We start from the raw sequence: 144179 nt of genomic DNA on the forward strand, positions 1-144179 counted from the left end.
AGTGTAGTGTAGTTCCTATATTCCCAACACGCTCTGCGCATTGGAATTATATATACTATAGTTTAGATGTAGGACTGAGGTCGACTAGGTCTCTATCGAATATATTAGACTTAATTGTGAGTGTCAGCTAGCTCAGAGGTCACTAGAAACTTTCTCGAATTCACAAGAAGGGATTAGTTTCTGACAACCACATAAACATGACAACTTTGTTTCTCCAGGATAAGAAACGTATCTCTAGAGTCGCAGAAACAATAGACAACTATTTCACTCAGTCAATCGTGCATGCTTCGTTTCACCAGAGGTGCAGAGAAATAGAGAGACGGGCGTTTTCAATAAAAAGTATTTATTGAACTGTCTTCTTTCTTAGGCAGAGGAAATGAACTGCTACAATCGTAATACTGGTTGCAAAGTATAATGCGTACAGTACGAAGAGTTTTATAAAAATAATACTGTAAAAGCATGGTATGGTTTCTAAGCCATATAAAATAACATAAAATACATACATTAAGAAATAAAGACTAAAAGTACTTAACTGGTGCTTCTAAAATACGCCTACCCCGGTGTACCTAACCTAGGTCTAGTACGAGGAAAGAAGTAAGTGAGGTGTAGCTTAAGTTTAGTATTCTTTGCCAAGAATCTCTTCCACGAATTCTCTAAGGGTCTAATCAACTCCATACCTTGGTTTAGAATGAAGGAGGCCTTGTATCTCTCTCTCAGGACTCGATTTTCCAGCAACCCGCAAGGGTAGCCTGGAACACTGGAGCTGGATTTCTCGGCAAGACAAAAGACAGCGTCTCTCTCAGTGCGTCTGCTGGAGGGTCGGCTTCCTTCAGCACTTTCTGTAGCAGGGCGTCGGCAAAGTATATAGTCGCACTGCTCTAAACCACTGTGTGTTTGCCTGGGCAAATGTAGGCATATTTATACCTTGAAGGTGCCGAGTTTGACGTATGGTTGGACATAATAACGTCATCAAAGACTCAGGTCTTTGAAAACTCCTTGAGTTCTTGGATAAATCAATATTCAAGCAAGGGGAAGTCCCTGACTGCTGAAGGCGGGTTTTTCCAAGAAATCGTTGTGGATTCTTGGAACTAGTGGAAGTAGTCATGCCGTATTTGGACTGCATAGGCTAAGTCTAAATTTGGTTATGATTTCTATGCCTATATAATGATAGGGTGATTTATACCTATATATGGGCATTTATCGGGAAAATTACACTAGGGTCCTAGATTCATATACAACACCCACTCCACTTTAATATGTTCAACTTTACTAAATTATAAGCATCTAAACATATCAAAAGCATGTGTTTACAGTTCCTACCAAAATACATGAAAAATGCATTCGAAATGGCTGTACATGAAAAATGAGTATGTCTATAGTACGCATTTAAAGGACTTGATGTCATTCTTAAGCATAAAGTATGATTAAGCATGGGCGAATTTTGCGAATTCGCGATCCGCGAATTTGTGGATTTGCAAATTCGCGATCCGCAAAATTCGCAAATTCGCAATCCGCGAATTTGCGGATTTGAGAATTTGCGATCCGCAAAATTCGCGAATTTGTGCGAATTTGCGCGAATTTGCGGATTCTTGTTTTTTTGCGTGTTCGCGGGTTTTTTTGCGTGTTCGCGGGGTTTTTTGCATCTTTGCGGGGCTTTTTGCGTCTTCGTCTGCCGCTTGCATAGCGAAGTTACCCATGCAGTCATTTATGGGAGAGGGAGAGAGAGATAGATAGATAGATAGATAGATAGATAGATAGATAGATAGATAGATAGATAGATAGATAGAGAGAAAGAGCGGGAAAGAGAGAGGGAGAGAGAGAACAAGAGAAAGAAAGAGAGGCCGGATCTCTGAAGGGCCAGATTCCTGAGTTGCCCCTACAGAACATACAGCTTTTTATTTTTAGCAAAATGCATATGAAAATTGTGCTGTAAAGGTCTCTTTTAGTTTAACCCCTCCTGAAAACTCAAAATGGGTGTATTTGCCATCCTCTCCTTTCTTCCTGTTTTTTATATCTGTAAGTGCTTCCTGATGAGGTTTAATTCCTTGGACAGGTGCCTCGTTGCCTACTTGTAACTATTCTCCGACCCTGCTTCAAGGGTCAGAGCAGGGTCTGAGAATAGTTGGAAGTAGGCAACGAGGCGCCAGGAAGAAATTAACAGCAGGTGTCCAAGTTGAAGTTAATTTGTTTGTAACCCTTTTGTAAAAGGTTGCAAAGAAATTAGGTTCAACTTTTGCACCTGCTGCTGTAACCCTTGCTTGGCTGAAAATTCGTCACCGCTGATTTGCGGATTTTACCGCGATTTCGCAAGATTCGCGGATCGCGAAATCGTGGAAAATCCGCAAATTCGCCCGCAATTTTTTTACGCCCACCCTTAAGTATGATATCGGTAATGCAAACTGAATGAATCATGAAATTACATTAATGAAATGGTTCTTAAGTGCAGAAAAAAAGGTCGAGATCATTCCATAGCAGAATATGTAAAACTGTTTAGGTTTTGAGGACAAGGCCAAATATTGTCTCTAGGAAGTATTCAAATGAGTTCCTGTTCTCTAAGAATAGTTCTAGTTTAAGCAGATTACTCTGTGCCATAAAAAGTTCCAATTTGGAAAACGTTCAAATTGAATCGTAAAAAAATAGAGTTCCCAATTTAGAATGTTTGTTTTGAAAAAGCGAAGGTCGGATTTCAGAGTTCATGGAACACTGTGTTCAAGATTCAAAAGTTATTTTCAGTGTCAGGAGAAAACATCAGATCGTCTAGGCTGGCAAAGAAACTGTCTACCATAGTAGGAGAAAGTGGAACTACTTCATCAAGTAGACCAAATGTGCACAGATGAGCAAGATCGCCGTCAGCGCCAGTTGCCGCATTAGCAATGTTCATATCAGATGGTACCTGTGTGCCTGTTGTTCCTCGTATCTCACCATCAGTTAGACTTGCTGGTGAGACCTCAATGAATGCCGTCATCAGGATTGGTAGCCGTTGGGGGCAACACGATGCATGAGTCGTTACCGGACCTAGCAAGGTGTCAACATCTGATGGCAGTACTGATGGAAGTGTAAGACAGATGTCCAACACACATTCTTCTCCGCAAAGCAGGTATCGTAGAAGAGGTAAGATGCAATCTTGCCAGATTGGTCTGAATGAAAGGAACCAAGTGGTATTCAGATCTCTTAAACGAGCCAAGCCAAGAATCTGTGTAATCCTTTCACGATACCGCATGGCTAGGAGGGCTTTTTCCATGGTAGTCTGGGTATCGTTGGTGACTGGACTTGCCATATCGGAGCAGAAGGAATAAAAATAGAATTCCTGCTATGAGTCCCAAAATGAGAGGCAGGCCGCTGAACACAGGGTGCATGAAGTTTGGAAAAATGCGGAGGACTGCTTCAAACGATGCTAACAGTGCAGAAAAAATTGTCTTAAATACATGTGCGATGCTGCTGGTATCAGACATGTTTAAGATTTTACTTAACATTCTGAGAAATGTACTGGGCAGTTTGTTGATAATAATGCATGTATCTCTTCAGAAGTCCTTGTAACTTGCAGATCATACGTTTCTCTAGACGAGGTCAGTGGAACAGTTTTCTGCAAAAGAATGGCTTTCATTCTGCTTAAAGTATCAATTCGTATAGAAGAGATATTCAGTGAAGGCCATAACTCCCTGTCTGTCTTGCTTTTTGGATACATTACTTGCATACAACAAGTGACCCTGGCTGACACACTAACTAGATACGCTTTTCCTGGCAACATGCCACAACAGCTGTGATCATTGAGCATAACGTAGCTGCCAGTACATAGTAGATGGCGGAACCTTCATAGAAATGCACCTGATACAGAAATTGCCACTATTGTAATTTTCCCCTTATTTAAACATTTGGATGGGGATTATGTGCACACTGATAAGACACCCGCCATCACAATGACAGTTCTAGCCAGAACTTTAAACATGTAATCAAAAAAAGCACAGGTGCACCATAAATTAAGAGTGTGCTAAAACAATACAATTATCGCAAGAGCACAAATAGTGATGTCCAGAGGTCTAGTTTGTTTGAATGATTTATTTGTCAACAGAAGAAAAACGAACAGCTGACGCGTTTTGTCCCAGATGGGACTTCTTCAGGGCTATATTTACAAAAAAATACATAAACATACAATTAAAAAACTTGGACTATTATATAACTCAGCTGAGTAAAAAAATAGTCACAATTTTTAAAAAAGACATTATATATAATGTTATACAGAGAACAGTCTTGGTTGCTACAATCCTGAACTTATCTGATCAGAGCTACCCCAAATTAGATCAAGCAAACATTGATGTTTAGCACAATTGCTGAGAAAGAAACACATAACGTAGCTGCCATTGGAGAGCTGCCTGAAAATTGGTTCTCTCAATGCTGCTGGTGAACCGTGCAGGTGGCAAGAGAGGTTATTTGGAGAACCTTCGCAGGCTCCGTGTAAATTAATACCTTGACACAAATGTGTACCATTTAATGAGTTTTTACAATTTTTACCACTAAGAAATACCTCCTTTCCCCATCTCCAACATTTGTGTGTGTATTATTATTCGAGAAAGTTTCTAGTGACCTTATATGGTAAATTCCAGGTAGACTTGATGTATTCTTTACCCAACCTTTCATACAGGCCCGCTGGTATGTGTCTTAAGCAATACTGAAACTGGAAAATCGTCACTGGTATCGTGATAGTGCCATGTATTATCCATTCTACGACTGGTTTCTCAGAAACAGTTAATGGTATTATTTCCAGTTTTTCAATGCTCAGCACAGTATAGTCTGCTCCTCTTTGTGCCAAAGAGATTTGTTTATCTGTAAGGTTAAATACAGCAAACAATGATGTGGTGTTGATTAGACGCCATGGCATGTAGCCTAAACGTAGATTTTGTAACGTCCAGCCTAACAGCATTATAGAACGTAATTGAGACTGGCCACGTTGTAACATTAGCAAGTCCTGCTCTAATATTTCAATGGCAGATGATATAATGCTGTCCAAAGAATACATTCTGGAGGACAGAGTCGTTAACCCATTGTCCACTACAGAGAGAGCTTTCTCCAAATTAATACAATCAATTTATCGTATTCTTTCTGCAGTTTCCATTTGCGTGACTTTCCATGCTTCATTGTAAGCAGAGTATATACTGGTGTATATGAAACGTTTTTGACGTGGTTTACGAGGTCCAAGTAAGAAATCTCGCAAATCCACGCCTTCTTTAAGTAAAGTTAAGTGGTGTTTTATTTCTGGAACTGTGGATTTCTGTAGCCACTCAAGGCATATTTTTCCTACACTATATGCTGTTACTATCTCTGGATGTTGTCTCTGCAAGTATCTTAGATTTGGATTATTCACTGTGAACCCTTGTGTTTTGTTCAGGAATCTATCTTGACAGTTATTCGTATCTGTGGGTCAGATTAACCATTTTTTCCAATCAGGATTAGTTCTGTTCTGTTGTAAAATCTGTTTTACGTCTACCTCCTCATCTTTAGTGCTATTACTGTCAGGTTTGGGCTTAGGTATGGACGGTTTGTTTAAATCTTTTATCTTAGCCATGCCAAGACAAGATGTTTGCTGAACAGTGTCATTTAAAACATGATTTGCTCTGGGATAATGCAGGCTCTGAATAACGCTTCTAAACCTTGCACCTGCCAGTCTTTTTTGCCCCAGACAGTTTCTGTCTCAATGTTGTCTTTCCAAAAGTTAAACCCTAATGTAGACAGCTGAGCATAAAAGTTTGCAGAATAAATTTGTTTAGTATTAGTCAACATGTTTTTCATTTCTGTCTTATTTACATTTTTAAAATAAAACGTTTCTGGATTTGTGACATTAAATCCTAAGAAGTATTGAAACTTTTCATAAAATGTTTTTGAGCTGCCTTTTGGCTGTGTTGAACAATATTCCAATTGATTATAAGTAAAAACATTTCCAGGTTTTGCAGATTTGTGCAAATAATGGTGACCATAATGATGAAAACAATACATTTGTTCATAATCTGATGAACCTTCTAAGTATTCATGTTCTGTAAATTTAGCTCATATAACAAAACGGGGTGAGAGGGTCTCAGGGAAGTTTAAAGACTCAATCAGATTATGTCCCCTACCTTCAACATGAAAAACTATTAAAAAAAACCTGAGAGTCTAAAGAGAACTAAGTGTGTTCATGAAGGTGAAACAACCAAAGTCCAGTATTAGGTAGCAGAGGAAGAATCCCTATAGGTTAAGAAGCAGAAGTGCAGTATACCAACGCACATAGTCACCAGCAACAATAGATGTATTCCCATGAAAATGGATTCCCATCAAAGTGTTTGTGTGATCAATTTTATCATTTGGTCATCCAAGGTAGGGATGGTGAATCTCTAGATCACTGAGACATAATCCAAACCCTCCATGAGTGATAACCCTCTAGAGTTGCTCGAAGACCATATGTTTGTTCAAAAAATGGGAAATTATTGCAGTGCAAAAGGGGTGAGTGAAAGTAAAATGAATAGAAAAAGGCAGCAAAACAGCTTTAATAGCAGCTATTAAAGATGTTTCGCTGACTTTTGCACTGCACTAATTTCCCAGGGTTTGGATTATGTCTCAGTGATCTAGAGATTCACCATCCCTACCTTGGATGACCAAATGATAAAATTGATCACACAAAGACTTTGATGGGAATCCATTTTCATGGGAATACATCTATCGTTGCTGGTGACTATGTGCATTGGTATACTGCACTTCTGCTTCTTAATCTATAGGGATTCTTCCTCTGTTACCTAAGCTTAGCTGCCATTTCTAAATCTGTCATCATATTGTTAACAGTTTCAAAGTCCCAATCATCAGAAAATGTGCTGGGTGATACAAAGTCACTCAAAGAAACCTTAAATTGGTGTGGAATCTTCAACAGTTCCACCGGGCCATAAATTTCATAATCAGTTGTGTCCCATGCTATACCACCAGGTATAAGAACGGCTGTGATGTTCACTGATGACAGGTCTCTTCGCTCACGATGAGATGATTTATGAGGTTTCAGGAGCAAGTTGATGTTCTTACTTGTTGTGTCCATTGTACTGTATTTTCCATCTATCATCTTTCCCAAACTTAAAACAAGAATGAGCCGGAGCAGGAGAAAAAGTGCACCTAACACAATCCAAAATTCAACCCATGGTGAAACCAGATACGTATTTTCAAGTTGATGAAAGAGTTCTGTTATTTTTTCTTTGAAAGTTTTATTTACTGGCGTAGTTTCAGGTTCACTGGGATCCTCAGAAAATGTATCAAAGTTGATGAAATAGCCAGAGGCAGTTCTGTCAATTGGAATAGCATCAGGATTGTTTGTAATCGCTAGGGCTTTTTCTTCCTTTGTCATATCAGTATAGTCAGAGGCTATATCATTGTAGACAGGTGTTTCTTGATGAACTGTTATGTGGGTTTCAAGAGGTACGAGTTCCATGGCTTTGTTGCATAGTCCTTCTTTTCTCACTGCAGGTTTATCAAAGGTGATAAGTCTTTCAGTTTGAATCTCTTAGATTGTAGCAAGATTCAGTCGTCTGCTACATCTTGGCAGTTCACTGGGTCTACTACTTATTATCGGCCACATGATGTGGTTTGACCAGGCCGATGGACACAACTCTGTTCTCCCTTTTACCAGCAAGGGGCAGTAGTAACACTGATCTTGTTCCGTGGATAGCTAAGACAGATATTGCTTTTCTGTAAGAAGGCCCAAATTCCTTCTTTACCACAATCTTTTCCCTGACTAGATCCCCAATCTTTGGAATCCAGACAGGTCTTGCTGGGACAGGTGGTTTTTCTTCAGTGGTTGTTGGCTTTTGCGTTGTGTTACTCAGACTTCTTCTTGTTTCATTTAAGTCCTGTAAAACAGCCAAACGATTTTTGATATCAAAGGGTTTTTGTTCTACCACTGAAGTTTGACAATCAAGGTCTTTGATAATCATTCTAGTACCAAATAGTAATTCATATGGAGTGATTCCTCCCAGAGAATTTCTTGGCAGATTGTTAAGACTACGTTGGACACTTATTAGATGTTTGACCCACCCATCACCCGAGCCTAATAACCTAGCTGTTATACATTGCTTTATGTCACGTTTTTTTCTTTCCACTACAGCATTTCCCTCATGATGGATTGGACTTGAGTACCGCAATGCAACGCCCAAGCTGGCCATGGCCTCCTTGTAAGCCCGAGAGCTAAACGCAGAACCCTGGTAAGAATGTAGCGTGCCGATTGCGTATGTGCCGATAAAGACTTGCAAATCTTTATTAACAGTTCGAGCGTCAGCCGAGCACTGGGGCCACATCCAAATTAATCTTGTCCTAATAGTTCTGGGACCACATCCGTCCATGGTGACGTCTACGTGAAGATAGTCTAATGCTGTCTAACAATGGTGCCTGAACTGGGCTGGCTACACTGTAGTCAGGTATCTGGTGGTTTTCAAAGCTATTATCTCTGTAACAGACATCGCAATTAATTCCAAATTCCTATACTTGGACGCTCATTCCTGGCCACCATTACATCTCTTCTAATTCTATTAGAGATTTTAAGATCCCTTGATGTGACAGACCCTCTCCCATATGTGCTTCGTGAACCAAAACACCTCTCCGGTTCCTGTTTGGAATTACTCTGTCCCCCACTACAGGGATTCAAGCAAAAGTAACGGAGTTTGCATCAATTATGCATGTATACGTGAGTGGAGAGTTTAGTGGTAATGCTGCATAGTTGCCTTTCATTGAGGCATTAACTGCTAGCATTGTTTCACCGTCTATCCATGTTTTAGAATGATTGATTGTAGCTACGGAAGCCGTTTGCACAGCTGCCTTTGTGGCTTCATCAGCCAACGAATTCCCTGCAACGTGAATGCCATCTCGCTGATGACTCAGTGTATGAATCACGTGAGTCTTTTGTAGTTCTTTTTGTATTAGAATTACTTGTTCCCAAAGCTTTTTGTGCTTAATTGTGCCACCTTTTGCATCTTTGAAACCATTTTGAACCCAGTTCTTCAGATATTTATTGTAAGACTGGATGCAGTAATACGAATCGTACACTATTAGTGTGGGGAATTTGCGATCGGTATTTTCAAGCGCCATCTTGAAAGCCTGTAGTTCAGCTCGCTTAGCTGTACAATCTCCGAGTGATTGAGTTTTAGTGACCATAGGTCTGAATTTACGTTCATGCCAGCGACCTTTAACAATCGCGCATGCAGCACTATAGGCTTGTTAAACCCCAATTGTGGGCTGTGCTGATCCGTCTGTATACATAATACAGCCGTAATGTTCTAGTAGAAGAATCTCGGTCGGCAGAGGACATTCGTGTTTGTATTGTAGAAATTCTTTTATTTTCAAGTAGGGGTCAAAAACGTATTCAACGTCTGTTGCAGCAGGAGAATTAACCCATTGTACCCATCTTGGATGTAAAGCTTTAGCATTTGGAATGCTTACTTTTGTCACTGCCTCTAGGGCAGGTACAGGTGTAATGATCATTATGCGTTTACCCTGCGCGAGGGCTCTCTCTTTTGCTACTGCAGTTTGAACCGCTGTCAGAATTTTTTCTGTAGAAGTAAATTTCATTTCAGCTTGTGTGTACAAGTGTGATTTTTAAGCTATTGGTACCTTTTCACCTTCATTAAAGGTTAGGTATATGAATCTGCATCTCCCTGGGATGATTCGGATCACAAGACTGCACACCTTGTCGTGTGTCTGTAATTGTGTTTTTGCTAACATGTCTGTTTGCACTGAACGCAAAATTTCTGTGTGTTTTTGAGTCCAATTAATTGGTTTGAAATCAGGTTTAATTAGTTCGTAGAGAGGCTTAACCCTTTCTGCGTAATTTAGAGTATACGTTCTACCAAAATTCAGGAAGCCTAGAATTGACTGTAAGTTTTTCAGCGTCTTTGGAGGTCGGAGCAGCGCACATTTCTCTAGAAAGTTAGCTGCCAGGCTTTTGCCTTCAATTGACTCGTAGCCTAAAAATAGGACGTTGAGGTGGGCAATTTGTGATTTCTTAAAATTGAATTTATACCCTTCAGAAGCGAACCCGAGTATTATGGTGTTCACTCTTTTCAAGTGCACGTCCAAATCATTGTCTGTAAGATAGATGTCATCGACATAATATAATGCCTCATCATCATACATTTGTAGTAACTCTGTTACTCTTGCTGAGAATAACCCAGGACTATTCTTGAATCGCTGGGGAGAAGGCAAAATTGTCTCTGTGTCCTCATAATTGAGAAAGCTGTCAATGACCTGCTTTTCGGTGCAATGTTTTGACAGAAAAACCCATTTGAAATATCTAATGTGGTTTTATATTTTTTAGGCACTATGTTATTCATCAGTGTTGTACTGTGTGCATTTTGTACTGCAAAAGTTGTGCAACAAGAGTTTAAGTGTCTGTAGTCCAAAACTAGACAATATGTATTGTCTGGCTTGGAGACAGGAAACAAAGAATTGTTCATAGATGAGGTGCATGTTTCAATCACCCCTTGGTATTCAAGTTGATTTAAAATCTCCCTGACCTGTGTTTTAGCTTCCTGTTTAACAGGATATTGCCTATTTATTGTAGGTTGAGTTTTTAACTGGATTTTATGGTGAGGAGAGTCCTCATCCCATCCTGCATGATTTTAATATAATGCTGGAACCTGGGCTACTGCCCATTTTCTGGCATATGTGTATTTTTTATGAATTGTAATGTGATTTGAGAAGGCTGGCATAACTATCTCTTCGCCATGTGGGAACTCCCTGACAAATTCAGGTGGCCAGTCTTGTTCAGCTAGAAGAATTTCATAACCCTTAGAAAGCTTCTCCCAAAAGAGTGCTTTTATTTTTCTAGGTATGTCCCCTTCCATCCGGAGTGTTACTTCATATAACTTATGGGGTACACTAACCCTGGTGTGGGCAGTTTCAACTTGAATGCATTCATTCAAGTCCACTGTCTCCAGATGAGCCTTCAGCATCTTGCGAGCTATGGTGACTCCTGCTGCGCTGTCTAGCATTGTCTGGGCCCCCTCCCCGTTCTTGAGTTGTGTTCTCAGGATCCTCGGCAGGTCTGATCTTTACACTTGCTACCTTCTTCTTGGTGAATTGCGTTTTCCTATTTTTTTTAACGTGTTGTTCGTCTTTGGACTTTACGCGTTCTGCCTTTTGTTCTTATCGTCCTCTTCTTTCGGATTCCTGTGAGGAAGTCTGTAAGGTACAGGAGGAACGTGTATCAATATCTTGATATCTATCAGGTTTTCTCAAATTATCCCTGTTTCTGAGGTTATATCTCTTTTCTGAGGGCTCCTGTTGAGGAGACCTTCCTCTGGACTGAGAATGCTTCTATTTATGAAGTGTCTGTTTAGTGTTCTCCCACTTCTTTTTAGGAGTGGTGAGATTATTTTTAATAAAAACTTTTTCAGGATTTTCAGTTAGTTGGGGGTTTACTGGTTTACCACCCAAACTATCTCTACCTAGTTCTTCATATGACTTTTCAATAATTCTAGCAAGTTCATATGGTTGTCTGTTATATCTGTTTCTTTTAGCTTTTGGTGGATTGCCACGGATGCTGCTTCACCTTTAATGTTGGCTAATAATATAGCCGAGACCTGTTTGAAATCTTTTAGTAATTTCATACCAAGATTTAAGGCCGGTTCTGGACCGTATTCATTTTGAATTTGTCTTAGAATGTCTGGTATTACCGCCATAGACGGAACACCATGTGTAGATTGAAGCAAAGTCTGTACCCCAAATGTTACAGTCCTCCATGTGTGGTGCAATCCCCATTGGTAGACAGATTGTCAGAATTCTGGGTTTCTCATGAGGTGTACTATTTGGAATTTGGAATTTGGAGTGGTATTTATAAAGCGCAAGCGGTCGCTCCGGAAGGAGCATCATGGCGCTATCAGGAAATACCGCCTCTATCTCAGTAATTTTTTGGGCTAACAAAAACGGAATTTGTTCCCTTTTTGTGGGCAATTTACCAATGACTGATTGTATAGTCTGTGGTGTGATTTTGTTTGTGTTCCCCTGGTGAGGGGTATGCTGTGGAATCCATACAGTAGGTTGGACTGTTAAGGTCCACATGACATATTGAACCAATTGTTTATGTATTTTAATTAACTGTTTTAGCTGTGCTAACATTTCTGGACCTGTCATGTTTTCTATGTCAGGATGTGGTGTACCGCTGGCTAGTACCGGCATGTTGCTCCTGGTCTACCTAGTGGACCGAGCCTGGTAATGTGATTTTGATGTTGTAGGACGCCTGTAAACCAGAGCTGATGCTCTTGGTAAGTTAATGGAATTTCAATGTCCTCGAAACGAACGTATTCTGCTGGAGGTTCCTCTACTTTGTAGTAGTGGAATTCGTGTGTTACTGGATTTGCTGTAGGGAACAGAATCCATGAATAGAATACCTCTGTCTGCCGATGTTCATGTGCCTCTATTACAAAGATTACTTTACCACCTCTCGATGATACTCCATTTTCTATAAGTTTTATAGTGATTGTTTTCCTTATATTTATCGGGATGATTATAGCATCATCCTCATTTTGTTAGAGACTTGTGTCATCTAAAACTACCCGAGCTGCTGCTGCAGCTCTCTCCCTTTCGTCGTCACTATCCATCATTCTGTTGACCGAAAGTTTGCAGAGCAGGTTTCAAGGAAACAAAGATTAGGTGCACAATATTTTGGAACACTGTATCCTTCAACGTTGAACAAACCAAAAAACAATACATAGGAGTTTTCGTCCTACTTAGTTTGGGCGGATATTATCCTTTCACCCACTCCAGACGTCTATTGGAGTATTTTACAGAAAAAAGGGCTCTGTGTGAAAAGCACGACTGAGTTACTCTTGTATCTAGCGGTAAATTATTGCCTTACCAAACGTTGGGCGCCATGTAGTGTAGTTCCTATATTCCCAATAGGCTCTGTGCATTGGAATAATATATACTATAGTTTAGACGTAGGACTGAGGTCACTATCGAATATATTAGACTTAATTGTGAGTGCCAGCTAGCTCAGAGGTCACTAAAAACTTTCTCGAATTCACAAGAAGGGATTAGTTTCTGACAACCGCATAAGCATGACAACTTTGATTCCCCAGGATAAGGAAAGTATCTCTAGAGTCGCAGAAACAATAGACAACTATTTCAATCAGTCAATCGAGCATGCTTCGTTTCACCAGAGGTGCAGAGAAATAGAGAGACAGGCGTTTTCAATAAAAAGTATTATTGAACAGTCTTCTTTCTCAGGCAGAGGAAATTAACTGCTACAATCGTAATACTGGTTGCAAAGTATAATGTGTACAGTACGAAGAGTATTATAAAATAATACTGTAAAAGAATGGTATGGTTTCTAAGCCATGTAAAATAACATAGAATACATACATTAAGAAATAAAGACTAAAAGTACTCAACTGGTGCTTCTAAAATACGCCTATCCCGGTGTACCTAACCGAGGTTTAGTACGAGTGAAGAAGTAAGTGAGGTGTAGCTTAAGTTTAGTATTCTTTGCCAAGAATCTCTTCCAAGAATTCTCTACGGGTCTAATCAACTCTAAGCATGGGCCCTAAAATCTGTTCTGCTCGCGGAATTTGCGGATTTTCTGCAATTTTGCGGTCCGCAAATCTCGCGAAATTGCAGAAAAATCTGCGAAATCGCCTCCTGGAGCTGACATCCGGTAAAAGCATGGGACCTAAGTGGAAGAGTTGTTCCGAGGATTTTGAAGACTACATGATTGGGTCCCAAGTACAAGACCCCAAGCAGAAGCTAATAGCCCTACGGAACCTGGTGGGGAAAGATATCGCGCAGATTATTAAAGAACTGCCTAATGCGGCCACCGCCCTGTACGATGATGTCAAGGGAGCCTATGACCGAAGATTTCTACACAAACACAACGTGGACTACGAACGCTACACGTTCAATCTAGCCACTCAAGAGAGAGAGGAACGCATGTGCGACTTCATCATGTGCATCAGACGGCTAGCTCGCCACTGCGAATTCGACAACTTCAACACCGAGGATGCGCTACGGCTCCGCATAATTGAAGGATGTCACTCTGAGTCACTACGTCGGCGGTTGCTGAAGAAGCATTACACCTTCGAAGAAATTGAGGAAATGACATGCATTAACGACCAAGCGGAGGACCACGCAAAGAAGATGGAGACTAACAGGACCGATAGGAAGGAGCAAGCCTTCAGAATGCAAGTGCACTAGGAAAAGAAGCATCGGACAGATCACCACAAAACAAGTAACCCAACGCATTTTACGTCTTCCCGGAGGCCAGCGGCACGTTATGAATCGCGACACACTAATCCCAGCAAAACGGCACCCGCATGCTACAGATGCGGCCAGGACTATCCTCACTCAAGACAATGCCCAGCCATCGGGCAAAGGTGTCACCGCTGCGGCAGGGAAAACCATTTCGAGACTGTCTGTCAGGCCCAACGCTCGGGCGAAGGTCATCAAAGACTCGAACTACCACACAGCATCACGCCTGTGCAGTAAAGGGGCGAGAAGGACGCTCTTCCAGCTTTTCCCGGTCAAGTGTCCGGTCTATAAGCTCATACCGATCATGAAAATCAACATCCAGTGAGTCCTCGTCACGTACACCCGTGTCACAGGACATTGACGAATACATCTGTATGGTATCAGACCCAGACCGTCTGAAGAAATACCCGAAGCTGGACATCCGGATAGGAGAACACCCGGCAAAGTTCATCCTGGACTCGGGAGCCTCATTAAATTACATCTGCGCATTAGAATACCAGAGCATGAAACCACAACCAAAACTAGAACTGGCAGCTGTTCGAATATTCACATGGATGTCCAGGAAGCCACTGCCATGCCTGGGCCGTTTCAGCATGACCTTGTCGTACAAAGACCGACAGATCCCAGCTTACATCCATGTTGTCGAGGGCCCAGATGTGGCTGACTGCCTGCTCAGCCTGCCGACGGCTAAAAGATTGAAGCTCGTGGAACTCCTCTACATGACTAAAGATGCCCCGGACATTGTCGCGAAATTTCGAAACCTTTTCAGGGGACTAGGGAAGTTAACCCATTTCAAGGTCAAATTACATATTGATGAGCGCGTGACTCCAGTGGCACAACATCACAGGAAAATACCGTTCCATCTGCAGCAAGCTGTTGACGACGAACTCCAAGATCTGCTCAAGACTGATTTCATTGAGCGCACTTCAGGTCCAACTCCATGGGTGTCGCCTGTGGTAGTCGTACCAAAAAAAGGACAAGGTAACAAAGTGCACCTTTGTGTGGACATGCGTGCACCGAACGTGGCCATTAACAGAGAACGCCACCCTGGACCACACATCAGCAATATGATCGCTCGCCTCAATGGAGCCACGGTATTCACAAAACTCGACCTTAACAAGGGCTACCATCAGCTCGAACTCCATGATAAGTCACACTACATTACCACCTTTACAACTCATCCAGGACTTTTCCGCTATAAGCGTTTGAACTTTGGCATCTCGTCAGCAGCCGAGATTTTTCAAGAGGCTATCAGACGAGTAATTCAAGGAATCCCTAATGCATTCAACTACAGCGATGACCTGTTGGTGTTTGGAAAAGAAAGATCAAACTGAACATGACACGGCTCTAGACAGAGTATGCCATGCTCTGCTGAATGCAAACTTGACTTTAAATGCAGATAAATGCGAGTTTCACAGATCGACTCTGAATTTCTATGGCCACATCTTTTCCAAGGATGGTATGAAACTTGACCCTGACAAAGTCTCAGCCCTTGCAGACACACCGACGCCGCAGGACGTGAGTGACCTCCGCTCTTTCCTTGGTATGGCGAGCTATTGTGCACGGTATATCCAGGACTTTGCCACCATCAGCCACCCCCTCAGAGAGCTCACTCGTCGGGGTCAGTCTTTTGTTTGGACAGATGCCTGTGATCGCTCTTTCCACAAAATCAAACACGCTCTGCCATCAACCTGGCTTATTTCGATGCTAAGAAACAAATTGAATATACTGTCGACGCCAGCCCGGTGGGCCTCGGCGCTATCCTGGCACAATATCAGGAGGACTCGGATCAACGCCACATCATCGCCTATGCCAGCCGCAGTCTCACCAGCACTGAGAAACGATACTCTCAACCAGAGAAGGAAAGCCTGGCAGTGGTCTGGGCCTGCGAACATTTCCAACTCTTTGTTTATGGCAAACACTTTACCATCATCACTGACCACCAAGCCCTTGTCACCATTTTTGGCAATCCCAAGGCCAAGATGCCCCCGCGCATCGAATGATGGGGCTGCGACTCCAGGACTACATATATACTATCGTCCACAAACCCGGGAATTTGGAAAATCCAGCGGACTACATGTTCCGACACCCCAAGACAACTTCCAATGAGGAGCGCTCAGTGGCTGAAGAATATATACACTTTGTCATTGACACAGCATGTCCACCCACAGTTCCCCTTGAAGCAATTCGAGAAGCATCTATCCAAGACCCAATCATTCAGGATGTCACGGAATGCATTCGCAACAACTCATGGCGACACGTGAAGGACACGTCTCAGGACTCTAGCCAGAAGTCCCAAGAGATAACTGCATTCAAACACATTCATGACGAACTGTCCATTAGGGAAGATGGCCTGATTCTGAGAGGGGGGAGTATTGTCATTCCTCAAAGACTGAGACAAGGAGTGATCAACCTCGCTCATGAAGGCCACAGAGGGATAAGTGCCACCAAAAAGGCTCTACGAGAACGCGTCTGGTTCCCGACACTGGATCAGATGGTAGAAACCACACTCAAAGACTGTGTCTCGTGTCAGCTGGTAAGCCGTGACGAATCACCGGCTCCTCTACAGATGTCGGAATTACCAGAAGGAGTATGGCAACAAGTTGACGTTAATTTCTTTGGCCCCCTAAAGTCACGTCAATACATCGTCGTCATTATGGACGAGTACTCCCGGTTTCCATTTGCACACCTAATACCATCCGCCAAGGCAACCGCAGTGATTCCAGTCCTCGATGAAACCTTCGCAGTATGGGGCATTCCATTGCGAGTCAAGTCGGACAACGGACCCCCATTTAATGGGCACGAGTTTGCAGACTTCACAAAACATCTCAATTTCAAACACCAAAAGATCACACCACTATGGCCCCAAGCCAACGGCATGGTGGAACGCTTTATGGGTACTTTGAAGAAAGCAATACAGCAAGCGGAACTAGCTCACGGAGACATCCAGCAAGCACTGAATGAAGCGCTGAGGGCATATCGCACCACGCCTCACAATACTACCAATCAATGTCCAGCCACTCTGATGTTGGGAAGGGTCCCTTGTACCCGACTGCCTACCCTGGACAGTGCACTCCAACCTCAATCTTCAAACATCGATCATGAGACTTTGGTTAAAATAGATTACTAAAAAAAACTGCAAATGAAGACATACGCTGATCAAAGTAGACACGCGAGACACACAGACATTCAAGAGGGAGTCTGGGTGATGGTCCGGCGCGATCGGAAAACAAAGGCAGACAGTCGCTACCTCGCTCACCCCCTGAAGGTTAGCCGTCGAAAAGTAACTATGATCACGGCAGAAGCTGACCACAAACGGTTAACCAGGAACATTTCACATTTCAAGAAATGTAACTCTCATGGGCGAAATGAAAGTCAACATTGGGAATACACCACTGATACAGAAAGTGGTAGCGGAAGCAGCGACAAAAACTATCTCAGTCCAGCAAGACAAGACAATGTCATGCGCCGCCGAGCAGGAACACCAGAGCAGCCCGACCGCCCCAGGCGACAGACCAGACGGCCAACACGCCTCATTGAAGAGACAGTAAGACTTTATACAAACGGGGGAGGTGTCATATCGTCACTGCCTGACCTCTGTCTGCGACAGGACAGGCAGGACAGGAAGGGGCGTGGGGAGGAAGAGGAAACGGAATCGGGGAAGTTCAGTTAGGGAGTAGTGACAGTAGAATAAAGACGTGTGTAACTATCCTTAAGGCTCCTGTCATTATTAGGGTAAGGCGTGACACTATCCTCCCACTGATAAGGTACGTTGAGGCTGAGGGAACAACTGTATACATCATTATCAAAGGAGGTTTGGGAGAAATTGTACTCTCCGAGTTGGTGGCAGAACAATTGCCCTTCTTCACTGCCTGCTGGCAGGGAGCAGATCATCATTTCAGGCTTGGTGACTAAAAGTACTTTCTTCAAAAAAGAAAATCTTTCAGATACACGCACAACCACGGATAAGAGGGCGCTGAGGGTGATTACTCCTGCTCCACTTAAGTGTCCTTTGAACCTCCTGGGCTTTGTGTTATCAACCCTCTGCTCTTGTGGCGATGTCTGCCCTTCAGTACTCTCGCCACAACTTTCAAGCGCACCTTCAGCCTCAAGTGAACTTCTTCCTCTCACCATCCATCCAGACCACACTCCTCCTTCTCCTCTTGTCTATCAGAGTGCGCTCCATTGCTTTCAAGATGGACAACAGTGTTTCTAATATATTCTTAGATTCCTAACAGGAGGAGAACAAAGCCACCTTGGCCACCACTCATCAAGCTCACACTGCTCGCTGCATAACCCCAAAATAAAAACAACAAAGTACATGGCACATAACCCCAAAACTAACTTCTGAAGAGCGGTAAATAAAAATGAACACTAAAACGTTAAACCATTGATGTTAGGGGTGGTAGTGGGAGAAGCAATCAGTAAGAATTTGGGTTTAAGGGCATTGAGTCTGAGGTCGTTACAAGTTAACCATTGATGCGATTTGTTAAGGTGACGTTGAGGGTGTAGATGCCCTCGATGGAGGTTATTCTCAGGTAGAATTGTGTGTCATCAGCATACATATGGTAGGAGACATAGGAGAGTTTGAGGACTTCAGTAAGGGGCTCCATATAGAGGTTTAACACTGTTGGAGAAAAGATAGGGCCTTGAGGGATACCCACTTATAGTGGAGACTGCTCAGAAAGATTGTGCTTGATTAGGTAGCGTTGCGATCTGTTATCTAAAAAGGAGGAGAACCATTCTAGCACAGTGCCAGAGAAGTCCATCCTATGTTCTAGAAGGTCAAGTAGGGTAGCATGGTTGATGATGTTAAAGGCTACAGACTGATCCAGTTGGAACAGGAGGCAAGATTCATTTTGGTGAAGTGAGCGCAGGGCATCGTCGGCAATGTGGACCATGGCAGTTTTGGTACTATGACCCAAACGGAAGCCAGATTGTCAGTGGTCGAGGAGTATGAATTGTTCAATGTGATTTCAGAGTTGCAAATATACATATTTCTCTAGGAGTTTGGCCAGAGTAGGGATGGTGGAGATGAGGCTATTATTTAGGATGGTGGTAACTAACCCTGGGCGGTGAACTACGCTCCGCTCGTGGACTTTGCCAAGTTGCGGCAACTTCGTGCTTTGCAGTGAACGTGAAGTTGCCGAATACTTCGCAATCTACAGAGTAGTGTAGTTGTTTTCTTCCTCGCGCGCTCAATAGCGTTCTCGCGTGCACGGCTTACCGTGGTTCTGCGTTCGCCTTCCCGATTTTCTCTCCCGGCCGTGTGCACCACGAGGTTTGGAATCCGGCAGCACAATCCCGCGAGACTGTGCAAATGTGATCACGTCACTTGGACACGCAATCACGTCATTAGGACGCGCAATCTTCCTTCCGGCACAGTCTTGGTAAGATCACATTTCCAAACACGAAGAAACTACTGACACAGAATGTCTCTCGAGCATGATACAACCTTCTCGAAAATGATCATTTTGCTCAGTAAAAGCCCTCAGATTGTGATTTGGCTGTGGACTTTTGTGCAAGGAGTCCTCTTTTTTTTCTACTCTTTTTTTCAAGAGGAAGGAAGTGCCCCTGAGTCTCCAACTTCCTGTTCCTGTCCCGCAGACTCCTCCCAGTGCGTTGTCTATGTGCTGTTCACTTTTATTTGGATTTGGAGCTGGAAGGATCACTTTTTGTGTATGTCTGCTGCATCATATCATTGGGTTGGATTTATTGAGGACTTTTGGATGTAAAATTTTATTTTACAAGTAAGTTGGAGAATTGGTCTACATGTTTATTTGATTTGGGCTTTTTTTTACCTACAGTTTTCTGGGCTTTTCAATACAATTATTGTTGAAGGAGGCCTGTACTTTCATGAGGGGCCAAGTTGTATTTCTTTGAAATTTCATCCAGTAGGCCCAGAGGTCCAACCATGCGTCTGTGGTGTCTGTTGAATTTCAAGTTTTTAAACATCATGGATGGCATTTGATTCAATTGTAAACTGTACTTTTTGGAGTGGAATTTCAGTTTTTGGGTGTGTGTTATTTAAATATTGGCTGTTCAGCCAATAGGTAACCCTAGGAGTTCATATAGTTAGTGTAGGCCTGCTTGAGTTCATTGTATGTACCTTCTGTGGGTGGCCTGGCCATGTGATGCCATCCATTTTGTGGGACCAGCCACTGTGCTTTTGCCATAGGCCTCCAAGCTTGTGGCCTACTCTGCTAGTAGGCCCAGAGGTACTTCTCGAGTCATCATGGGTGCATGAAAACAACTGTTTTTGTGGTGTTTGTTTAATTTGTAACATCATGTATGGTACAGATGGCTTTGGATTGTTTTGCAAAATGTATTTTTTCGGGTGGAATTTCAGGTTTTGGGTTTGTGTTAAATAATATGGCCTTTTCTGCCAGTAGGTAACCCTAGGAACTTCCACCTGAGAAAATGAGTTTGACAACGATGAGCAAAAAGTTGGCAACAATTCTCATCAGCAAATCTGCTTTATCCGGGTACGCCTGGGCAACAGGTAAATGTTCTGTGAAAGTGAAAGCCGCAGATAGCAAACACAACGAATCTTGCTTCATGAGACCTCTCTACTTGAATTCCAAAACCAGGGTTTTTATGATCAAAAACCACATCCAAGTACCGTTCATCTCCTATAATTAGACCCATACAAAAATGCCCATAGTTTTTTATTGCAATGAAAGACTATCACCACACTGCATGGAACCATCTGTGAAATTCTCCTAATGTTCCATTCTTTGAGGACAAACACCAGTTTGCTGAGCACTACACGTTCCCACCCATAAGGATGCTAATATGGAGAGCTGTATGACACTTTTACTGCACAACTCAAACCAGTGTGTTGACTGAGAGAAAGAAATAGAAAGTTCCCTCAATGTTATCCTCTTTAGGACACAGGAATTCTTTCAGGTTCTTGGAAAAAGCGTGTTTGGTAAACCGAAAATTGATATCTACTCAGTGCGCAATGGATTGGCTAAGACGGGTCTGCCAAATCTTCATTGGCTACAACAGAACACTTCAATAACCTTTGGTGTAAGAACCAATATTTGTAGACCTCACCATTAGCTAGTCCATCACTATGATTCTAGACATTTTCCTCTCTCTTTCTCTCAATGCAAACCCACACACTCTCCTCTCTCTCTTATCTCAATCCCTCTTCTTTGCTCTTCACTCTCTATCCCTCCACTCTCTTCCCCCACCGCCCTTCTATCTCTTCTATTAAATAAATGTCACAGGAAGTGTGAATCTCGCACTTGGCACATGTGGAAGATAGCAATGCCAAGTGTTGTTGCATGACCTGCCTCTAGTGCTGCATACATTGGTGCTTTGTCTGTGGCTGTTGTTTCTCGACATAATGTGTATATATTCATGTATTGTTTGAGAAATGATGTTCCACCATGTGTAGGTGTGAAGGTAAGTGGGCCTCATGTATGAAGAATGCATTAGGCAAAAGGAATTGCATTTTGTACGCTGGCGTTTACCTAAAGTATTCTTATTTTGTGAACCGCCCTGTGTATTAATAGGCTGGGTCACAAAATATAAAATCATAGTGGGTAGCAATAAGACCTACTTCATAAATATTAATGAGGTAGGTCACAAATTGTCACTCGCTACAATTGGCTACAATCACAGGCATGGTCACCACCATGTCCATGATTGCTTTTAAATAAAGCAAACTTTTTCTAAATGCAGCCAACTCTCCGAAAAGAAAAAATGGGTGTGTTTTAAAACATTGAAAATGAAAATGGTAACAAACATTTTTTGGTAACTCAAACCATGACCATGAAATTTAGAGATATTATCTTGTCTAGAGAAAGAATACAGGCATAGAGATCCCTGGAAGACTGATGCGCCTTCAATGGGACAGCACTCCTGTTCTTCAATGTGATTTAATACTGCAGCCTGATTCGTTTTTAGGTCACCTACGCAACGCGCATGCGTTGCATGGGAGGGGGCCTCATGTAATCAACTTGCTTTTTGGGCCAAAAACGTGCACCCGTTGATGCACGTGAGGCGATCTACTTGCGGGAGCGCGCGCCGACAAATGGCAGCAATTATCGCTCCTGCAAAGGCAGGCCCCCCTTGCTGCCGCGCGAGATTGTTAAATTAAGTTTTTCTATCAAACTATGTACCACGAGTGCCCTCTACTGTCTTTTTGCTGTGTGTGCACTATACCAACCTAACTACAGTATCAGAGAAGCAGCCACAATTTACTTATGTAATGTGCTTATTGCTTTTATTCTAACTCGGCGTTGGTGTCTTCTGTGTAGTGAATTTGCACGTGTTTGCTATGCCAAGTAGGCGATGTTTGCTGTTTCATGGACCAAAGTGTAGTAGCCTGAAGTGAATATTAAAGCTCTGTGTCCATACAAGACTGAGAGACCACGCTTCTGACTTAAACCTGAACTGACATTAATAGGGGAGCTTGACATTTAAATACAGGGACTTGTGGATGGACTGTGTTAGCATGCGTCTTTAAACGGGCCCTTTCTAGGGCGATCTCCTTAACGTATGGTAAGTTGGTCAACCATACAGAAGACCCCTTGGTGTTGTTTCGCAGACAGTGGGTTGCCGATGGCTTTGTTCTTGATGATGAGGATTGGAGGGAGGCGGTGGCGTCCCCTTAGGAAGTGGCGGTCCCTATGAGGCTCAGGTTGGTTCAATTTAGGATTTTGCATCGCTCCTATGTCACGGGCCCGGGATTGCAGAGGATTGGCCTCGCTGGGACTGCTGACTGCTGAAGAGGGTGTGGGCTGCCTGGAACGTTCCTGCACATATTGTGGGAGTGTGAGAGGGTCCGTGACTTCTGGACCAAGATAAATTAAAAAATGAGTGAAGTATGGGGAGTGAGGGTCGAGCTGGAGGCCAGGAGATGTCTGTTGAATGTGTGGGAGACTACGGACCTGCCGAGTCATGGTAAGGTCTGGGTGGCTCACGCGTGTGTGATTGCTAAATGAAATATAGCGCAGCTCTGGGGTGCCTCTCGGGCACCTCGGGTAGGGAAATGGATGGTAGACCTTGACTGGTGTATGTTTCGTGAGAAGTCAGTATATGTGTCCTGGGGGCGACCCCGCAAATGGGTCAAGATCTGGGGAACCTGGAATGCCTATCGTGGTGATATTTGTGAGCCGCCGGAACTGGATCCTACAGACACGGACCGGGAGGAAGCCTAGGCCTGTTTCCTTCTTCTTAATCTCTAGCTGTTATTGTTGGGAGCTTACATCCATAAATATGTAACAGTGGTCACCTGATACACCCTGGTCAATGTTTGTGTATTGTATTGTTGGTTTCTCTTGTTAATAAAAAGAATTTTAAAAAAAGGGCCCTTTCACCGCCCGGGCCCTCTCACCGCCCGGGGCCCTCTCACAGCCCCGGGCCCTCTCACCACACCGGCCCTCTCACCGCACCGGGCCCTTTCACCGCCCGGGCCCTTTCACCGCCCCGGGCCCTCTCGGCATTATACCGACCCTTTTCACACGCTCTTTAATTGTTACCTGTCCCTGTACTTCGATATTTCGACCTGTGTGCAGTGCCCATTTGCTATCTAGTGATACCTGCCCACAATAAGTATTGTATATGTATATATATTTTACCTTAACCCTTTTTCAGGGAATTTTATTTCTCATATTCCTTTGACTTGCTAGTACTGTCTAAAAATATTGCTTTTGTTGACAAGCCGCACAGAAACAGATGCTCGCTGTGCACTCAGTTGAACCCTCCTCACATTCGGAAATACATTATGTATCCCTTCATTTTCATCGTACCCACAGTCCTTTACTTTATAGCGCCATGGATGTCTGAAAGGTTAGCTCCCTGGCCTCAGTGCCCGCACAACACTTGCCGTTCCTGGTGTGATGTACACAGGTGATGGTGGTCTCTGAGTGGCACACCACATTATTTTGTGATAGTTCTGAGCGGTTTCCTCACCACTGCCTTTTGTTCCCTTAGTTCTGTGCTTTAGGAATCTGAGACGTGGGATTGATTCGCTGGAGTGTCTCTGAGTAGGCCAGCACTGTCTATTGTACTCAAAGAAATGCCCTGCTTGAAAGGGGGCTGAATATACACAATAAACATTACCTACCATAGAGTAAGCAGTAGAATCACCACTGTTCTATAATCAATTTTAATAAAATACATTTCCATTTATGTATTGTATTTAATTTGTTAAATCAATATTATAATTCCTGATGCGATCAAGTTTCCTCCCCTACCCATATGTAACATGTCTGTCGCTGTCTGCATCAAATGAATTTAGGGAGATCGTCCCACAGTCATTCTTAAGTCGTCAATGACTTCAGCTGGTCTATTCCTGTAATTAACTGGTGAAGGCAAAACAGGCCATCTTGAAGTATGTGTGCAGGGTGAAATATTTAAATGAGATGACTAGAGTCATCAGAAAAACCACTCGAGGATGGTGTTGCTATTACTTCAAAGTGATGACCATTAACCGCTGGAGGATGGCCTTGTGATTACTTCAGTGGAAAAGATGTGATGATCTTCTACTATTCAAGGATGATTCTCTGATGACTTCAGAATAAGATTGTGTTACTCCCGATGACTTTACGCTGGTTTTTTATTACTCTATGATGATCTCAGAATGAGGCGGTGTTACACCATGATGATTTCCTGATGACTTAATGAACATAACATGATGATTTCAGGGTGAGGCTATTACTGCTCCATAATAGTGTCCTGATAACTCCTGGAAGAAGCTGTTTTACTCCATGATGATGCCATTATGATTTGAAGATGGAGCTGTTAGTCCACGGTGATGTTATGAATAATGCTGGGTGAACACTAGTGCAAAAAGTCAAATTATAAAACCAGTCTTTTTTAAAAAAAAGTACCTGAAGAGTGGATCATTGCTACAGAAACATCTAAATTGCTTTGCAGGTGAAGTAGAAAATAGGGTAGATTTCCTGCCCAAATGTAGGAAAAGCATGTGTCCGGCTGCCTGCACTACAATTCACCCCAAAATGATCCAGGAAGGCACCATCCACCCATTGTTATTCTAAAAGCTTTCCAGTAGGTCATAAGGCGGATCCAGAAACCGAGACTTGTTCTGAGTGGTTGTTGACAGCCAATCCGATATCAGGTAACAGTAGGTGTTTCAGTTATTTTACCCTTCTTATTATGTTCTCAGAACTCATTCATAAACCCCTGTCCCTGCCTGCTGATCACATCACAGATTGTCCATCACTGGATGGACATGTAAGCAATCCTGCAGCAGTTCATGATCACCATAGGATATCTCTGACTACTTGAACTTTATCTATCATAAAAGGAGGAGGAGGGCACAGGGATTGCCAAATTCCCGTTTACCATGCAAAATTCACCCAGTCCCTCTGATAAGAACTTTAGAATAAGCATTGTTACTTCAGAACAATTCCATAATTACTAGGATCTATAACTTCAACTCTTCCTAAAACAACTTAAAATCATATATGTATTGTTGATCAAACACACATCAAGAAGGACCATAATACCTGCAATGCCACTGCTCAATTCCTTTTACTCCGGCCTTCCCTTACTTACTCTGAAATTTTGGTTTGTGGCTCCTGAGTAGTAGCGGGAGGCAATTGTGGGACTGGCATATTGTGATGCACTTATGAAGCGGGCAATTGAGCGGCAATGCAATTGTATGAGTGGCTGAGCAGAATATTGTAGTTGAACGGTGCTGCGTTTAAAGGATCCTGTAAAAGGTCAATGTCGGTGGTGGGTGACTGGTAGTGAGTGGTTGCCAGTAACTGATGAAAAGTGGTTTGATTAAATACTTGTTTACGTGGCTCTGTGTCCTACAAGTGAGGAAAGGAGTGTTTTATGCAACTCAGTGGTATTTTGAGTGGCTTTATCAATGTGGTGACAGGGAGTTATCTTAAATAACTGAGTAATATGGGTTGTATGGCTGATTGCAGTAAGAAGCGAGTGAGCATCTGACTAGATTTTGATGAGTGGTTATCAGTAAGAAGGTCAACAGGTGGTGCTGCATGAAATGGTGGGGGTGCTGTAAATGGCAAAGGATGATTACCTGGTCACTTGTATGCTGTTTAGAGCAGCCTACCTCCCTCTCTGCTGGGTTCAGCATTAACCCCCTCATGCCGGCTGCAACTGCATTACAGGAAACCATATGAGGTAAAACTTCATCTTGATCCTAGACTACTGTGGCTAACAAGTCCCTGCCTCAAGAACAAAGTACAGTATGTTGGATTTGGGTAATAGAAAGGACTGGACTATGAGAGGTGTGGTTTTTGGCCGGTCCACCAAGTCAAAGACCTATTTGGTTTCCCACATGTCACAAATTGAAGTGTTGGAATTAGTTTGTTGTTTCATTTGGAGCACAAATGTTCCTTATTAGGTCGAGCCTAGAGTTGTGTAATTGTCTGTCCTAAATGATGGCTTCAAATTTGTCAATAGGCTTTTCATTTGTCACCTCCCATGGCGACTGGCCCCTTTGCTTCGGTTGTTACACTGTATGTGTTATTTAGACTCTGAGCACAATTTTCTTTAATCATTTCTCCTGCTGCAGGCACAACATGCTTTGGTGCCTTCTTTACTCCCCACTCCTTCGGGTTGTTGTGCTTTCTTTTTATCCACTCTCCGCCCTCCCCCCCTTTGTCCGTGCCTTCTCCTGCCCGCCCTCCCATTGTCCTTGGTTTCTCCCCTCGCCTGCCCTCCCTCCCATAATCAGTGCCTTCTCCCTCCCATCCTACCTCCCGTTATCCGTGAAGCATACTATTTGCAATGCAATAGGTCCTGCGTAAATGCGAGACCTATTGCATTGCAAATGCTTGTTTTCTTCCTCATCGAATTACAATTAAAAGAACAGAAAAAGTTATCAGTTCCTTTTCAGATCACTCTGTTTCTCAAGCAAAAGGTGTACCATTTTACTCATTCTGACAAATTCAGATGGTCTTTAAATACACTACAAGTATTAAATGCTAGTTGATCGTGAAATAAATGTATTATTAAAGAGTTCTCTTTTATATAAATTTAGGGACTGGTACAATAATAATTTTAGGAATCATTTAAAGCCACTTAAAGAGGTCGCATTATTGCTTCTTCTTCCAAGCAAAATATAGTCAGGCAATATAGCATATATGAAGGCAGATACTGAATTAGCTGAACCGTGCAGTTAATATCAGGAACTAAAGAAGATAAATGAAGCTGAGTGAAATCACACCAAACCATATAAGACTTTTACTTTAAAGAACAATTGGTTAATAATAAAACAGTTGGACAACAAACTCAAGGGAATGAATACATAGGGGAAATGTTAGCATAGGTACTCAATGTTTGATTTCAACCATGATTGCATTAAAGCAATCAAATTCTCATTACTCAACACTTAAAGATAAAGAAGATATAGGCACATGTTTATAAGTCACTCTATCAAGAATTGATTCACAAGATCAAAGAATATTCAGGTCGATTATGGATTCTCACATTACCTTCAGAACAATTGCAAGCATTTGCTAGACCAGTCTCTGAAAGTAAACTACTCTTCGCCCTAGAAGGTTTTAAGAACGGGAATGATGGTCTTCCATCAGAATCTTTTAAACAGCTATTTCCTAAATTGGAGTAAGTGTTGTTCATGTTATACAATGACATTATGTAGGATACCTCCATTCCTGGTTCACTTCATGAAGCAATCATGCATAGTTTCCTGAAAGAAGGCAAAAGAAGTGAACCAGCATCATATTGACTCGTATGTCTTTTAAGAAGAGACTATAAATTGTTTGCAAAAATCCTACTCACTTTTATCATGGAGGCTGGCCAAACCTGATTCACCATGATCAAAGAGGTTTTCTACAAGGCACACCGATTTCATAAAACACAAATCGCTTGATGAAAGCTTTAGATTGTTTTTCTTTTACTTTTCATGAGGCTTCAATTATCACTGTAAATACTTGAAAGGATTTAGATTTGGTAAACTGGGAAGCCTTATTTTTTATTTTACAAAACATTTACTTCCCAATACAATGTATACAAATGTGAAAAACTGTACTGTAAAGCTAAGGCAACTAAAATAATCAATTCTCAGCAGGCAGGGAAAATTAAAGGTACTAGGAGAACTCACCAAGATTGCCCCATGTCTCGGCTTCATTTGCCCAGTTCATTGAACCCTTATCAATTAAACTCTGTACAGATAATGATTCTCCTCTCATTTCTCAAATAACTGAGATTCGAGCAGCATTTTTTCTACATTGGACCAAATACCTCAATTTTCACATATAGATGGTTATAAAATAATTGACAAACAAATTAAATTATTATTAATAACTGTTTTTATTGTCAATGGATGGTTCTACAAAGTATATATTCCTTCTTTTTACTAATTTTTATGAATGTTATAAATGTCTTTTATGGTGAATTTTTTTTACCGAAATAAAGATTTATGAAATGAAAAAAAAAAAAAAAAAGTTCCCCGTTGGCAGGGGGGTAAGACAGGGTTGTGTGCTGGCACCGACCCTGTTTTGCCTCTACGTCAACGGGGTAATCTCTCACCTAAACGGGGTTGCCAACTCCGATGCCCCCAAGCTGGCCGGCGCCAGGGTGCCGGCGATCATGTTCGCCGACGACACCCTGTTGCTTTCAATGTCTGCAACGGGCATCCAGCGCGTTCTTGACGGCTTTGCGGACTTCTGCGGGGTTCACGGTCTAGAAATTAACACCTTAAAGACCAAATTCATGGTCTTAAACCCCCCGCTGAAATTCCGCTTTTGCCCTAAAATCGGAGAGAGCAGACTTGAGAGGGTGAAAACTTTCGAATACCTAGGAGTCATGTTAAACGATAGATTGTCCTGGAGTACGCATCAGGAGAAAGCGCTCCTTAAATTGACTCAATATTCGGGGGGTATTATGAATCTCCTGGGCAACAACAAATCATCCATTCGGCCCTTAGGTTCCCCTATACAGATCTACAAGGTACAGGCAAGGGGGGCTGCCATGTATGGGAGCGAACTTTGGGGTCATGCAGGAACACAAGACCTGGTAAAAGAGGAGAACAAATTCATTCGGAGAGTTGTATGACTTCCTTCCAGTACGCCACTTGTCCCTTTAAGGCTGGACCTAGGGTTGCGGCCACTAGACGAAGATCTGGCCTATCGTCCTCTGGCTCATTGGCGCAGGTTGTGGGCAACTCCAGAATTGACCAGCTACAGACAGGGATTACAGGAGGTGCTCGCTATGCCTAATGCTGGGAAAATTAAGTGGCTCAAATTCATCAAATCAGAGTTGGAGGGTCTGGGACTCCCGAAGATGTGGTCTGATCCTCTAACCACCTGCCCACTTTTTCCCAAAAAGAAATTAGCTAAGGCATACCACGATAGTAAATTAATGGAACTCCTAAACCATCAAAAACCTGGCTCATTGACCGACTCTTTTCTATGCATTAAGGATACTTACAGCTTTGCACCAGTCCTAGATAAATTGTATCCTCCCTTGCTTAGGAAATTATACCTGCAGTGGAGGCATGCGTCCCTCCCCCTTCGAGCTTTTACAAGCAAGTGGAGTGTACAATCAGTCAGCTTATGTCCAGCCTGCAGAATGTCCGATGAGTTTGAACTTCATATACTCCTTTTTTGCCCGGTCTACAGTAAGATTCGCAAGAAATGGATAGTCCCCCTATGCAGAAACTTGGGATTCGTAAAGTGTTTGGCTGCCTTCAGAGTTCTGAAATCAAATCTGTCGGACCACATTGTTTTTGCAGTGGCCAAATATTTGGGTGCCATTTGGTTTCTGAGAAGACAATGCCTCAAGGCTGGCCACTGACCTTAACGTACCAAGGACAGATATTTTACCGAGAAACTCTGTTTTTATTGTCAATGGATGGTTCTACAAAGTATATATTCCTTCTTTTTACAAATTTTTATGAATGTTATAAATGTCTTTTATGGTGAAATATTTTTTACCGAAATAAAGATTTATGAAATGAAATATTGATTAATACTTCCATTTATGGATTGTTTTCATGTCTGTGTGCAAGCTATGGCCCTAATTGTCATATCAAGTACCATGGAATCTATACCACTACCAATAATATTGATCTCTACTAATTATATTATCTCTCAACACTATTCAAAAGATGGCGAGCTCTCCCTCCCTCTATTATTATTGGTCAGATAACACTAATAAAAATGTCAGTCCTTCTCCTAATATTTTTGTTTACTAATATGCATTGCAAATTACAAGCAAAATATGTTGCCTATTAGATAATTTAACATTTAAATTTATTTGGAGAGGACAAAGATCTAATTTAAAATTATCCTAGTTGCACCTCTATAAAGAAAGATGAGGATTAGCTCTCCCCAATTTGAGATTATATTTCACAGTTCTCTCAAATCGTTTACTGTGTTGTAATAGAGCCTCATTCAATTGTACTGTTTGATAATGCCATCACCAATATAATGTTTAAGGAATTATTAATAGACCTTTACACTTTTATCAAATTGCCAAAATAGCCCAAGAACATCTAGCATGAAACATTACAAATTGTAGCATTACAGAATTTTTTTTTTTTACTCATTTAAAAATCAAGGGCCATATTACCAAGTTGAAGTATCGCCACTTTTTCAGCGAATTGTGCTGAGAAAGAGGCAATAATTCTAGCGCCCTATTAACAAGGGCATGCTAACGCCTGCCTCAAGCCCACTTTGCATGTCAGCCAGAAACATCGCTAATGATATGCAAAGTTGGCATTCCCACGTCCAACCACATGTAAAATGTGGTTGGAGGTGGTAACACCCTATTACCAAGGCAGGCTCTGATCAGGTGTTAGGCATTGATAACATGGGGGTGTGGATCATAAAGCTGAATCCACCCCCCATATTATCAAGGAACACATTAGCGCGTGACAACAAAGCTTGTTTTCACGCGCTAATGTTCCCTATCACCGGCTATCGCCGGATTTAATATCGCCTACATGTTGTGCGTTGATAATGACGCGCTAACACGGCGATAAAATCCAGCGATAGCCGGCGATAGGGAAATGTGCGATGTGCGTTTTTTTTAACGCACATCTTGGTAATATGGCCCCTTGTGTTTATCAAGTTTGTCTCCCAATGAGATTGTTAAAATCTTGATCTCAAGTTTGCGATATGATCACTTGGAAACTGGAAAGAGGAAGGCGTTGGATTGCTTCCTGATTTTGTCTTGAAATGGATATTGAAAACAAATTAAGGGTCACTAAAATCCTAATTCTTTTTTGTATCTGGTTATTTTTCAGATAAAAGTTTTCTTGAAGCCCAATCAGGACAAATTTAGGCCCTATTTATACAAAAAAAAGGTCTGGGTAAATTGTATCCTGTCCTTTGGAAAATTATGAAGACCTGCTCACTTAACTGAAAAAATGGATAAAGATTATAGATGAAAGATTTTTAAGCAGATGTTGATCGAAGCCTTTCAGTTCAGCAATGAATCATTTTGAGGAGCTAATTTTAGGGAGTTTTCTCTTGTTTTAAATGTCAAAGAACCACAGATTGGCGGCACACGGTGGGATCCCGTCCGAACCGAAACTTAATCTGACTAGAATCTTCATAACATCTACCGGGTCTAGATTGCTCAAAGAGAATATTTATATTCATTACTGTTTCTGTTGCACATTCTTTTATTGTGCAATTTCATTGACACTGACTTTTACAGACTGGAATGTGTCTTAAAAATGTAGCCATGCATGAGTCCCACACACGGCAGAGGCATCACCGACACTTGCTGGTATGCATAAATTCACACTGTGAGGGTGCCACTGAAAACTTCTCATGAGCATGACTTCCTCTATTGAGGATTCCAACACAGGTTGTGTGCATGTCAGCATATGTGGTGGTGTCACAATTATGGGTAGTGTGCACCATTCTCCTCAGTAGAGATGTCACTAAAATGGTTGGTTTGCAAGACACCCCTCTGAGCAGGTGTCACTTAAAATGCCTTCCTTCCACAGGGGTGTGTCTAAAAAGTGTTTGTTTGCAACGCTCCCTATCAATATGTGGAAGTAAAACAAAAACAATCAGTGTCGTGTGCTCCCCATGTAGAGATATTCCAGAAAAATATTTGTAGAAAGGACTTAATAATTGTGAAGGTGTTGCTCAAAATTGGTGAGTTGTACAATTACTTTGTAGGGGCAAACTTGCTAAGCTTTTTCTGTGCATGATTAGCTTCTGTGAAGGTTTCACGAGACTACACAAATTGCTATTTATATTATATTTATACATAACTTTTATGTACAATGTCTTGCTGTAGCGTTGTTGAAAAAAACTGTCAATAAAATGTGTTGCTCTGTATGACGCCCCTTAGTGGGTGACAGTCTATTTCTTTGATAATCCAGAGCCCACATGGATCTGGGTGGAAGAATAGAGGGACTGGTCTTCCTGTACCCTCCTAGATGGGCATCAGACTTGACATGGCCTCAGATTGTGGCCCTCCTAGGTTTTAAATGTCTGGAGATAAGAGACCTACATAAAATCAAAATCAATGGTTAAAGAACCAACACTAAGATGGAACATGATGTATCATCTGGCTCAGAAGACACCAATGGAACGGAAGATCAGGGATTCAACCTAAGTCAATCACATCTGCGACTGTAGAAGACTGCAGCTGAAAATTAAACTGGTGAAATATTGAACAAGGGCCCAGTGGTAGAATGAACATTTAGCTTTCAACCTACAAATAATTAATAATAGGATGAGTGAATCATGGACAGGAGGGCATCTGAACGTCAAACACAGAAGGGGCTTAAAAGTTAAAGCCCAATTATGGGACTAATCCACAGAGAATCATCGCATTGAGACTTCAAATCCAAAATTCCTTCACATACTGTGTGACATAAGCCGTTTTCTAAGAAAGGGGAGTGGCTAATATATAGGAGAGATGTGAGATTAGAACAGATCCTTCCTTGTGTTCTGTTCTGTTTTTTGTACAATGCTAGATAAAAACAAGTTGATTAATATTATATTTATGGGAGGTGTAAGAGGCGCAACTGGGAATTAAATTGCAGGTACTTTTTTACTTCTGTGTTAGATATAGTATATGGCACACACACAAATGATGACACCCAATGACACTGAATTGTTCGCAAGTAGCAGGTCAATTCTGTGAGACATCATGGAACATGAATTGTTTAAATACCAAGAAAGCGAGAGTGGTTGTGCTTGAATATGTCAATTACATGAATATGCCCAGTATATAAATGCTACATGAAAGCCATCTTCTAGGAAATATATACAATTTCCTAAGTAGACATGGCTATAAAAGGGAGTTTCTTTCAGGCTCAAACTGAGGATCTAAAAGAGTGGTTGTCCTTTTACATAAGACTTTTCCCCTTAAAGTACTGGGATATTAGGCAGACACCCAGGACAGATTCCAGGCTGCATTTGGTGAACTAGGTGGACAGACGTGGACCCTTATATGTGTTTTTATTTATCCGACAATAACACACGTATTCCTGGAACCGATTATCCCCTGGATTAGAGAAGTCATATTGCCATCAAAGTCCGAGACTTCAATGCTTTTGCGGGTAAGAAGCAAGATGTGCAGTAGGAACCCACACAAGACCCATTATCAAGTACACTTATAGGTGGGAGGCCCAGGCATCTGGAAGATAGGAAATACACTTATTATTCCATACTTACATGCTAATCCGTAGACATGAGTGACAGGGGCCCAATCATTCCCAGAGGTCTGTGACATCTTGCCCCAGAAGAGTTGCTTATGGGATAGGATAAGTGCTTAATTTGAGCCGGTGGTTACTGGTGGGTGGCACCAGCACTTATTTTTCTGGATCAAGGGGAAAACACACAGATCAGGAAGATGGACGATGAGAAAGATGGCACAACCGTCACAAAAGGAGAAAGTGGGGACCCACAGGAGTGAGACAAAAGGACAGGGAGCGTCTGGCAGTGGATTACCAGGCACATGGTGGATTTAAGACTGCCAGCTTTGGTATCCGTTGCACCAACGTTTAATTGTAGCAGCACAGGGCTTCTAATTAGCTCTCCAGGCACCAGTACTATTTCTTTTACAAATTAAACACTGGATGGGATGCTGATCTGCCTCAGGGCATTTGCAAACTGAATGGGCGGTGGATCACCGACACTACCTTTTAACAATCTGGGCGTGACATATTTCATGATGAATATAGGCATAGCCTCATCCGGAGGGTATGCAAAGCTTATGAAACTGTTACACAGGGGGGAATTATGGCATATTTATGCAAACAAAAGAAAATCTGAGAAAAATCCCTAATGGCCCTAGTGAGCTCCAACAGGTAGAAAATTAATATATTAGCAAACAAACAGAGACCTTGCTTTGGCTATCAATAATGCATAAGTTGCAACACTCAACAAAGGCACTTGGCAATAGCACACATTATGACTTACGTGACAAATCCGGAAAATGAATACACTGGCAAGCAATGAAGCAGGATGGGTATAATGCAGTCCCTGAACTGGGAGCTGGCACGGTAAATAGGATTTCTGGCTTGCAATCTATTACAGCGACATTTGCCAAGTAATGTCATAACTTATATTAAGCATGCCCCGCACTGCCTTTCCTAGACAGGAAAACATGGGGTGAAACGCTAGCAGATGTGCTGGTAGGTTGCCTGTCTGAGGAGGTGTGTGTGACACTGAACACACTACTGATGTTGGAGGAACTCTTGGACACTTTTGTAGCCATGAATATTAGAAAAATACCTGGGCGCAATGGCCTCTTGATCAAAATAGTCAAGAAACTTTGTTCTGTGGAGATACAAGATTTGATCATGGAAGTCAAAGAAGTGGTGCAAGTGAGGACTCTTACGAAAGATCTCTGCATGGCGACCATTATAGTTGTTCCAAAGCTGTGACGTCCTCCTGACAGCGGAAGTTTCTACAACCCAATTCCTCTTATTAATATAGAAACTGAAATAATAGCTAAACCCCTAGCAACCCATTCAACTAGAGTAATCCCCTCCCTAGTACATTTGATCAAAATAGCTTTATGCCCATGCAAGGAACAAGACACCCTAAGACTGGTGACTTCTGGCATACCTACAGCCACAAGTTCAGAAAACGTGTGGGCATCCACGTTTCCCAATATTCAGGCAGCGGGGAGCGAATAGACCGAACGCTACGTTAGAGGTCCCATTGACATAGTGCAACTGAGACCTGAATATTGGGAAACGTGGATGCGCACACGTTTTCCGAATTGGTGGCTGTAAGTATGCCAGAAGTTGGCAACCACCAGGTATTAAGCTGTGAAGTCCCAGTGTAGCGTGGACTGACTCCTAGCCCTGTAGAAGTTACCGATAACGAGTGCAAATGAAACATGTTGGCTTCATATAAGTTGAAACGAAGTACGACAGTAGCTCTCTGTTTTTAATGTGAGCAGACACCCAGCAGTGAATACAAATTGATTGTAGTGCGAGGAAGTGTCTAGCTTGTTTTTAGCGGGTTAGAACCACACAGGGGTCAGGTTCTTTCAGATTGTTTCACTAATTGAGTTGGACACATCATCTGCACATTTATTTTTCAGTGGAAAGGTACCGATGATGATAAGTGGAACACACTGATGAGAACCTATCAGTAGTTCCCTGGCGGTTGTTTCCGTGAGGTACCTTCCCACTTTTCACACACTTTTTACACACTTTTAATGATGAAAGGGTGTTAGGAACTGGTGGTGGAGTCACAGACAAAGGCAGGATTGTGTTTTTTAGGAAAGAGATAGGAACACCCTGTAAGTACAGCAGAAGTATCGCGTGTACTATAAGTATCCTCACCAGGAAGGGAGGCAGGTGTTGTTCAGGTACTCTCTATCTATTAGATATAGAGCAGGTTTTTTGTGTGCTGAATAATTGTGAGTGGAGGGCAACCTGCGTCTTTTCCCTCTGAGCTCCTGTTTGCAATGGACATGCCAATACCTTGCAAGGACAAGTTCCAAATATGCCAATAGGTTTTTGAAAAACTGGATATTCTTGTACTCGAGTAATCTTATTTGGGAATTCTTTTCCTAACATACACTTCACTACTGTACACAAATACATTCCCACAAGTGAGGATTAATGGCATACTGTTTCCCCCCCCTGTCTCTCTTAGAAAGAATGTCAGGGTTGTCCCATCTCAAGCAAAATTAGGGGACCCCCTCTAAACAGATTATTTTGAGATCAGGGAGAGAGGGGAAAACAACAACACAGTCTGAAATTACTCTCTTGTGACCTATATTTCTTTTATAAAACTGAAATTGAATTCAACATGGGTTGAACATGGGCTAAACAACAACAAAATCCAAGAAGATAACCATGTTTATAAATGTTCACATTATTTATTTATTTTCTTTGTTTTATCAAAAATATGTTTACTTCCTTTTGCTTTTTTTAAATGTAAAACCAATATGTTAAACATATACAGATAATATTACGGAATTATTACATAACATTTGGATGCCAACCAGTCTTTGCATCAATAACCCCCGAGTAAGAAAACAAAAGAAATTATTCATACATTCTACCTCACATACGTTCCATCTCATATACACTCATACCACATTAACTAATACATATATCTGGAGGGTGGGAGACAAAAGGTTTTACAATCTCCACGAACAATTAAAGTGACTGCATATAGCAGCATTGGTCGACGAGCGTTTCGGTGGCTTAAAGAAGGGCAAGACCACCTTCCTCAGGACCTTAGCCAGATATCAGACCAATATTGACACACCCAGGGAATACTAGTGCTGATACTATATGAGAGAGGGCCACTGGCAGTTACTGTCTTGTGTGGCTATATCTCTTAATTGATATACCACGTTCTAGAAACCTTGTATATACTGTAAACGAAATGAAGCGTCTACACACATATTATATCAGCAGGGTTAGATCTCATTATAGAGCAGGCTTATTAGAATTAGTAAATCACATTTAGTCGCTCTATGCCGGTCAGCTTCGTCAATTTCTCAATGTTTATATTTATGAAATCGTTAAGGTCTGTGCCCAACGGTTCGTGATATGTCAGAACAAAGTCATCTGTGACTCGATAGAGAAGCGACAGGACGGAAAATCCAACCTTGTTGCAAAAGAAAGTAAAACGCTTTTTGATAAAAACAAAGAAAATAAATAAATAATGTGAATATTTATAAACATGGGTATCTTCTTGGATGTTGTTGTTGTTTAGGCCATATTCAGCCCATGTTGAATTCTATTTCACTTTTATAAAAGAAATATAGGTCACAAGGGAGTTATTTCAGAGTGTAGGGTTGTCCAATCTTCCCATGACTAGTCACACTGGCCATTGACCCCTTGACTGCATGAATCAGAATGGACATCATAAGTGCCCTGCCTGGCAGTGGAGGAGGGGTAGACGATTGCGTATCACTAAAAGTGGATAATTGATCACTATACTCTAAATATTCCGGATGGTTGGGCCAAAGGCTCATGTAAATCCTGGAGAAATTTGGCGTTGGGTCACTACTGGTGGTTAATAGGGACAAGCCAGTAGTATACCCACAACAGTAGAAGGGGCCTGGTGGTTTATTGGCAAATGTGCCAAATTATATCACAAACCACTATAAATATTTGTTGATATAATTATAATGACTCACAGTTAGCATGGGGCCTAATCTTAGCATCACTTTTAAGGGCACCCATAGCAGAATTATTCTGCAGGAAGTCTTTTACTATATGAATATTTGGAAGAGAAACTCTATTTAAAAAAATCTTCCTGGCAAAACTATCACATGTTCTACAGAACTAACTCTTCGAAATTTAAAAAATTTATTTCAGAAGCTTGAAGTATTGTCAGGGGCTCCTATGGGTTCACAAGGTAGCATTTGACAAATGTTTCCATTATTTGCATGACCAGAGGTCTCAAGATGGCAGCCCAGGTTCTGAAACGGTTGTTCGCGATGTTCTTGTGCTTGTCTCGCTGTCTGAAGAAGATGTTTCAGTTTCAGTGTTGGGATTATACGGTCTGTTTTGTCTGCATCGGGATAAACCTCTGCTCAGGAATATCCTTCCCCCAACTTATAGTCGATGGTATCAGACAGCGAGACACGCACAAGAACATCGTGAACAACTGTTTCACAACCTGGGTCAGTTGAAAGCATAGATGCACCTCAAACTGCTGTGGTTCATTTTTAGGAAAAAGGCACAAGAGATCGGGACAACCCAGGAGGAGTCAAAGAAACAGAAAAAGAAAAGGATACCTCAACAACAAGGATCTCGCTGAACACCGGAAGGAAAGGCAGGGGGAAAAAAACTTAGACAGAAATAACTTGGTGATTAACATCTCCACTTACCAACTTACACCTTACACCTTACACCTTTTGATACACAGTCCCTACAGAAAGGTCAATCTTTTGTCCTCACTATCAACACGAATACTTTGGAGCTTGAAACCAGCTTCTTCAAACTAATGAGAAATTTGCATTTAAGGCATTATTTTGAGAACATAGTCAACCACAAGGAAACTGATGAGAACAACTTACTTAGGGAATTGAGACCCAAGAGAACATTCTTAGCACCTGTGAGTCACAAAAGCTTAGATACTTTTGAGAACCTGGTGAGACATGAATTATCGACTCTAAAATTTCAACGCAAGTCTAAACATTCGAATCTCACCATCAAAGAGAAGAAAAGTCTCAAGAAACTGGCCAACAACAAGGCGATAGTTTGCCCAAATGCTGACAAGGTGGCTGCTCTTGTAATTATGGATAGCTGTTTCTATAAAGAACAAGTTACTGCTCATGTAATGGACACTGATACTTACTCTCTACTGAATTGCAATCCTATCAACCAGTTTTTCGAAATAGCGAAAGACATCGTACAGAGAGCTGTTGACAATGGAGTAATAACGGAAAGGGTAAAAAGATACTTAATACAGACCAACCCTAAATCACCACACCTGTACGTTACCGAAGGTACATAAGGACTTACATCGACCACCTTTCAGACCCATTGTTTCTTTTTTTTAAAATGTTTTTATTGGTATTTACAGGTTACACGTAACAAATATCAACAGGCGTTTTGATTGTTATTCGCCGATGTTTGTGCAAAAAGGAGACATACAAACATAAAACATAAACCATAAAGTGGAGGCGGTTTGTTTGACAGGAATTGCGCCAGTACCGGTCAGGGGTCGGTGGGCATGAGGACGTTTCTTATGTTGGAGGAAGAGGTGTGGCTATGGCGGTTTGAATGTGTCCATGTGTTTGTCTAGTTTGGTCCACATCGCTCTGTCGTGATGTCTACTTGTCGTGTTTCTAAGGGTGGTGGTGTCCGCCCCCCTTAGGAAGATCACCCAATTGAGCCAGCCTTTGAAGGTGGCCTTGGATGTGTCTTTCCAGTTTGTGAGTATAATTTTTGTTGCTGAGGAGAGTAGAAAGTCAAGGAGGTTTTTGTCTTGTTGTGTCTTGACTTCTTGTGAGATCAGTGCTGTGGCTAGAGAGGCAAACTTCAGCTTGATGTTGCTGCTTAGTGTGTCGTTGGTGAAAGCTAAAACCTGTGTCCAGAAGTTTTTGACTTTAGTGCAGTTGAGGATGATATGTTCTAGGTCCCCTTTTTCTAGGCCGCAGTTCCAGCATATATCATTGTCTATTAGGCCTATTGTTGCTAGCCGTGCTGGTGTCCAATAGGCTTGGTGTAACAGCCAGAATTTTGTTTGCACGATTACTAGGGATATCATGCACTTAGATGGGGAAGCCCACAGGGTGTGTAGCTCTTGTTGTGACAGTTTTGCCTTAGTTTGGGTTCCCCAGTAGGTCATTTTTTTATCCTTGAGCTTGGACATGGATGGTCGGAGCAGTTTGTACAGAAGCGAGACCTGGTGGCCTGTTTTGTTTATGTTCTCGATTAGTTGGAAGATAGAGGGGGTTTGTCTGTGTATTTTTGCCTTCATTAGGGCTGTTTTAATGGCTAGAAAGTTATAGAGTTCTATGTCTGGTAGATTGTGTTCTTTTTTCAGGTTGTTGAAATTGTATGGTGCTCCTTCTGGTTCTAGTTGTATTGGGAATTGGATCCCCCGGCTTTTCCATGCACTCATATCTAAGGTTTTGCCTCTGTATTTAATGTTGTGGTTCCCCCAGAGTGTTTCCCACCATGAATTTATGATGCTGACCTCTAGTTTACGGTCTATTATCAGTAGAGCCTGTTTTGTGAACTTTAGGATGGGGTTGTTGTTGAGTGCTTGCTGTTCGCTGTTAGGAGAGTGAGTGGGGAAGAGTGGTTTAGCATCGCTCTCTCTATGGTTAGCTAGGTTGGTGTGTATTTTTGGGTGGGTAGCACCCAGTGCATTCCTTGTCTGGCTATGAATGCTAGTTGGAACGTTTTAGGGTCCGCTATGTTAAGCCCGCCTCGTTTGTTTGCTAATCTGAGCTTGCGTAGGCCTATCTTCGCTTTTTTGCCCTACCATATACATTTGTTGATCATTAGGTCTAATTTTTTATGGAAGTCCTCTGTCAAGGGCAGTTGGAGCATGTCTGCTAGATAGTTAATTATTGGCGTGACCATCATTTTGATTGTTTCTATGCGGCCCCACCAAATGATAAACTTGGGTGACCATGAGTCTAGAAGGTCTTTAACTTTATTCAGCGTAACTGTTTCGTCAAGTTCTAGAGTGCTTCTTAGATTCCTTTTGAATTGGATACCTAGGTATTTGGTGGCCTTTGGCTGCCATGCTAGCCCTATGCTTCCTATTACTTCTCTGGTGGTGTGCACGTTCAGTGGCATGCAATCGGATTTGTCCTTGTTAAGTTTGTAGCCTGAGTGTTTGGTGTATGTCTCTATTGTGCTCATGAGTGCTGTTATGGAATCGGCGGGGTCGTTTGTCAAGATTAATAGATCGTCTGCGTAGGCCGCGATTTTGGCTGTTGTGTTGTTTATCGTTATTCCTGCGATTTGTCTCTTCGCTAGGATATCTGTGATCAGGGGTTCCAGCGCCAGTAGGAATAGTAGCGGGGATAGAGGGCAACCCTGTCTCGTGCCTCTTTCAAGTTCGAACGGGGCGAAGGATCCTCTGTTTAAGGCAATTTTTGCTTTGGGTTCAACTAGAGGAAGTATACACGAGCCTGTTGGCAAATTTATTGACAAGTACTTACAACCATTTGTAACTAAAATCAATAAATATATCAGAGACACTACGGACTTCATCTCCAAGATCAGTCAAATCACGATTTCTCCTGAAGAAGAGTTGTGGCTGTGTACAGTTGATGTAAAAGCATTACACACCTCTATCCCGCATGACTTTGGCATAGAAGCGATTGAACATGTGTTGCTACACTCGACATTAGATCCTGACCTACAATTATTTTTACTGGAGGTTATGCAGTTTAGCTTGTATCAGAGTTATTTTCAATGAGAGGATCATTGGTTCTTACAACTGTCCGGCACTTCAATGGGCAATTGTGCTGCCCCATCGTGTGCCAATATTTTCATGCATTGCTTTGAGGAACAACATATTTTGAATGACCCAGTATGGCGAGAGCATACTAAACTGTTTGCACGATTTATTGATGACATTTTCATCATGTGGACAGGTTCACACACTGATCTCACATTAGCTCTTAATAGACTTAACCAGATACACGAACGTATTCAATTACATTCGATTTTCAACCAGACAAAATTGCTTTCTTAGATGTACTTATTCAAAGGATCAATGATAAACCGGGGGCCAATATCTTCCGCAAACATACTGACAGGAACAGCATTTTACATTTCAACAGTTTTCATCAATCCAAATTGAAAAATAATCTACCATACTCACAATGCTTGCGGGTTAAAACAATCATATCTGACCTCGAACAATGTTGACAACAAATAGATGCCATGCTCACAAGATTCACTGAACATTGTTACCCTAAAGAAATCATTGAACAAGCCAAATCACAATGTGGAAATACAAACCGCACTGACTTGCTCAACAAGAAAGAAAAACTACCTCAAAACCGGATGGTAGTTGTCTCCAAATATTCAACTATAAGTCATCGCTTCAGAAGTATAATCAATAAACACTGGCCTATATTACCTCTTGAACCAACCTATTTTTGCATATACCAGAGGACAAAATCCTGAAGAGATGCTGACTAAACTCCCTGACGAAAATCTACCACAAGGGCTTACAACCATGTCACAATAGCAATTGCCACAACATAATTCAAGGCTCTTCTATAACTCACCCTATGAAGGGTTCCAAAATCAAGCTTAAGGTTACTGCTACCTGCAATACCCCAAACATGATTTACCTGTTGAAATGCCCATGTGGCTTGAGCTACGTAGGCAAAACGGAGAGGAAAATCGGTACTCATATTTTGGAACACAAAAGCAACAGACCCACAAAGAATCTTATATCTGTGGTGGCGGCCCACTTCATAAACAAACAACACAACATCTGCCAATTGCAATTTCTCATCCTTGAAGTTGTAGAGAAAAAAGAGAGAGTGGACAAAAGGTGACTTCAAAGAGAGGTCATTCGATCCGTTTTCTGAATACCATAAAACCTTATGGCCTTAATGATTGCATGGAATTCTTGTGCTATCTGTAAATTAGTATTATGTACTTCCCCACTGTAACCTTGTTACATTATATATGACCTAGTACATGTGGTTTCATACACATGATCTCTTTAACTTGGCGCCTTCTCCCGTGCACCACTATTATTATTTTCATTGTTTATATCTCCTTGCACCTAGGATTTACAGTGTATATTTTAACATTTTTGTCGCCACACATTTAGCATCTCTATGTTTCTAATATGTTTTTTAGACATGTTGACATGGTTAAATGTTGGTTATTTGTAATTTCTCTTCGCTTGCCTTTTATAACTATTTACGCTTCATCGCGGTTACTATTTACATTCACCTTTTAGTTATTGGCAGCACTGGCACACAATTATCTACTCAGGGCTCACCACAAGAGGGAAGCTCCAGTCTAAGATGGCGCTCCATATCGCTTATGCATTGTCCACCATATTGCATCTCTTGATCACACTGACGTCACCTCACTGAAGTTTCCGGCCAACCACCCTGCTGCATTTTAACTTTATGAAGGCTGGCTGTGTCTTCAACACATTACCGGCCACTGAACTTTGTATATGCACGCTTGAAGGACCACTATCTTTGTCAGTACTTTTCCAGCCCTGAACTCCTGTGCTCTTCTTTAGCGGAAGTTCGTTATATTGACTCGTGATTATGTTTTGCCCTTTAGGTGGTTGCATACTTGTTGAATGAGGCTCATTTATGGTTTCTCATCTTGGTTACGAGTGTCATATTCCTGGCTTTACACTTCTGTTTTCACTTTCTGGTTTATACGCCGTCCGCACTTCACGCGCTCATAGTAACTGGACACTGTTTACACCCCTTTTCACTCTTCTCACTGAAATAGAGGGTAGGCTTGGTTTTTCACTTCCCAGCTCACTCGCTTCTCAGCACACTTTTTTGACTAATCTTCGCACCGTTTGTGGCTTCCATGGTTTCATGATGTCGCACTGGCTTATCTGTATTTCTTTATCGTGTACACAAATTGTTTTTCCCCAGTCCATCAGTTACTCCACTCTTCACTATATGGGGAGATAAGGTCATATATATCTTTACTCCACTATACATCTATAGGGGTACATTCTTCATGTAAGTTATGTTACTTGTTTCCATTATAGATGCTTACCCCTGATGAAGGGCACTGGGATGCCTGAAATGTATTGGGATTGATGTAATCTTATCTACTTGATGTCTCGCTTCAACAAGAACAAAATTTGATATGAATGAATATCATCTTCTGATGTAAATAAACATCAACATCAAAACAGAACTGTTTATTTTGAGGACTATCTGTTTGTGTTTAAATCTTCACCTATTTCTATTTGGGTCATCATAGTTGTGCACAGGGGGACATCTCCTAATCAGGAGATGCAACTTGATCAAATATATACGTCTAACACTCTATGGAGTAGAGAGTGAATCCCCCGTGGCACGCTACATCTCTATAACATTGGAGTACTTGGCAGTGTGTGTCCTGCCCCATTTTTGCAGTTTCATATAGCGCCAACTCGACCCGAAGGTATTGGAGCGCTTTACATGAGCACCAGTTGCATTAAACAAGAACACATTCATTTTTTGTACGCAAGGGGAGATGAAGTGTTTTGCCCAGAATCATAAGATGTTGACCCGATGCTAAGACTCGAACCTGTCTCTCCAGCTCCAAAGTCGGCAGCTCTGGCCGTTACACAATTAATGGAATTAAGTAATCCACAACCTGATGTCCTCACAAAAATAAAATGTCGTGATCCTCGGGTCCACGACATAATATTGTGATAACCATTCACTACATAAAATATATAATTTATGGCCATTGTTAAAATATATAAGTTATGGCCATTGTTTGCACAATTACCTAACATAAGCATCTGGCATGATGAGGCCCTCTGAGACCCACGTTGGACATACTGCAGCAGGAAGACAGCACTTAGAAACAGACTAGCAGTACAAGCGCTCTATTGTGGCCTATTCTTCACAAGATGTACACCGCCGAAACGGTCCATTTCTCTCAGAATTTATAAAATAATTCTGAATTCGATATTATTGTCAGAAGCGGGCATGCGAGATTTAGGGTCATAAAAATGCACTCTGTGTCATTGTAACAGCACCATTTAGGCATTTCTGGTCACGCTTCGCATCATTCTACCTTCCTTTTAAACCATGCCACTCCCCCCACCCCTACCCCAGTCACTAAACACTACAGTCAATAACTCCCCCACCCCACAAACAGTCTCACAAATCCTGCAGAGCATGCCTCCCACCCTGCACTCGCCCCATCTCAGTGCCACTTCCTCCCTCTCAATATGTCCCTACTTTCCACCCCAGGTCACCAGGCTTCGACCTCCGCTAGGAAAGCTAATACCTACAGACACCGTCTTGACATGTTTAGACACCCTTCTTATCAAGGGTGAGGGAGATGAATTGTGGATCCATTCACTTTCCAAAATAGCATTTAATCATCAAAGGGGAATGGATCACTTGTCCTGCTCAACCATTAGGTATGCAGGAATGAGGATGTCCCAGTGAAAAAAGACCCTCATGCACGTGATGGGTATGGTGGTATCTGAAGCGGTATATCTTGGTTCTCCGCTTATGGATCACGTGTGTGCATAATCATTAGGTTTTACGGGCATTCATCAGGACCGGTGGTGGGAAGATGTCTTTCAGGTTTCTGCTCCTTTTATTTGCAAATCTGGGTTTTTGCCAAGTGAGGTTACCTGCTTGGTGTATATGTCCCCCTCCCCCCGCCCTGTATGTATGCCGAAAACCTTGTGCTTACTCTTTACAGGTACCATAAGACCTCCAGTCCAGAGAAACAGGTCAATACCTTTTTCTTTCACATTTGAGCACTTATCTTTGTTAAACCTCACGTTTTCCCACCACCGGTCCTGATGAATGCCCGTAAGTCCTAAACCCAGGCAGATAGAGGCAGAAACATGTCGACCTTTTTTTAAGAATACCCCCACAACTCCCCCCCTTTTTTAACCACTCTGAGTGCATCCAGTACTCGTAACTCAGTCCAGGTGATGCACTCCTATAGAGTTTACCGGACCAACAACCAAATACAATAAAGAATCAGAACTCCCGACTGTTGTGTCTTTTTAACAGAACCCCTATCACTGGCTCACTACTGCGTCAACCATTGGTAAGAACCTCCTGGTGGAGGCTGCATAAACCAAAAATAGACCTAATGATTATGCACACACGTGATCCATAAGCGGAGAACCAAGATATACTGCTTCAGATACCACCATACCCATCACGTGCATGAGGGTCTTTTTCACTGGGACATCCTCATTCCTGCATACCTAATGGTTGAGCAGGACAAGTGATCCATTCCCCTTTGATGATTAGGGGCCCGATTCACAGAATAAACTTAAGACTCAATCCTAAACTTACTACTATTTTGGTATTCACAGAATCCACTTTCTACTTTTGGCATTCACAGAATGAACTTACTACTTTTGGTATTCACAGAAGTTAGGATTTTGTCTTAAGTTTGTCTTAAGACAAACTTAAGACAGACTTAAGACAGACTTAAGACAAAATCCTAACTTCTGTGAATACCAAAAGTAGTAAGTTCATTCTGTGAATGCCAAAAGTGGTAAGTGCATTCTGTGAATACCAAAATAGTAGTAAGTTTAGGATTGAGTCTTAAGTTCATTCTGTGAATCGGGCCCTAAATGTTTAGACACCCGCCCTCACCCAGTGAAATTCTTCCAACTGAAAACAGCGAAGGGATGGGTTTATTATTTTGCTCTAGGTTTTGGTTCCTGGGGACCCGATGATGCACAGTGCTGCCACGTAGCCCCGAGCTAAAACATCACTTGTGTAGCGCCTTCCACCATTAATTAGCGCTAGCGCTATCTGAAGCCTGGCGCCAGTTTTACTTGCCACCCTCAGCCGGTCTGGGCATTTTAGCCCACTTCCTATGGTCGGACTTGTAGTGTCTTTTAAGAGCAACTACAACTCCCACAATGCAATGCGCTGTTGGATAAAACAAAAACAGGATTAGCTAAAAGGTGTATTTTATGAAGGACTTGACTTGCGGCCTCAACCTGCCACGGGCACAGCAGACCCCTTGCCCATCCCTGGGCATGCCCACACCACTGTCCCTGCCACAGGGCCAGGAGGCCCCTTGTCCCAGTCCACTACAATGTTCCATGGTCCCCTTACAAACCTGGTAGTGCCCCAAACCCCACTCCTCACCTTGACACAAAGCCAGCTGGGCCCTTACCCCTCCAAAGGGCACGGCTGAGCACTCCTCCCGGCCACGGCCCAAGGGCCAGAAGGCCCCTTGCCCACACTCGCCACTTGGCCAGCAGGGTCTTTATGTCACCAATTTAACAGCAGACACTTGCCCCCAAACCCTTGCCCTGCCACAGGGCCGAGAGCGCCCTCTCCATGTGTGCTACTAAAAAGTAGTCTGTGGTAGGGTGTACGTGTAATTTTAAATGTTAACTATGGGAGCCATTAAATGCTATTGTAGCTGCAGCTCAGATTAGTAAAGTAAGCCAACAATCAAAGAACGAATCAGCTGAGTAAACATCAAATAAGGGAAAAGTAAATCAACCCTGAGAAAAATATACCAAGCTGGCGCCATTTAGTGAATGAATGGTAAAAAAAGTGCTTTACAGACTAATTGAAGGAGACAGTCTAATGCCGCAAGTAAACGATCGAGTCCGGATGGCCGGCCGAAAAGGAGACAGGGAGGTAACAAAGAAGCCTCATTTACAATAACAAGCCAGCTTTTAGCATAAATGATGACGCCAGCCAATGAAAATGATGGCAAGGCTTCAAGTCCCCTTCAGAAATCTTATCGATTACAAGACGCCTCGCAGAGCGAGGGGCGCATGCGCGCTCCAACGCTCAACGAGACCTAAAAAAGGCTGCACTCTTCAAGAAACAGCACAGAGTATTGCAAGTGATTTGCCTGTTGTCACACATACTAAAAGCTGCATTTAAAATACAGCTCTGCCTACAAAACTGCAATTAAAGATAATATACAAAACTGTTAAACATGCACCACATACATTTACTTTGGCAATTATTGGGTGACCCGTTACTTCGTACTTGGGAGATCCTGTAGACTAATCTGGATAGAGTATCCTTTAACCTTTAGACTATTCTGGATAGGTCACAGAGCCACTGGGTGATCCAAGAACTTCCACTGCCTGCATTGGCATATCTGCCATATTATGAGTTCCCTATTGACACATGGGGTATTTTTTCAATGAAAGTGCTTCTGTTGACACATCGAGAGCACTTAAGGCAAAGATTTAATGGTTGGCGGCCTTTCATGTTATGGAAACACGACAAGAGGTCAAGACGCATAGTGCTGATATTTCACAGCCAAGTCAACTCCTATATGTGCATTTAATAATGAAAGAAAAAAACAATTGCTGAGATCTCACTAGTTTCCATTGAAGAAAAGTATGTTGAAGGTTTTTTTTTCCAATAAGCTAATGGATAAAGTTAATGGCATCAAAGGGCAATTAATAATAATATGATCTAAGCTGGCTACTACTTTGGGTTTTAACACACTTCCCGGCCCCGTATCCTAGGAATAGACATGGATGGTGAACTCCACTCCATTTACGGAGTATTCGTACTCTGTGGAGTTTCAAAGGAGCGGAATTCTTTCCTCGCTCATGCTTGCCAACGTCAAGTTGGCAAGCGTGAGCGCGGAAAATCCACCTCCTCATGAGATTTCTCAACGTGGGTGGTCAGATTTCTCAACGCAGGTGGTCGCGGATGATCGCCACCAGTCACTTTGAGAAACCTTACTACTTGAGTGGCAAGAAAAGAAGAAGCGCCCTCTTGCTCTGCGCATGGTGCTGTTCGCACTGATTTTACAGCCTGGGACAAACACCATACTGAAAATCAATGTGAACGGCATGACAAAAGTAAACTTCACCACTTGCGGATCTCTGCATAGATACAGTGGAGTTTTTTGGTCACTTCTTGGAGTGCTGCTCAAACCTACCCAGGAAATGTTGGTCCAGTGCTAAGAAGAAAGATACTAGGTTACTCTCAGTTGATGAAGCTTCCAACTGCCTTGAGGAATAATAGGACATCAAGTTTTTTAACCTAGGACCTTTTTCAGGACTCCTTGGATACTGGCTTACCATGGTATTTAGACTATTTTTCTTGTAGGTGCTTTGTGCACTGAAGCCCATTGGATCGCCTTGTAACTCCTCCTGCAACTTTTAGAACGATCACCAGAAACATCACAGCAGCAATGAATATTTAAATTGCATTCTTTGAGCAACAGATTCATTAAGGGTTTGTGGTATGGTGGTTTTAATAAATTGTCCCATAACGGGAAGAGGCGAGCATCTCACGGTTGAAATACCTCACTCTTCGCTACATCCCGCCCCAAAAGTGACAATGTTGTGCCACTTGTGCAGAATTACTCGGAGGGAGTGCTGGTGAAACCTGGGATTGCTGGACATCTGACGGAGCATTCCGGCCAAACGCCTCAACTTCTCGAGGCCCCCGCTTCGGGGGAGCCGCTCGTGCTGTCAATTTCGAGGGAGCACTGATCTTTTTTACAACTGCTAGAACTGTGCCGAACCTCACACCAGGAGACCGACCCACAGGCTGCCCGCAAGATTGCGAGGACCAGCGTGCAGTGCGACTTTTGATCTGCCGCAGCTGGTCCTCTTCCCGCCCTAGTCTCCTTGCAGGATAAAACCGCTTGGTGGACTTTGCTTACCGGGTGCCACTTGTGCAAAATTACTCGGAGGGAGTGCTGGTGAAACCTGGGATTGCTGGACATCTGACGGAGCGTTCCTGCCAAACGCCTCAACTTCTCGCAGCCCCCGCTTCGCTTCACCATTTCCAATAATGAAAGGTGTCCGTCAGGGCTGCATTCTGGACACCTTTTCTTTTTAATTTGTACATCAATAGTGTGGCAGATTATTTAATTAAACTAGATGTGGATTATCCCCAAATCGACGGTGTCGCAGTGCCCATTTTATTGTACGCAGATGATGCGGTCATAATGGCGAGAACCCAAGTGGGCCTTCAGAAGGCGTTAACTAGTTTCTCAGTATATATGGGATCAAGGGGCCTAAAGATTAATATTGGGAAAACTTTTACCATGTGCTGCTCATCAAAAAATAAGGTTTCTTGGAACACTTTTTTTTAGATCAGTCAAAGATAGGATTAACCTAGTACTTTTTCATACTTAGGGATTGTTTTTAACAAAAGAGGCACCTGGACCACAGCTATTACTACTAGGAACTTAGCATTCTCGCGTGCTATAGGCGCAGTGAAACAGTTCGCCAATAAGCTGGGGGGCAGGCCCTTATGCATTTTGCTTGACATTTACAAGGCCAAATGTGCGTCAACTGCTTTATACGGGGCCGGCATTTGGGGGGTCGCAGATTGTTAGGAAATTCAAGTAAAGAAAAACGCTTTCCTGCGTTATCTGTTAGCTGTCCCCAATTCTACCTCTACCAAAGTTTGTCACAAGGAACTTGCTCTGGTCCATATAGTAGACCTAATCAGGATAAGTCCAGTGCTGTTATGGCACAAGATATGTGAAGTATTTCAGTAGACAGATAATTAAGTTAAGTTGGTTTAATAGAAGAGAGACAGCTTTAACAACCACCTTCAATAGATAACCAACACTAAGATGCTAACGCCCACATACAGAACCTTTAGGCATGAGTATACAATAACAATTCCAATGGAACATAGAACTAGGAATGCTACACACCTTCCCCCTTTGAAAACAAACAAAAAAACGTTCAATGAATATAATCGTGCAATTTGACAGGAACATGTTTTACATGAGCACTTTTCCTTACAACAACCTCAGTGACATCAGAATTCAGTACAGTGAAATCATCATTATTATCATAATTGATTGTTCTAGGAACATCATTCTCAGTACCATTGTCAATTTCAGGAAAAGAAGCATTAGTAGTTTGATCATTAAATACAAATGTATCTAACATAGCAGAATAGGTATCTTCATTGCCTTTATCAGGATTCTGTAAGCAATTTCCAGAATAGACTAAAGGATCATTAATGGTTTATAACTTGGAAAATTGGGGACTAACTCTTGAATTCAAAGTTCTGCATAAAGAAATCCTTCTAAAATTCCATATTTTACCAGGATCAGACCATTTGTTCCACTTATTGCCAAGAACTTTGCCAAACTTGACTCGCACAAAATCTCCAACTTTAATCTTCCCATTACAATTGCCAGAAGACACACAACTACCTTTCATTTTCTCCTGATATTTAGAAACTTTATCATAAACCTTAGAAAAATCAAATGAAGATTCACAAGACATTTTGACTTTCATCCACCAAGGAAGAAGTTTAAAACCAGGTTTCCTACTCCTAAGCATCTCAAAAGGAGATAGACCTGTACAGAATTAGGAGCAGTACGATAAGACAGTAAAGTAGCACGTAAAGTCTTTTTCCAATCCAAATTACTTTTAACGGCCAACTGAATGGATTCTTTAACTACTCTGTTAAAGCGTTCTGTTTGACCATTAGCTTGGGGATTATAATTTGACACTCTTTTGTGCACAACACCACACCTTTCTAGAAAAGATTCAAACTCTTTGCAAATAAATTGCGGACCATTATCTGATACAATTTCTGCAGTAATACCTTCTCTGCAGAAAACCTCGTCTAAAAATTCAATCACTTGAATCGAACCAATCTTATCAACAATTTTCAACTCTGGCCATTTCGAGAAGTAATCAATTAATACTAAATCAAAAACATCCTTGTGAGTTGACAAATCAAGAGGACCGATAATATCAATCCCTAATTTTTTCCAGGGACATGTAACAAATTCAATAGGAGAAAAACCTACTGCCAAAGGCTTGACAGTTTTATCGCTTCTAGCACAAGGAGAACATGAACTAACCCATTTGTCTACCATTCTATCAACACTAGGCCACCAATAAAATTCCCGAATACACCTTTTAGTACTAGACATACCCATATGGCCTTCATGAGCCATGGAAACAATTCTTTCTCTTAAACTTAAAGGTGGCACTATTTTGTCCCCCCGACAATGAAACCCTGATCGAACATGAGTTCATCTTTTACTTTATAAAAGGATAAAATATCCCCGGACAAATATCTCTCCTCAGGCCAGCCCTGTTGTAAATAATTCACCACAAAAGACAAATGAGAGTCTTACTCCTCGCTATTCTCCATTCAGACTCAAAAATAACCTTAGACAACTCCCCTTTGCAACCACCATTAACATCATCAATAGAAAGAACAACATCAGTGTCGCTTTTAAAATTACTTCTATGAATAGAATTGACCAAAGGCAGTCAGGACATACAGTCCGCATGAACATTTAAATGACCAGGTACATATTCAACAGTGCATTGGAACTCTTGCAACTTTGCAGCTAAACGCGCAGTTAGAGTTCTGCCCCCGCCAGCTGCTAACATATTTATCAACGGCTTGGGATCTGTCCGCCACCTAAATTTTGTTCCCCAAAGAAACTGTCTAAAGTGCTCAACAGCCCAAGTGCATGCTAATAGTTCCTTTTCAATAGTCGAATAGTTGTATTCGGTACCATGGAAAGTCCTAGATGCATATGAAACAACATATTCCTCACCCCTATTCTTTTGCATTAACACTGAACCAAGAGCAACATTAATGTTAATGTTATGGAGATTTATATCGCATCCATACATACTATGCACTCTTTACCTAATTCAAAAGGTCCTAAGAAAGGAGCATTAACAATTTCCTTTTTAAGCATTTCAAAGGCATATTGTTGCTCACTGGTCCACACAAACTTAATGTCTTTTTTTAACAAACATCTTAAAGGATGTACTTTAGTAGCATAATCTTCAACAAATTTGCTATACAATTACGTAAGCCCTTAGAATGAAACCAATTGTTCTTTGTTTGATGGTGCTGGTGCCTTAGATATACTTAGAATATGATTCAACTTAGGTTTAATACCTTGAGAAGAAATCTCATGACCAAGATATTCCACTCTTCGGAACTTGCACTTAGCAAATTTTAAAGTCAAACCCTTCTTTTGTACACATGCTAAAACTCTTTCTAAATTCTTGTCATGGTCTTCAAAATTCTTTCCATAAATTAAGATATCGTCCTGAAAGGCAATAGCCCCATCACAACCCTCAAGAACTTCCTTCATGAGTCTCTGAAAAACAGACGCCGCACTAGCTAGTCCAAACGGCATACGGCAAAATTGGAACATGCCTTCAGGTGTTATGAAACTAGTTAAAAATTTGGACTCATCATGCAACACAACCTGGTGGTAGACGCTTGCCAGATCAATTGTTGAGAACACGCAAGCACCTGAAAGAGTAGAAATTAACTCATTGATATGAGGTAGAGGGTGCCTATTGATCCAAATTTCTTTATTTAAACTGCGTAAGTCTTCACACAAACGAAGTCCGCCGTTGGATTTAAGTGACAAAACCACTGGCGAAACCCATGGTGAAGACTCAACAGGTTCAATAATTTTTTTTGATATTAGATCTAACAAAATTGTTTTTAATTTATCACGATATGCTAGTGGCACATTTCTGACTCAGTGCCGAACAGGAATGGCACCATCCTTAAGAATAATACGATGTTTAAAATTAACAAACTCTCCCAGTTCATCCGTAAAAATAGCCGGAAATCTGGCTTTCATATTGGCTATGTAATCTTCATCAGGTGATAATACATACACTGGTGGAGAAGCATTAGGATCTAGTTTAATGCCAAGTTCATGTTGGTGAGGCCAACCTAGAATTGATGCACCTTTGTATGCAATATACACCTTCCCTTTTATAGCTCTGTCTTTAAATTTGATGTTTGCCCAAATAAAACCATCCAAATCAATTTTATGGCCGGAATAACCCCCAGGATTCAAATCAGGTGGAGTCAATTCCATTGTACCCCAATGTTTATCAAATATGTCTACCTAAAATGGTATACCAGGCACAAGAATCAATGAGCATTGAGATCCCCACCCCATTAATGATAATGATGTCACTAGGGAACCCTTTACATTTTTCATCTCCTACACACAACAGACTGTTAATTTCAGAGCCTTGCACAGAACTTCCACACTCTTCATAAGACAAGAAATTAACATTTGACGAAGATTTACACATCTTGTTAAAATGTCCTGGCTTCTTACATTTCAAACAGATTTTGTTCCATGCTGGGCAGCCCCTGTAACTACCTACATGATCATTACCTCCACATCTATAACAAACTATTTGAGACTTCTTGGCAAAGAACTTGTTATCTTTCCCAAGGATCTCTTTTTTGACAAAGACAAATTGAGGTTTCTTGACATTGGGAAATGTTTTTACTAACGCGACCTCAGGAATCGCGATTTTACTTTTAACATCCTGACCTCTTATTTCATTTACAAACAATTCGGATTGTTCAATCCCTTTAGCAATATTAAGCACTGCACTAAGGGTAGTCTCAGTTCCCATCCATAAACGTTCTTGAATCTTTTTGCTCTTAGTACGCATCATAATTTGATCCCTCAAAACCTGTTCAAAATGTATTGTTTCAAAAGCACAGGAACCTGCTAACGTACGTAGAGCAGCCACATACGTTTCAATAGACTCATCCTCTTTTTGTACACGGCAATAAAATTTAAATCTTTTCATGACTGTGTTAATTTTCCTTCCAAATCCAGTACTTAACTGTTTAACAACCACTTCAAAAATATTCAAATCACCACCCCCAATACCTTCAATAGGAGGTACATTTTCTAATTCCGTCAGCCCTGCACCACCCAAACAGTTCCTTAAAAGGGCCAATTTTCTCTTGGGAGAACATCCATCCTCTTCTACCACGTCCACATATGCTAAAAATGTTGGGTACCATAAATCCCATTTCATTTTAGGATTGCCTGCTACAGGTAAGAAATGTGCAGGTGAAGTAATTTTATTTGACATATTTTCCACACACAATAAAAAATATCCTACTAATAATTCCAAATACCTATGAATAAAAATGAGGTTCTTGTTAAATATGGACAGTGGAGAAACAGAATAATTAAACACAAGTAAATAATGAGCAAAGAAAATAAATAAAGTAGACACCGTCGTCTGTTGAAGGTAGATAGTAAATGTTAATGAATCTTCCTTAAATATCTCTTCTTTATAAGACGTTAAAAGTTCAAATACAAGTAAAATCCATTTGAAAAGCTTGAAAGTGAGCTTCTTAATCAAGACACGGTAAACTTGTCAATAGTTAAATAAAACTGTGAATTCGACTCTGCAAAAATGGCCGCCGAACGTGACCCAATAGCGTGGTGACGTATATCCTATTGGATGACCTTTCCCTTGACAAAGCGTTTCCGGAGAGAATGAACTGATGCGCTTAGAACGAAGATAAATGCACATCCCAGAATACTCCTCTCGAGCTTAGGCACCTGCGGCAAGTTCAAAAGTAAGCATGATGCACGTTCACTATGTGCGTTCGTTTATCGACTGCAATGAAAAGTTTAAACGAACGATTTAAAAAAATATATATATAATACAATTTCAAGCTGTGCCACAAAAACAGGTGCTGTTAATCCACACTTTCTCCTCACAGATATGTAAAATCCCGTTAGTCCGTATTTTCCATCTAGCAGATGTCTTAAATCCACACTTCACAGTTGGTTCAACACATAGTCTGATTCAACACTAGTATACTGGATTAAAAATTAACATCTCTTCGCAAGGCAAAAGCAGATTTCTATGTACACACCGTCGCAAATTTCTATGTACACACAGTCACAGCTCCCACTGGTGCAATTAAAAACACATAGAAATGAAACTAATTCTGCCGCTGGTGCAATCAAAACACATAGAAATGAAGTAAATTCTGCCGCTGGTGCAATCAATTTACACAAGAGTAGTAAATACCTTAATGTAGGTGAACACTGTCTCTCAGAACATTTTCTGCTTCAAGTTCATTATTCTTTTCCGATCTTGAAAAAAACTAAAATAAAAACAAACAAAATAATTCTCTTTAAGAAATTAGGTTCTTCCTTAGATATCCTGATCGTCGCCAGATTGTGAAGTATTTCAGTAGACAGAGAATTAAGTTAAGTTGGTTTAATAGAAGAGAGACAGCTTTAACCACCACCTTCAATAGATAACCAGCACTAAGATGCTAACGCCCACATCAGAACCTTTGGCATGAGTATACAATAACAATTCCAATGGAACATAGAACTAGGAATATTACAATATGGACTTCCACCGAAACTGATTTTAATAGGGCGATTATTACGGACTGTATGAAACATGAGGGGTCTAAAAACGTCCAGTGGCTTTCCTATGTAATGGAATTTTTAACTAACATAGGTCTTCCAGAATTCTATAATATGCCCTCCTCACTATCCTCTATTTCCAGAAAGGCATTAAAGGAATGCTGCTTTGTGGTTCTGGAAGATCAACATTGGTGTATAGAGGGGAAGAAGGCTTCTGTTATTCAACATCACTCATTATTGCAGGGCCCTGGCTTGCAGCTCTACTTGTCTCCCGAGCAGTCCAGTAATAACAGAATGGTATTAGCACAGCTGAGAACTGGTAGTTACTTTAGGTTGGTAACTTTCCCAGCCACAAATGACTGGTCGAAAAACCTAATCAAATGCCCATGCGATAATTCTTCCACGCAATCAACAATCCATTTTGTTTTATTCTGTAAATTTTTTGTATGGGGAAGGAAGAGATACTTAATACCTTTGCTAAAGATTTGGGGTTTGAGACAGTGTAGACCCGCCCTATTTAAGATACTTCTATTGCAAGACGAAACGACTATAAGTGCTGTAGCAAAGTTTTTAAAATTTACAATTAGTTGCAGATCTTCCATGGGTTAAATTTAATTTCTGAATTTAACTGTAATGAGGATTCCCCTACTAGGTCGTAGTGTACCTATGCAATTTGTTGTGTAGTAACTATGTATTTAAATGAGAATGTCCCAGTATGACCTATTCAAATTTTTATATATCTTGATTTGTAAAACTGAGTTTTTATTGTAGGTATGTATTTTAATGCGCTTTTTATGACTTTTATATGGAAATCGAATAAAGCTATCTAGGACTGACAATGTTATGATAGTATTCTTGCCAGTATCTATAACCCCCAGGAGTTCCCTCTGAATGATTGAGATTGAGAGCACAAAAAGTAGTTTTTTTAATATAGTGAAGCCACAATGAGGTTCTGCCTGCCAACTTGTCACACTAAGTGTAACATGGACAACAACAAACATTAAGTTTAGCTTAGTTTGATTATTTTTTTGTAAGTATCAACTGTATACCAGTGACGTAACGCAAACTGATGGAGTTCCCCTGCAGAATGTGAATAGGGACCCCTGATTCTCCCATGGCACTCAAACATTCCTTGGTCTTGGACTGATGGAGAGCTGTCTGAGGTGTTTGGGTCTCCTGAAGGGTTGGGAGACCCCGCTGCCACAGGAGCTTGCATTATGCCCTTGTTGTCGACCAACAGGGTGCCATGGTCCTTAGCTTGCAGTCAGGGTAAAGGAAGGGAAAATGGCAATATATGAAGGTTCATGGTTATAGGAAAAAGTATTCAAGAATTTTCTGAACTGATAGTGTTTTGAGGTGGTCGTGACAGCCGTCAGTAGGCAATTCCTGACTGTGGGGGAGGCATGACTTCTTTTCTGTCTCTTGGAGCAGGGAATGGTCCGGAGAAAATGGATTATCTTAATGAACAGAGACGTGAAGATGAATTTTGTGTTTTAGCAGAACAGCATGGTGGGCATGGCACTGTGGACTGTAGATGGCCTTGGCAGAGGTAGAAAACTAGTAAGGACCCCTGTACAAGGGTTCCACGACTCACAACACCTGTAGCCAAACACCAAGTAGGCAGTCGCATTCAGCACCACCAACAAGTAAATGTAAATGTGGGATACTTGTAAAGCGCACTGTTACTCTAACCGAGTGTCCTGGCGCTGCAGACTGCTGGGGAACCCGTCCTGGTTTTCCCTGTGAGATGGTCCCTTTCTGGGTATCTCCAGGGTGAAACCAGGCATCCCCGGCGTCTGTGGGGGGCCGTTGTAGAGATGAGGCAAGCTTAATGCCCAGAGTTACAGAGTGTGTTCCCTGGTTAGAGTAGGCACTGAGGTGAGAATTATCAAGTCCGTTGACCCCTGGTCCACCACCTTGCCGCATCAGGAATTGAACCCAGGCCGTTCTCTGCTTACAGGTCTGCCGTCTCTAACCAGTGAGCCACACCTCTCCACAAGCAAGAGGAGAACCAGGTACACAGCATACATACTGTCAGAAACTACAGTACAACCAACCAATCCCTGAGGTGGGGTTAATCTTGATAAAGAGCATGGAGAGACGGTTTTCACTCACAAATGCACACACTTAAACACAAAGGAGCGGCTCTGCCCAATGAGTGGGGTGGTAGGGAAGCAGATGACGCCCAGCTCAGCAATTCATCTTATTACTGTCAAAGACCAGAAACCAGAAAGCAGCCAGCCTAGCAAAGCTTCGAAGGCTCCCATGGCCTTGTGGCTTCCGTCCAGCAGCCCGGAGAAATACCAATCTTCAGATTATCAGCTGGTTTAGCAAGTCAGACCCTTATGCAAACGCAACACAACGTCCAAAAAAGTAAAAGATTCACGAACAAACGCTACCTAGTAAAGTCAATGTAACCTTTAGCTATTTCCTAGGAAAAGAGCGATTTAGCACATTAATAATTGTATTAAAAAAATAAAAGGAGGGGCCCTAATCTAAATATAGGAGCATCATGGTGTCTGAATCGCAGAAAAACCGAAAAAGAAACCTTGGGGCATATTCACAAGGAGTTATCGCTGAGTTAACAGCACTTTATCACAGCCAAACTTGCGATAAAAACATCATCCTGTTCACAAGCTGGTGCAAACAGCCGATAGCACCAGTATACCTGCAATAGCAGCCGCAAAAAACATCGCCACAGATGACCATGGCAACTATCGCAAATGAGATGCAAAGTAAGCATTCCTGTGCCAAAAGCAGCAAAAACACCACTCCGCAACATTCACAACGAGCAGCCAGATCGGCGATAAGATAACAAAACATGCGTTAAGGCGCGTTAGCATCAAGAAACTAACACATGCTCTGACCTAGTATAAAGTCGGACCACAGCCTGCACCACAAAAGAGAGCCAAGCCCAGAGCCACATCTGAAGAATAGCAGATGCCATGGAGCCAACAATCGTGCAGTTCAGAGCCCCAAGAGGGCCACAACATCCACCGCCACCCCCCCAGAACCCCCTTCACCAGCACCCCCCGAACAAAGACATGCCACATCAACTACACTCAAACATGTACCAAATAATCCGCATGATGTCGCAAAATCACATCTGGTGACATGCATTTGACGTCACAAAAATGAGCAGCAGACATTCACTTTCGAAGCAACAAATGAAAATGTATTAAAATAAACACTGAACAGAAATGAAGACACATGGTGGCTCCCCTCTGGACAATCTGTAGGCCACAGCCTGCAAGACAAAAATCATGATGAAATGATGTGTCCTGCGCACATCAAGGGACAGAGAGCATGAAGGAGAGAAAGAGGAAGAGAGGGAGAGAGAGAGGGAGAAGAAGAGAGGGAGAGAGAGAAGAAGAGAGGGAGAGAGAGAGAGAGAGAGATAGACAGACAGACAGGGTGAGGAGAGAAGAAGAGAGGGGGAGAGAGAGATGGAGAGAACAAGAGACGGGAGAGTGAGATCGACATGCAGAGCCGGTGAGAGAGAGAGAAGAATAGAGGGGGAGCAAGAGAAAAGAAGAGAGGGGGAAAGAGAGAGAGAGGAAAAGAGGGGGAGAGAGAGAAGAAGAGAGGGAGAGAGAGAGGGAGAGAGAGAAGAAGAGATGCGTAGCAAGAGATAGAGGGACAGGGAGGGTGAGAGAGAAGAAGAGAGGGGGTAGAGAAGAAGAGAAGAAGAGAGGGGGAGAGAGAGAGTGCATCTCTTGCGCACCAAGGCCACACTGCTCACCTGCTGCCACCGGTGTGTCTTCAACCTTGTGCCGGTATGTATTGCAGTACACCAGGTCACACATCTGAGACAGAGTCGTCATCTGAAACAGAGTCTAGATACATGAATGGCACAGTACAATCAATTGCACAAGACATCATCACCTGCCTGCCCTTGTGCACCCAGGCAGAGGCACCCTAGCCCTTCCGGCCGCCCATCGGAACATGCCCGCCTCTGCACACCCAGGCCTCACTGCTCACCTTCCGCCACCGGCGTCTGGAAAAGATGTCCCATCATGTGCCTCTGCACGCCATAAGCCCAGGGCCCGCTGACATGGCACCCTTCACATCGTGCAGCCCCGCTCCACAGGCCACCATGTCCCACATTTGAAGCTGGCTCTTGATTATGCCATGGCAGAGGACATACCAGTGCACAGGGCATCATCGCAGGCTGCACACCCACTGAGCCCAATAGGTGCCACTAACTCTGTGATCCCGGATGCGACGCCACGTGGCATTAGGCCCATGCTGCCCATTGGCTCTGGCCCACACTGTTGTCCAGCAGGGCACACGAACATGAGCTGTACGGACTGCCTGGATGGGTCATCATGGCAGGCTGCACACCCGCTCAGCACTTAAGGTGCCCCTACCTCAGTGCATCTAAAGTCACTCTCCTGTGGCGGTATGCCTGTGCCGGCCGCACAGCTTCGGGTGTCACTAACCCTGTGCAACTCAAGTCAGTGCCATGTGGTGGTAGTCCCATAACAGCCGCATGCCTTTGTGTGCTACTAACCCTGTGCGCAACAACTTATGGGCACTTCATGATTGAGAACGGTGGAGCGTATAACATACAGTCACCACCGGAAGAGGGGAATGTGACGTTGTCGCCCCTTATGTTGGTGGAGTCACATGGACTGTGACGCATGTGCAGCATGGGTGTGTTGTGCTTGCAAACCTGCCCTCAGGGAGTGGCCGTGTCATGCTGACAACTAGATCAGTGACCTGCACAACACCAGCAAGTACACCTGCGACGGGTAACAATGGAGATGCCCCCTTGGAGCGTAAGCTGAGTGCTCTGGCCTTGCATTCGCCGGACGAGCGCAGGGCTTGCAACAATGACTCGTTGGCTCTGGGCATGGTCCTGTCCATGCCCGGAAAGGAAGTGACTGATGCATGTGTCCCTGTTGTGGTGCCCACGGCACCCGGGACACAATAGTCAATGTAGCACCCTGTGAAAGGAATGCCACAAGACGAGAATCATTGACACAAGGGAAATCACTGTCCCTGCATTCAACCACACATTCATACCTGACTGATGAAAGACATAACACAGCAGTGTATTACAGTATGTTTATTGCACATCCAGAGGAGTTTAGCAGCTTGAGCATTACAGGGCAATGCCAAGCACACTGCACAATATGGACCCGTGGAGTGCCAGCCAGAGTCCATCCCGGGATTTATTTATTATTTATTTAATGGTTTTATAAAGCGCGTAGTAACTCGATGAGCATCCCAGCGCTGAGCTGTTTCTCCTGAGGCTTCCGGCCATCTGACTGAAGTTATGTTTGGGGGAAAAGGAGGGTCTTTAAGGATTTCCTGAACCGAAGATGGTTTGACAAGTACTGCGGGAGAGGAAGATGGGATGACAAGTACTGCGGGAGAGGAAGGTCACAGTCCGCAGTGTGGTCGCCGTGTCATTGGTCATCAAACAGGATATGGCAGTCCATGTTGCTGTTCAAGATGAGTGCAGCAGAGTGTATCGGGGTAGGTGGGAGGTCATGGGCCATGTGCGGCACCAAGCAGAAACAGGCCAGGTGGTGTAAATGAATGCTAGTGCCTCCTTCTGATCAGAATCCCATCCACGTCCTCGTCTTCAGGTGTGTGCTCTGCCCCACCTGTGGGTGTTGCAATACCGGCTGCGGCACTGTGTGCAACTGACACATCAGGGGCCGGAGTGGATACGCCTGCTGCACTGGGAGGCACTGACACACCACAAGTTAGAGATGTGGATGGTGTGGGGACAGCAGCATTCAACATCGCCAAGCCTTGTGGCAGCAATGCCATGATGAGAATCTGCATGGCATGGTACATCCCGGCTACACTTTGCTGATGTGCAGTGGTGACTGCCATCCTTTCTGCCTCCATCCGCACCGTGTTCTCCATGAGCCTCAGCATGTGTGCCAGCCCCCGGCTGGAATCACTGGAGCCAGTCTGAGCAGACAGGTGTTCTTCTCTCCGCGTCATGACTCCAGCGATATCAGTCAGGGCTCGTTGGAGACCATGGAGTGGGCTATGGGTGTCCGTGAGGGACTTGAGCTGGTCCCTAAAGGGACCTAAACACCCATGGATGGCGTCCAGTTTGGTAGCCAGGAGGTAGAACCCCACCCGCACCTGCTAAGCCGTCTCCCTCTGGCCATCCAGCACACGTGGTTGGAAGGCCATGTTTTGTTCCTGGGGCTCTTGGGAGACAAGCGGGGCTGTGGGTGCCTCCTGCTGGGTGGTTTGGGTAGTGGGTGGGGTCTCCTCGATGCAGCTGGGCTGCACTGATCTTGGAGGTGAGTTGCGGATGTTGTCAATGATGGTTTGGAGGACTTGTGTGTTGATGCTGGGGCTGTCCTCCTCATCATCAGTGAAGAGTGGCTGGGACTGCTCTACAGGAGTTGTTGACGGTGCCTCTGCAATGTGAAAGGGAGATGGTGTATTACAATGTGTCCACATGTCTGTAGCCACATGGTACATGTTGATATTCAGACAGCATGGCATTGTCCATTGTGCAAGTCTGTAGATCCGGCCATGACCCAGAGTCATTGTGAGTGTGCACTGTGGTCTGCTTGATTGTGCATGTGTGCCATTGTGGCCATCCCCGCCCGTCCCCCAAGTACCTGGTGGTCACTCACCCTGTTGCAGTTGTATTGTGTCCTGTCAAGCAGTGTCCATTCCCCAACTCCGGCCACAGTCTCCACACTGATGACTGTCGACAGCAGCTTCTACATGTCATCCAGCTCCAACTGTGGTGCTGGGCCCCAACCTCCAGTCTGCATTGCTGTCTTCTGGTTGGCTACGAGTTTCTCCTTGGTCTTTTGCTTGATGTCATTCCATCGCCTCTTGACCTCGTCCATTGACCTCCTGTGCTCTCTGACGGCATTCACCTTTTCAACGATGTCCCTCCATATTCCTTTTTTGGTGCCCAATGACACGTTGGAGGTGACGAACAGTTGTTGTTGGTGTTCCATCCTCTGTGACTATGATCCGGTTCTCCTGAAGACTGAACTTCCTCTTCCTCGTCTTCATATCCTTGCCCTTCCCTGTCCCCGAGGGCCTGGGCTGGTCGTCCGGGGTGCTTATGGGGTTGCGCTCGTCCTCTGCGCCTGCTCCGGCTGCCTCCACGGTGCTTGGGTGTTGGTCTGTTTGTGTTTGTGTGTTTTTTCTACTTTTATAGTGGTTTTCCTTGCCTGCCATGTGTGTTTTGCAGGCCTGGCGCTACTTATCACTGATTTGCTCATCACGCTTTGGCCCATCGCAGTTTTTTTCGCGTTGAGGTTTGTGTTTTTATCTCCATCGAGGTGGTTGTATCACAGACATTGCCCACGGATTCGGCAGACTATCGCATGGTACAGCTGTGTTGTGAATGCCACGTTGACACTGGGTTATTTTCTCGTAATGGGCTGCGATGTGTAAAGTTGCGTTAGCATTTTTTGGTGATATTTAGCACACGATCTTGTGAAAATACTCCTTAGTATTTCCGCATGAGAAGTTAAGTATAAGCAGGGCTATTTGAATGATGTGATTGTGCCGCATTTTCCAAAAGTCCATCATCTGCTGCGTAATCTGCAGACTGTAACCCAAAAAATTCTGTTTCTAGTTTAAACGGCTCAAAAAGTTACTATAAATGCAGCAACAAATGTAAATTATACTTGTACAGCGCACTACTCACCCGTACAAATACCGCTGTGGAACCCATCCTGGCTTTCCCTGTGAGGCGTCCACTCCTGGGCACCCCCAAGGTGGAGGCCAGGCATCCTTAGTGTTGTGGAGATTAAGCAAGCTATTGCCCAGAGTTGCAGAGTGGGACTCCATGATTGGAATAGGCAACGAGGTGCAAATTATCAGGTCTGTGGAATATTTGAGCCCAAGACCCGCCGAGGCGGGGAATTAAACCCTGGTCCCAGGCTAGACCTCTGCATCAGGGTCTGCCGCTCTAATCATTGAGCCACACTTCTCCACTAAGCAGTGGAAGCGCCTTTGCAAAGTTGGAATGTATATCTTTCTTTTGCTTATTGCTGTATCTGGGTGTTAAAATGGCAGTAAAAAGTTGCAACTAATGCCCAGACGGTATTAACCAGTGTAAAATTAAGAAAAGAATGGAGTCATACTATTAAAAAAATGTGCTGCATAATGCTGCATAATTTGCCTTTTCTTGCTGCGTACTTTACTTAACTCTGCCGCATAATTTGTCCCTCCACTGCCGCATAATGCCAGTGGCACTGGGTATAAGTGTACTCTGAGGCTGAAAATACTTATTAAATGTAAACCGCTACCTGATTGTCTGAACAGAACAGCGACAAAGCGGGATTATGAGTTTGCTGTACCTGGGAGTGATGCTCGCTCAAGAAATGAGATTAGTTCCAATTCAGTGTGGGTGTGACGTCTTCCTTTATTGAGTAAAGGCACTCGATGGATATTTGTTCATTTTGTTTTCAATCAGAGTTTTCCAGATTTCATAAAGAACTCGGGAAACCCTTCTGCGTTAGAGAAGTATAGGATACAGGTAGACATGCAATGCACGTATCCATCCCAGTACAAATGTTCCGTTTTCTGGGCCGGGGAGGGTGAAATATACTGGAAGTAATCAAAACTCCTGCTACAGATACATTGTCTCTTCTTACTTCTCTCATCCTGTCTCCCTTTATTTTGTCTTTTATTATGTCTTTCGCTTTCTCGCTTTTTTCTTTCTTCTGCTCTCGTTGTCTTACATTTTCTGCAGTTCTTTCTCTGTTTCTTCTGCCTCCCTCCCTCCCTTTCATGTTCTTCCTTTCAGACTTTGCTGTAAATGTTGATTAAGCAGGCGCTCGCCCAGCTGAAATACCCTGCAGGAATCTTTTTATAAATGAGGCCATTTAGCATCGTGTAAGAAGCAAAGAGCAGCAAATTGGAAAATGTTGAAGCCTTGGGGAAGTAGGGCGGCTGTTCAGAGACCGAGCGCGCGGTGACAGGTTCTTCTATAGCAGGAGCTGGCTGCAGGGAGGGTGGAACTTCTGTGCACACTCAGCAACCGGAAGTATGTACAATAGATTTTGGAACATCGTTTATTTACTTGTTCGGTGGGGATTGTTTCGCACTAGGTAAAAAGTTGTATTTACTTACTTTACTCATGTACGTTGTATGTCTGACTTCCTTACCCCCCACCATGCCCCGCACCTCCCCTCCCCTCCCCGCACCACCACCCCGCAGCACTCCCACTGCAAGCCGCCACTGCCCATCTGTGCCTCCCTCCCCCTCCCTATTTAATGGCGGTCGCTTAGTGGGAGTGCGAGCAACAACTCCTCTGACCTCACAGCCAGAGACCAGCTTTCTCCCGCTGCAGCTCCGCTGCTGTGCTGTGCCACTGCCCTGTGCAGGGCTTAGTGCAGGTAGAGGTTCGAGCCTCCGTCCAGACTCTATTGAGCCGGTTCTGTGTCCCTCTGAGTTAAGTTTTGCTGCCTTACTGTGCACTTATTTGTTGACTGTTGCCTTATTGTGCCTTCTGTTTACCTTATTGTGTCTTTTTCTGTTTGTTCTGCTGCACTCTCTGCCTGTTTTTTGCCGCTTCCCCCTCCGGCCACTGCTGCCCCATGGCCCCTCCACCCTGCCGATTCCCGCTCCCTCCTACCAGCTGTGCCTCCCTCCCTCTTTCAAATGTAATGGCAGCTGCTGCACGGGCATGCCGCTGTCGCACGTTCGCAAGCCCGTTTGCGCCCGTCCATGACCCGACCATGACCAGAGCCAGGGACCCTGGCTCACCGACCGTCCACTGCTACGACTCAGCTGGCCTCCTCACACTAAACCCTGGAAGAAGCAACAACTTCCAGCTGTCCACACCAAGCACCACCCATGGACAGTTCGCCTGCCATCACTGCCACCAGATCTTCACCACCGCCCGCACCCCCATAGCCACAGCCCTTGCACCGAACACGAACACCTCCGAAACCCTCAGGTGCATCCTACTCAACAAGTGCTCCCTCCACAGACATACCATAGAGATCTGGGACCTCCTCGACACCCTCTAACCAAACCTCACCTCCCTTACAGAAACCTTGACCAATGCCTCCTCCACGCCAGACATCGCTACCGCCATCCCTGATGGATACAAGATCCAGAGGAAGGATCACCCCATCTGCCCCGGAGGAGGAATCGTCATTGCACACAATAACTCCCTCCCACTCATCACCTCCTGCACAAGTGAATCCTTCTCCACCACCGAACACCTTCACTTCCAGATCCAGACTAGCCCTAGAACCACACTTCTTGGCACCCTCACCTACAGACCCCCTGGGACCCATGCATCGGACGCCACTACCATCGCCAACCTCGTCGCACCCCCCAACCATTGCCTCCATCGACTACATACTCATCAGAGACCGGAACTTTCACCTCGACAACCCCAGTGACCCCAACTACACCACCCTCCTGGACAACCTCACCTACATCGGACTGAAACAACTCATTACCATGCCTACCTACAAGGCAGGACACACTCTCAACCCCATCTTCGTAGGAGGTAACAACATCCACTTCAGCCACACCACGCACCACTGCATACACTTCCATGCTGATAAACCCACGCTGCCCAAACCTGCACCTTGCCCTCCACAAAGGAACTGGAGCAAAGTCATTGAGGAGCAGCTCAACGCCACCCTCAACCGTAACGCCCCCACCACCTTGACAGCTCGCAGCCAAAGAACTCCACAGATGGATCTCCCACTGCGCAGACGAGCTTGCACCCCCACTTAACCCCAACAGACCGCCCCTCAGGAAGACTACCTGGTTTACTGCTGACCTCTAAGAAGCCAGACACACTTGCAGACATCTCAAGAAGTACTGATGAAACAGCAAAACTTCAGAAGATTGCACCACCTACAAGAACGCCATGATGGAATACCACCAATGCATCAGATCTACCAAAAGTGCCTTCATCCAAAACAAGATCCTCGCCAACTCCCGCAACTCCAAGGAACTCTTCAGCATCAATCAAGATTTCACCAAACTCTACAGCAAAACCACAGATATCACCTCTTCTCAAGATTAGCCCCAGGACACCCTAGGGTAACCGTTGCGCTTAAGAAATTAAAATAACATAATATAACAAGATCTCTGCAACAAGCTCAGATCCTACTTCCATCTGAAAATCAAGGACCTCTACGACAACTTCAGCGAACAGACACCCGACTCCGAAACCACTTCCTCCTCCAGCAACACCACCAAGCCCACCATCACCTCCTGGATCCCAGTCACCACCAAAGACATCACTTCCACCATGAAAGGCATCCACTCTGGAGCCCCCACGGACCCCTGCCCACCGCACATCCTCCACAGAGCCTCCACCGCCATCGCTTCAGAACTACGATGCACTATCAATGCCATCTTCAAGACAGCCATCTTTTCCCGACAGCTGTAAACGTGCAGAAGTCATACCCTTGCTCAAGAAGCCCTCTGCGGACCTCAAGAACTACCAATCCCTCTCCTTCATCCCCTTCACAGCCAAAGTCACAGAGAAAACCACCAATGCACAACTAACAAAATTCGTAGAAGAAAACTCCATCCTCGATCCCTCCCAAACCAGATTGCGCAGCAACCACAGCACCGAGACAGCTCTACTTGCCACCACAGATGACATCTTCACCCTCCTTGGTTAAGGACACACCTTGGCCCTGATCCTACTTGACTTCTCTGCAGCGTTCGACACCGTCTCCCACCGCACACTGACCACCAGACTCCACAACGCTGACATAAAAGGAACCACCCTCAACTGGGTCTCCTCCTTCCTCACCAGAAGAACTCAAAGAATCAGACTGCCATCATTCCTCTCCGAACACACGGAAATCAACTGCAGAGTACCCCATGCATCATCACTCAGCCCCACACTCTTCTACATCTACATGACCCCCCTCGCCATCATCGTTAGACAGAACGGACTCAACATAGTATCCTACACCGATGACTCCCAGATCATCCTCTACCTCACCAAGGACCCACTCACCACCAATCTCAATTTCCAGGAAGGAATGAAGGACTTCACATCCTGGATGAGCAGCAGCTGCCTGAAGCTCAACTCAGAGAAGACAGAGGTCCTCACCCCCGAACCCTCCCTCTCTGCATGGAACAACACCTGGTAACCCACCACCCTCGGCAGCCCTCCGACCCCCACGGAAGATGCCCGAAACCTCGGCATTGTACTCGACTTCTCCCTGTCCATGAGCTGTCAGGTCAATGCCGTCACCTCCAGCTGCTTCAACACCTTCCGCATCCTCTGAAAGATCCTCGAATGGATCCCCCCTGATTTAAGGAAGGTCATCACTCACGCACTCATCACCAGCACACTGGACTATGGAAACGCCCTCTACGCCGGGAACAACAAATCTCTGCTTCACAAGCTCCAGAACTCCGCAGCCAGACTCGTCCTCTGCATCCCTCGACACAAACACAGCACCCAACACCTGCAGAACTCCACTTTCTTCCCATTGAGAAGAGAGTCACTTTCAAGATACTCACCCAAGCCTACAAATGCCTCCACAACACTGGACCCCAATGCCTCAATGAGAAAATCTCCTTCCACACACCCAAGAGAAACCTTTGATCCACCGACCTCACCCTCCCCGAAACCATGCGCATCCGCGGAGCCAGAACAGGTGGAAGAGCCTTCTCCTACATCGAGGCCAAAACCTGGAACGAGCTCCTGATTGACAACAGACGCGCCTACTCCAAGAACATCTTCAGGCAGACACTCAAGATCTGGCTTCTTGACTGAATGGAGCTGCTACCCCCTTCTCCCAGTACCTTGAGAACCTCACGGGTCCGTAGCGCACTTACAATTCCCCTGATTGATTGATTGCATGTCTCTACCAGGTTGCCTTACACAGCCTGGTCAGGAACATGCACAGGCTCCCTGTTCGAGTGTGAACGCCGATCCATTGCTCTCAGACCAATCTCAACGCTGCATTGCAGCATTGTGACTGGCTCGGGGGAGCCTGTGTGCCAGGTGCTTGATGCTTCTGGACAGACTGTAGAAGAAGAGGGAGGCGTCAGCTGGGCATTATAAGGTACTTTTTTTTTCAAGTCTCACAACTGACAGTGAGTGGCCATCGCAGATGGAATCCTGCTCTATATACTGGCTACACTCATGAGTTCAAGAAAGACAGGACAGGAATTAGACAATAGCGTTTGTAGTGGTGTGCCTCCTTCCTGTATAGGCCCTCTCAGAGTGTAGCCTGCACACCCACTTGCCCCATTGACAGACTCATACACACAGGGATGCAGTGTGAAAGTGCGACCATGAGCGATCCACTCTTTTTTATTTAAAGCTTATGGCCACGCCTGGCCAGAGCATGTAGTGAGTCTACATTCGGGAGGTCTTTAATAAGCAGGACCGCTAACCTGTTCATGTTTAAGATGCATGTATTTTAGATTTAGAATTTATCATAGATGTGTTGTGAATTCCTTCTTTTGATTATTATATTTGTAATTTTAATACCCTCTATGGAATAAAAAATTGCACTTGATTTATCTACTAATAAGAAATAAACAATGCAAGTATTTTGTTCCACATGGCCTATATTGCTTTACTGTATGAAAATCAATTGGTTACTAAGGGGATTACTATTGCATTGCTGAATTTTTCCCTGCCTTTGGAACTGATTCTTCTCCAGGGGTTCCTTATCTTCTCACATTGACAGGTGGCATTTGAAACCATGTTGATGTATTCCTCCACTGGGTCGTTGTTGTTGCCGCCCTGAGTGCTTAGAGACACAGAATAGCGAGAAAGAAAGTCGGCAGGGTTCTTCGATCCCAGCCTGTAGACCACCTCCATCTGGTAATCGATGGCCCATCCCTCAATCCTCTGGGAGCTGATCCTTGGAACAGCAGGATGAGGTGCTGGTAGTCTGTGATGACCTTGACTGGTTGGCCTCTCAGGTACAGGTGGAAGTGTCTGCATGCCCACTTGATCGACGCGGCCTCCTGCTCAATTGGGCATAGCGTGCTTCAGTTGGAGCCAATGGTTTGTTGGCGAAGGGCAATGCCATCCACAGACCTGGTTCTTGCTCCTGAGCGAGGATGGCCCCAGACCTACAGAACTGGCATTGACCAACAGTTGGGTGTGCTTGTCTGGATCAAAGTACACCATCATGACATTGTCGAGAAGTGTGTCTTTGATCCTCTGGAATGCATCTTCTTCTTCCACTTTCGTGAGAGCTGTCAGAGGCGCTGCTAGGGTGGCGAGGCCAGGAATAAAATCTCCTGAAATATGTGGCCATCCGTCAGACACTTTGCACCTCCGAGAGGGTGGGGGGTACTGGTTCTTGTTTGATTGCTTACGACTTGCGGAGGTCAGCTTGTATTCCCTCCTAATTAAAGACTTACCCGAAGAACTCAATGGATGACTGGAAAAATAAGCACTTGTCTTTGTGTAGTGTGAGTCCATGTTCCTTTAGGCATCTCAGGGTTGCTCGCCAGTGCTTGGCGTGTTCAGCTGCTGTGGCAGAGTAGATTATGATGTAATCACTGACATTCAGGATGCCTGGCAGCCCGGATAGAGTATCACTGTTGATATGTCAAAATTCAGGCGTTTATACCGACGTAGTCTCAGGTGCGTGCAGAAAGTAGTGATATACCTGCTTTCCTCTGCCAGCAGCAGCTGATGGTAACCAGTGTATAAGTCTAGTTTCGAGAGCTATCAGGAGCCGTTGATGTCTGCTATGATGTAATCCATAATGGGTGTTATGTGCCGCTCCCACTTGATGGCACTGTTCAAGAGCCCCATGTCAATACATAGGCAAATTTTCCATGGCTGCTTTGGTTTTTCCGCAATGATCAATGGGGTGGGGTGACCCAGGGGGTTGGTCCAGAGACTTTTTCTGTCACTCCCTGCTCCTCGAGCCTCTCCAGTTCTCGCTCCACCAGTGGACTGAGATGGAATGGGATGCAGTGGTAATGAAGTGCCAAGGGTGCTACCGCCGGGTCAATGTGCAGTTTTACCAGAGGGTACTTGAGGCTCCCAAAACCTTTGAACACTTCGGAGAATTGATCCAGTGGGTCATCAACTTGATGTGATCTCACGTGTTTGGCAAATGACTCCAGGCCAAGATGTTCCACTGTATGGCTGCCGATTAGAGTGTCAGCTTCTCTGTCAATGACATGAAACATTGTCATGACTTCTTGGTCATTGGATTTTACTGGTACAGACATGTGCCCATGGAGGGGTAAGGGTGACTGACTCCTGTATGCGAAGATCTTGGTGTGTGATGCCATTAGCTGAGGTTTAGGCCGAAGACGGTCGTATTGTTGAACCCCATCACATTAACGGATGCTCCTGCGTCAATGATAGTTTTGACTTCTGACCATTCCACCCAGACGACACATGTGGGTTGCAGTCTCTGTTCCCTCATAAATGAAATGAGTAGCATTTCTTCCTCCTCGTCTTCGGGAGAAGAGTTTTTCAGAGGGTGATTCTGTCTTGCCAGGGGCTGTGTGTCCTCCTGGTGTGCTAGCTTCATGAGGAAAAGCTGGTGCACTGCCTTTACTGGCGGTCTGCTATCCTTGGAGTTTTTGCTTTTAAGCTCTTTCCAGTGGAATGACATGAAGTGGTTGTTGATCCTGCAGTTGGAGCAGGTGCGGCGTTGTGCCGGGCAGTCGTTGACAGGGTGTTCTTCTCAGATGCAGTATCCGCACTTCGGTATAGTAGGTGGAAACCTTCACCCTTTCGACGTATCGCCCCTGCTCTTTGTCCGAATGGCATCAGCCCATTTGACTTTGATGTTTGTTCCAACGTGACCATCCAATGACCACGGCATACCAAAGGAATAATTCTCTGCAGTGTCTTCATCTTAAACTGAATGCACTGAACAAACTCGTCCAGATGCTCGAGGTTGAGCACCAGTCAAAAACCTCTTGTGGCTTTCTGAAACGAACAAATTATGGAGTAGAACTCCTAGGCCCTGGACTCCATGGGAACCACCAACATTGCCTCCTTCTGTAACAAAGAGTTTGTCCCCTGCTGGATTTTAAGTTGTTTGTCCATGTGGGATGTCCACAGAGTCGGCCTCACCACCGAATCGGGAGGAAGAGACACAAACTCTGTCTTGTATCCTGATTGAATCACCTGAAGGATCCAAGAATCAGAAGTCGATTTGAGCCAGGCTCCCAGAAAAAACACAGCCTGTCTCCGACTACACAGAGCTGGCCCACCCCTTGATAGTCAGGACTGCTGCTTTTTAGGTGACTTTGATTTCTTCTCAAGCTCCCTTTGAGGGAGAAACTTTCTCTGCTGGCTTGATGTTGATGATGAGTAGACTGACAAACTGAAAAAGATTTGGGGGGAGCTGGAAAAGATGACTGCTTAAGAGAAGTGGAATGCTTTTTCTCTTCAGATAGCTTATGCAGCTTGTCCTCTAGTTCTGCTCCAAAAAAGGTGAGTATTCTCAAGTGGCAGACATAGCGCAGAGGATTTCTTGGTCGAAGTCATTCACCAGTTACTGAGAACTAAGTTTCAACAATCCGCAATAGAGGCTCCAGCAGACAGAGCAGTAGCACAAACAACATGGAAAGAGATGTCTGACATGCACTCGATCTGCTTCTCTATTCCTTCCAGCAAAGAAGAGCATTTGTTCCATCCTCTACTGCTTTAAAGAGGTGTTTGAAGTCAGAAATCAAGGATTGTGATACATAGTTACCATAAATCCCAGCCGTAAGACTCAGATGAGCCCCTGAATACACCTTTTTCAGTACAGAATCAATCTTCTTATCTGCCTGATCCCGAATAATAGAATAATAAAATCCTCTGTTAGAGACGTACACCCCACCAAACTCGCCAAAAAATGGCCTGTGGGGATGGAATCAGGTAATACATTCTGCAATCAATCAATTCTGATTTGTAGACCTCAGCTAATCACCTGCAAAGGAATCCAGGCACTGGGATCCTGCTGGGTCATTGGAAAAGTCAGGTCTTGAGTCCCGTTCTGAATTCCAGAAGAGAGGATAATGTTCAGAGAAGCAGGGGAAGGCCATTCCATGACTTGGTGGCAAGGTGAGAGAAGGACCGACCTCCACTGTTGCATATCTGAGATAGGATACAGCTTGGCCATTAAGCGGGGCAGAAGAATCCTGTCAAGGTTTTTCCATTCTCAGTGCAGAACCCCCATGACTGGATGAACAGGAAAATCCAGTTGAGCGGACTACTGGAACTGGTTAAACAAACCACTACCATAAGAACTGATCGTCAACGTCCCCCGCCGCAGCCACATCACCCCCCACCTGAGAGACCTACACTGGCTCCCAGTCGACAAGAGGATCACCTTCAAGCTCCTCACCCACGCACACAAAGCACTCCACAACGCCGGACCAGCCTACCTGAACAGCAGACTCAGCTTCTACACCCCCACCCACCAGCTCTGGTCCGCCAGCCTCGCCCTCGCCCTCGCCGCTGTCCCCCGCATCCAACGAACGACCTCCGGCGGCAGATCCTTCTCCTACCTTGCCGCCAAGACCTGGAACACCCTCCCTACCCACCTACGGCAGACCCAAGACCTACTCACCTTCAGAAGACTTCTCAAGACCTGGCTCTTCGAGCAGTAGCAGCACCCTATTCCCCTCAGCGCCTCTAGACCCTCACGGGTAAGTAGCGTGCTTTACAAGTACTCTGATTGATTGATTAAAGAAGGTGGCTCAGGGGTCTCCTCGGTCTGAAACCTCATGTTTTGCTTAATATGAGCCAAAAGTTCAGGGAGTAACTCCTTCCCAATATTTTTCCTTTTCTGATCACCCCCACATGCCTCCTCTTGCAAGAATGTTTCACCAAGGCTCCAGGGGATAGCGAATACCACCTGGAAAAAAACATCCTCAAAAAATGCCACAGAATCAGGAACCCCTATGCAGACTTACCCGCAACACAAGACTAAATATTCTTCCTCCATCCGTGTCTTGAAGAATGCTCGTGCTTGAACCCGCGCCTTGAGACCCTTGCGGTGAGTATCTGCACTTTACCAAACCCTGATTGATTTATTGATTGATTGAATGCATTTGTGCGTTCACCCCTGAGGTCTCGCACAACTGCACAACCTCATACGGCAACCCAAAAGAAGCCCAGATCCTCCAAGTCACCCAGGAAAAGTCCACAGGGAAAAAACAGACAACTACCTCATGAGGCTGTTTGCTCCCAGAAGGACCGGAAGCTTCTGCAGTACCCAATCCAGGAAGGGGCACAAACCAAGTAAGTTTTCTGTTGGCTCCTGCCCAGCAGAAACCAAGTGCCCTCCATTCCCATCTCATGAGAGAGAGGAAAAAGATCAGGAGGAATGCTGGATAAAGTGTCCCCTTATAGGATATTTTCTGTGAGGAAGGGACACTTTGCAAGAATTTCCGGTTCTCTTTTCTGTCTCAAGAGGTGGGTCACCTAATTTGTAATGAATTGGACGGTGATATAAAGGACGCGGAGGTAATGGACAGTGAACCAGGCTAATAAGCTTGGAGTCGATTTAGTATACTGTTTGTGGGTGGTGCAAAGGAGAACGAGATGGCGGCAGGTAGGTGGTGTTAAGGTTTCATGTTATGGGCGCAGGAGTGTTTTACGCAGGTGCCAGGCCCTTCTTTCCGATGTTTGAATGAGAATTTCTTTTCTGACTCCACTCTGCCTCTGGCTGGGGCCACGGGGAGCGAATGCAGCAGAAAATAAGCCAATAAAGCAGGCGCAGCGGGAGCAGTCTGCCAACGCAACCGAGAGCCAGCTGCTGCTGCTACTGCATCAAACTGTGGCGCTGCGACTCTGCAGCGCCATCAATATGAAAGGGTCAGGAGAGAGCTCCTCCTTTCATCTGCAAAGAAGTGCGCAGAAACAGCTTCGTCAGACTCTGTCTGAAGCCAATGTGAGAGGGCGATGGACAGACCTGCATCAGTCCACACGGCTGACCCTTCCTGGTCGAGCAGCCGAACTCAGAGAGGAAGCAGGCAGTAGCCATCCGACCTGAAGGAGGAGGAGGGAAGAGGGGCGTGAACTTGAAGGGCAGTAGAAGCACAATTTGTTAATTTTTGTAGCACTTCTAACTGAAGTCAAGAGAGCAGCTTCTGGGCGCTTTTAGACTTGCCTGGGCGGGGTATTTTGAGGGGAAGGGCCAGGAGGAGGTAAGTACTTTAAATTGTTAAATGTTAAATGTCGACGCAGAAAACGTTATACTTATTATCCTAGCTCCTCTCTACGGCCGAATTATGCGACCGTGGTTAAAATGCATCCTCTACTCCCGTGGCAGGAGAATTTCAGGTTTCCATAAACCGTGAGTATATGTAGCTGAACACTTCCTGCGCAGCAACTGTAAAGCTCGAGGTTTCGAGCTCACTTTAAGTTAATTGTTATACTATATTGCTGGAGTCGTCCGAAATCTCAGAGAAAGGACATGGGAAAAAACATTATAATATCCCAATCTTTCACTTCGCAGTGGTCTGTTTTTGCCATCCTGCACAGCAAGCATGCTTTCCCCGAGCCACACTTCGGTAGTCTGTGACCTTGAATGTCATTGGTGTTTGCACAGCGCAATGCTGCATATACAATCAGTACAGTAGCTTAGCGTCGAGTACATTACACGCGTACATAGAAGGTGGCAGCGGACCAAGGTGACCCCAGAGCAGTATCAAGGCAAACACTGCAGCAGAGTCAATGGAACGCGGCGGCCGATCTAGTTCTACATCCCCCAGGGTAGGAGGGGGAGAGAGAGAGAGCGAGCGGGAAGCGGACGCGATAGAGAGGAACTTAAAGAGAAGCACCGAAAACGTAGAGACAAAAGGGCAAGGGATACGAGGGCGAAAGACAAATGAAACGGTCGGAAAAGAGAGCGCGAGAGAGCGGCACAATATGTTCTTCGTAGGACCATAAGACTCACACACACATATTCGAGCCAAGACACTCCTTGGAGTAATAGAGTGTTTTGAAAATGCCTTTTGCATTTCATATCCCGCATACAATAACTGATGCATACAAGGTCAGACTGGCCTATAGGGCAAGCAGGCTGAGTCTGGGATAGGAGGGTGGGGTGGGGGGGGGGGGGGGGAGAGGGCTGGTCTGACAGATCAGTGTGTGGGCTATTTTGTGGCTGCCTGTGGCCTGTTCAATGGACTGGTGGGCCTTTTACTACTATTGTTTTCTCTGTTATTACCACAAACATTGCATGCAACAAGCACAAACGCATACAATCTTCCATACCGTGGAAAACACCTATAAAGCACTGGGGTGAGAAATGTTGAGGGGGACCCCCAGAAAGGTAAGTGGAGGGATTCCCTCTGGACTCAATCAGGAGCTCTCCAGCCAGATTATAGTGCTGAGGGGTCCCCTGGAGCTGGGGGCCCCCCGCACCGCAGGGGCTGTGGGGGCCTGTGTTATGCCACTGCTATACAGCTTGTCTTTCCAAGTCTAAAACTGCCCTGATATGAAAATTATAGCCACATTGTTAATTTTCTGATTCACTAATGGGACCATTTATAATTTGGTGCTTGGGACTATTTTATGCCCCAGTCCATTAATGAAAGCATACATCCCTAAAATATAGTAAGGGTAATGTTTTCCTGATTCGACGACTTTCAGGAGGTTTATGCCTTTGTTGACACCATGGACGCCATTTAGGGGTCACCAGGGGTCGCAGCTGTGACACCACTCCCTTAACAAACAAGCATTGGCAAAGCCAATATATCTCGTCTGTGGGACCTAATAAGTGTTTAGTTATCTAGCACAATATTCTTGGATCAACAACATCAAGTGTTGCATGGCTAAACACTAATAAGGTCCCAAAGGTGAGACCTATTGGCTATGCCAATGCTCATTTTGGGTGAGCGGCTTGTGCAGGTATGCCTCTGTGAGGTAGAGATGATGCAAGTGCTTTTACAGGATCCCCTATGACATTGCGCCTCTTCAAAATGTATCTTGGGGTTGGTGTAATCCTTCTAACCCCTATTCCCGTCTTCTCACAACCAATGCATACTTAAATGCCCCATGTACAGCCGGGGTTGACACTCCTACTACCCCTGCCCTCCAGTTAGACTTTACCTGTCACGGGTGGTGGTGGTGGTAGTGGTGGTGGTGGTGGACGTGGTGGACATGGTGGACTTGGTGGTGGTGGACTTGGTGGTGATGGACATGGTGGTGGTGGTGGATGTGGTAGATGTGGTGGTAGTGGACATGGTGGTGGTGGTCGTGGTGGATGGGGTGGTGGTAGAGGTGGTGGTGGTGGATGTGGTGGTGGTAGACGTGGTGGTGGATGTGGTGGTAGTGGTGGACGTGGTGGTGCTGTATCTGGTGGTGGTGGACATGGTGGTGGTGGACATGGTGGTGGACGTGGTGGTGGACGTGGACGTGGTGGTGGTGGACATGGTGGTGGTGGTGGACGTGATGATGCATGTGGTGGTGGATGTGGTGGTGGACATGGTGGTGGTGGTGGACGTGGTGGTGGTGGCCATGGTGGTGGTGGATGTGCTGGTGGTGGACATGGTGGTGGTGGTGGACATGGTGGTTGTGGATGTGGTGGTGGTGGACGTGGTGGTGGTGGACATGGTGGTGGTGGTAGACATGGTGGTGGATGTGGTGGTAGTGGTGGACGTGGTGGTGCTGTATGTGGTGGTGGTGGACATGGTGGTGGTGGACATGGTGGTGGACGTGGTGGTGGACGTGGACGTGGTGGTGGTGGACATGGTGGTGGTGGTGGACGTGATGATGCATGTGGTGGTGGATGTGGACATGGTGGTGGTGGTTGACGTGGTGGTGGTGGCCATGGTGGTGGTGGATGTGCTGGTGGAGGACATGGTGGTGGTGGTGGACATGGTGGCTGTGGATGTGGTGGTGGTGGAGGTGGTGGACGTGGTGATGGTGGTGGACGTGCTGTGGATGTGGTGGAGGTGGTGGACATGGTGGTGGACGTGGTGGTGGTGGACATGTTGGCGGTGGACGTGGTGGTGGTGGTTGATGTGGTGGTGGTGGACGTGGTGGTGGATGTGGTGGTGGACGTCATGGTGGTGGATGTGGTGGTGGTGGACATGGTGGTGGAGGAGGACTTGGTGGTGGTGGACGTGGTGGTGGATGTGGTGGTGGTGGTGGACGTGGTGGTGGATGTTCTGGATGTGGTGGTGGAAGTTGTGGTCCTGTTGGACATGGTGGTGGTGGACATGGTGGTGGTGGACATGGTGATGGACGTGGTGGTGGACATGGTGGTGGTGGTGGTGGTGGACGGGGTGGTGGGTTTTGTGGTGGTGGTTGTGGTGGTGGTGGTCGTGGTGGTGTTGGATGTTGTGGTGATGAACGTGGTGGATGTGGTGGTGGTGGATGTGGTGGTGGTGGACGTGGTGGTGGATGTGGTGGTGATGGTGGATGTGGTGGTGGTGGTGGATGTGGTGGTGGTGGTGGTGGATGTGGTGGTGGAAGTGGTGGACGTGGTGGATGTGGTGGTGGACCTGGTGGTGGTGGATGTAGTGGTGGTGAACGTGGTGGTGGTGGACGTGGTGGTGGACCTGGTAGTGGTGGATGTGGTAGTGGACGTGATGATGGACATGGTGGTGGTGGATGTCTTGGTGTTGGACATAGTGGTAGTGGTGGACGTGGTGGTGGACATGGTGGTGGTGGACGTGGAGGTGGTGTTGGTGGTGGTGGTGGACGTGGTGTTGGTGGTGGACATGGTGGTGGTGGTGGTCATGGTGGTGGTGGACATGGTGGTAGTAGTGGTGGTGGACGTGATGGATGAGGTGGTGTCGGATGTGGTGGTGGTGGTGGACATGGTTGATGTGGTGGGGTGGTGGACAAGGTGGATGTGATGGTGGTAGACATGGTGGATGTGGTGGTGGTAGTGGACATGGTGGTGGTGGACGTGGTGGACATGGCGGTGGTGGTGGACATGGTGGTGGTGGTGAAAGTGTTGGTGGTGGTGGATGACTATTGGCTAGGAGGGTGCTGGCAGAATGCGGAAGGAGAGGAGGATCTCAAAGGGGGCACACAAGAAAGCAGAAAGAGACCGAATATTAGAAACAAAAAACGGGGAGTAGATACAATATGAATCAGATTTATCTGGATGGTCCCTTCTTATAGCGCATGTGAATGTTCCTTAACACCCGGTTTTTAGTAAACAGGGGGACCATGGGGAGATTAATTGATTAATCACGCATGATGATCACGTGCAATTAATTGATTAATCCCGCATGATGATCGCGTGCAGAAGCTGGTGTTGTTCGAGTCACGGTGTTGGCTTACCAATGTGTGATTCTGGGCAAATTACTTAATCTCCCGTACCTTCTGACTGGCAATGTGTCCTTTTGAGTATGTGCTCTTGTGTAATGTAACTGTGTGTCTTGTAAAGGTCTCTACTACTCATGAGTTCAGTTTTCGCTGTATGAATTTGCTAAACAAACAGCCAGCAGACCTTGTAGAGCAAGAGCCTATTAAATCCGTTCATATAGCACACCCACAGCAACAAGGGCTCTGTACAGCCCAGTACTGCACACTACACAACAAACAAATATCCGTTCATGTAGGGCACACACAGCAATAAGGGATCTGTGCAGCCCAGTACTGCAGTTAAAATTTAAAGCGCATTAAAGCGCAAGCTCTATTAATAAAAAAAAAACATGTCGTGCCTGCAATGAGATTGTCTCACAAAGAAAAGAAAACAGTGCTTAGCGGCCCATTAAGAGACACTGTCTCCCGCCGCCTGTAAAAAATTCAGTCCCGGTGGGTGGGGCCAAAAGTGGATAGGGTGGTAACCAGGAGGGACCAAAAAGCCTCCTGGACAATCGTAACACCCGATTTTGCATAATTGGTGAGGCAAAATGAAACACACCAATGCAAAACATAGGCGGCGCAGAAAGCGAGCTTCTGGAATCGTACTGATTCCAAGAAGTCCTCGCAAGGGGAGAGAAGCATATGCAAGACATAAAAAGGTGGTAAAATCAGTGCCAGGAACACAGGGGTGTCTTACATTATCAGCGTGAGGCTCTAACTCCAACTTCCTTGTTCTCTGCTCACTTTTATAACATAAAGAGTGAATAATAATGTGTTCACTTTTAATGTAATAAAAAGTGGAGCAGTAGGATCTGGAAAGGGACCTTTTATTGGCATCTTAGATAAGAAAAATGAAATGTTTGTAAATGTATGTTGTGTGCATATATGTAGGTGAGAGAGCTTGTTCATGTGTGAATATATATGTTTCATTGTGGAATCAGGCATGTGTGTGAAAATGAGTGAGAAATAATAAGAGAAAGTATGTGAGTCTGTGTACTGTACTGGAAAAACGTTAATAAATTTTTTTTTAATTATGTGTCAGAGTAAAAATGAAAAAAAGAGTCCAAATGCTTGAGTTATGGTAAGAGTGAGTGAAAATGATTGAAGACAAATGAGTGCAAAAAAGTGAGCAATAATGAGTGTGAGTTGATGAGGTTGAGTGTGAATAAATTAATGTAAGTGAGTACGAGTGAGAAGGTGCTGTTATGCTTGCAAGCCTGCCGTTTGACCTGGCATGCTTCTTGGTTTATATCGGCATCTACGTCAAATTGCGGGCACTGAAACATTAGAGGTACATCTTGGCATGGAGCACCTGTGAAAAAAATGCAAGCACTGGCATACTCGAGGAAATTCTTGGCTTAGATAGCACATGTAGCAAAATGCTTGTGCTGGCATTTTGTCAGAAATCCTTTGCATAAGAAAGGAGAAACATGAAGGTATAGAGTTGAGATGGCAGTGTGGTGGTGGTGGACATGACATTGGTGGACGTGGTGGACATGGTGGTGGTGGTGGACAGGGTGATGGACATGGTGGTGGACATTGTGGTGGTGGTGGTGGACGTGGTGGTGGATGTGGTGGTGGTGGATGTGGTGGGCATAGTGGTGATGCTGGTGGATGGGGTGGTGGTGGACATGGTGGTGGATGTGGTGGTGGTGGATGTGGCGGTGGTGGTGGATGTGGTGGTGGTGGATTTGGTGGTGGTGGATGTGGTGGTGGGCATGGTGGTGGAGGTGGTGGACATGGTCGTGGTGGTGGACGTGGTGGTGGTGGATGTGGTGGTGGTGGACGTGGTGGTGGTGGACGTGGTGGTGGTGGACATGGTGGTGGTGGTGGACGTGGTGGTGGTGGACATGGTGGTGGACATGGTGGTGGACGTAGTGGTGGACATGGTGGGTGCTGGATGTGGTGGTGGTGGTAGTGGATGTGGTGGTGGTGGACGTGGTGGGCATGGTGGTGATGCTGGTGGATGTGGTGGTGGTGGACGTGGTGGTGGATGTGGTGGTGGATGTGGTGTGGTGGATGTGGTGGTGGTGGAGGACGTGGTGGTGGTGGATGTGGTGGTGGTGGTGGATGTGGTGGTGGTGGATGTGGTGGTGGGCATGGTGGTGGACGTGGTGGTGGTGGACATGGTGGTGGACGTAGTGGTGGTGAACATGGTGGTGGACGTAGTGGTGGACATGGTGGTGGTGGATGTGGTGGTGGACATGGTGGTGATGGACGTGCTGGTGGTGATGGACGTGGTGGACGTGGTGGTGGTGGGCATAGTGGTGGTGGTGGACGTGGTGGTGGTTGACATGGTGGTGGTGGATGTGGTGGTGGTGCTGGTGGTGGATGTGGTGCTGGTGGACGTGGTGGTGGTGTTGGTGGTGGATGTGGTAGTGGTGTTGGTGGTGGACGTGGTGGTGGTGGTGGATGTGGTGGTGTTGGACGTGGTGGTAGTTATGGTGGTGGTGGTGGACATGGAGGGGGTGAACATGGTGGTAATGGTGGTGGTGTACGTGGTGGTAGTGTTGGATGTCGTGGTGGTGGTGGGCATGAAATGAAATGAAATGAAAGGCAATTTATAGGGCACGACTTAGCCGAAGGGCATCAAGGCGCCATACAAAGCATGTATTAAAATGACAGTGGTGGATGTGGTGGGAGTGGTGGACATGGTGGACATAGTGGTGGTAGTGGACAGGGTGGATATGGTGGTGGTGGTGGACGTGGTGGTGGTGGACATGGTGGTGGTGGTGGACGTGGTGGTGGACGTGGTGGTGGTGGTGGACAACTATTGGCTAGGAGGGTGCTGGCAGAATGCGGAAGGAGAGGAGGATCTCGAAGGGGGCACATGGGAAAGCAGAAAGAGGCCGAATATTAGAAACAAAAAATGGCGAGTAGATAGAACACAAAACAGATTTAACTGGGTGGTCCCTTCTTATAGCGCATGTGAATGTTCCTTAACACCCCGTGTTTAGTAAACAGGGGGACCATGGGGAGATTAATTGATTAATCACACATGATGATCACGTGCTATTAATTGAATAATCCCGCATGATGATCGCATGTGGAAGGTGGTGTTGTTCGAGTCATGGCGTTGGCTTACCAATGTGTGATTCTGGGCAAATTACTTAATCTTCTGAGCCTTCTGACTGGGAATGTCTTCCTGTGAGAATGTGCTCTTGTGTAATGTAACTGTGTGTCTTGTAAAGGTCTCTACTACTCTTGAGTTCAGTTTTCGCTGTATGAATTTGCTAAAAAAACAGCCAGCAGACCTTGTAGAGCAAGAGCCTATTGTATCCGTTCATGTAGCACACCCACAGCAACAAGGGATTTGTACAGCCCAATACTGCACACTACACCACAAACAAATATCTGTTCATGTAAGGCACGCGCAGCAATGAGGGATCTGTACAGCCCAGTGCTGCATTTAAAATTTAAAGCGCATTAAAGTGCAATGCTCCATTAATAAAAAAAAACGGGAAACATCACTTACAACGCAACTTTTACAACGACATACCATTACAACGCAACTTTTACATCGCAAAAACTTTTACAACGCATGTATTTACAACAAATGTTTTTACAACGCAGGTACCTTTACAACGCATACCATTACAACGTAAGTATTGGTAAGTATATAATTATATTTTAAATGTTATATGTTTGGGGTAAAGGGGTATTTTTAGGGTTCAGGGTCAGTTTTGGGTTTTTGGGTAAAGGGGTATTTTTGGGGTTCAGGGTCAGTTTTTAGTTTTTGGGTAAAGGGGTATTTTTGGGGTTCAGGGTCAGTTTTTAGTTTTTGGGTAAAGGGGTATTTTAGGGGTTCAGGGTCAGTTTTGGGTTTTGGGGGTACAGGGGTACAGGGTAAAAATAAATTAAAATTAAATTTAAATTAAATTACATTAAATTATATTTTTTTTAATTAATTTACGATTATAAAATTAATATATATTTACCAATACTTACGTTGTAATGGTATGCGTTGTAAAGGTACCTACGTTGTAAAAACATTCGTTGTAAATACATGCGTTGTAAAAGTTTTTGCGTTGTAAAAAATGCGTTGTAAAAGCATGCGTTGTAATAACATGCATTGTATCAACATAGATCCAAAATAAACATGGTGTGCCTGCAGTGAGAGTGGCTCACAAAGAACAGAAAAAAGTGCTTAGCAGCTCATTAAGAGACACTGTCTCCCGCCGCAAATAAAAAATGCAGTCCCAGTGGGCGGGGCCAAAAGGGGACAGGGTGGTAACCAGGAGAGACTAAAAAGCCTCCTGGACAATCGTAACACCCTGTTTTGCATAATTGTTGAGGCGAAATGACACGCACCAATGCAAAATATAGGCGGAGCAGAAAGCGGGCTTCTGGAATTGTATCGATTCCAAGAAGTCCTCTACAAGGTGAGAGTAGCGCTTGCGAGACCTAAAAAGGTGGTAAAATCAGTGCCAGGAACACAGGGGTGTCTCACATTATCAGGGTCAGGCTCCAGCTCCAACATCCTTGTTCTCTGCTCATTTTTATAACATAAAGAGTGAATAATAATCTATTCACTTTTAATGTAATAAAAAGTGGAGCAGTAGGATCTGGAAAGGGATTTTTTATTGGCATCTTAGATAAGAAAAATGAAATGCTTGTAAATGTATGTTGTGTGCATACATGTAGGTGAGACAGCTTGTTCATGTGTGAATATGTATGTTTGATTGTGGAATCAGGCATGTGTGTGAAAGTGAGTGAGAAATAATAAGAGAAAGTATGTGAGTCAGTGTACTGTACTGGAAAAACGTTAATAAAATACATTTTAGAAAAAGTATGTGAGTCAGAGTAAAAATGAGCAAGAGAGTCCAAATGCGCGAATTATGGTAAGAGTGAGTGAAAATCAATGAAGGCAAATGAGTGCAAAAAAATAACCAATAATGAGTTTGAGTTAATGAGGTTGAGTGTGTATAAATTAACGTAAGCGAGCACGAGTGTGAAGGTGTTGTTATGCTTGCAAGCCTGCCGTTTGACCTGGCATGCTTCTTGGTTTATATATTTTTAGCTTTTGAAAGTTTAGAGCGGGTGTGTACCTGCGAGAGTAGGAAGTGTGTAGGATTGATCCTGCCCCATTTTTTCTTGAATAACAAATAATAAGTATTTTTGAGGAAGGAGACTCTTCTTTCTCTAAATAATGTCTGAAAAGGAAACTTTGTCCTTTACTGAAAGTCATATCCAAGATTTGATAGCCTCTTCCCCTTTCTCTACAATTACACTAAGCTCTTCTGCTAAACAGCAGAATGAATCAGAAAAATGAATATGCTTACATAAAAAACACATATTTTTAAAGAACAAGGGGGACCCAATCAGTACCTAGGGACCTTGGGCAGTCAATTATTATGGAAAACAGTGGTCCATAGGATTAAATTTCCACAAAAGCAGATGCGAATATAGACTCAAATTAGTGCTATATTGACTCGTGTTTTCAGTACCCAGCCGGGCCTGAAATTTTATTTCAAATATAAACAAAGTAAAAAGACCATCAGAGATGTCTAATGCAAAAGTTGGTAGGGTACACGCCTGTACCTATCTAAAAGAACATTCAGAGCCAACTGTCTCTTGCATCAATAGCATATTCGCACAGCAAGTCTGACACTTTTCCAAATTCTGTAACTTTCCCATCGCGTAGATAATGTTACATGAATTGGTTGTCTGAACTTGCTGTGCGAATATGCTATTGATGCAAGAGACAGTTGGCTCCCATGTTCTTTTTGCCTGATATTCTTTACCCTCCTTTCTTTGCTTTCCTCTCTACCCCTTAATTCTCTCTGAATGTTCTTTTGGATAGGTACAGGCGTGTACCCTACCAACTTTTGCATTAGACCTCTCTGGTGGTCTTTTTACTTTGTTTATATTTGAAATAAAATTTCAGGCCCGGCTGGGTACTGAAAACACGAGTCAATATAGCACTAATTTGAGTCTATATTCGCATCTGCTTTTTTGGAAATGTAATCCTATGGACCACTGTTTTCCATAATACATAAAAAACACATCAGAACAGAGCTTCACAACTATTTTCTCCTGAAGCACCTGAAGGAAGGTACTATCCCTTGGGGACTTCGGGTGAAGAATACTCCAGTGATATTTATTGAGGACGCCGAATATAAGAAGGGTTTCAGATACATTAATATAATATGGAGCACCTGTGAAAAAAATGCAAGCACTGGCATACTCAAGGAAATTCTTGGCTTAGATAGCACATGTAGCAAAATGCGTGTGCTTGCATTTTGTCAGAAATTCTTTGCATAAGAAAGGAGAAACATGAAGGTATAGAGTTGAGATGGCAGTGGGCATACCCCTCATTCTACACTGCTAGGACACCGGTCTCCTCCTCCCCCACGCATGTAATGACGCTTTTGCTTCCGCTTCCCTTTCCGGGTGGCACCGCGGAGACAGTGAGGTGTGCTGGCCCGATAGAACAATAGCTGCTAGTTTGGAACTGCAGTACTTGGGTGGACTTGGACGGCCTAAATCTGCCTAAATTGAGGAATTGTCTGGTGACCACGGAGAGCACAAATCGACTTGCAGGTTGTGCCTCAAGGCCCGTAATCGAGAACTGTTTGTTGGTGTTCTCTCAGCCCAGTCAAGATAAAGTTAAGAGTGCTGCAGCCCTAAAACCCTCGTGCCAGTCACCTAAGAAGAAAGCCATGGGGTGAGCTCCAAGGTTTTGAGCGGGGGAACAATTTTTCTGGTAGTGGGTCGCTGAGAAGTGATTCCCCCGATCTGGTTCTGTGGCCGTAGACCTGAGTAATTAAGCTAAAAAGGCCACTGTTTGGAAATCTACGGGAGGCCCCTCCAGGTGTCACACAAGGGATAGTGCTTGTATGGTTCCTGGTAGTAGGTCGCTTGGAAGTGTTTACCCAAATCTGGCATCATGGTTGCAGGGCTGCATGGCTGCATGTTCTGAAGGTGGAATTGTGGAGCCAGTACAACCAGGGAAATAAGGACTGGCATTTGATACTGCATGATGAAAATAAAAGATAATATTTAAAATAAAAACAAAAAAAGAGCAAGGAAAGGACATATACAAAAAGGGAAAAGAAGGATTCAATCGGGGTCAACACTTAAAAGTTGGCAATTTGATTGGAAATTTTGATGTTACTCCAACAGCTGCCCTTAGAGCTAAATCATGGGCAGCCCAAGCAAAGTCGGTTTCAGCAGCAGTAAGAGCTGATCACAGTTTACAGTCATGCCACGGACCAGGGCTCGTAACTAGTCCATTCAGTTCCAAAGATGAATTATCAGTAGCCTCCAGAGAGGGAGAGCCGGACTTGGTAGGCCCCTCTCAAAAGGTAGGGATAGTCGATGGGAGCCTGAGGGCGAGCTCACTGACAGGAGGCGAAGTATATAAGGATCATATAGGTAACAGCAGTCAGATTGCTCCTAAACAAAGAGAAGAGGGGTTTCAGGCAAAAAAACGATAATCTCCTGATAACACAACCTCTACAGCAGCTCAAGGTAATGGTAAGGAGTATCCGTTATTCTCAAAGGTGAAAGTCCTGTCTCTGAGACATCGAATTCATTAGGGAAAACTCCAAACTTTTGATGCGGGCCCGCCCCCCGTGGCTCTATAGATTTCAAGCTTAAATACTGGGATAATGCAGTCCCAGGACAGTGACTCTCAGCATTCACTACAATCTCAATGTTATCCACCATCTCAGTCGCTAAATCCAGCCTCCAGCTTAGAATAACCTCGGTCTCAGGACACAGTTCTACCCTGATTCCTGGAGACTCTGCAGGGGAATGAGCAGCAAGGCAAAAGGGAAACAGCACATTGGGATATTAAACCGATGTTGTGAACATAATCCTGGATGAAATTACTGTCCAGCTATGAATGTGTATAGGTGAAAGTGGAATTTATTGGTATAATGCTGCATTGGCGGCGGGGGAGTGTGGGTTGTGTGTCTACAGGAGGTACATCACCATGGAACCCAGGGGGGGCGACCACCTTTGGAAGAGGGGTACTGAGGGCCATTCCTCTGTCGCTTGGGTTTGAAGTTTGGGTGGGTCATAGGTTGAGAGGGGTGTAGGAGGGGTTTTGGGTAGTCAGGTGCACACTTAGTGAAAAAGAGCAGAATCTTAGTAGTTTATGCAACATTGGGATTGTATTTGAGAGGAAGGGGTCAATGAAGAGTATACTACCAGGACAATGGGTCTTAAAGTCAGAATTGTGCGGTGCAATGTCAACGGAATGTCCAATAAGCAGAAGTGTGTGGGGTTAACCAGATGGATTACTTCTTTTTCTCCACAGGTCTTATCCCTTCAGTAGACTCCCCTTAAATCAACTCCTTGAAGCTTTTTTTTCCTAAACACTATTCAGGGACTTATTTTGCTTCAGCAGGGTTTGCGCTACGGGGGGTAGCAATTTATCTGCACAAAAGGGTGGATTGGTTGTTTATTCAAGTCGATAGGGACCCTAATGGTAGATGAATCTTGCTTTTAGTCAGCGTAAATGATAAGCCTCTGAACTTGGTAAATTACAACGTCCTGGTAGTGGATGACTCAAATGCAATTAACCAGATTAATAATATGGCTATGGGAGCTGCAGGCCAAATAATTTTTGGTGGGATTTAAATGTTATCCAAAATTTAGTTTCGGATACATCAAGTAAAAAGAAAAAACAGTTGAAGCCGAATACCAAAAAGGTATTAGATGCAATGTTGTAGGATTACCCACTGATTGATCCTTGGCACAGAGACCATTTAGGAATCTCACACTATACCTGCTTTTTGCACCGTTTCCAATCAGCTTCTCGTTTAGACTGTTTCCTCATTTCATGTTTCCTGAAATGTGTAGTCTCCGAAATTTGGGCCAATTCATTTTCAGACCCCTCTCTGGTTAGCATTGAAATTGAACTGGAAGTAAGGAGAAGGGAAAGGTCCCGGTGGCAGATGGATCGTAGCCTCCTTAATAATCAAGAATGGGTATGAAGGATGACATCGTTTATTGCAAATTTATATCAGCTGTATAAATGTACAGCTTCACTGTTTTCAATCTAGGGAGCTGTTAAAGCAACTATCCAGGGGCAGATGGTTGCATTTATGGCTTTACAACCTAAACATTAAGTAACATGTATAGCTGAGCTTCAATCCACAGTTGACACAGATCTGCGGAAGACAAATTGCTCCCAGGGGCCACAAGTATTAAAAGACACACAGTTGGTTAAAGCTAAATCTGAACTGAGGGAATTCTTTATTTTAGAGGAAATCAATAGCTCATGAAAAGCTTGGTCCTGATGAAAAGCTTGGGGAGCGTGAAACATGTTGACCAAAAAACACTGATTTGACCCTACTTAAGGTTAAATAGCAGTGTCACCCCCATTTTAATATACCAAACTAGGAGCAGAATAAATTTGTTGAGGCCCACTAGCACGGTATTTTTAATTCACACACCCACTCCACCACCTCATCACTTTACACCACACATAGTTTTTTCACAAATAAAATGCTCCTGCGTAGTTCGCTAGTCGCAGCACACCCCTTTTCGTAGAGAACTGGGATGGCCCCAATGATGAAGCATGTCACCGTGGGGAAACCCCGGTGAGTGAGGGGACTCTAGAAAGAAATTTTTCTTTCTTCTTTTGGTAAGCACTGACATAATTCATGCAGTTACCACAACACACAAACTAGGTCTCTGAATCCATCACTCTGGGTTCCCGATCCTTTGCTACAGGACAGCTGACTCACCTTAAGGCACTTGAAAGTGTGTTTTTCACAACAAGAAATTTCCTTCTTTGGGTACTGGTTCTCTGAACATGGGGTCATGCCCGATCCCAAAAAGATTCTGAACATTTAATCAGCCCCAGCTCCAACCAGCATTACAGGTGTCCGCAGCTTCCTTGGGATGATCACCTACTGTGGACAATTCATTCAAAACTTGACTAGAGTCAAGCCCCTCTTTGGGAACTGATCAAAGCAAATGCAGTTGGGGATGGCGGCCTCCCCAAGAGGAAGCGTTCCAAGTAACAAAACAAGCCCTGTTAGCACACATCAAGCTTGCTTACCCTTAACATGAATCAGAGATGTCCGTGGAAGCCAGCCCTATTAGCCTGGGGGCCATACTCTTTCAAAAACAGGACAATGGTGAATGGCCCCCGGTGGCATACACTAGTCATGCTCTGAAGCATACAGAGCAGCGCTACTCTCATATCAAGAAGGATGCTATTGCGGTCCACCGGGGTGTTTGTATTTTCACCTTTATCTTTACAGCCAACCGTTCATAGTGCACAAGGACCACAAACTGCTGATAACTCTGTTCACATGATCCTCATCAAAACCACCTCCTAGGATCGAGAAATGGATTGTTCAGTTACCGGAGTACCGCTTCACCTTAGTGTATCGCCCAGGATCGCTAAACCCAGCTGACTATCTCATGAGTCATGAGGCATGCGAGTCCAGTCAATGTCTATGAAGAGTCGGATGCTCAAAATGTGGAAGAGTACATGTTGTTAGTGGTAGAGGTGTCAAAGCCGCTGCCATCTCTCTAGATGACATTATCACTGCTACCCATTTAGAGGACTGTCCTCAGTTACCAATTTCAGCAATGGTTTCTGGAAAATGGCTCACCCTCACTCACAATGCCTCACATCGAACAGATGATGCTCGTTTAACATTGTCGTCATTACATAATGTCCAGCATGAACTTGCCAGATCTCCTGAAGGATGTGTACTAAGAGGCCCTCAGCCGGTCATTCCGGCATCACTGCAGAAACAAGTGGTTGATTTAGACCACTCTGCACATCAAGGAGTGGTGAAGTCCAGGCTCCGGTGCAAGGTGTGGTTCCCGAATCAGATGAATGGGTGGAATGCACGGTGAGACAATGTTCAATGTGCCAAGCTGCTGGTTCCGCAGATCGCTAGCACCCCTGATCAATGAAACCATTCCTTGGCAGAGAGCGAGTGCTGGTTTTGGTAGTCTGCCCAACGGCTGACGCATGCTGGTAATAATAGACGATTTTTCAAAATACTTAGAAGTAGAGATTTTAGAGTCAATACCTGCCAGCCCGATTATACCCCGGGTGGAAAAAGTCATGGCAACCCATGGACTGTTGAAGGAACTCAGGACAGACAATGAGCCTCCCTTCTCTAGTCAAGAGTTTGTGGAGTACCTTGCCTTCATGAGGCATTCTCTATTCGAACATCACCCCTGCTGACTGACAGTGAGGCAGAACGCTTAATGCAAACTTTGCATAAAATCCTGAGATTTGCACTAGCTAATGGTCAAAACATGGAATGCTCATTATATGCTTTCCTTCTTGAGTACCGTCTCATCCCACACACTACCATGCACTGTCCCGACCACGTTGTGCCTGAATCGGATTTTAGGTGATACCATCCCCTATATGGTGGAAACTTTGATGATCAGAGAAAAGGCTGTAGAGGCTTTGCAGAAACGCATGGCATGAGATGACAACACATCAAAGTTATGGCATTTTCAAATTGGTGACTTGGTACTTGTGAAAAACCGACGCCCGGGAAGCAAATTAATGTTGCCATTTGAAATTCAGCCTGGCAAAGTAAGTGCAGTGAAAGGAACTATAATCACTGCCCAGAAGCAAGGTGAGAGAATAATGAGGAATGTATCTGTTTTCAAACTGTACCGACATCCGATTCAGAGTCAGTGAGCCGTTGCAGTGAGTCCCCCGTGACTGATTCTGCAGAGGATGATGATATCATGACAAGTTTGCATAATGGTCGCTGCTTCTCCCCTTTGTCATTGCCGAAAGGTCTCGATAATCATGGCCAGTCAACTGACTCATCTGAGTCCCTATGAAGTTATTGGAGGAATACCAGCCGTGCACCTCTGAGTGTGAGTGAAGGGGAAGAAAGTGAGCCTGATCCCAGTCGGCAAGCCATGGGGAGACATGACCTGCGTCCCAGACCAGGGCCATCTAAGAATCTGAAGGATTTTTTTGTTAAGCTGAATATAGTCTTCCTCTAACTTTCCAATGTATTACTTCCTAGAACATTTTTTCCTGGTTATCTTTTCAAGTAATAATGACAGAGTTTTTGTGATGATACATTTTGTACACGATGTTTGCAAATGTAAATTCTCCATACCTGCTAGAATGTATGGGGCAGATTTACAAGAACGCGATGCATCTGTAGAGATGTGTCACTTTCCCTGGGCCACCATGCAAAACCCTTGCATCACCATGGATGTTCTGTATGTACAATACGGCGCACCATGGCGCAAGGATTGACAGATGCGTCAGAAAATCTGATGCATCTGTTGACGGAAAAGTCGAGCATTGCTGGAGTCGTTTCGCAGGCATGACGCAACTCCAGCAATGAGTTTTGTGGCCTATTCCCAATATACTGCGTCACTCCTTACACCTGCTTCAAGCAGGCATAAGGTTTTGATGCAGTGACTTCCTAAAAGTCACGCAGTAAAATCTTGTAGATTTCACTGTTTCACTTTTACAAGGCTTTCCTTTGTGGAAACGCCTGCCCTGCGCACATTATACCTGACGCTGGTATAATGTCACGCAGGGCTTTACAACGTGACGCAACTCCCTAAATGCATCACGTTGTAAATAGGCTGCAACTTTTACGCCACCGCTGCGTCACAAAAATGACGCAACAGCGGCCAAAAGTGACGCAAGGGTCTTGTAAATCTGCCCCTATATTTCTAGTTTGGTTTTGTTATTTCCATGTTTTGTTTTGTTTGAGTAAAGGAGGAATGTTGTAGTCAAAGCCCTCACCTCATGGTCATTAGGTACGTACGAGGCACAAGTGTAGGCAATAATTCATTTCAATTAAGCGCAGCGCTTATGCCAGCAGGCCAAACTCAACAACGTAACAACGGCCTTCGAACAGAGTTTTTAAAAACAGTTATTACTGAGCTTACACCCTTCTTGATTCATCTGTTCAATTTTATAAAAGAAGTAGGGGAGGTTCCATCGACTTTTAAGGAATCAGTTGTTTTCTAAATAAATGGTAGAAACTCAAGAGATGTGAACTCATACCAACCAATCAGTCTGCTGAATGCCAATCATTAACTTTTAATGAAAGTATGGGCAAACCGTATTATTCTGGTAGGCCAGGTGGTTATTGATAATGATCAAACTGGGTTTGTGGCTGAGAGGGTGCTGTCAGCCAATACTGGGTTGTTAGTGCATGCACTTGACGATTTTCAGATAAATCAAACATCTGCAGTTATAATGATAGCTGATGCGGAGAAATCTTTCGACCTAGTGAACTGGGATGTCCAATTTTATGGTTTACTTAGGTTTGGTTTTCCTAAATCTTTGTCCAGGGGCTCAGGCAAGGGTATTTATAAATTCAGAGGTAGCAGAAATGGTGAACATAAAAAGGGGCATGAGACAGTGTTGTACCTTGTCCCCAGTTTTATGTAATTTTTTTTATAGAACTAAGGCAGTCAGGATTCATGAGAATGCGCGAGTAGAGGCACTATAGCGGGAATGTCAAAATTAAAATTATGTGCGGACAACATTATCCTGTACCTCAGACCAGAAGAAAAGAACATACAAAAGATCTTGGAAGCATTTGAGCAGTTCCAAATGACTGGGGGATATAAAATCAACCAGAACAAGAAAGAACTGCTGGTATTAAATACCTCTTTAAGTAATCTTCCTACTGCCCTTAAGCGGAAGGCTCATTCTTGCAATCTGATTCAGTACGTAGGGATATATGTAACAAATCGCTATTCTGAGCTTTTCCAACTAAATTACAGTTCATGATGAAGAAGACTAAGGATCTATTGGATAAATGGGCATTGCTTCCCCTTACAATAGTATCCATGGTAGCTCTTATTAAAATGCCCATTTTATCCTTGTTGATATCTCTTTTTTCTAACGTCCCGATAAAAAGTACTAAGGTTTATTTTAACGAACTTGGTGCACTTTTTCTAGGTTTTGTGTGGAGTAAGAAGGCCTCAAGTGTTAAACTCCCTGTAGTTGAACTCAAAATAAATCAGAGTGGGTTGGCATTACCTCCGATGTGTACTTATTATGAAGCCTCCCTTATCAACATATTAGTATGAACAATGGAAGCCAAGGGGACTCTAGACAGTTTTTTTTCCTATAAAAAATGGTACAGAAGGCGGGTTTCCAGCTCTCAGTATTTATGAAGATGGCCAAACTTTCAAAGAAAACAAGGTATAAAGTTGCCCAGGAATTGGCTCCAAGGCTTCAAGCTTTTATACATCAAAAAGTGTATCAGCAGGATATGAGTTTGTCCAGCTTAATGAATGTAAATATCTAAGTCTAAAAATGCTACCCTATCATTTGAGGTTTTGGAACGAGAATGGTTTTAAAGAATTGGGACACTTTTGGGTGAGGGGGAAATATATTACTTGACAAGATTTTCATGCAAAGTTTGGTGATCAATGTAGGCTTTATTTGTTTTTTTTAGGTTTTCAGCAGATTATTCAGTTAGTGAAAAAATGCTGCCGTAAGTCCAGCTCGCTCTCACACTCTGCATTATAAGCCTTATTCAGGGCAAAACGTAGGGGATTAGCAATGGGTACAGATTAATATGGAATCAAGGAGAGTGCCACCAGCTAAAAAGTTTTTACAAAAATTTAGACGGTCCACACAACATACTTTCTCAGAGGCAGAGTATCAGTTGATATCATTATTAGGCCATAAGTCTTTTAAGAGCAGAACATTTTAAGACAATGTCCTATTTATCTTGCGGGATGGCATGCCATATTCCAAGGGCTCTTCATAGAACGTATCCTGCCTCGGAAGATCCCTGTTTTCGTTGCCAGCGGCTGGTTACATATTTTCTTTTCCTGCCCAGAGTGGCGCAGTTTTGGGAGGAGATGTTTTTGGCTCTGAGTATAGGGTTGAGATCCAGCTTGGGCTGGAGGCAAGTGTTGCACTTTTTGGATATTTAGGGGGTCAGGCGTTTATTGCACCTTCCTTTTTAGTACCTAGCTCCTTGATCCTTCAGAATTGGAAGTCATCTAGAGTACCCACGTATCAAGACTGACTCAATAAAAATGAGCCAAACAAATAAGTTTGAAGAGGCATATGCGTAAAGGGTGGGGGGGCACTAAAAGATTTACTGCCTCGCAGTGCCTTACTGAGAACCAAAAACGGGCCCTGGCAAAGTGCTCGGCCGGCCCCCTGGGGGTGCGACCGAGCTCTTTGCCGGGGCCGGTTTTCGGCCGATTTTGTTATAGGGCCGATTTTGCAGCTATGCTGCAAAAACGGCCCTATAACAGAACGACCCCCAGGGGCCCAAAACTGGCCCCCACCCTTGCGGCGCACTGGGGGATTGCCCAGTGCCCGCAACGGCTGTCCGGGCCTGCTGCCTCGTGGCAGTTTATGGAGGTAATAGAAGATGGCAATAGAGTAGGGTAGTTATTAATGATATGGTATTTAGGCAATCCTAGTTGTACATGTACTGTAATATCATATTCCTATAGCTATGATGATAGCCAAGTATGTATTTCATCAAAGCACGATTGCACTTTTATTGGGCGCTATTTTTTAAAAATATTTATATTCTGTGGTTAGTTTTGACAGCTGCAGTAATATGAATGTCAAAAGTTAGGTACGGGTTGGCTATAATAGCTTCAGCTTCTTAGGCACTATCGCACTTTTGTTGTTTAAAGTTATATAGTTCAATAATAGCTAGGAATTCGAGGTTCACATGAAGACACTTTATTAGTCGTATGTGTAAAATACCAATGTTTAGTATTAGGGCAATAGAAGACACCAATAGAGTAGGGTAGTTATCAATAGTACACTATGCAGACATTATCAATTGCATATGTTCTGTAATATCATATCCTTCAAGCTATGATTATATCCAATGAGGTATTTCATCAAAGTATGACTGCACTCACTGTTGTTGGGCGTGATTTTTCATGAAATATTATGTGATTAATTTTGATAGCTGCTATATTATGTATGGTAAAAACTAGGTATTGGTTGCCGTATCTTAGGCATGAGTGCACTTTTTGTTGTTTGCTGCTATACAGCTCAATAGTAGGTAGGAACTCGAGGTTCGCACAAAGGCAAGTTATTATTCATAGGTGGAAAATACTTATGTTTAGTAAGTTTGGCCTGTCTTGAACAGCGACTGGTCTTACATTGTGTAAATCAGGCTGAAGAGGGTCAATGTTTATTTATTTATGCTTTCCAATGTTGTCATATGTATTTGATTTTATATGATTCTGCTCAATAAAAATATTTTAAAAAGGAAGGAGAAACGTGGCATATGTCCGGAGGGCATCCAAGTCAAAATCTGTCCCTGAAATACTAAAAGTAACATAAGGGTCAACCATAGTACATAGGCAGCAGTATTAAAACATTTTAACACTAGAATTTTGTATGTAATATAAGGCAAACGGGGCACAAATTACAAAAATCTGACAGTGTCAACAGAGGCAGTTTTTTACATACGGGGCACTCATAGGACATTTGAAAAAATGGGTTCACTCAAGGGGATAGCATGTTTCATTAGCCTGGCACACCATGAAAGGACTTGAACATTTAATCAGTGCCTTTTCAGAACCCATGGCTTTTTAGCACATTTATGTGAAAATTGTTATTTCAAATGCACAATTAGAGGCCATTTTTTCAAACTTTTCTCTGGGGGAGAGAAACCAGGGCTGGACTTACTACCAGGCAGTTTGGAATGCTGCTGAGCTGGGAGGTGATTTAGTTCATGAAGACCTGCGTGAGGTAAACGAAATTCGTTTTGCATTAATTATTTCGAAGTACACGCATGTCTCCATGAAAGAAATCAGCCCCCACCGCAGTGAAATCACCCCCCAGCTCGGCAGCATTCCAAACTGCCCGGTAGTCAGTCCAGCCCTGAGAGAAACCCCCTGCCCCAGACCCTCCGTCTCCCCTAGAAGATGCCAGACTCACTAACTCACTTTGATCACTTACCACAAATGAGGTAAATAGTTCCTTGCCATATCATATGGGCACCTTAATATAGATAATATATCAAAAACAGACATTTGTCTGTATTGTGCTGTTCATCACACAGTTATTACGGTACTTCAGCAATGTTAATATTGTGATGTTATCAGGGTAAAGGTCATGTGCCATCACTTCCTAAGAAGGTTCGGGGTCAAAGGTCATATGATGTCCTTTCCTGTTGTCATTAAGGTCAAAGGGTGTATGAGGTCACTACCGCTTCCTCTGGCATTTTGGTGACTCTACAGCCATGGGTGACACCACTACAAGTCCTTGAAAGTGGCAGTGGTGCTGGAAGAATTTTCAGTGTGGGGGAGCTGCTGTCAGTGTTACATCACAGAACTCATAGGAAGTGTGAAACATTCAAGCAGTTCACCAAGAACAAGTACAGCAAATGAGCCACATCAGTTCAGCAAGACAGTAGTAAAGGTGTGGAATCTAGCCAGTGGAGCACTTTGAGTACACTGTTGCAGATATATTCCAAAAGCATGTTGTGGTAAAACACTATCATTTAAAGAGAGCACATATTTCCATTAAAATGGCCACAACATTTGCACTGACATGCTATGCAGTTTTACTGATTACTCTATATAGTGCACAAATAATAATTTGTGGAAATATGGTTATAACAAATAATTTATCATTTTCAAAACACCAAATAAGTGTCTTGATTTGTTGTAATCACATTGAAACCTTTGTTCACATCACTCTTTAGAATTAAAAAACAATTTGCTTCATATGTGCTTTTCTTGCTGCTGATCGATTTTGAAAGATTTGTACAGTTTATTTACAACGTGTTGTGTGATAGTAAAAAATTAATCATATAGCCTTCCTTTCCTTTCACACTCCCATTACCCGATCAAGATTGTCAGCTAGTTCAGTTAACAAAATCTATTAACTTTGGAGTGGGAGAAAGAAAAGTGAACATTAATCCTCATGTTAAAAGAATAGGCAGCGATTTTGTCGGAAGACATAGCCTACTGAACCTTTGTCTGTGACAAATCAATAGTTAAAGGGGTCTTTATGGCTAATTCACCTTCTAAACTCCAGCATGGTGCCGCAGCACCCCTGAATGCCTACTTCCAACGGCAATGGAAAGCGATAGACGATGAAAAGTATATGATGCAATCAAAGCAATGAAAACAAACATTATTCAGGGTAAACATTTACAACAAACTAATCATATAATTAAGATTATGAGTTAGGCGGAGCAAAATTACCAAATGGTTTTATCTATTCATTTCAACATACAATTTATTCATAGACAGAAATAACGATTGGTTAAAAACACCTGCAGTGGAAACGGTGAGTTTTACCACTTGGTATATTTGCATGTGATAAATGTCAAACCTATTTTATGAGTTGAGTGATTGAATATAAAGGCTGTGACCATGAGGAATTAGCCTCTACATTTAACACCTGCTATGTGCAGTCCGTAAATAAAAAACATAAGTCTCGTAAAGTTTTACAATTGAAAAACATCCAACTTTTTTAAAAACATGAAATTTATCAATAAAATAATAATTCAACAAGTCCCTGTTTTTAAAGTTTTTTTTAAACTTAATGTAGTTGTGCTGCGGCAGCTCCTCTGCTAATAAGGCAGAGGAACGCTGCCTCACTGTTCTTTGAGCAGTGCAAAAAGGAAAAATAATATGGAAAAAACAAATGTTATTATTTTTTTATTTTTCCGTACTGAGGGAGTTTTTTGGGGCGGGGCTAGGCTGTTGTCACAGCCAGCAGGGGGGGGGAGTGGGTGGTGTGCTTAAGTGCGCATGACGGTTTGGCTGGATGCCTTGGGCCAGCCAAACCGTCATGCACATGTTTTCCACTTGACTGTATTGCACATCCTAGATGGAGTACATGCACAGGCTCCCACTCCATGTCTGAGCACTGAATCAGGCCGCTCAAACCAATCACAATGCTGCTGTCATGCTTGTGACAGCAGCGTTGCGATTGGCAAGGAGAATCTGTGAACCTTTGTGCTGCCAGGAACTGAGGGAGGGTGGAGGCAGCGGGCGGCTTTCGGCATGTGAGTTGTCTTTTGTTTTGTTTTCTTTTTTTTTCCTAATCCGCCTCCCCCGGCACCCTGCCACCATTCCATGGCAGTTGCCACTGAGTTGTGTGAGGGGGGTCTTTAAATAAAGAAATAATTAAACACAAATTGCAGGTAAAAAATGCATGTTTAATTTAGGAAACAGAATTTCAAGAAAACAAATTTTGTATCCGTACCAATCAAAACATTTCCTAGATATAAAAAAAATATGTATTTGCAACAGATAGGATTGTATAAACTTTCTTTGTTCAATCATGACATTTTACGAAAAATATATATATTTTTTAAAGTATTTATATGTATTCATATACATATTCCATGAAAAAAACAAAGGTTAGAGATACGTTACAGTTTGGAAAACTTTATTTATTCTTTCCATACAAACCATCCTTAAAATACACAAAGATTAGAGATTCTAAAGTTATTAACATTTACACACCACCTTCTAATTACTATAAGTTATGCACATACGTGCTGAGTGTTAATTAGAACTTCATTTAACTTAACACACCACCTTCAAATTGCTATAAGTCACACACATCCATACAGTGTTCTCACCTCACTCGCCGTACAATACTAACTATAACTTGTGATTCTACCATGCACGGTGTTCTGAAAAATAATTTAAATTGAGATGTCATTAGTGCTATGAAAGCTATGATTGACGTGGTATACATGATGTCATATGCAAGGGTATAACCAGTATATTGAGAAGGCACGCGTTACTGTTAATGTAGTATGTCGAGTGAGGTGAGAACACTATGTACGGAGGTGCACAACTGATAGTAATTTGAAGGTAGTGTATAAAGACAGTCCTTCTCCAATCAGATGAGTTGTCATCGCTATGTAATACGGTACTACCTCAAAACTACCACACTTACAGATATCACAAAGTTTATCATGGTAATAACTCTACAAATACTGACCCTTTTTAGTCGCAATTACTAAAAGAATCATCTGCATACCACAATCTTCAATCCTGCCAAATTTAACCAAAATCCAACTGACCGTTTTCACGATGTGCCACTAGTGAATTTAGCTTGGTGAAATGTCCTTCAACAACCATGCTTGTGAATTGTTTTACTGCATGTGTCATGCAGAGAACGGCACATAGAATGACCCTTTATCTTTAAGCAGACTTCATTCTACATCTCAGCTGAAAACAACAATTCACTGCAATATCTTGGCCAATGTGTCCACAGCATGGGTCGCAGTCACAGGTGGTGGATTTCCAGCTGAACAAGTTGAACGTCTCTCTTAGCAGATGGACTCCACACTGTCTGCCCCTTCATGTGTCTCTCTTATATCTCATCTTGTTCTTTCTCTTCCGCCTCAGTCATGGGAACAACAACTACACCTACAAAATAGGCGGGGTGATACAGATTGTAGCAGTTGTACTGGTCTCAGATGGAGTTTGTGTAGTGGTCACAATATCAGAGGCATGCTGGCCTGGTCTGATTGTGCCAGTTATGCTGGTAGACACAGTGATTGGGGTTAAAACGAAGTTGATGTTGCTTGAGGAATTAGCAATGCCTATGCTGTTGTTGCATAAGTGACACTTGCTGCTTTCACAGTTTTTGGGTGCTTCGCTAGAGGTGGTGGTGGAGCATAACCTGTAGAAGGCAGTTCTGTGTCTTCCTCTGTGTTCTGTGAAGGAATCAAAAAGAACTTTAGTATTTTTACAAAGGCAATATCAATAAATACAAATTACGAATAAATTTAAACCCCGATTATCATTGTCCGTGCTTTTATGTGGGGGTATATGGGGATACGGGAGGCCCTGAATCTAAGATCAATGCCTGATATCCCACATCTAAAATAATTATGTGAATTTTCTGTCGAAAGTTGGACACGAAAAATAACAAGCTCTTCGCCGTTCATAGTTTCATCACTCAAGGGAAAAATAACATGCCATTTTGCACCAGTTTCTGCATGGGGATGCTAAGGCTTGGGAGAGTGTGTTAGTAGAATGAGTGTGAGGCATGTATTTGGCTGTCCAGGAGAGCACTATCTGTTTCCTCCAGAATGCTACATGGGATTGATGTAAGGAAGGCTGTGACGCTGTCCCCAGCCCGTGTCCCTGAAGCAGACCAGCTTTTTTGGGCCCGCAATTATAAGGTGTTAAATTTGAGGAGAGATAATTCCATGTCCAAAGAGATGTGTACTTCAGAACTGAGTTGTCACCTGTGGTTAACATTACAGGTGCAATACACCAAATCATAATTGGACCCTTAGACTTTGTACCAGAACATTCTATTTTTTGGAGTGACAAAATTGTATTTCATTTTTAAAGGCACGAAAAAATCAGTCTTTACTGCTCATAATTAATTTTTGTCCTATGTTTTGTATTGTCAGACTTATTTATTGTATTGTGTTGCATGCCACTCACCTTGTTCCTTTACACCTTCAGAGTCGGCTTCTCCTTCAATTCCCTCAGTACTGATAATTTTAATTATACTGTGTATCTCTTCCGCCCAAGAATTAAATTGAAATCCAGAGCACGTTCCGCACCAGTGGCCAGGCTCTCCTGTTTTTGCTTGGAAAGCTTGTCATTAACTCGAGGCTTCAGATCTTTAAAGCATTATTTGCATTCATCCACAGTCTTGGGGTGTGCAGACACATCACTAAGTTTAATTTTAAGTTGATCAGTGATTTTATTTCCCCAAAAATGTTGATCTTTATTGGGGACTGGGCTTGGACATAAAATGTCCATTAACTGTTCCCACACTTTGACCAACTGCTCTGCAAACACTTGTAATTCTACCATACTACCTACACTGTTGGATTCTGAAAGAACAGAATACAGACTGCAACTGTTGAACCTGCGGACCTAATAAAGAAGGGCTGTGCAAAGGAAGACTGCACCCGCTCCACCTACTGAACCAAGTCAGGCCCACAGTAAGGTCTGGGCGGCTCCTCTTGTTGAACACTAGGCGAGGGAGCCCAAGGGCTGGACCTGTTCCCACTTGTGCCAAGGACCAGTGAGTTGACTCCAGGGGCTAGTTGGCTAGCTTCCTGTTAAATGTCAGGGACACAAAAGTTAGAAAACCCGGTACAATGCCCAGCAGACCAGTTACCTTGGATTTGACCTGGACTCCGTTGGTGTAGTTTGTCTCCTAATCCCCAAGACCTTGCTCCCAGGACCTGGACCCTTGGCTCGGGCTAAAGTTTACTTATTTTTCCCACACAGAGCTGCAACTTCCATACCAAAGGAAACGGTTAACCATTTTAGGGCACAGAGTCTGAGGCTTATAAACTACTGCTACTTGGCGTTTTGTAGGTAGCCTCCAACAACGCTGAGAACCAAGGCTGTTCACCAAACTGCTTAATTTCACCTGTCCATTTAAGACCAAACCACACATTGGACTCAAGCTTCAGAGGACCAAGCTTACATGACCATTGATGAGAAAAAGAACCAAAAAAAGTTTCTAAGTGTGAATGTTAAATCTTGACCGGGACCAACCCAGTGCCCGCATCCAGCCCGGACTTCCACTGCGGTTAACCTGAAACTTTGACTTTGCCCCAGACCCTTGCCTTTGAGGCTCAAAGACTACAGCTAGGACTGAAATGCTGTGATTTACAATTTTTTTAAACCCTTTTGGAGTGAAAAGCACGGATTTATGAAAACCTTGCAGAAATCATAACTGCAGTTATCTTCAATTGATTTTTTGTTGTCTATTTAAAGATGAAAATGTATGCTATTTTTATAAATTGGAATAGGTTTTTTATTGTGTTGCGTTTCTTACTGTTTGACTGATTTGTTACAGGTAAATGCTTTACACTTACTCTCCTGGCTGCTCTGTCCCACAGTTACCCAGCTCCTAGCAAGGGTTTAACTTAGAGTAAACCTAACTAGGCCTGATACGGATAAGTGACAATATTACTTGGTGAGTTCGCACACCCACCCCAACTAATATTCCAGTCTTTTCACGTTTATTCTTTTTCTGTTCTCCCATTACATTATACACCTTTCAGATATTACAGAAGTAGCATTTATAGCACAGGAGAGGAGATTGCAAGAATAGTATCTTGGAAAAGAGCTATCTTTGTGTCCAAATTAACCTTGTCTCTCCCAGTGTGCTTCCTTGTGTATTGAAAAGGACATTTAGAAGAGAGGGTTTTGCGCGGATGATCAAGCTGAAAGACCTTTCAGTGTGCTCAAACATGCTACCAATTTTATGTCATCATGATGGCTGAAAGACGTTTATTGTGGAAAAGGACACCTCTGAAGAAGCAAATGGAGCAGTTCTGTTACAAGAGGAGGATGATGGAATAGAACATCCTATCTTTCATCTATTTGTTGCTTTACCAGAGTCTGAAAGGAACTACTCAGTACTTATAAGAGAACTCCTAACTATGAAAAGATAGGTTGTAAACACACAAGGGCAACCCAAAGTGCCACCTAAGAATATTGGACAATTGCAACTGAACAGTGGACAGTGGTTCAAAGTGTACTTGTTTTTTAGCTATTTGACCCTTTGTTACTAACATAGAACCAGCCATGCATTGAATGCCATATATATATATTCAACTTTAATATTCACAGGAAATGTTACATATACTGGAAGGAGAAACCCTTCCATTATTTCTACAAATAAATTCAAAATGAATAAAGCTAGTGCTAAAAAAGTGTCACCCTGTGAGTATGTGTCAAGGTGAGACACGTGTGTATATATATAAGAAAAAAAATTGAGTTTTCGGGACTCAGAAGATAAAAAGGGGGCACAAAAGGAAGAAAGACTTCCATTGAAACTTGTGTGTACCAGGTAAACCAGTATTGGAATCTGGCTACTTGGGAGTTGATGATGTTTCATACTTTTTGTTACTTTAAAGGCCATCAGCAGGATTGGAGTGGATAAGAGCACACCTAGGCTGTGGGACAGAAATAGGCACTGCTGAAACGAGACAGAGATGGATAAAACCATAACCAGTAAATGTAAATCTGGAACAGACTCACGGTGGGCCAAAGGTCTTAAAGCATTATTCAACAAGCATTTGCAATGCAATAGATTTTGCATTATTGATAGTTTGAGGTATTGGCTTTGGAATTAATATTATACCGCTAATAGCTCATACTTTCAGTAATGCGAGACCTAGTGCATTGCAAATGCTTGCTCAGTGAGCCAGGAACCAGCATTGTATGTCTCAGTGCATTACCGCAAGCTGCTCCTAGAGGTCCCTAGTGAGCAAGGTACCAGCACTGCTTGTCTAGTTGGAGTACTGCAAGCTGCTCCTAGAGGTCCCTAGTGGGCAAAGCACCAGCACTGCTTGTCTAGGTGCAGTACTGGAAGCTGCTCCTAGAGGTCCCTAGTGAGCATCACATACTTTTGATCACATAGGGTACTGCACCCTGCAGGAGATATGGTAAATCCACCCTACCCATAATGCATTGCATGCAAGACAGTACCAGGAGTACATTCAAATAGCTATGTCCATGTATGCAATTAGTAGCTTTGAAATGTGACAAAAGAATCATTATAATAATTCTGGATTGTACTCTATGTGAAGCTCGTGAAGGGAATTTATAGAAAGTCAAAGATAAATGTGAGATTTACTAACAAGTAAAGTAACCACTGCCAAACTTGTTTAGGGCCAAATGAATGACTTTTCTGAAAGCCTGTAAGAAAATAGTGCCTTGAGGCTGTAATTAAAACCTAGGGTGTAACATCGCATATTATAGATGGTGTCCTCATGGGAGCTTACAAGTATAGACAAGACAGTACTAAGGAGGGACTACTAAGATTAATGAACAATGAAAAGCCACCATTTACCAAGGACAGGAACAGGTGCCAATTAAAAAGATGGGCAGAAAGTAGGCGGAGTTTTATGCTGATATCCTCAATACAGCATGTCTCGAAGAGACAGCGCAAGCGTTGCCTAGGCAAGACCTAAAAACTAAGGATGAAAAAGAATACTTTTCAGTGACAGTAATGCTAGGAGAAACAGCAAAATGGCTTCAGGCACTGATAACTGAATATCTAAATGGCAAAAAGAAAAATCTGAGTGATTTTACATTAATAAAGAATGGAGAACACAGAATGAGCAGGGCATGGACGGGGTGGTTTGCCCACTCAAGTGCGCAATGACTGTTTGGTTGGCAGCCGCGGTCGGCAGTAGGAGTTTCTGCAGGGCGGTGACGTGGGGAGGGGGAGGGGCAGGGTGGGGGTAGTAATGTAAGGATTACAGAGTTCAACAGGTAAGTAAACATATAAATAAATAAAGCAAATTTTGTTGCGTGCACTACATCACCAAATGCGATGTAGTGTGCGCAACGAAATTCGTTTTATTTATTTATATGTTTCCTTACCTGTTAACCTCAGTAATCCATACATTACTACCCCCCACCCTGCCCCTCCCCCTCCCCACGTCACCACCCTGCAGGAACTCCTACTGCCGACCGCGGCTGTTGGTTGGCCCTCTTGGGTCTCCCAAACCAGTCATGCACACTTTCTCCTTCTCCATGCAGGGTATATGGCAGCCTGCATGGAGAACAAGCCCAGGCCCACAATCCCTGGTTCAGCGTCAAACCAGGATGCTCAAAACTAATCACAACGCTGCTGCAGCGTTGTGATTGGTCAGGGAAGCCTGGGTGCTCATCAATCACAATGCTGCACTGCATCATTGTGATTGGTTAGTGGGGCCTGCTTCCTGTTCCTCAATGTGTTTGAGGAGAGCAGGAGCGGAGATATGGGACGCGGTCGTCGGCAAGGTAGGTATATTTTTATTTTTTTATATATATAATGTATCTCCCCCGTGACCCCCTACCCACGTGATCCCTGTGACACCCCCTCAACTTCCCACCATGAATGAGCCCCCTACTTCTGCCCTGCCACCCATGCATCATGCAGGCCTCTCCCGGGTGGAACACATGCATAATTCCTTTTAATTAAATGGGAAGTAAATCATTATTCAAATACAATCGGTGAATATATAGCACAAGAAAAAGTAGACAAGACATAAGTTCAGAAAATGAAAGAAAATAAAAACATCAAATGATTCATTCATAGGAGATTAGAAGAATATATAAACATACTAATTTAATCTTTAGTTTGTGGCTTTTACTGAATGAAGGCGTAGTTTGATGAGCACCATCTGAAATCGGAACTGATCATCAAAATGTGCAGTGTTTTAGAAAACTTCAGTGCAGGAATAGTCAACGTGCTAGATGGACATTTTTGTTTCAGCCATGCGTTTTTGCCATCACTTAAATTACTGATTGAAAGAATGTTATGTTATTGGCATTTATATCGTGCACGGCTACTCAAGAGTGTCCCGGCGCGGCAACCAAAAGGAGGGGAACTAGGAGTCAGCAAAGAAAATTAGATAAAAAGCAGAGTTTTTAAACGTTTCCTAAAAAGTTTGGGATCTTGAGTGGCGTACAGGTCTAGAGGAAGGAAATTCCATGCCTTCGCTGCCTTGTAGGCCAAAGAACTGCCACCCATTCTGGTAAGGCAGAAACGTGGGATAATTGCCAGAAACTGCACAGCTGAGCGCAGCTGTCTCCGGGGGACATAAAACCCAAAACATTTCCTGAGATAAAACGGACCCGAATCGTACAGGGCTGAATGCTCCAGGGTAAGGGCTTTACATTGAACTCTTTCATCCGCAGGGAGCCAGTGAAGGTTCTGCAGATGTTGCTTTATGCTGGATCTCCCTGGGATGTTAAGTAGAGATCTTGCTGCAGCGTTTTGAACTATTTGCAGTCTCTTCAACTGGCACCCTGGTAGGCCAATGTACAAAGCATTCGCGTAATCAATACGTGAAAGGATCAAAGCACGGGTAACCATTTCCATAGCTGCTCTAGGTAAGAAGGAAAGAAACTTCCTCAGTGATTTGAGGGTGCCGAAGCATTGCCCCGCTAACTTTTTAATCTGAGTAGATAACCGGAGATCTTTGTTGAACCAGAACCCAAGATTTTTGACCGGTTGACCCGCGGAGTTGGGCAGAGAATAGTCATCTGGCCATAGCGATTCCCTAAGCTGAGGAGGGAAAATCCCATGCAAGAGGATTTCAGATTTTTCCTCATTGCACTTAAGCTGGGCAAAAAGGTGCCATTGGAAAAACGCTGTAAGGCAGGCTCTAGTATGAGCAGGGGATGAGTCATTTTTACCCCATGTAAAGAGAGGCTGGGTATCACCCGCATAAGCGATGATCTTAGCCCCCGGCTCCCCTGCCAAGTAAATCAGTGGGCTGACATATATGATGAAGAGCAGAAGTCTCAAAGTAGAACCCTGAGGTACCCCTGTGGTCACACATTGTGGAGCCGATAAGGACGAGGGCAGCCAAACTTGCTGTGATCTATCTTCCAGGAATGATTTGAGCCAGTTCCTGGCTGCTCCAGAGATACTGATATCCGAGAGATGGGCCAATAGTCGTGACTGAGGCATGGTATCAAAGGCGACAAACAGATCTAATAAAACCAGAGCCGCTTTGCCACCAGTGTCCAAACCCTCTCTGATTGCTTCTGAGATTTCAGCAAGGGCTGTCTCTGTGCTATAGGTAGCTCTGAACCCCGATTGAACTGGGTGCCGCAAGCCAGACACTTTAACAAAGTTGGTAAGCTGTTTGTTAACAGCTTTCTCACAAACATTTGCCAGAGCCGGTAGAAGAGAGATAGGGCAGTAGCTAGCTGGAAGGGAAGGGTACAAAGAAAGCCTTTTCAACAGAGGCAGGAGTTTGGCCTGCTTCCAATTTAGGGGGACTATGGCGGTCTGAAGAGACATATTAATCAAAGTGTTGACCTCTGGATTAACAACCTCAGCAACTGAGGCTAACAACCTGGCCAAACAGGGATCCGACAAAGAGCCGGACTTCAATGATTTGAGGATAGTCAAGGAGTCTTGCGGAGCAATACGTGAAAATGCCATCAAGGAGGGTAAAAGGGACGAGCCAGATGAAGGAATTTCAAGGGAAGAATGTAGATTTTTCTAGTATTCATGACGGAAAATCTTAATTTTATTAAAGACACGGAGGCGAGTATTATGCTTTCTTATCTTGCTTTAATTTCACACAGCAGTCAAGATAAGTAAAAACTACAGTTCCCAGAGGGCCAGAGGACAAACTGGGCCATGGGACTGAAAAAACGTGAGAATACAATAACCAATCACAATGAACCTATCAGATAAAGACCCTAACTGACTGCGCAGCTTCCTCTTTTCGCTGGCGAGCAGATCAAGTATAGTCATTAAACAAAGGGAAAATAAATAAAATTAAGGATATAGCCAAAGTCCAGGAACATAAGTCTTGTATCAGGGGAATCCAAGGAAGAAGACCAAATAGGAGTCCAGGAGGAGGATCCAGGAGCGTTGGAATTGGAGAACTCGAAGGAGAAGATCGAAGGAGTTGAAGGGTAGATCTTCTAAGATGAAGCCGGTGGCAAGGCTGGATTCGCTGTAGGGAGGGAGAACAAATGTTAAGAAATGTTGCGGCGGGATAATACTCGCCTCCGTGTCTTTAATAAAATTAAGATTTTCCGTCATGAATACTAGAAAAATCTACATTTTATGGCAAGACCGGATGCTCCTATTATGCTTGTTTAAAGCATATTAACAATATCAGAAGCCACAGTATGAACAGGTTTACAATAGAACATGCGAAATATACTGTCATTTGACCAGTCTGCTGATCTCAGAATGTCTTCCAGACGAGAGCCAGACCAAAAGGCTGTAGAAGCAATGGCTCCCCTGGCCGAATGAGCCCCGAAAACGGAGACATCAATTCCGGCAAGAGACATGACCCAACGTACCCAACGGGCAAGGGTAGGAGAAGAGACAGGAAGATGGGGTTTACGAAAGGAAATAAGGAGTTGAGAATGAGAGGGCGTTCTGAGATCAGCAGTTCGGTGTTCGTACACTTTTAAACATAGTCCCACACACAGCTTGGGATGATCTGGAAAGTAAGGGTAAAACACTGAATCCAAATTAGTCTTAGTACGTCTGCGTATCTGAAACAGCACACCTGAAGGAGAATATTGGCGAGCAGAAATATCTAGAGCCTTAACATCAGAAACTCTCTTAATGGAAACTAGACACAATAACATGGTAAGTTTAGCCAATAGCATTTTTAGTGAAAGAACAGCATTGTCTGGCCAACTATAGAACAATTTAAATATCACTGTAACATCCCATAAAGAGGTATACTTAGCCAACGGTGGTTTCGCACAACGTACGCCTTTGAGAAGACGACAAATCATAGGGTGAGCACCAACTGGTTTACCATCAATTTGGGAATGGTAGAGAGAGATGGCAGAACGATAGAGATTGATGGTGCGATAAGCCTTACCGGCACTGGCTTGTGAACCAAGGAAATTAATTATGAAATTCAGAGAGGCTGAAATGGGATCGAGGTCCCTTTCCAAACACCAGCTTGTCCAAAGAGACCAGGCGGATCTGTATGCTTTGGATGTTCCCGGAGCCCAAGCCTGGCTGATAAAGATCGAACCCTCTTGTGAAATGAGGACGTCAGAAGAGGAAGGCCGGAAACTTTCCAGGCCGAGAGTTGCAGGGAGGAGTCGAGAATGAGACTGTGTTGTTCGCCCTGAGGATTGAGGAGGAGATCTCCGAAGGAGGGAAGAAGGACCGGGAAGTCCACTGCCATTTCGAGAAGAGTCGGAAACCAAACCTGGGCTTGCCAGAAGGGAGCAACAAGAACCAGAGACGAAGACTGGCGGCGAACCTGAGAAAGAACCCTGTTGATCATCAGGAAAGGAGGGAAGGCATAATGAAGGTGACGAGACCAATCTTGCAGGAAAGCGTCTGTCGCCAAAGCCAGGGGATCCGGGCGCCAACTGTAGAACCGGGGCAATTGGGAATTGAGACGGGAAGCAAAGAGATCGATAGAGAAAGGGCCCCAAAGACGGGAAAGAGAGAGGAAGACGGATGGACAAAGCTTCCAATCGCTGGAATCTCGAAGAAATCTCGAGTGCCAATCCGCCACGCTGTTGAGATCTCCAGGGAGATACTCTGCTGTCAGAGAAAGATGATGGGCGAGACAAAATTCCCATAGACTCTTTGCCAAGTCCGCCAGGGGTTTGGACCTTGTTCCGCCAAGATGGTTGATGTAGCGGACCGCAGAAACATTGTCCATGCGGAGGAGAATAGAACAGTGAATCCTGTTTTTTGAAAGGCTTTTGATCGCAAAGGAACCTGCAAGCATCTCTAAACAGTTGATGTGCAACTTGGACTCCTCGGCGGACCATGAACCTCCAGTCGAGATTGGTCCACAACGGGCGCCCCAGCCCGACAGGCTTGCATCTGATTCTAAGACTAGATCTGGGGCCGTGGCGAAGATAGTGCGCCCGTTCCACGCAGTCAAATGGTCTATCCACCATTGAAGCTCGGTGCGGGACTCGGGGTCTAGAGCCTGAATATGCGAGGCCTTGTCGAAGGTGACGAATCTTTAGGCGCTGAAGAGCGCGATAATGGAGAGGGCCCGGGAAGATGGCCTGAATGGAGGAGGAGAGGAGACCGACGATCCGAGCAAGAGATCGGAGGGACAAAAGAGAGGACTGAAGAACAGACAAGATCTCCGCCTTGATCTTGGAAACTTTGGAAAGGGGAAGGCGCAGGGACGCTGCAGCAGAGTCCACTAGGAAACCCAAGAGTTCCGTGTTCTGAGATGGAGTCAAAGACGACTTGTCTTTGTTGATGAGAAAACCCAGATCTAGAAGAAGGGACTGAGTCAAAAGCAGGTCGGAGAGGAGAGATTGTTTGTCTGAATTCATGAGAAGGATATCGTCCAGATAAATAATTAGTCTTATGCCAAGAGATCGAAGATAGGCGACCACTGGTTTCAAGAGTTTTGTGAAGCACCAGGGCGCGGATGATAGGCCAAAGGGAAGAGAGGTGAAACAATAGTTGACCCCTGACCACTGGAACTGAAGAAATTTCCATTTAGAGTGATGAATGGGAACCGTGAGGTATGCATCCTGAAGATCCAAACGGACCATCCAGTCGTTGGGGCGAAGAGTGTCCCTCAGATGTAAAATGGTCTCCATTTTGAAATGGCGATAAACCACAAACTGATTGAACCATCTCAGATTGATGACCGTGCGGAGCTTCTTGTTTTTCTTTTGAACAAGAAAAATGGAGCTAAGAAAGCCTAAGGAGTCGAAGGGAAAAACTTGAATCGCTCTTTTGTGGAGTAGAGCCTCGATCTCGTTTGAAATTTGAGATGCCATGAGAGTTGAAAAGACGAGAGGGGGGGGAAGAGAAGATAGAACGGGAGGGGAAAGGAATTCTATTAGGTAACCTTGTACCGTGTCTAAGACCCACGGGTCTGAACTGAGAGTGCACCATTTTTGAAGAAACAGCTTTAGGCGACCTCCCACAGGAGGGGAAGAAGAAAGGCTTACCTTGTTGGTTGGAGTTTTGACGATAGTTTTGTTGACCTTTGCCTCTGAAGCCACGGCCACGTTGGGGGTAGAATTGAGGCTTGTAGTCCTGGTTGTTGTTGGACGAACCTCTGGAGCCTTGATTGTAGGGACGGCCGGAAGAGCGGCCCCTGCCTCTGCCGGCCCGTCCAAAAACCCGAGGGGCGAAAACCTTTTTGACTGTTTGCTGGGCTTTGTCCAAGGAAGCAAAAGTAGAAACAAATCTACTAAGGTCACGAACTAAATTTTCTCCAAAGAGGAGACTATTCGCCTTGGGGCCAGGATCCATGGGTGCCAGATTAGAAAGTTTAGGATCCAATTTGATTAGGAGGCCTTTGCGGCGCTCGTGAGTAATTGCGGAGTTGGCATTTCCTAGAAGACAGAAGGCGCGTTGGGCCCACATGGAGATTTCTTCAGCAGAAAGTTCAGAACCTTCTAAGCGGGAAGCTTCCGCTAAATCAAAAATGCGGGTGAGAGGGCCCACAATGTCCAACAATTTGTCTTGGCAAGTGGTCCAAACTTTATCCACCCCTCTGCGGGGGTCCTTGCCGAATTTGGAGAAGAAGGTGAGGAGAGGTTGGTCGATGGAAGGGACCATAGTGATTTTGTCGGGGAGAGAAGGCTTAGGGCATTCCGATTTAAGCCTGGCCCTCACCGGAGCTTCTAAAGGGAGACGTAACCTGGCGGAGATATATTCTCCCACATGGTGTGAAGGGAACCATTCGGTAGAATTAGGGTGACGGATAGTGGAGGGATCAAACATGGGAAAACCCTCGGAGTCAAACACAGGCTCAAAAGAAAAGGAATCCAATTTAGCAGATTTAGCAGGGGGGGGGGAAGGGTCAGTGGTATCAAACAGGTCAATCAATTGATCAGCGTCATCGAAATTAGCATCATCATCATCGTCATCTGTGTCCAATATGGTGGAAATTACCAATTTTCTCCTAGGAGACTCTGCATGCTTCTCTTTTTGCTTACGTTTGCCCTCGGAGGCAACAAACCCCTCCTTAGAAGGAGGCCTGGGAGGAACTGGGTCCTCAGTCAAGTGCGAGGAAGACTCACTGATCAAAGACGCTTTTTTAGGGGCACGAGATTGAGCAGAGAATTCCACCTTTTTCTTTCTGCTTTCCCCCGCAGATTGGGCCAATATTTTGGACATGATGCTTAACATGGAGTTTTCCATATTTTTTGACATTCTTTTCATAGAGACTTCCACAGCTGTTTCCACAGAATTATTAATAAATTTATTTAAGTCTCTTTTGAAGGTCTGAGAGTCCTGAGTAGGGACTTCCTTCTAGGAACTATCGCGTTCCATAACCAGGCTGTGAAGCAGAACTAAATACAACACACACAGGAGGTAGGCGAGGGTTAACTTTCAGGGTGGGGGCGTGTTTGAGAGGAGGGCTGGGCCGAGAGCGTGAGACGACGTCCCACACGGAGAAGTCGAGGCACAGAGGCTGGAGTTGTAGTCACACGCAGGAGACGGTGACCGGAGAGACCCCCGAGAGGTAGGAGAGCTCGAGGAATAGGCGCGAAGCAGCGCGCGCTAAGACGCTACCAAGAGCGTCTGCAAGGGGGGGGGGCGGGGGAAGAGCGAGGAAAAACGAAGGACCGGAGCTTCGTGAAGACACGCGCGTAGAGCGCTCAAGCAAAAGCGCGAGGTCGGGCTTGACAATAAGCAAACAATTCAATGAAAAAACGGGCACAATAACGTTGCAATAATAATATTACACTGTGAGCAAAGATAAAAGGCACTTATCTGACTGCGAGCAGCAAGAAAAGAGGAAGCTGCGCAGTCAGTTAGGGTCTTTATCTGATAGGTTCATTGTGATTGGTTATTGTATTCTCACGTTTTTTTCAGTCCCATGGCCCAGTTTGTCCTCTGGCCCTCTGGGAACTGTAGTTTTTACTTATCTTGGCTGCTGTGTGAAATTAAAGCAAGATAAGAAAGCATAATAGGAGCCTCCGGTCTTGCCATAAAATTCCCTACAGGAGCAATAGTGCTGATCTCGAAATTTGCCTGGATCGCCTGAATCTTATCGATGAAGAAACTGGACAGTTTCTCACACCAGGCAATAGAGGCAGGTAGAGTAATGGTCTCAGCGCTGGAGGCTAGGAAGCTCTGCACAATAGAAAAAAATGTCTTTGGCGTTATTTTTAGAGAGAGCTATATGCTCAGCATAGTACAGGCTCTTGGCTTGGAGTATAGATGCAAAATATACTTTCTGTGCTTTCCTTAGTGCTGCTTTGGCCGGAGGACAATATGACAGTCTCCAGCATCGTTGTAAGTTTTTTACAGTGATGTTACTGCACTTTAAGTGAATTAGAAACCCATAGTTTAGAAGGAGAATCTCTAGGTCGCCTATCCAATGAGGGGGGGATAGATGCTCAAACGCCTGCGAGATCCAACTAGTTAAACTCTCCAGGGCTCCTCCCAGATCCTTGGTAAAAGCTGGCCGAGACTCTGCCAAAGTCAAACTAAAGGCAATGTGGTCAATTTTGAGGGAGGGGCTGCCTTGACGATGCTGATTATTTGGGTGTAAGATCTCAATGGTCCATGAAAAGTGGACCACAAAATGATTGGTTCGACCTACTTGGAGGGGTTCTTTAACAAAGATGGGAAAGTTAGAACAAATCGGATCTAAAATATATCCTCTGCAATGCGTGGGGGAGATGACCCATTGGGAGAGCTGGGCAAGGTTCAGCGAGTCGATAAACTCCCTAATTTCACCCTGCCTCCGCACTGTCAAGATGGATATTAAGATCCCCAAGAAATAGATAGTGGGTGAAACATAGAGCAATGTGTTAGTGGATGCCCTGTCTTGCTGTTATCCTGACTCATTGCTTACTTCTGAACAGTTTATAATTCGCCCCCAACCTATAGCAGCAGTAGCTAAGTCTTTCGTAGACAAGATCAAGATAGTTCAGAAAACACATGTACCTAAACGAATTACAAAATCATAACTTAAAAACCCCTGTGGTTGGAAAAACGTGTTTTTCATTCAATATTACTCTTTGCTATACCTTTTTTTAATAAAACATTTCAACAGCTTTAGTGCCAAATCATAAGTAATGTTACGCCAGAAAAAGTTATTGATCTTCAAGAAACCCCATGCGATCACATTGTCATATATATTAACTTCATCATGACATCAACAGTCCACCTTTTCTCGTATGGAACAATCCAATAATACCCCATGTCCTCCTTGCATCATGTTTACTCTCCCTCCATTGCTGTCTCCCTTTCTCTCTTCCCATCTCTCTGGTTCTTCTCTCCACGCCCCTGGTCCTCTCTATCTCACCCTCTCGCCCTCCTGGTAATTTATCGTTAAAGCAAGGTTTCCTCCCATTAGGAGGGCGTACAAACTAGGCTTTTTTATTCACTCCAGATATACTGTTTGATTGGGAATGTTATTGTGCTCACTAAGGCACTCAGAGATTTGAAAATGTTTCCTGCACTTTATTAGCGTTCTCTCAAGCTCTGTCTGTCTCTAGTTTTTATCACTCTATTTTTCTCCTCCTAATTGTATTCGTTCTAACCACGCTGCATTAACATGGCCGACTGCCAAAGCTGAACTGACTCATATCATGTATTACTGAGTAGAGGTTGTAAATCTCTGATGCTGTCACTGGCTGACAGGTATTGTGTTCTCTGAGAAGTTGCCTATTCTGCCCAGGTGCTCTGATGCTCTGTCCTCAAACTTGGGGCAGTCTGTGGCGGACTGGTGTCGTTATGTTTTTGGTGAAGATCTCAGAGGATCTGATACAAGCTAGCTCTGACTTTTAAAACGGTCTGCACCACAATTCTGAGAAACAATCCACGCCTGCCACATTTTGCTGCAATGCAGTGTTCTCTGTGAACAAATATATCCCCAGTTAAAAAATTACGAATTGCAATCCTAGGCTTGTAAAGAGTTGGCTTTAATCAAAAGTGTAATGAAATGTTTTGCCGCATGAATAATTCAAATGTCTATAATGCTTTGGGACATTTGATTATGGACCATCCATCCACGGGCTGAATGCAAATGTGATGCAGCAGATGGATACAAAACACATACATCCCTGGTCTTTAATGCAGTGGGACATCTGGGCTAAGAACATCTCTGAAACTGCATCATGCGGTGTGTTCGGGGTTCATCTTATGGGGCTCATCGGTCCTGTGGTAAAACGATGCCGTGTTACAGCACCAGTACGAGAGGGGGAGGGCAGAATGGCGCATAACAAGCAATATCGGACTGTGCCCAACTGATTGCCGCATGTTTTGCTTCTTTGCTATCTCTTCCCCTCGCAAACCTCACTAGGTTGTTCCTGTAAAATGTGCATGGTGAAAACAACTTGGAAGAGCTACAATATCACAAAATGTGCAATCCACGTTCAGGCAGAAACTCCTGTTTCCACACACACCAGCTTGACATTTGGACTTAAATGATGTCTTCCGCTGGGCTGGAGGAGTAGCACAATGAGGCAGATGTGTCCGTGTAGAAGAGGGAAGTACTGAACAGGTGTTGATGCACCCTGCTGTGAAAGTATATCTTCTTTCAAGCTGGCACTGCGCTGCTCCATCGGTGAGCTCCAGGTGCAGTGAAACACACACCAGCAGTTGCTTTGAAGTTAGCAAATGAATAATTGAAGCAAAATGAGCGGAAGTCTATTACCACATGAATAATGAAAATGGCAATAATGCATTGGAAGTTGAGAATCATTTGTAATTACTTTAGCTAAAGATTGCATGGGACGGGGAGGACAATAGTTTGCACAAATCAGACCCGAAAACAATTTTACCATTTAAGGTATAAACAAAAGCTTAACTTCCGCCCCTCAAACCTCACACCTTACTTTACACAGTTAATAAATACCACATTGTATAATCTGCTATAACACTGATAGCATTACTACTGTTGACACGTCAATAGAATGCAACTATAAGAGGGAAAAGAATAGTAACACCAAATACAATAACATACAATACCAGTATCATCTAAAGACAATATGTCTCGCCAATGCAAGAGCTATTGGCTTTGCAAATGTGTTTTAGCCATGTTGTATACCCGCGTGGCTGCTGTTCAGCATGGGTAATAGTTAGTGACGTAGAGAAGAGTTGCGTGGAGTGTCGTAGAGTGGAATGGCGAAGAGTGGAGTAGAGTGTTTTAGAGAGGGGTGGCAGAGAGTGTTGTGTATTGGAGTGGCATAGTGTGGAGTGGAGTAGGGTTGCATACACAGGAGTGTCATAGATTAGACTGTGACCTGAAAAATTATCGCTGTGCAAACGCCCCCTGTATCATGTCCTCAATGAGTTCAGTAAATAGCAACACTTAGCAGATAAAGAAAAAATTTGCATTTAGATTTTCACTTAATCTCTCACACCATCTAGTGAATCAGCCAATAATTGAAACTCAGTGTCTCTCACGCTCACCCACACAGTAACTCACTGTTTTACTGGCAGGTATTCAACTTTCATAGTTTAACACTGGAGTGGATGCTAAGGTTACTGCGTTAAATAGTTAATTTCCCCTTAGTTGAACGTTTAGTGTTGTACTTCTATTGCCTCCCTGACAACCTTATTTAAACTTTTTATTAGTATCTTCAGTGGATGTCAAGGTTTTTTTTGTAATTATATTCCCCATCCTCTAGAGTCATAAAGTGGTTACAAATAGGTGAGGAAAGACATCAACGCACTGGCTTTGAACAAAGGGTATGACTTTTCTAGCCTTAAATAAGAAATACTATGGTGTACCTCTGCATTAAAACCAAAACTGCATGTTATGCAGAATTCTGGCCTGCAGAACTTGGAAATCAGAAGTTAAAACTCCTCAATAAAACTCTGCAAGAGATATCATTTTTCCCCTGGGAAACTTTACCTTCCAACATTTCTGCAGGACAAGGAATGAGAGCCTACATCTAGTGGTAGGGAAACAAAAGACAGGATATCCAGTCATGAGGGAAGGTGTAATGAGGGCAGCGCTTAATTTGTGAAATAATAGATTCCCGACCTCTCATCATAAGGCTACTGTCGTTTGCACCACTTAATGCCCCAGTCAGTGCTCCCAACTAAAGAACTACTAACCATCACACACCTACAAGTGTGACTAAACAGACTATTCCAGGGCCCTAAAGGAATGGCTTGGGTGGCAGCTATTAATCATTTTTTAATGTATATTGAATTAATAAACAGGTGTTGTGCATGTTTCTAAATTAGACAAACAACACCACCTTGTGGCAGACTATTGGTGTTGACAATTAAGTGCTGATGTCGAGCACTGCAAACAACCGGCTCAAATTAGCGCTGGGACGCCCTTTTGCTAGGGCAGCTGTGCGCTATATAAAACCACATAGCATAGCATGGCATTAGGCACTGAATGAGGGGCAATGTTATGAGTAGAACAGTTAAGGGAAATTCTCATACATTGTGACAGTACATAAAGCAACCCCATGGCTGAGGTCAGAAGATGAGTTGTTTAGCATGCAACAGCAGCTTCCCACGAATACTACAGACCTTTGCCATGACCGATTTTGTGGCCTAGGGCAGTAACTGGTTTCTGGGCTATAGATGGCAACTCTAATATCGTTTACCACAGGTGTCCCAGACACACAGTACTAACATGCTCCAAGACAAGCCCTTGACTTACTGTTACATCTGTATTAGAGCTGTCAGCCTTAGGGTGGTCTTCCTCCCGACTTTGTTCCTTCCTCCTCCATTTTTCCTAACCTTGTTTGTGCTGGTATTAGGACTCTGAGCACTTTACCACTGCTAACCAGTGCTAAAGTGCATGTGCTCTCCCCTCGAAACATAATAGAATTGGCTTATTCCCAATTGGCACTCTTAATTCTGGTTAGGCCCTAGTGAAGTGCACTACATGTGCCCAGAGCCTGTAAATTAAATGCGACTGATGGACCTGCAGCACTGATAGCGCCAGCCACATAAGTAGCCCTTCAAACATGACTCAAGACTCTCACTGCAGAGCCTGTGTGCAGTTTAAAATGCCAAAACTAACCTTCTGCCATGCCCAAATCTTTCTTTTTAATACACATAAGTCACCTGTAGGGTAGGCCGTGGACAGCCTAGAGGACAGGGTGCAATGTATTTAAAAAAAGCAGGGCAAGTACGTTTTACATGTCCTGGTAGTGAAAAACTCATTTTTCACTACTGCAAGTCCCGTATCTTCATAGGATAAGATTGGGATTACCTTATTACCAATTATGCATTTAATTTCTAAATGGGAAGATATGACTGATTCAAGTTTGGTGTCTTACATATGGTGACATTGGATTTTAAATTATAATTTTGAAAATGCCACGTTTAGAAAGTTGAGAATGACTGCCCGGATCAGTGTCCAGGGACTCAAGGTGCACTACTGTAGTGTCACTTAATCCAAAGTGTACAATATGGTAATCACAAAACGTAAGTTGTTGAAACAGACTCAAAACAATTGCTCAATGAATCATTTTCCTTCAACATCAAATTTCAAGACCTTTTAAAATATTACAAACAAAAAAGAAATGCAAAATCTGCTTTTTGAACAATCCATAGCAGAGTTTCTTCAAACAAAACGCAATGATGCTAAGCTCAGCGTAATGAATCTGGTAACAAATGTGTTCTTCTTTCCCTATGCATTTTTGGGCATGATTTTGCCCTTCGTCAGGGGAATCTACAATATCAATAGTTACAATCAGAGTCAAAAAAAGAATCAATCACAAAACTAAGTATGACTTGATGTGGTATTACAGGGCTCATACAGACAAGCAACCAAGGCTCAAAATGTAACATTCAAATAGAGGACCTCAGTGAGAATCATAGGTTTAGTGAACGGAGTAACTATATTAAAGGGGAGAGACAGTGCATCAAACTAGTAGTGTGTACATATGAGAAGGAGTGTACTACAGGAGAGTGCCAAACGAACAGCGAAGACAAGACTGCCAACACTGTGCCTTAATAGTTCGAAAACACGATAAAAAATGTGATGACGACTGCGATGAAAAAGGTGATCCAGAGTGCTCTAAAAGCCACCCGACATGCAGTGTACTTATATAATTACATCGAGATAGAGTACCTTAAAGGAATTTCGTATGTGCAACTAGTCGAAAGCTCGCGCTACAGGAACAAGTGGCAGCTGAAAAACATAGTGGGATTACTTCACGGAACCAAAATGAAAAGAAAGTGTATCCCGGATTAAACTAAGCAAAAAGTTACCTCGTTTCGACTCTTTGCACACACGTAATTCCTTTAAGGTACTCTATCTCTAAAGAACTTTTATTAGTACACTGCATGTCGGGTTGCTTTTAGAGCACTCTGGATCACCTTTTTCATCACGATCGACATCACATTTTTTATTGTGTTTTCGAATTAATAAGGCACAGTGTTGGCAGTCTTGTCTTCGCTGTTCGTTTGGCACTTTCCTGTAGTACACTCCTTCTCTTATTTACACACTACTAGTTTGATGCACTGTCTCTCCCCTTTAATATAGTTTCTCCGTTCACTAAACCTATGATTCTCACTGAGGCCCTCTATTTGAATGTTACATTTTGTTACCTTGTTTGCTTGTTTGCATGAGCCCTGTAATACCACATCAAGTCATACTTAGTTTTGTGATTGATTCTTTTTTTGACTCTGATTGTGACTATTGTTATTGTAGATTCCCCTGACGAAGGGCAATATCATGCCCGAAATGCATTGGGAAAGAAGAACACATGTTACCAGATTCATTATACTGAGCTTAGCATCATTGCGTTTTGTTTGAAGAAACTCTGCTATGGATTGATTAAAAAGCAAATTTTGCATTTCCTATTTGCTTGTAATATTTTGAAAAGTCTTGAAAATTGATATTGAAGGAAAATGATTCATTGAGCAATTGTTTTGAGTCTGTTTCAACAACTTAAATTTTGTGATTACTATATTGTACACTTTGGATTAAGTGACACTACAGCAGTGCACCTTGAGTCTCTGGACTCTCATCCGGGCAGTCATTCTCTACTTTTGTATTTAGGAGGCCAACAGAGCCCCCTACAGGGTGCACACTTTAATCTTATAGTTTTGTAGATAAGATTACTTTGTTGAATCAGAGGAATTTTGAGTGCACTTGTGCTGTTTTCCCCTTCCACTGTTACACAACGTTTAGAAAGTTAACATTTTTTGCCTAAGCCATTTGGTGTCTGCAGCTTGTCTCTGGTCACCTGATTGGGTGTAGTTGGCAGTTCGGCTTTGTGTATTCCTCCTAGAAAGCCACACAAAACAGGAACTTAGGTGTGTCTTAATGAGCCGTTGCTAGCAGGGTGGGAGGGATGAGTTGGGCACAGCCTCTCATCTAATTAGGCTGCATCCTGTCCCCATACAAAGGGCTTCATACCCATGTAGTTGGTCTGGATCCAGGGCAGGGTGGGCAGGATACCTGTGCACTTCAAAGGTATGTCTTTTGGAGTCTACCCCACTTCAAAGGCACCACTGGCTATAAAGACTGGACTTCAGACACCACCACTTCAATACACTTCTGGACCTGTGAATACTCTGCCAGGGAGAAGGACTGCTGTGCTGCTTAAGTACTACCATGCTTCTGGTCTGCTGCTTTGCTGTGCTGATCTTCTGCCTCGTGCCTGGGTAAGAAGGACTGGACCTGCATCTTTTGACCCTGCAACCCAGAGTGACCACAAGGACAACTTGGCTGGCCTACTGATATGCAGTCTCAGGGGCCTAACAGGCTTCTAGCATCTGCACCTGGACTCTGCCATCGGTGAGTCTAATGTGCCAAGTACCCCCGGGTAACCGTTGCACTTTAGAAATTTATATAACATAACATACCAAGTGGTGCCTTCCTGTACTGAAGCCTTGGAAGTGGACCTAAGTTGCTTGGAAGCGGAAACCACGCTTCTCATAGGCTGAGCGGCACATCCCTGAGCAAAATCTAGGCATCGCCACTGCTGCATGGTTTGGACCCATTGCAAAAGACTGGCATCACCACTGCAAATCATATCTTGGACCCAGCTCATCGCCTTCAGAACTGCAACTGCACAACACATTTCCTGGCACAGGCCTCGCATCTCTCATCAATGGCAGACTCGACAACGATACCAAAACTCTGCATCACAGCTTCACCACTCATCAGAATCAACGCATCTCCTCAGCTGCGCATAGCATCCCGGACACTGGACTTTCCATTGCAAGTCCCATCGATGGGATCCTCAACATCGATGTAACAGGACTGCGCCTTGCAGCCTTGCCGCATATCGGAACCAATGCATCACCTCGGCTGTGTGACGCATCTTCATACAGATCCACGCAACACTCTGCAACCAGGATTTAAGATTCTCTATTCAGCAGACCTAACAAGGCCCCTGTAGCCTACCCACGGCAGATATCCCCAAAGGCGCTTTATGCTCTTTAGGGCTATTTCTCACTATAAACTTTACACTTAAAACTCTCCAGTTCTACTCAAGGGATTTTTGTTGTTTTGGTATTGTTTCATTTAGTAAACTAAGTTCTATTTTTTACTTAGTGTGGGATCCTTTTTGTGTGGTGTTTCCACTGTTTGAAGTTTTGCACAAATACTTTACACATTGTCTCTAAGTTAAGCCAGACTGCTCTGTGCCAAATTACCAGAGGTTGAGCACAGGTTAATTTAGGGTATGCCTGCCCCTTACCATGCCTAGGATTTACCCCAGTCAACCAGTAACCCAATTCCTAACAGTCTGCAATAAGGAGAGGAAGAAGCACTCCACATGCTTGTGGGCAGAGTGTAGTTGTATGCCACACTCACCTCATGGCTGAGCATCTGTGCCACCTAGACCACGTAGGCATCTCAAACTTTCCTAGCACCTAGAGGGTTGTTCCTGTAGCTGCCTGGATCACCAGGCATAAAGAGCAGCGGTGGGACTGAAGATTTAAATATTGAGCAAAGGATGCCAAACTTGGGCTCAGTCATGTACCAAATAAATGAAATATTCTGAAAGGTATGTGGACTAGGCTTATAAGCCATACTTCCTAGGGGTGGACTGTGAACTCCACTTCACCGGCGGAGTTCGCAGAGTTTTGCCTACTCTGCTTGAAGAGCGGAGTTGGGCAAAAAATCCACTAATTACGCTACGTGGCGGAGTTTACCGCCCACCCAATGAAATACAAAGAAGCGTCCATTCCTGGCACTGAAATTGAGCTCACTTTATTCCCATATTTTCTCAGACCTGGCCAAACACTCCTCCTCCATCCGCCACATGGTCTGGATCACAGTAGCAGTCCTAACTGCCCCGATACAGTTGCTCATCAGAGCCTCCAGCAGGGCTCGCCAAAAACAGGATAGTGTAACTTGCCTGGGCAGAGAACTGGGCACCAACATCCTATAGTCCATTGGGAAGACACAACAGCAGCAGTGCTAACTTCTATAACCATGAACCGAGGAGATAAGAAGGAGCACCCCAGCATTCGTTCACAGAAATTTCAGAGTCTAATGAAATTGAAGACAAAGAGATTAATGTCTACAATGGCTGGAAATGGGTCAGACATGTTGGAATAGAGTTAAACGTTGGGGGTGATGCAGGTTTACTTGAGTCCCCCGCCTTTTGGTGGAAGTGTGATTCTGTCCCTTAGCCTGAGTCCCTGGAAGACTCAAGTGTTGGCCAGTCACCACACAATAAACAGCATTATTCCAGTCTGACTCCTCTAACATTAAAATAAAAGTGATGCCGGGAATGCAAACGTGAGGCTATAATCAAAGCTAACTTGCACTTTCTGAACCAATAAGCGCACACTGAAATTGCAGTTTATACATGATTGGTTCAACAAGAACAAGTTAGCTTTGATGAGACCCTCATCAAAGCTAACTCGTGCTTGCTGAACCAATCATGTACAACAAGCTACAATTTCATTCGTACTGATGGTTCAGCACGTACAAGTTAGCTTTGATCTTAGCTGCATGCTTGAATGCCTGGCGATGTCATTATGTAGGGAATTATGGGGATTTCAGTCTATCCCCACTCCTGTGAGGGAGGGCACAGGCAGAGTACTGGGAGGTGGGAGCTCCGGCTGTCTCCCGCTTCCTGTTACTAGCCAGAAAAACCAGTGAGAGGAGGTGGCAGGAGGCAGGTGCCTGTTTCACAGCCCCCATGCTCTTCTGGAACATACATGGACCAGCTTCACAGGATAAGCCTCTCCTCCTCGGATGGAGTGAGTGGGCTGGCAGAGGTCACGCTACACAGGGAGCCCCCAGTACCTCCTGATTCTGCACTCTTCTACCGGCCCTCAGCTACACAGCTCCGGCCCTCCCCAAAGGCTACTGGCCGAGACTGTTTTACCTATGCCCCCAACCCGCCACCCACCTGGTACTGCCTCATCTGAGCTGGGATTTCTCGATGGAGGAGAAAGTGAGACAGCTCATTGCAATAAGCCTGCAGTGGATGAAGTAAGGCTGGGGCTCCTGTCTCCGCTTCAACAGGGCTGTGCATTTAATTATCTGCTTGCTCGCTTAAATTGCCACACACTGCTCTGCTGATGGGCGGAACTCCGCGGAGTCTCCCAGAGTTTTTAGTTGACTACATAGAATTTGTGGAGTTCAACTCCGTGACCACCGCCCAGCCCTAATACTTCCACCAGGGTGGTGATCTGTCCATAGGATGTTATTTGACGTTCCCAATCAAGGTGAAGTACTGCTGGTTTTTGGTGTGATATCAGTCTATGTATCAACCATATATAAGGAGTTATTTCTAAGTGAAGAATACATTGCAATGAATTTGTTCCTTTATTTTTCAATAAATTCTTGCCCCCTTACAATTATTTTTGCCCCGATTTTTGCTTCTAGAAACTGGCTATTTTACGGCATTACAGTTTGGCATATTTTCTACTCTCTGCTTTCCTGATATCAAGGGAAGTTTGGTAGCTTGCTAATCATTTAAACTGCAGGCAACGACTTAAAGATTGCCAAGGAGGTGTTTTAAGCTGTGTGTATACTTAAAACTTGGACCATCTTAAGGAGACTCTTGATGCCTTTCATGTATCCTATTTTGTTGTGGGTGATATTGTATCTTCTGGGAAGCATTGCCTTTGCCTCTAGCCATCAAGAAGGGAACTCATCAGACCTTCTCAGAATCTAGTCCTTGATAATATAGCTCTTCAACCAATTAATTCCAAAATTGTATTGTAATTTTCACAGACAATAATGTCACTGGTGCCACTGTGGGTTTCATTATTGTAAAAAATATTTTTTTTAAAACAAAACAGTTGCATCGTAGATAAAAACCACCGCAATGGAGCGCACACCGCTAGCCCCTCCTCCGGATCGCCCCTCGGGATTCTGGTACTTGTAGTTCAGTAGTGGATCACCCAGGTGGGTGCAAGTCGGTACTTGTTGGACTGATGAATCTCTAGACCCGATACATGTCCCGGGTTTTTGGGTATCGCCCGAGACATGGCTCGGGTTTCGGGATAACTTCCCTCATCAGTAGAGAAAATGGTTTAGGGGTGGAGGAGAAGGCCGCCAAACAACAGTCAATGGCCTCGATGCCCGAACCGGCACGCAGGGCAGCATCCAGGAGCCCGTCGGCTCAAAGCTCAAGGGAGCCAATTAGTAAAAACCACCGCAATGGAGCGCACACCGCTAGCCCCTCCTCCGGATCGCCCCTCGGGATTCTGGTACTTGTAGTTCAGTAGTGGATCACCCAGGTGGGTGCAAGTCGGTACTTGTTGGACTGATGAATCTCTAGACCCGATACATGTCCCGGGTTTTTGGGTATCGCCCGAGACATGGCTCGGGTTTCGGGATAACTTCCCTCATCAGTAGAGAAAATGGTTTAGGGGTGGAGGAGAAGGCCGCCAAACAACAGTCAATGGCCTCGATGCCCGAACCGGCACGCAGGGCAGCATCCAGGAGCCCGTCGGCTCAAAGCTCAAGGGAGCCAATTAGTAAAAACCACCGCAATGGAGCGCACACCGCTAGCCCCTCCTCCGGATCGCCCCTCGGGATTCTGGTACTTGTAGTTCAGTAGTGGATCACCCAGGTGGGTGCAAGTCGGTACTTGTTGGACTTGGGTGATCCACTACCAGAATCCCGAGGGGCGATCCGGAGGAGGGGCTAGCGGTGGGCGATACCCAAAAACCCGGGACATGTATCGGGTCTAGAGATTCATCAGTCCAACAAGTACCGACTTGCACCCACCTGGGTGATCCACTACTGAACTACAAGTACCAGAATCCCGAGGGGCGATCCGGAGGAGGGGCTAGCGGTGTGCGCTCCATTGCGGTGGTTTTTACTAATTGGCTCCCTTGAGCTTTGAGCCGACGGGCTCCTGGATGCTGCCCTGCGTGCCGGTTCGGGCATCGAGGCCATTGACTGTTGTTTGGCGGCCTTCTCCTCCACCCCTAAACCATTTTCTCTACTGATGAGGGAAGTTATCCCGAAACCCGAGCCATGTCTCGGGCGATACCCAAAAACCCGGGACATGTATCGGGTCTAGAGATTCATCAGTCCAACAAGTACCGACTTGCACCCACCTGGGTGATCCACTACTGAACTACAAGTACCAGAATCCCGAGGGGCGATCCGGAGGAGGGGCTAGCGGTGTGCGCTCCATTGCGGTGGTTTTTACTAATTGGCTCCCTTGAGCTTTGAGCCGACGGGCTCCTGGATGCTGCCCTGCGTGCCGGTTCGGGCATCGAGGCCATTGACTGTTGTTTGGCGGCCTTCTCCTCCACCCCTAAACCATTTTCTCTACTGATGAGGGAAGTTATCCCGAAACCCGAGCCATGTCTCGGGCGATACCCAAAAACCCGGGACATGTATCGGGTCTAGAGATTCATCAGTCCAACAAGTACCGACTTGCACCCACCTGGGTGAATCACTACTGAACTACAAGTACCAGAATCCCGAGGGGCGATCCGGAGGAGGGGCTAGCGGTGTGCACTCCATTGCGGTGGTTTTTACTAATTGGCTCCCTTGAGCTTTGAGCCGACGGGCTCCTGGATGCTGCCCTGCGTGCCGGTTCGGGCATCGAGGCCATTGACTGTTGTTTGGCGGCCTTCTCCTCCACCCCTAAACCATTTTCTCTACTGATGAGGAAAGTTATCCCGAAACCCGAGCCATGTCTCGGGCGATACCCAAAAACCCGGGACATGTATCGGGTCTAGAGATTCATCAGTCCAACAAGTACCGACTTGCACCCACCTGGGTGATCCACTACTGAACTACAAGTACCAGAATCCCGAGGGGCGATCCGGAGGGTGGGCTAGCGGTGTGCGCTCCATTGCGGTGGTTTTTACTAATTGGCTCCCTTGAGCTTTGAGCCGACGGGCTCCTGGATGCTGCCCTGCGTGCCGGTTCGGGCATCGAGGCCATTGACTGTTGTTTGGCGGCCTTCTCCTCCACCCCTAAACCATTTTCTCTACTGATGAGGGAAGTTATCCCGAAACCCGAGCCATGTCTCGGGCGATACCCAAAAACCCGGGACATGTATCGGGTCTAGAGATTCATCAGTCCAACAAGTACCGACTTGCACCCACCTGGGTGATCCACTACTGAACTACAAGTACCAGAATCCCGAGGGGCGATCCGGAGGAGGGGCTAGCGGTGTGCGCTCCATTGCGGTGGTTTTTACTAATTGGCTCCCTTGAGCTTTGAGCCGACGGGCTCCTGGATGCTGCCCTGCGTGCCGGTTCGGGTATCGAGGCCATTGACTGTTGTTTGGCGGCCTTCTCCTCCACCCCTAAACCATTTTCTCTACTGATGAGGGAAGTTATCCCGAAACCCGAGCCATGTCTCGGGCGATACCCAAAAACCCGGGACATGTATCGGGTCTAGAGATTCATCAGTCCAACAAGTACCGACTTGCACCCACCTGGGTGATCCACTACTGAACTACAAGTACCAGAATCCCGAGGGGCGATCCGGAGGAGGGGCTAGCGGTGTGCGCTCCATTGCGGTGGTTTTTACTAATTGGCTCCCTTGAGCTTTGAGCCGACGGGCTCCTGGATGCTGCTCTGCGTGCCGGTTCGGGCATCGAGGCCATTGACTGTTGTTTGGCGGCCTTCTCCTCCACCCCTAAACCATTTTCTCTACTGATGAGGGAAGTTATCCCGAAACCCGAGCCATGTCTCGGGCGATACCCAAAAACCTGGTACATGTATCGGGTCTAGAGATTCATCAGTCCAACAAGTACCGACTTGCACCCACCTGGGTGATCCACTACTGAACTACAAGTACCAGAATCCCGAGGGACGATCCGGAGGAGGGGCTAGCGGTGTGCGCTCCATTGCGGTGGTTTTTACTAATTGGCTCCCTTGAGCTTTGAGCCGACGGGCTCCTGGATGCTGCCCTGCGTGCCGGTTCGGGCATCGAGGCCATTGACTGTTGTTTGGCGGCCTTCTCCTCCACCCCTAAACCATTTTCTCTACTGATGAGGGAAGTTATCCCGAAACCCGAGCCATGTCTCGGGCGATACCCAAAAACCCGGGACATGTATCGGGTCTAGAGATTCATCAGTCCAACAAGTACCGACTTGCACCCACCTGGGTGATCCACTACTGAACTACAAGTACCAGAATCCCGAGGGGCGATCCGGAGGAGGGGCTAGCGGTGTGCGCTCCATTGCGGTGGTTTTTACTAATTGGCTCCCTTGAGCTTTGAGCCGACGGGCTCCTGGATGCTGCCCTGCGTGCCGGTTCGGGCATCGAGGCCATTGACTGTTGTTTGGCGGCCTTCTCCTCCACCCCTAAACCATTTTCTCTACTGATGAGGGAAGTTATCCCGAAACCCGAGCCATGTCTCGGGCGATACCCAAAAACCCGGGACATGTATCAGGTCTAGAGATTCATCAGTCCATCAAGTACCGACTTGCACCCACCTGGGTGATCCACTACTGAACTACAAGTACCAGAATCCCGAGGGGCGATCCGGAGGAGGGGCTAGCGGTGTGCGCTCCATTGCGGTGGTTTTTACTAATTGGCTCCCTTGAGCTTTGAGCCGACGGGCTCCTGGATGCTGCCCTGCGTGCCGGTTCGGGCATCGAGGCCATTGACTGTTGTTTGGCGGCCTTCTCCTCCACCCCTAAACCATTTTCTCTACTGATGAGGGAAGTTATCCCGAAACCCGAGCCATGTTTCGGGCGATACCCAAAAACCCGGGACATGTATCGGGTCTAGAGATTCATCAGTCCAACAAGTACCGACTTGCACCCACCTGGGTGATCCACTACTGAACTACAAGTACCAGAATCCCGAGGGGCGATCCGGAGGAGGGGCTAGCGGTGTGCGCTCCATTGCGGTGGTTTTTACTAATTGGCTCCCTTGAGCTTTGAGCCGACGGGCTCCTGGATGCTGCCCTGCGTGCCGGTTCGGGCATCGAGGCCTTTGACTGTTGTTTGGCGGCCTTCTCCTCCACCCCTAAACCATTTTCTCTACTGATGAGGGAAGTTATCCCGAAACCCGAGCCATGTCTCGGGCGATACCCAAAAACCCGGGACATGTATCGGGTCTAGAGATTCATCAGTCCAACAAGTACCGACTTGCACCCACCTGGGTGATCCACTACTGAACTACAAGTACCAGAATCCCGAGGGGCGATCCGGAGGAGGGGCTAGCGGTGTGCGCTCCATTGCGGTGGTTTTTACTAATTGGCTCCCTTGAGCTTTGAGCCGACGGGCTCCTGGATGCTGCCCTGCGTGCCGGTTCGGGCATCGAGGCCATTGACTGTTGTTTGGCGGCCTTCTCCTCCACCCCTAAACCATTTTCTCTACTGATGAGGGAAGTTATCCCGAAACCCGAGCCATGTCTCGGGCGATACCCAAAAACCCGGGACATGTATCAGGTCTAGAGATTCATCAGTCCAACAAGTACCGACTTGCACCCACCTGGGTGATCCACTACTGAACTACAAGTACCAGAATCCCGAGGGGCGATCCGGAGGAGGGGCTAGCGGTGTGCGCTCCATTGCGGTGGTTTTTACTAATTGGCTCCCTTGAGCTTTGAGCCGACGGGCTCCTGGATGCTGCCCTGCGTGCCGGTTCGGGCATCGAGGCCATTGACTGTTGTTTGGCGGCCTTCTCCTCCACCCCTAAACCATTTTCTCTACTGATGAGGGAAGTTATCCCGAAACCCGAGCCATGTCTCGGGCGATACCCAAAAACCCGGGACATGTATCGGGTCTAGAGATTCATCAGTCCAACAAGTACCGACTTGCACCCACATGGGTGATCCACTACTGAACTACAAGTACCAGAATCCCGAGGGGCGATCCGGAGGAGGGGCTAGCGGTGTGCGCTCCATTGCGGTGGTTTTTACTAATTGGCTCCCTTGAGCTTTGAGCCGACGGGCTCCTGGATGCTGCCCTGCGTGCCGGTTCGGGCATCGAGGCCATTGACTGTTGTTTGGCGGCCTTCTCCTCCACCCCTAAACCATTTTCTCTACTGATGAGGGAAGTTATCCCGAAACCCGAGCCATGTCTCGGGCGATACCCAAAAACCCGGGACATGTATCGGGTCTAGAGATTCATCAGTCCAACAAGTACCGACTTGCACCCACCTGGGTGATCCACTACTGAACTACAAGTACCAGAATCCCGAGGGGCGATCCGGAGGAGGGGCTAGCGGTGTGCGCTCCATTGCGGTGGTTTTTACTAGTTGCATCGTAGATATTGGTTCAAACTTTGATTAGCTCACTTTGCCTGTCCATTTGACTGGGGATGAAGATCAGAATAAAACGTGTTCAATTAATTACCTGTGCTTTATAGAAAGCTCTCCGAATATGTATTATATACAGTGTGCTACGTGGTCATGTTAATTTTATTTTAATTTGATTTAATAAAAATTCAAATAAATTGAAATGATGGCTACCCTAAGAAAGTGCATGGTTCTATTATTGATATTTGTTTCAATTAGACAGTTGCTATCTTGTTTTCTTGAGTTAGAACAACCAGGATGAGGTGCTTGTAGTTATACTGTTTTTTTCTGCAGCATAGCCCCCCAGGGTGCTTATTTTGTTTCTGGATTGCTATGGTGAGGATTTGAATGCTTTATTCTCATTGACATACCTGAATGGATAGTCCTTGTAGATGGAGTGAAAGAAGGGGACCAAACCTTTCCACGGAATGGAGGTCTGAGAAACGATTGATGTGATGAGGAAGCAACATGTAATTTTTATGGGCACATTTTTCTTAGTAAATTAGACATGGAACGCTGAAGAAAACAATTGCCCTACAGCCATGAAAACTGGGCAACAAAAGTGAGCTGAGAAAAGATTTTGTAAGTTGGCAGTTGGTTGTGTATAGATACAACTGAGCTGTGCTGGGAGCGTGACTAAATACCTTATGATCAGTGTGATACTTGGCAGAGTTTTGTTGTGTTATGTATTGCTCTCATTGGGAGCCAGTAGTGTGAATACCGGATTCTATGTCTGCTTTTTCATTGGTGTGAGGTAGCAAAAATGACGTGCTAAAGCGAAACAATTGCATTCTGTGTGTTCCCCTGTGTGTTCCCCTGCCTAACTAGGGACTCCAGCAACCCAAGAGAGACTCCACAGGCCAGAAATTGCAGTTGGTGCTGTTCTTCTCCCAACTGCCACTCTCCGTTTCAGTCAAGGGTCTCTGCTGAACCATGCTGACAGGGGAAGAACATGCTGCACTGACTAACAACTTTCCAGCATTGTACTATCTTCTCTCAATAAGAACAGCGTGTGTAACTTTGGGTGGGAGAAAGGGTGTTGTTGGAGAATGGCCAGATGCCAGGCATTTTACATTAGGATGGAGGGGGATATTGCAGATAGCGAAGGGTGCTAGGACACAAGATATGCATTGTTTTGTATGAAGGGGAAGAGAAAGGGAAGAGAAATGGGAGGACATGCACAGACTATTGCCAAGGGTGGCAGCAGGTCAGAAGGTATGGATTTGTTTTTTTGCTTGGGTGAGGAAAGAATTGCTGTACTGTCGGTACGTTTTCTAAACATTTGAGTGGAGGAGGAGGCAGAATGCAAAGTGTTGATGTTTTGGATGAGGAGGACTCTTGGCAGTACATTGCTTCCGAATGTCTTCACTTCCTTTGTACTACTCAAATGCACAGTGGAAGAGCTTGTGTTAGGCAATATTTAATTGTAGATGTGCAACTGTGGATAAAGCGGAAGCTATTCACCTCAGAATTGTGAGTCGTATCAGTGGGTAACAATAGGACTTATTCACTTTTACTACATTGAAAAGGATTTCCAGGCTGGTGTGACTGTGTTCTCTGAGAGCCTGTCAGCATAGCACACTCCTTAACTATGCTGGGAAATAACACAGATCGGTGACTGAACAATGAATATAAAACACATTAAATCAATTCATGTAACGATTTAGCTCCTAATTCTTTTTCACGCGTTTTACTTAATGTTGCTTTCCTTTTGTGTAGCATATTACTGTTATTTAGTACTTTTTTTTTACTGAGTTGTCACCAGGTATTTATAGGGGTCATGATCAAGAACTATGGAGTGGAGGCCGAAGGTAGTGTGAGTTTCTCACAGTGCCTGTCAGTGGGTCAAAAAGGTTTTCAGAATATATGACAATGTAATGTTTGGCCACTCAGCAGACTGCATAGAGCAATGATCATGTATTTCTGTTGTACTTGTGATTCTGTGTAAATGTGTGTGAAGGAGGTGCACAGTTCTCAAAATATTGACAAGGCGAAAGTAAAAGAAAAAGCTGTGCTTACGGAGAGTGAGTGTGTTGTGTGTGTGGGTGGTGCTGAAATAAAGGAGACGGGAGGAGGTGCATTCAGGAGAGACTGAAAAGAGGGTGCAGAAGAGGAAGAGCTTAGGTGTAAAGTATGCAGAAGGATACGATGTGGGGGAAAAAGGGTGTGCATGTCTAACAGAGTGAACATAAATGGATTGACTGAGACACTCTGAAGACCACTACCCCTTCCACAGAGGTCTCTAATATTTAATTCACAGTCTCAACAAATTTCAGTATTTAACCATTTTCAATGATTTGCAAGAAAATCATTATTAGTACTCATTTATATTAAGCAGGTAACAACCAGTGGCAAAACCCATAGCCCTGGATGGTTTTAGGTGTTGTCAATTGTGTTATATATTTGAGTGAAAGCTCAGAGAGATCCCAAAAACACTGGTTGGTTGGCACACTATGGGAATCACAGAAATGTAGTTTGTGTTTAAGCCACCCTCCTTATTTACATAGGACATGCTGTTTTTAGAACCCCTCCCTCACAATCACTTTTTTCATCCCCCTTTAAACCCTGGCCGAGTCTATTTATATGAATAACACCCACAGTATGTAAAGCATGGGCACTATTATGCCAGGATCATTGGAATTAGGTCACTAATGCTGCAGTAATGCCAAAACCAACATTATGCCATTTAGTGCCAGCACCATGGCCTTTTTTCCAGGGCATCATTTTACCAGCCTCCAGGTCTGTAGAATAGGCCCCACAAATAAACAACACACACACACAACATAACACACCTATTATCATGAGGACCAGCCATTGACCGTAACGAAGTGTGTTTTTACTATTCCAACTCTACACACGCTTTGATAGTAGGGTAGTTAATAAAGCGGACTGCTGCAACTATAAATGCACTTTCATTTTTTGATACACTCACTCGAAAATACCTAAATACACTACCAGGACCGGTCCTCCTAACGCTTGATCCAGTGCCAATCAGGGATCGATAATCAATAACAACACATAACACTGGCCCATACATATTTACCCAAAAGAAGCAAAAACAGCTGAGTGATGCTGTTGAGTTTTAATACTAATGAATCATTGAAATCAGTTGCTCATTATACAGACTCCTTATCTAACACTCTAAATACATAACTGAGTCTGCATATCAAATCCTTTCCTCTGGTCGATCAAACTAAAGTTGAGAAGTTGATGGTAATAATATCTATCTCTCTATCTATCTATCTATCTATCTATCTATCTATCTATCTATCTATCTATCTATCTATCTATCTATCTATCTATCTATCTATCTATCCTAGCTTACCCGTCGCGCAGTGCTGCGATCTCAGAAAAAAGGAAATTCAAGGAAACTTGTTATGATAACATTTAATTTACATTGTGTCATTGTTATTGAAACTTATTCATTTTATTTTTGAAAACATTTCTAAGTGTGGCTTGAGCAGTGTGTCCCCGATTGGCTTCCAATCTTGATTCTGGTTGCTTGTTTGTTTGAGGATTACGGGCTTGAGCAGTTTGTATTCGAACAGCTTCTAATCTTGCTTCCCGTTGCTCGTCTGTTTCTGAAGCTCGTAATGCCTTTTTCTTTCATGCTTCTGATCTAGATTGATCAATCGATTTCCGTTCGGGGTCATAACTGTCGATGCTGCTCGCATATTCGCTGTCTATTTCAGTATTCAAAAGATTATGAGGGCCCTGGGGGCCTATTTTTTTTAAGAAAATGTTGACAGAAACCTTTGCGGCAGTGTACTGAACAACTTCCCAAAGTTTCATGACGATCGGATGAATGGTGTAGTAATGCAGAAAGGACAAACAGACAGACAGACATACTTTCATTTTTATATATATAGATAACCACAAACTCCATGTAAGGTTAATAATGTTTATCACCAAATAATGTAGGGAATGGAAATAAGAGCTCAACATGTACAGATTCACAAGGCAAGCAATGCATCAATCACAGAGAGAGAGAGAACAGTTATCAATGCAAACAGTGTCAAACTCACATTAAAATGAATAAATGCAAATGAAGGAGTGGATAGGTGTAGAGACAGTAGTTTCAGAGACAAAACACATTTGCAAATTACAATTAAGGCTCCTGGTCAAGTCCCCCCTTTTTTCTTTCTCTTACCTATAGAAAGCCATAAGATATTAATCTCTTCCACCTAAAATAAGGAAAAGGGAAACTTGTTTTAATTTATGTCTCTATATACCCATCCCTTTTCTTAAGAAGGGTATCTCCTAACCTTTTAAACATAGTGCTAATATCTACCAGTGTATGTATTGTGTAATATTTGGCAGCTTAAATAGCTAAAACATGACAGACATCACAGTATGAGTGCTCGTCTGTCAGTTAAATAGATATGGAAATGTACAGTTTTACAACTTCATTTATACTCCAACACAAAATAAATATGGATAAATACATATAAAATGGCCAAAAAATAAATATGGATAAATACAGATGGAAATGGCAGAAAAATATATACCATAAAACCGGGAGCCCTAATTATAATGAAAAGTATGGATCATTTAGCTATACCAACCTAAGGAATATCAGGGAAATACCACTCCCAGGCCACGGGGATAATAGGGGTTCCCTGAGACAGATTCAGGGAACAAAGGTTATCAGGATACAGGATAGAGGACAGGAAGAGGCAGGCCTCTATCAGCAAAACCGACGGACAGCGACAATCTCCCTCTAAGCTTCTCTCAGAATCCGCTACAAGTGCTACCTAAACCACACCCCGTAGGGCACCTCAATTATACGCTAAAACCTACCTGTCAAACCCACATTTGTTGTAACATTTACAGAAACTCAATCTCTCATTGGCTGATTTGGTCTGAACGTTGCTGATAGTCATGTTCATAATTTTCCTAGTGCTCTTTGTTAATGCATTTTGCTTTTCGTTAGCCACGTCTCATGACTACACATTTCCTTCAGTAAGTAACATGTTGCAAGTCACTACACTTCCATTGTTCATCACTGCCACTTCTGCGGAAGACGTTTGTACATTTCATCTCGTTCTCATGGCTATCCTTCCGTTACTTGGCAGTCAAACAATTTTCCTTGAAGGTTTTTGGCCTTTGCTTTCTTTATTCTCTCTCAGAGCTCAATTTTTGGCTTATTTATTCTCCAATATTTCTTTTAACCCACTATTGGTATGCAGAAATGTAGGCCCATTACTCGTTTCACTACAATGAACAAAACACAGACATTATTAATTTCACGAAATGTACTTCTCACTGTTTACGACCCACCATTGCACTATCCCACGTTATGTTCCTAGCAAGAGCATTAATGTGCAAAAGCAGCATTATTTTAATTTTTTAAGAAAAGCAAAAATTCAAATGCGGCCTAGTCTGGCATGCATTAGTCTTCGCATTAGTGCACGCATGTGCAAAGCATTTCTGTGTTTTTGTATGTTATTTTCACAGCACACTGTTAGTAAATATTACTGAGGAGTTAATCCGAGCAGGTTTTGTTTTCACAAACCCTGCTCCATCATGTTCCCATCCTGTCAAAATTAGCGTTTAGTCAGGTCCTCTCAGGGTTTACCGTTCTATGAGAACCGATCCGTTCCTCACAACATGGGTTACAGACACACACACAAACTTACGCACCCACACACACACACTCTATCTCTTTCTCTCTCCCTCTTTTGTTTTTTTTGTTGCAGGCATCCACACTGGCAGGGATCCACACTGAAATGTAGATGGTTATTTAGCTCAGCTAAAACTAATGACACACATAAAGCGTCGACCCTGCATCAGGGACAGGCGTATCCTGCCAAGGACCCCTCCTCCTCTGCTAAATAGCTATAGCTGCATGTCAGTCTCATTCAATAAACAGGGGAGGAGTGGATATGTGGGTGGCATATGCCTTTGTGAAGGCTGCAGGTATGTTTACATGCACACTGCATGTGGAAGGCTGGAGATCAAGCCTCAGCTTCGCAGCTAATTATTGCACGAGTGGCAGCAGGTGCCCTGCCATTCACACCCTCACATAATAGTTTGTGAGCTTGTCTCTAGCTTCTTGAAAGATAAAGAGTTTTTACAATATCTGATTGTTCAGTGTAAAAGAGTTACGGGTAAATTAACACCGTCTCAGGGAGCCTGTTGGTGTTTGTTCTGTTGGTTCATGACATTACATGGCCATCTTTATCATGTTAGATGCTTTTGACTGTGTACTTCTATTTTTTTGTCTTCTGTTTCTTCTTCTCGGTTATACTTTCCATTTCCACAACGCTCTATGTCTTCCCGCGTCACTGGATGGACTAGAGCGTTATTATTCAACCTATCGCTATCCTTTTTGGATCACGTTCTCCTTTTTCAAGTTTAAAAAAATAGCTGATTTAGGTTAAAAAACATAACTTTAAAACAGCTTACCATACGGTGTACGGTTTCCAAGATACATTCCACAGGTGCAATTACCAGTAACCAGTGCTTTAAATGGGAAAAAAAGCACAGGTACTCATTAAATTGAGCTAGGGGCGTGGGTAGTAGGCGGAGTTAGAGATGGAGTGAGACATGATGGTGCAAAAACACTTTTATTGAGTATTCATTTGGCCTTGCATCGCCCTAGATCTGAGTTCTTCAATCTGTGGGGCGCGCCCCAGGGGGGGGGGGGTGCCCGTCCCTGGGGGGGGGGGGGGGGGGGGGGGGGGGGCGCGCACTCCTCCTGAAGATTTTACCTTTGTTATCTTTTTCCTCTTCTGTCTCACGTTGCAAGTCTTCACTCATTTAAACAGGGATTTCCAATTTGCTGCTTCTCCGGCTTTCCTATCAGCACGTAGGAACGTCATCAGTGGCGTTCCACCAATGACGAGGACAGCAGCTAGCTGGCGTGTGTTTTTTTTTCCACCATCTGCGTGTTTGTGGTGAGTGCCCGTTGTTCCAGAACAAATAACTTGAGCACATGTGTAAGCCCTGTTCAGCAACAGCCGAGAAGGTGTAAACTGCTGCTGAATGTGCCTCTTAGCGCGCCCAGGTGTGAATGTTCTCGTTATTTTTTAACTGTGAAAAAGCCTGATCCTGTTGAACAGCAGTGTTAACTCCCTGTTTCCCTCCTAAGTGGGGGTTTGTAAGTATGTTTCATTTTACTTTCATAGTTTCCAGCGCCACAAGCACGGGCAGTAGAGCAACACGAAATACATGTTGACATTCTCTTAAATCCCATCTCTGTTCAGTGCTTTCTAAAACAGGAACGAGGCACCGCAGGAGTGAAATATGAAACAACACAGAAGCAGCAGGCAAAGATCCCAAATGTTTAATCGAGAACCAAAGACAGCAGCTCCAATATTATTATAAGCATGAACTGTTAGAACCACTGCACCCATCCACGGTCAAAAACAATAAGAACTGATAAAAGAGCGACAATAGGAACAGAAAGATCAACAAGTCAAAGGTGAACCCATCTGAGTGGGATGTGGAGGCTGTGATCACAAAATAAGAAGGGACTTCATTTTAAGAAGCTTTTACTAGCCCCAAAACGGCATGTTTGGCAATAATCACAGGGGCCTGGGTTTGTTACGTTTTACCAACTATGGCGTCGTTTTGCACCTATGTAAAGTTCAACAAGTGACAATTTATTTTCTAGTGGTCAGACAGCTTAAATGCTGGGAGCTGTAAATATGGATGCAAAATATCCCCTGCACCACTATAATCTACATAACATGGACATAAAAATAAGTGAAAATAATAATAAGTATGTAATCCTTCCAGTTACAGGACCTGTACCAACAGCGCCCCGTGTGATTTCCTCAGGTGTCCCTCTCCCTCACTTCCGATACCTGCTTATTCTCTTTCTGCATTGGTCCCACACCAGCCCCTGCCCTAATACCCCATACCTTCGGAATTGTTATCCCTCCAGCTGCAAAGTGCACAGTTGCTTTCTATGTATTCAAGTTTGCTAGTTACATATAATCTGCTTCAAAGCCTCATGCATCTCAAACCTACATCCCCCACATAAGACATACTGCATCCAGGGCTGTCTTAACAGCATTCTAAGCCCCCCCCGGGCCAAGCAGTGCACCGCGACCTGCCTACACAACCACTCACAGGAATAACAAGCATTTTCAATGCAATAGGTCTGGCATTATTAATGTTTGAGCTATTGGTGTTGCAATATTTAGCAATGCAAATAGCTCATACTTAAATAATGAGAGCCTACTGCATTGCAAATGCTTGTTTGCTTACTGTGAGGGCTGCAGTACTTTTGGGGTTTATGAGATATTCCCGGGGCCAGATTTACATGTCCCTTGCACCACATTTGCGTAATTTTTAACATGGAAAAGATGACGCAAAAGTGGCGCAAGGGGCTTGTAAATCTGCCCCCTAGTCTTCTATCTCCAGAGTTAACTTTAGGGCAGCAGCCCCTTGTCCGCACAGAGAAGCCAAATTACACCATTTCAAACCTGTTTGTAAATATTTGGAAAATGTTTAACTTTCTCTACAATATTCCCAGATTGGAGTTCAACTATCACATAAGTCTCCCAGGCAATTGTTGAAATGTTTTACTTGGGCTGCATTAGAAGAGCACAGCAGCCAAGCTACAAATGTAGTAGTTTCTTTTAGAATTATACAGGCAGGCGGTAACATCCACAGGTTGCCAAAAGAAAAATGCCAGCCATGTGTTTCATAAACAGCCTGCAACTTGCTTGTTTTGGCACTAAATGCGGTTTATAAATAAAATAGTATGTATTTATTTGTAATGTGACTTTTCTGTCTTTGTTCCTTTTAATTATCAGTCATGGATCTTTCAGGCAGCCCTAGAACACAATTTAAAGTGCTTTCTAATTATATTTGCTGTTCAAAGTATTCACAGAAAAATTCTGGAAATACAGCTTTAGTGAGTGCTTATTTTTGTACCGCCTGGGACATCAAAATAATGAGCTGACAACCCTAATCATAAAACTGTAACAGCTAGATTCATCAAAGACCCGTTTTGCGAGTCTTTAATAGCGATTCATAAGGAATCGCTATTACAGACTCGCAAAACGGGATTCATGTAGGAATCGCAAAATTAATTGCGATTCCTACACATTCCTTATTTGCGATTAGCAAATTGCTAATCGCAAATAAGGAATACTCCCCATTCATTCCTATGGGCCTTTAATGAATGGGGAGTATTCCTTATTTGCGATAAGCAATTAGCTAATCGCAAATAAGATAGCGATTTCAAGGGTGCCAGGGGTGTCCAAAGGACACCATGTAGCACCCCTGAAATGCAAATTTAAACAGGTGTTGCGCACACACATGTCCAAAGGACATGTGTGTGTGTAACATGCAACAGAAAAAAATGCACTAAAGTGCTTTTTACTATTTTTTCGCAATTTACCACGAAGTCAGACTTCGTGGTAAATAGCGACCAAATATTGCGAATTCGCAATTTCCAATTGGTTAATGAATTGCATTTAAGGAATCTCTAATAGAGATTCCTTAAATCCAATTCCTCGCAAATATGCGATTTCGCAAATAGCGATTTTTGCATTTGGGATGATGAATCCCAAATGCAAAAATTGCACTCGCAAAGGGCCAGATTCTAAGAATCTGGCCCTTTGCGAGCGCAATTTAGCTTGATGAATCGGGCTGTTAGTTTGTTGCAGGATAAGCACATTATTGATTTCCTCCACCCTCATTCCCTGGTTAACTCCATATTAGCAACAGTTTAACTTACATGTGAAACGCTACCCCGCCGTCAATAACATGCTGACATACTTCAAGTGTCTGGAAATGCACCCTGCATTCAGACAACACTCTCCTCATTTTCATCCTTAACTGTTATTCTCACCCTACACTCACAGCAATCACAATGCACTCACACTGTTCGCCATGCACTCAACCCATTCACCCCCACCCTGCACTCACAGTGATCACTCTGCACTCACAATGCACTTCAATTAATGGCTGGTTTCTTTAACTTTCTGCACTACCACCATACCCTTCGCTTTCAGGCAGAGACTCCTCAAAGTCAGTTATAACCATTCAGGGGCAGTTTTTGTGGCAGCGGAGTCCATGGGGTGGCAGGTAGAAGCCCAGCAGGGTTGCATTCAGATGCAGAACCCTAATCCTCCCGATCCCAGGGGCCTCACAGCAATGGTCTAGGAGACAAGAAAAGAGCGAGATTCAGAGATATTGTCAAAGAGAAGGCCCAGAATAGGGAGCACTATGAGGACTCATTTTTATGTTTACAAATGGCCAGAGACGACATCTTCAGAGAGGTACCACAAAGAAGGGGACAATAAGTGGTTTTTATTTCTTAAGGGATATTCATTAGTGAAGCTGATACTGCTGCCAAATGTGTAAGTGGCCACTGCTGGTTATCATTAAGGAAGCAGATACAGCAGGACTGGGGCCCAGGGATTTGGGGGGCCCACTGCATCACCATTATGACTGTCTACCTTTAAAAAGGGAGCAATCGGAGCTTATTTCAAGCATTAGGAGCAAGGTGATGATCTGTCATGGTGGGGTAGAGGTAAAAGATACAGAGGAGATAGCCTGCTACTTAGGACTGCAGTTATCATTAGTGCAGTAGGTGTAGTTGCATGGGGGTCAACGCGTGTGAGGGGCTCACAACCTCCCAATTATGGGGAGCAGTTTGTTTGGGATAAAATCTGGTTTTGTTTAATGCATTTGCTATTTTATAAGTCTCATATTTAGTGCAGTTCATAAGCTATAGAAAAGGTATTCCTGATACCATCTCATAAGCCCCGCTCCCTGCATGCAGCCATGTCCCTTCCCCTCCCCAATACTTGCCATAAAAATTTGGAGGGGGGCCTGACCCGAAACCATTTTGCTTAGGGGGGGGCTCAGAGTAAAAAAGTTTGAAGACCTCTGCCCTAGATAATGGTCTCAAACTTCCCGTATGTGTAAATTAACAGCTAAAACCCCATAGAGTCTATGAACTCACTGCTCCTCCTCCTCACTCTTCACCTTCGCTCACCTCCATTTTCCCTCCTCTCCCCTCGGCAGAAGGCCCCACGGCCGGAGAGCTTCACCACCATCAAGGACTGAATGTCACAGCAGGCCATTGGGGGGTCAATTGGGGGGTCAATTCACAGGGGCAAGTGAGTCAGGAGAAAGACAGGCTGACCCCCAGTGGGAGGCCAAGTGGTGAAAATCACTTTTTGTACAGACAGTCGGCAACGACCAACATGCTGCCAAAAAAACGGAACGCACCAGTCCAATGCCCACATTATCAATCCGACCCTGAGTACCAGTACTCTCCTTGACAGAAGAGAAGTGCCGGTACTCGGCTAGGTAAATTGAAGAAGTGCCGGTACTCAGTACCGGTGAGTACCTGCCCATTTAAAGCACTGCCAGTAACAACAATTTTCATAAAATATTATTTAGAAACTATTTTATAAAGCTTTATTCTGCCTTCAGTGGTTCGAAAATATTCAAGAAACACATGATCATTTGCCACACTGTTATCCGTAATAACCTGATACATTTTCTTTTATCAGTTAAGGCCTTCCAGCCATATAGAACGTGCCCTATTCACGAAAAAACAGAAAGTACGGACGGAGATTAGCAGCGGAAATTCTAGTAGGTCTCTGCATTATGTTCTAGTCGCTGCTTCTTTTTTATATTACGCTTGACATCGCCACAATGCTCTGATATTTTTCTATCTCTCTGCACACACACTGCAAATTCTATTATTCAACCCATCATTTTCCCTTTTCTTATCTTGTTCTCTTTTATACGTGTTTCTCCTTCCCAGTTTCCACCTCCCTCAAGTGTGCTCGTTGTCTCCACAGGGTATTTATTTGGTATACCTGTGTGAGGTAAATCCACCCTCCGCTCCCATTCTATCCACTTTTAAAGTAGACCTGGGTTTTGACAGTGCAGCTGTCAGACAGACCAAAGCCATAATCATTGTCTTCCCTTTATTAGAGTGTAGAGGGTTTATCCGGCATTTGGGGAGTCTCAGTAGGACGTCGCTAGAAAAACAGGGTATATCTGTGGCAAACATTTAATTGATATCTTTCAGCATGATCTACCAGTAGTGTTTGAGTTTGGGAGAGGGCCAGAGGAGATGAGTCAATGTGTCTGCGTGGCCGAATTGGCGTTAACAGCCATTAGGACTGTTGAGTTTCCATTTCACCTTTTGGCTGGGGTGTAGTACCAAACAGTGTGTTAACTTAATCATTACATCTTTTCCTGAGGCACAGAATGAGGAGGCGTGCACTTTGTGGAGGATGTCAGTCCATTTCTTTTGGATGAAGTGAAAGTCCAGCTCAGTTTCCAAGCGGCGGGGCTAGAATAGTTGCACAATTCCCATGTTTTGAATTTTGTACCCAGACCCGCCTTATCTAGTATTTCCCACAGAAAAAGGCCAGTGTACTCAATCAAATGCCTTGTCTCTGTCATTTGACAAGAGAAGTGCTGAGATTGACTCCACAGGGAACATGTGTCTATCTGTCAGTCTCTCAGACACCCTGGAAGAAGAAGCTGCACATTGTGTAAAGATATGTTTGTGACTGTTTGTCTTTGTCTTATCGATTTAGAAACATTTGTGGAAGACACCTTGGATTGTTTCTGCAGGACAGTAGGTTGGAGAAAGAGGTTGGTCTTAGTTTTGGGCTGATGATCAATAAGTCGGGGGGTTGGGGAAACTAGTGTGTTTTGAGTAGCAATATCACATATTGGTAGATTGGGTGTTGGCAGGAGATCCTTGAGTTGTTCTCTGAACAGGAGCAGGTTGGATGGGCTGTGATGCTCTATAGGAAGTCTGTTTCAAGAGCTGTTGTCAATCATTAAATGGATCAGCCCTCTAGGGAGTATTTTAAAGTGAATTGTTGGGAAGATGGTGTGGGGTTGGAACACAGCTTATTTTTTTAGATGATTTTTGTCCTTGATCAATAGTGTTGCTTATTAGTAATTGGCTTTGTGAGGTAGTGTTGTGGAAGTTGGAAAAGAAGCAAGAGCGAGTTGTTAGCTTCAGGAAATACAACAATCATCTGTTTAAATCTTTCCAAGAATGGCAGCTGCCAGTTGCTTGTGTTAAAAATGGTAGCCCTGCCTGGTATTTACAATTTATTATCAGAGTGTGGAAACCAATGAATTAGCAAAATTAAAAGGCAGCAGGGAGAAATTCCAAGACCAAGACCAGGTTTACTAATGTCATAGCTGATGGAAAATGTTGATAAACATACTCTGACCACAAGAAAAGTGTACATCCTCTTTAAGCGAATATGCTGACCTAAATGATGCACCTCATGCAATAAACTCTTTTTACCTTTCCTATTTTGGAATATACATGGGGGTTTTGGGAGTTATGTCAATGTGGATGTCTCTGTATATGAGGTATTGAACTGCTGGGGGCTTTTTTTTGCATAAGAGTCCACAACAACATTGCTATGTCACTGTACAGAATACAACTAGAATGCCGTATGGGTGATAAGGGAAGTGAAGGGGTTTGAACAAGACTATTATACATGGTCCATGGTGTGTGTGGTGGGTCAGGGGTAAGGATGTGTCCCCCACTCCAGCAAAATACAATCCTACATCAGTTGTCTTTTTGTTTGTGTGTGAGTGTTTGTGTGTGTGTCTAGATGGAGAGAGAGAGAGAGATTCAAACATTGTAATCAAACAACAGTGATTTGCTACAATAGGTAGTCGGACATTTTAATGTGTGTGGCAAGGTACAGTAAGGGTCTAATATGTGTACCTGGTGCCCCCTTTGAAGTAGGAGAATTTTTTAGAAACATACACACCCCCGAGTTGTTGGGCATCCCCTTCCTCCCTGCCCTAAAGACAAGTGTCAAATCCTTTGTAAGTGTGCTCATGCACAGCCTTTGAGTGTGCAAATGTGGTAGGTGATAACACCACACCCTCATCAGCTCAGATTGGCCCATCCTGCCAAAAGCTAGATTCCTTTTGTGTCACTGTGTACGCTTAATACACAAAGACCTACTGCCAGCTACACATAATCATGTGACTCAGGAACAGGCGTCAGGCACAAAGTGGTTAGGAGAAGAAAACTGCAACTTTCTAAAAGTGGTATTTTCAGAACTGTGATTACAAATCTAACTTTTTAATTAAAGAGGGCTTTAATTACAAACGTGAACTTTCTATCTGCTCCCAATTGAAAGTTATCACTTATTAAATTTAATAAGGTAACCCGTGTTATCCTTTAGGAGATGGAGGCCTTACAGTTTTTCACTACCAGGGCATGTAAAAGTTAAAAGTACATGTCAAACCTATAATATACTGCACCCTGCCCTCTGGGCTGTTCAGAGCCTATCCTAGGGTTGACGTCTATGCATTAAAAAGGAAGGTTTCGATGTGGCAAAAGGTTTACTTTGCCAGGTTGAAATAGCAGTTTAAACTGCACACAAAGGCCCTGCAATAGCATGCAGGCTTGTTTCAACGCACTACTTAAGTGGGTGGCACAATCAGTGAGCAGGTCCACTAGTAATATCTTATTTGCTTGCCCTGGACACATGTATTACCATTGTACAAGGGACGTAGAAGATATTAAATGTGCCATTGGGTGTGAAGCAGTTTCATCGTCTTTAAAGGAGAGCACAGGCCCTTTATCACTTGTTAGCATTAGTAAAGGGTGCAGAGTCATGAAGCCAGATGTCAGATTCAACACATTACCAGCCACTCTTCTCATTGTAGCCTTAACTTATCACTGACAAGTGGGCAGCAAATTGCATACAAAAGGACAAGGGCACCACGTTTACAGTTTTAAGCACTGCAGCATAGAAGCACATCAACCGCACTAGTGAAGGATGCAAATGCTCCACTTTTTGTCACTCTTTGTACCTTTTTGTACCTTTCCTCCTTTGACACTTAGGGGCCGATTAGGATTGTGGGGAATCCGCATCCTCCGGGCCAGCAGAAGCCACCGCCGGCCCAGAGGATGCGGATTTACCGCTGCGGTGATAGAAAAGACCCCCGCCAGATTAGGATGGCAGGGGGGTCGGGAAGACTGTACGCAGCTTTTCCGCCGCGGTCCTGCGGCGGAAAAGCTCTAATATGGTGGCGGTGTCTATCAGACACCGC

The sequence above is a fragment of the Lissotriton vulgaris genome, chromosome 5 (assembly GCF_964263255.1).
Source record: "Lissotriton vulgaris chromosome 5, aLisVul1.2, whole genome shotgun sequence".
In the NCBI taxonomy this organism is placed as follows: Eukaryota; Metazoa; Chordata; class Amphibia; order Caudata; family Salamandridae; genus Lissotriton; species Lissotriton vulgaris.